The following is a 144179-nucleotide window of genomic DNA, read 5'->3' as shown; positions in this document are numbered from 1 at the left end:
GTGTAAGTAACTCTATGGTATTCACTCAATGATGAAATCACCTAATGATTCATTTCTCCGAATATATTCCCATTGTTTAGCAACATATTATTGGTTGGGTGTTTTGGTTTTTGGTACCAGGATTAAACCTAGGGGCATTTAACCATTGGGCCACATCCCCAGCCTGTTTTACTTTACATTTTGCAACAGGTCTCAGTAATTACTAAGGTGAGGCTGACTTTCAACTTGGGATCCTCCTGCCTTAGCCTTCTGAGCCACTGGGATTATAGGCATGTGCCACCACATTCAGCATATTACTGTATCTTAATTATAGTATTTCCTCCCTTTTACACCAAGGAGCACAGAACAACAGGGGAATCATCATATAATCTTAGGGTTCTAACAAGATGTTGCAATGGGGACTTTGTTACTATCAAATGACCACACAATATAGAGCTTGGGGAAATTCTGTCTCCTGGGTAAAGAGTCTCTGTGATCAAAGTATCTGGGTTTGCAGGTTATAGACCATAAGCCAGAAGAAAGTGAACCACTTTTTCCTCCACTGTCACTATACCCCTGGGGAGTCACCATCAATGTAGTGGTAGATCGAGAAAAGCTAATTGACTTTTTTTTATTTTGTAATCTATCATAATTTCTGTCCATTATGCCATAGCTAAAGGAGGTGTCTCTGTCCCCTATCACCTGACTCCACCAGAAACATGGGTAGCTACTCATCATTAGATTTACACCTTCACGTGGGGATCCACCTTCAGGTGGATGGTCTCCTCCTTATCATGACATTGTCATGGAATTAGGATCTTGGAACCCAGCAGAAGGATCTGCTCCTCCAGACACACTTACTGATCTTTTCCCAGGTTTGCAGCAAAATCTATTACTCACATCCCTCAGAATCAACATTTATCTTGGCAATTTTATATACAGTTGAAATATTATTGAGAAATGAAGGTGAAATAAAGATATTCTCGGTGAAAGAAGATGAAGAGGATTTATCACCAGCAGACCTACTCTAAGAGAAAAGTTAAAATTCTTAAGACAAAGAGGAATTGAAACCAGAGAGAAAGAAACTTTCAATATCACAAATAAAGGGAAAACACTTGAAATTAATAGTATTTGGGTAAATAAAGTAATTTACTAATCTTTTGGGGGGTTCTTTAAAATAAGCATCATTTTTAGAACCAAAAAGTACAAACCTGATGGGGTGTCAATGTAAATAGAGGTGATACATATGATAATTATGGAATAAAGTAATGATAATAAAGGTATCTATCTATTTGGTAATGAGACTTTCATACTCCACATGAAGTTTTGGACTATTAATTCTAAATAAACTATGAAAAATTAAGTATTTATATTGAAATTCCAACAGGATCTAATAAAATAAAAAATATACAGTGTCATCAGCAAAAATGACAGAAGACCTCCAAAAATTATCTCTTCCATAAAAGCAAAATGAACCCCCCAAAACTATAAGAATTAATATATTCCAGAACCCCCCAAAATTAACCAGACTTGCCAAAACCTGGGGAGATTTTAAGAATTATGGTTAATATCATTAACAACAGTGATGCCTTATCCCATTTCTCCCTTCCCAACTCCACAGTAAGTGAAAACCAACAGCCCACCACCATCTTAGCAAAAAGTAGCAAATGGGAAGTCCCTGGAGAAGGCACAAAAGAATTAGAGATCCTTCTCACCCTGTTTCTAGAAAACTCATTGTTTTAACTTGCCTGGTTGTTCCCTGGAACTCACAAAGCTGTTTTTACTTGACCTGACTCTGAGTTAGCCTGGAAAAAACAGCCTTTTTCCTGTAGATAATTACTGAAAAGAATCCTAGGCAATTGTTGACCATAATGGATGCCTGTGGTGGTAGATAAAAGTTGATGCAAACAGTATGCCAACCAAGAAGATTAAACCAAATGTCAGGGAATAAGATGTCCATAGGGAGCCTTGAAAAGCTCTAACATACCCCAGGAACTCCAAAAGGCCACATGTATGACAGGACTATGGAAATGGTAAGAGTGGTGTGCATGCTCTGATCAGACATGAAAGGGCCTTAAACTCTAAGTTTGAGGCACTGCTCAGACAGGAAGTGAAATCCAAGACAGATGTAAACTGCCTGAGTTTTGAGTACATGTCACAACATGTGCACAGAGCACTGAAAGACTAATTGCTTCCAGCAATCTAAGAAAATCTTTGTCTAAAGCTAACCAAACAGAGACTTCAATGACCTTCTAAAACAAGAATATAGACTTTACAGATAATTCTGAAAACTCACTAAACAAACAACATAAATAACAAAATTAGGGAACAGAAAAAATATGACTTTCAGAGTTTCCACATTATGTTATTAAATGTTGTTTTCAACAACAACAACAAAATGTCACACAGAGAAACAATTCAGTTGGATGTGATGGCACATGCCTATAATTCCAGTAACTCAGGAGTCTGAGGCAGGAGGATCAAAAGTTTGAGGTCAGAATGAGTAACTTAGTGAGATCCTGTCTCAAAAAATGTAAAGGGCTGGGGACATAGCTCAGTGGGAGAGCCCCCATGGGTTCAACCTCCAGTATCACTAAAAGGAGAAGAAGGAGGAAGAGGAGGAGGAGAAAGAGGAGAAATGATAATCAAGTAAAGCCCATATATAAAAAATGAGTAGAAACTATATCTAAGGAAGACTAGATATTGAAGATATTAAAGTAACTATTTTAAATATGTTCAAGGAACTAAAAGAAACTAAAGAATGTGAGAATGATAGCTCCCTAGAGAATATCAGTAAGATAAAGCTTTTTAAAACAAACCAAATAGAAATTAAATAATTATATATATGTATGTGTAAATGAATACTTAAATGGGCTCGACAGCAAGGAATAGAACAAATCAGTAAAATTGAAGATGAATCAAGTGACATGATTCAGAAACAGAAATTTTTTAAAAAAATGAAAAAATAAACAGCCTCAGAGATCTGAAGTAAACCAAAACACAGATAAGAAAATTTCCAGAAAAAGGTAAAAGGAAAAGGACAAAGAATATTTAAAGAAATTATGGCTGAAAACTTCCCAAATTTGACAAAAAACAATCTACACTTCCAAAAAGCTCAAAAAAGTTCTAGCCAGATAAATTCAAAGAAATCCTCATATAGAAACTTCATTAACTGTCAAAGACAAAGAATCTTGTAGACAAAAAAAGGAAAGTGACTCATCTTGCACTAGGGATTCTCACAATAACAACAACTAATTTCTCACAAAAATCAAGGAGACAGTAAGGAGTAAGTGACATATTTAAAGTACTAAAAGAGTCTCTGTCCTCACTTCCAAAATGAAAAATAAATGCTGGGAGCCATCAGCCAAGTAGGTATGACAAATTCCTTGCCAGCTTACTCCCATGCTGTCTAGTGGAAGGACTTCTGAAAGGTGACCTTGCTCAAGGACCAGGGCAGGATCCGTGTTTAGGGTGTTCCCCCTTTAGAATAGGGCGGTTTAGCATAATAGGAGATCAGGGTGTTCCCCCTTTAGAATAGGGCAGTTTAGCATAATAGGAGATTAGGGTGTTCCCCTTTAGAATAGGGCGTATCCTGCTGCTGAGTTCCTCTTGAGTTCTTAGGGTCAGACAGTATATTTTGGGAGACAGAAGCCCATGTGGAGTGGATTTGGGCAGAGAGTGATTTTGGGAGAAGTGGATTTGGGCAGAGAACGTGGATTCCCCCAGAGCGTGTTTGTAGACGGCCGGTGTGAGTTTGGGAATAAAGAATTGCTGTTTGAATCTACAAGCTGTGTGAAGACTCGTGATTTGTGCCCAGCCAGAGACTGCGGCAAATAAAAAACCACAATAGTGCCCAAAAGGGCTGATGCCACATGCAGCCTATTCACTCCTTAACCTGCACCTTATGGGTATCCAAGGCCAAAGCTATAAAAGTTTGTCATTGAAAACATAGTGGAAACCATAGCCATCGGGGACATTTCCAAAGAAAATGTCTTTGATGCCTGTGTCCTTCCCAAGCTATGTGACGTGACATTGCTGCATGAGTGGTGCCAGCAAAATGGTCAAGAGTCAATCTCTTAAATCAGGAAAGACCCAAGACCCCCACCTCAATTTAGATGAGCTGGTGCTGCTCCATGACTTCCACTAAAACCCACATGAGGAGCTGAATCCTTAACACCTGAAGAAAAGCTGTCCTCTGGGAAAAGAAAAATAAAATGGAAATTATATTTTTATTTTAAATACTAAAAGAAAGTTACTATCAATGAATGAGTATAAAGCCAGAAAAACTATTTTTCATAAATGAATTAAGAGCCAGGTGTGATGGCCCATGTCTACAATCCCAGTAGCTCAGGAGGCTGAAGCAAGAGGATCCCAAGTTCAAAGCTAGCTTCAGAGACTTAGCAAGGTCCTGAGCAATTCAATAAAACCCTATCTCAAAATAAAAAAATAAAAAGGGTTAGAGATGTCAATCAGTGATTAAGCACCGCTGGGTTCAATCCCTGGTACCAAAAAAAAAAAAAAAAAAAAAACTAGAGTCCGGCAGCGGTATACACTTATGATCCCAGCAACTCAGAAGCCTGAGGCAGGAAGTTTGCAAGTTCCCCAAGCCAACCTCAGCAATTTAGGGAGATCTTGTCTCAAAAAATAAAAGTGGGAGCTGGGGATGTGGCTCAAGCGGTAGCGCGCTCGCCTGGCATGCGTGCGGCCCGGTTTCAATCCTCAGCACCACATACAAACAAACAAAGATGTTGTGTCTGCCGAAAACTAAAAAATAAATGTTAAAAATTCTCTCTCTCTCTCTCTCTTTAAAAAATAAATAAATAGATAAATAAAATAAAAGCAGCTAAGATATAGCTCAGTGGTAGAGTACCCCTGGGTTCAGTCCCCAATACCACACACACACAAAAAAACTAAATACACACCTAAAAAGAATACTTATAAAACTGCATGCTTTCCCATTAAAATGAGGAAAAAACCAAAATGTCTGCACTCATCACATCTGTTCTAGGCAGAGCAAATAGCCAAGAAAATGGAGAAAACATCCAAATTAGAAAAGAAGCCAAGCCATCTCTATTTGCAGATGACATAAATTCATGATATAGAAAATGTTAAGCTATTACAACAACTGAGTTTAGCAGGTTGCAGGACACAACACCAACATACAATAATCAATTATATTTCTACACACTTTAAATGACCAATATGAAAGTAAAGAAAAAAAATCCATTCATAATAGCATCAAGTAGAATAAAATACTCAGGAACAAATTTAACAAAACTGCAAAAATTATATTCTGAAAACCAGCAAACATTGTCAAAAAAAAATTAAAGATCACCTAAATAGATAGTTCATGAATACAAAGACAATATTGTTAAAATGAAAGCATACCCCAAACTGATCTTCTGATTCAGCACAATCCTTATCAGGAAACTAGCTGACTTCTTTATACAATTTGACCTAATTGTAAACTTCATATGGAATTATAAGGGAACTACAATAATCAATCCTGAAATAAAAGAAAAATAGTGTAAGATAATTCACATTTTTCTCTTTTAAAACTTTACCATAAAGAAACACTAACCAAGACACTGGGATACTGAAACAGGGATAGACAGATATAAGTCAGCAGACTACAACTGAGAGTATAGAAATAAATCCATAAATCTGTGGCTAATTGACTTTCACCAAGGTGCCTGGACTATTCAGTGGGGAAGAAAAGTGTCTTCCACAAATGGTGCTGCCACAACTGGATACTCACATATAAAAGAATTAAGTTGTGCCCTTTTCTCACACAATCTTCTGAAATTTGCTCAAAATTGTTCAAAGATCTAAATATAAGAACAAAAACTATTAAATTCAGAAGAAAACATATGATCTTGGATTTGGCAAGTAAAAATCCCGACAAACCATGACACCAAAATATGAACAACAACAAAAACGTAAAAGAACTTAATCACAATTTTAAAAAATTTGAGCTTCAAGGCTACCATCAACAAATGGAAAGACAACCTACATAATAGAAGAAACTACCTACAAATCATGTACTTTATAGAACTTTTATCTAAAACATATCAAATGTTAAATGATTCCCAGCACCATTGACTTAGGAAAATGCAAATTAAAACTATGATGAGATACCATAACATATATCTGTTAGAATGGCTAAAACTTTTAAAATGCAAAAATGAATATTGCCAAGTGTTAGCAAGAATGTAGAGCTACCAGAATTCTCATCTACTGCTGGTGAGAATGCAAAATGGTGCAGTCATTCTGGAAAATAATGTGGCAGTATCTTATGAGTGTAATTACAAACCTAGCTGGTGACCTTTCAATCCCACACACCAGAGGAATAAACACCTAAGGTTAACACAAAAATCAGTACACAAATGTTTATAGTGGTTCTATTCATAATCACCGAAACCTAAAAAATCCAAATGTCCTTCAACAGGTGAATAGATAAAAAAATCCAAATGTCCTTCAACAGGTGAATAGATAAACAGTAGCTTATTCAATACAAGGAAACATTAATCAGCAATAAAGAAGAAAAAACTATTGATACATTCAGGAACCTAGATGGATTTCAAAGGCATTGTGGCAAGTGATAATAGCCAGGCTCAAAAAATTACATACTGTATGGTTCCATTTGTATAACAGCCTATAAAAGGCATAATTATAGACAACAGATTAGTGGTTGCCAGGAGTTAGTAGTGAGTTACCACAAAGAGAGTAAGTAGAATAGAACGGATGAATGAGGGATGGGAACCCAGCGCTAGAGACAAAGGGGCAGGACATTTCCCTGCATACCTAGTTTTGTGCAGCTCTGACTCTTCAAAGGAGTAGTTTCACATACCCCAAATCAAATTAAACAATTAATTAGTAAATTCATTAAATCAACCAAGCTGTGTAGAAAATCCAAAATAGAATACAAGAGACAAAAAATGAATTAACTGTATTATTAATGAATACCATAAACACAACTAACCTAAGTAACTTTGGAAAACAGTATTTTGACCAGATACTATAAAAATGTGAATAGCTGTTTATTACACTTGCACTCTGACAAAATGTTTTTAAAGAGGTATGGATTAGCAATTCTGAAATTACATTATGTACATCTGAGGCTTGATTGAATAATTAAATATATTGTGAACATTAAGAACAATAAGAACCAGAGTTACAGATGCAACGTGAATGAAATGAATGAAGCCTGTGGTATCAAATAGGGTTTGGAGGCACCAGCATACTGTCCTTGTGTCTGATACACAGAGGCTAAGTATGTGTGTATACACACACACACACACACACACTAACCAAGAGGTCCTTGAAACAATGATATTACAGTAGCAATGAGCACAGATCTCACTTTCTAAACACCATTCTTCGATAAAAAGAACGAGGAGTCCTTGAAGAGTAGTTGATCTCAGAGACAGGAAAGAGAAAATACAAGATAAACCTGGAATATTAAATGCTGCCAGAAAGTAAGGAAGCACTAAAAAGTGATGGAGTAAATGAAAAAATTCACAGGAACCAAGTTCAAGGAGTTCCCAATATCCAAATCTGGGACAATTTAAGCAATAAAATAAATAATGACAATAATGGAGAGATACTAAATAAATATCCAGGAGTCATTAATGATATGAATAAAAACAAACAATAAATCAATAATTAGAAGAAAACGAATAGCTCTACCTTTAAGAGCTCAAAATAATAAATATTGAAGAAATGATGAAAATTTTTATCACTAGGCAAACAGTCCAGCAAATAATTACAATCAAGAATAATTTGTAGAAGCTAAAATTAGTGGACAAATTATGAAGAGAAGCAAGATATTTGCAAACTCTTAAAGTATCTCCCAAATGATATGTATTTATTATATTTTTAGAAGTTATGACTACAACTTAGTTTGTGTGTGTGTGTGTGTGTGTGTGTGTGTGTGCAAGTGTGTTTGTGGTGCTGGGGATGAAACCCAGGACCTCATGCATGCTAGGCAGGCACTGTACCACTGAGTTACACCCCTCAGTTCAGGACTTCAACTTTTAATAAGACAAATAAGAGTTTAAAAAAAGGGGGGTGTGTGGGAAAGCTTGAATAAAAGACCAATAAGTACATGGTAAGATGCTAAACATCACTAATCATCACAGAACTCTACCAAAAACCCCCAAATAATCCAATTAATAACTGGGCAAAGGAACTGAACAGATGCTTCACAGAAGAAAAAATATGAATGGTCAACAAATATATGAAAAAATGTCCATCTTCTCTAGCAGTTAAAGAAATGCAAATTAAAACTACATTGAGATTTCATCTCACTCTAGTCAGAATGGCAATTATCAAAAATAAAAGTAACAATAAATGTTGGCGAGGATGTGGGGGAAAAGACACACTCATACATTGCTGGTGGGACTGCAAATTGGTGCAACCACTCTGGAAAGCAGTATATACATCCCTCAGCAAACTCTGAATGGAACCACAATTTGGCACTCCTCAGCATATACCCAAAGCACACTACAGTGATGCAGCATACCAATATTCATAGCGACTCAATGCACAATAGCTAAACTATGGAACCATCTAGGTATCTTTCAACAGAGGAATGGATAAAGAAAATGTGGCATATATCCACAATATAATATTATTCAACCATAAAGAGAAATTAAATTATGGCATTTGCCAGTAAATGAATGGAACTGGAAATCAGCATGATAAGCAAAATAAGCCAGTCTCCCAAAACCAAAGGCCAAATGTTCTCTCTGATATGCAGATGCTAACTCATAATAATGGGGGTAAGGAAGAGTAGAAGTACTGTGGATTAGACAAAGGGGGATGAAGGTAAGGGAGGGGGATAAGAATAGGAAAGATAGTAGAATGAACTGGACATTACTTGCCTTTATGCATATATGAATACACAACCAAAGTAATTCCACATTATGTACAACTAGATATATTCCATACATGTATAATTTATGTCAAAATACATTCTATTGTCATGTATAACTAACAAGAAGTTAAAAAAAAAAAAAAAAGAATTCAACCTGAAACTTTTCGCTAAAGTTGTTACTTCCTCTAGGAATTTTCTCCTCTTGCCTTGTAAAAATTACAACTTACACTTAAGTGGATTTCTGAGAGGAGAAAATGCTGCCCAGATGAGGGAGGGAGGGAAGGAAGGAAGAATCAGATAATTGGTTGCCTGGGTCAGGGCATGTGGGAACTTTCCAGGGTAATGGGAATGCTCTTTGTCTTAAATTGGTCAAAATTAGTCAAGTTTCTATCACTGTGACAAAATACCTGAGATAATCTCCTTAAAGGAGGAGAGGTTTATTTGGGTTCTCACAGTTTCAGAGATTTCAGTCCATGGTCACTTGGCTTTTTGGCTTTGGGCCTATAGTAATAGATTACAACATGATGGCAGCACATGGCAGAGGAGCTGAATTCTTCTCATGGAAGCTGGAAAGCAAAGAGAGAAACAAGAAGGGGTGGGGCACCAATATCCTCTTCAAGGGCACACCCCCAGTGACTTAATTACCTCCAACTTCTTCCAGGTTCCACCACCTCCAAATAGCCCTCCAAGCCTTTAACACACCTGCATACACCTCCAAAACAGCAACCGTTTTCTAGGTAGATCTACTTGTCAAAACTTACTGAACTTTATATTTAAAATGTGTGCAATTTCTTCCATGTAAATTGTACTCCAATTAAGTTGATTTTTAAAATAGAAATGAACTCCTGATATATGAAATGAAATGGGTAATTTGCACTGACTATGTAATAAACCTGAGCCAAAGGAGTACATATTGTATTACTAAATTATGATGACAGAAATCATAATAGTGGTTGGCCCTGGACAGGAGTAGCAGCGCTGCATCGTGAAGAAAGAGGCAAAAGCAAGGTTGTATGAGGTTGGCAGGAGCAGGAAATGAATTACAGATTTCTTTGAACTATTCTAAGACAGAGGTGATGCCCTTCTAAGAACACTTTCAGTGGGATGGCACTGATCAAGATTGTTCGTTGCTGGCAATGTCCTGTTCAAAGGGAAGATTACATGCCTCCACAGAATTTATTGGTTCAATAGCCTTGAGTTCCACCCTGGAGGTAGAAGAGATATGGGTGCAAGCTGATACATTTTTTTAAAAACTAACATTTTTTAAAATATTTATTTTTTAGTTATAGCTGGACACAATACAGTATTTATTTATTTTTATGTGGTGCTCAGGGTGGAACCCAGGGCCTTGTGAGTGCTAGATGAGTGCTCCACCACTATGCCACAACTCCAGCCCAAGCTGATACATTTTAATAGGGATGCTTTTGCTCACAACTTTGTTTTGTTTATCTTTAAATTTTGTGTCAATTGTAGATGGACACAATGCCTTTATTTTATTTACTTATTGTTATGTGGTGCTGAGGATCGAACCCAGTGCCTTGCATGTCCTAGGCGAGTGCTCTACCCCTGAGCCACAACTTCTGCTCTGTTTTGTTTATCTTGAAGAAGCTTTCTCACAGTAAATTCTTTTGATGTTTAAACCTACATAACAAACTTGCAGAGCCTGCTCAGTGTCAGTCTCTCCCCTATCAGGAGTTTGGTTGATCCACTCTGTCCCACTTTCTCTATATTTGTATTTGTCTTTTTTCAAATCCTCTCACCGCCCCATTCTCGAAACTGAGAAAACATCCCAAGGGCCGTGACAGAAGGTGGAAATTGAGGTCATTAAAATTTACCAAACTATCCACCTAAAATCTGCTTTTAAGCCAGGCATGGTAGTGGTTGCCTGTAATCCCAGCAGCTGGGGAATCTGAGACAGGAAGATTGTGAGTTCAAAGCCAGCCTTAGCAAAAGCCAGGTGCTAAGAATTCAGTGAGACCCTGTCTCTAAATAAAATACAAAATAGGGCTGGGGAGGTGGTTCAGTGGTCAAGTGCCCCTGAATTCAAATCCCACTACCAAAAAAAAAAAAAAAAAAAAAAAAAAAGTCTGTTTTTAGTTGGGCACAGTGGTGCACAGTGGTTCACACTTATAATCTCAGCAACTCAGGAGGCTGAGGCAGAAGGATTACAAGTTCAAGGCCAACCTCAGCATCTCATTGAGGCCTACGCAACTTAGTGAGATCCTGTCTCAAGATAAAAAATGAAAAGGGCTGGAGATGTGGTTCAGTGGTTAGTTGCCCCTAGGTTCAATCTCTGCTAAATAAATAAAATGGCAAATTTAAAAAAAAAAATAAATCTGGCCTTTTTTGTTGCATCAGAGGTTACTCTATCACTGAGCTACATCCCCAGACCTTTCTATTTTTTTTATTTTGAGACAGGCTTTTGCTAAGGTTGTCCTCAAACTTGCCATGCTTCTACCTCAGCCTCCAGATTATAAATGTGCACAAGCACACCCAGCTAAAATCTGTGCATTTTATTTTATACAAACTGTGTCTCAATTTTAACCATGAGATAAGAAATAAAAATAATACAGTTGAGAATGGTGGCACACACCTATAAACCCAGTGACTCAGGAGACAGAAGGATCCCAAGTTCAAGGCCAGCCTCTATAACTTAGTGATACTCTGTCTCAAAGAGTGAAAAACAAAGCTGGGGATGTAGCTCAGATGTAGAATGGTTCTGGTTTAAATTCCTAGTACCACAAAATAATAATAATAATAGAGTATTTAATAAGTTCAAATGAGGCTTGAAAGGAAATGATAGAATACCCAAGAAGGTGGCACTGAGAAAAAAAAAAAATTGTCTTTGTTCTCCCAAGTGACACAGAGGAACAGAGGGTGACTTTTTCATTTACCACTGGGAGCCCTGTTGCTGGCACATTTTCTCTGAATCTTCTTCTTCCTTCTTAACAATCATTAGTGCCAGGGACTAATTAGCTGTCTATAGCCTTTGAGGCCCAGGAGTTTTTGAAGAATTAATGAGCTGTTTCTCTCCATAAGATGGGAATCCTGGGTTCCCTCCCTCCACCACTGTACCATGCTTAAAAGAGAAGTCAATTTACTGGACTAAAATGAAGAAGCTGATGGCAAAGAGCAAACTATGGCCTCCTTATTTGTCCAACAGAATGATGGCAGTGGAATTTGATTAATGTATGACGCTAAGCTTGGGTTCAAGTCTCAGCTCTGGTTGTATGATCCTGAGCAAAGTATTTAATTTGTCTGTGCTTCTATTTCTTCGTCTGAAAATAAGGATTGAATATAGTAATAGTATTCAGGTAATATGTTTGCTATGATGTATTTTGAAAACTGTGGCAGTAACATTAGGATCAACTTGAAGAAAGAACATAAAGAATGGGAGAAAAATCTTTGCAAGCTACTCTTCTGACAGTTATTGATATCTAGAATATATAAAAACCTCAAAAAACTTAACACCAAGAAAGCCCACAAAAAAACCCAATTAATAAGTCAGCAAATGAATTAAACAAATACTTCTCAAATACAAAATACAAGCAGTCAATAAAAACATGGAAAAAATTTTCAATGACATTAGCAATTAGGAAAAATGCAAATCAAAACTACACTGAGATTTCATCTCACACCAGTCAGAACAGCATTTATCAAGAATGCCAACAATAATAAATTCTGGAGAGGATGTGGAAAAAAGGAACACTTTCAGACTATTGGTGAGACTGTAGCTTAGTGCAACTAATATGGAAATCAGTATGGATGTTCCTCAAAAGAACAGAAAAGGAACCACCATATGACCTAGCTATACTATCTCTCAGTATTTATCCTGAAGAACTAAAGTCATTTCACCATAGTGATACATGCATATCATATCTACATCAACATAATTCACAATAGCCTAACTGTGGAATCAGCTTAGGTGTCCATCAATGGATGAAAGGATAAAGAAAATGTGATACATATACATAGTGGAGTTTTATTTTGCCATAAAGAAAAATAAAATTATGTCATTTGCAGAAAAATGGCTAGAACTTGAGAACAATTATTTTAAGCAAAATAAGTCAAACTCAGAAGGTCAAGAGATGTGTTTTATATGTGGAAGGTAGAGAGGAAAAGGGAAAAGAGAGGTGTAGGGGTAGATCTCATGAAAATCAAAGGGAAATCACAGGACTAGAGGAAACAGACAGGGGGATGGAGAAGAGGAGGAAAAGGAGAAATACTGGGGAATAATATTGGTCAAATTATAGTGTTATATTGTGTGCATATATAAATATGTAATAATAAATCCCACCATTATGTACAACCTTAATGCACCAAAAAAGTGGGAAAAAATAAATGACTAAATATTCTGCATTTATCTGTTTCTTTGATTAAACATGTTTCGTGATCAGTTTAAAAATCTATTTTTTCTTCTTCTACAGCCTATCTGTTTCTGCATGTCTTCAATAGTGAAGCCACCAGGACCATCATATTTAAAATTAAACTGGCTTAGAATCCAGGTTCTGGCCTTTATTGGCTGAAAAAACTTAAACAAGTTATTTAACCTTTCTGAGATTATTTCTTCTTCTATAAAGAGAGGATAATACTAATTACTTTGCAGGTTGTTAGATAACCAGACATTCAAGAAAAGTTTAGTACAATGTTTACAGTGAGGCCTGGTGCGTAGAAAGCACTCAATACATTATAACTGATCAGATAATAATGTGGTTATCACTATTGGGTTGTAGCACAGAAAAGGAATCTCATTCCCTGTGGCACCTTTACATGGCTAAGTCTTCAATGAAGAAACAAATGCATCCATGAATACAGAACATATGGGAAGAAAGTAAAATAATACTCAATTTTTGCTGGTATCTCAGAAAAAACATCAGGAGAAAGAGGACAAGAGAAAAAGATGTGGTGAAGTGGCACATGCCTATAATTCCAGCAACTCATCTGTAATCCCATGGATTTGGAGGCCTAAGGCAGAAGGATTGCAGTTTAAGGCCAGCATCAGCAATTTAGCAAGACCTTTTCTAAATAAAAAATAAAAAGGACTGGGGATGTATCTCAGGTGTAAAGCACCCCTGGGTTCCATCCCTGTACAAAAAAAAACAGGAAAAAAAGAGATGTTCTGAAACACAGAATAAGACAAAAACAAAGGCAGGGTGCAGTGGCACACACCTGTGATCCCAGTGGCTCGGAAAACTGAGACAAGAGGATGGTGAGTTTAAAGCCAGCCTCAGCAACAGCAAGGCACTAAGCAACTCAGTGAAACCCTGTTTCTATGTAAAATACAAAATAGGGCTGGGGATGTGCCTCAGTGTTCGAGTGCCCCTAAATTCAATCCCTGGTACCCACACCACAAAAAAAAAAAAAAAAAAAAAAAGGCTGAGGATGTGGCTAGTGGTTGAGAACCCCTGAGTTCAATCCCCGGCACATCCTCCCACAATACCCCCCCCCCAAAAAAAGAGAAACACAAAGGAAGTCAAAGAATGATATAAGTGGAAAAGATTGAGAAATAACATATAGCATAGAGGGAGATCATAAGTTTCCAGGAGAATAAGTAAGGGATGCAGAAAGAGTATTGGCTTTAGGAACCTAATCCTCTCGTCTCATGGTTATCATTGTCTTCTATAGCTCAGTCATTGTTGTCTACCTCTAGTCCAAAAATCCCTATGCCTGAGAGAAGGGCAAATTCTTTGGCCTCTTTCTTGGGCACTGCTTCACTTTAACTTCTCACATATATCCTGAGGATGAGGAAGTAAAGAGAGCCCTCAGGAGGTTGCTGGGGAAAGAAGGGAATTTCAGGGAGAAATGAGGGGAAAGAAAAGTTTCTTCATAATTTATTTATTTTTTTAATGTTCAATTCCCTAGGCCACACACCTAGGCCCCTGCAGAGGGTCAGAGTGACTGTGTGGTATCTAAGAGAGAGATGGAGGCCCAGTTAAGATGTATATCTACACAAAACATCTTAAATTCAAACATGATCATTCCTGTTGGTGATAAGTATTTCCTTTCTTCTCCATCCTGTCTTTACTGCCCTCACTTCTACAGATTCCCTAACTCTGCCATGCCCATTTCTGTATCATCTCTCTCCATTTGTCATGTCCAGTGTAGAAGAACCAGTCCAGCATTCTGGAAACTTTGCACATTATCTTAGTTATTTCTGTCTAACTGCAGCCCAAATATCCTTATGCCCCAAATACTACTTAATCTACTTTCTGAATTAAGAAGCATTTTTCATGTTTTGTGAATTAAGAAACATTTTTCATGCTTTTGCAAACAAGTCTGAGCTCCAAGTTCACTTCTTTCCTTACACCCTTCCACACCATTACAGTGGATCATAGTGTACGTGTGTGTGTGAGTGTGTGTGTATGAGAGAGAGAGAGACACAGAGAGAGAGATTGAGAGACTGATGCAAAAAAAGAGAAAATGGGAAACTAAAGAGTCAGATAAGAAAAGATAAGTATCTTTAATTCATATCTGAAACTGAAAAACATGTTCATATCTACAATTCTTAATATCTAATCTCTATATGTTTGTTTCTTTTCCATTCCGTTTTTAATTGTTTTCATCTCCATTATAGATTTCTCCATTCTGTTCTAATTGTCTTGTCATCATCACTTCTAATTTCTACCATGTCTTCTCTCCTTCTCCATCAGGATGCTTTATTTTCCCTTACTTGAGGAAGATTGATGGGGAAGTTGAAGCTCTGAGAATTTCATGAGGGATTCCACCTCTTGGGTCCCCTTCTTCCTCTGGGAGAAGTCTTTTCTGCTGTCCTTTAATAAACATCTACTTTCCACTCTGAAAAAAAAAAAAAGAATTTCATGATTTCACCCAAGAATATACAGCAATGTTTTAAAACTTAACTGAGATATTTAATCCAATGACTTTCCAAGTATATGTTGTTGCTTTTACAACGTTATCAAATGTACCAGCAACTTAGAAATTACATCAAAATGGGTTATCAGGCAGAAAGTTCCACTACTTCAGCCCTAGCATTTTCCTGACCATCCAGCTTTCCAAGGATCACAACACTAATCCCATTTTTAGAGTTGATTTTCTTCTACTCTCAATCTCTTCGTAAGATAATGACCCTGGATCTGTCTTCAAATGTTACACAGTGGATAATAGCTGTTCTGAATTCATCTTCCAGTGGAATTCTGGGCTTCCAGACATAAACACAAATTCAGATTGTAGGTGATAAAATATTGTGATGGAGCATGGATGAAGAAAGAGCCTAGGAAGAAGGAAAAGAAACATCAGTATAAGCCCCATTTTCTATGAAATCCTATTTCCTTTTCAATGCCTGTCTACATTCATACTTATCAAAGCCTCACAAGAATGGAATGGAGAATAGAATAGAGAACCTGTCTAAAATAGAACCATTCTCACCTCTTTCCCCTTCTCATTTGCCTTTTTCCCTCAGTAGCTCACACCATCTTGATGTCAGTCCTGTTGGTCAGATAGTTCAGATGTATCTGTCTTGAGTTGAACCCCTGTAAGTCCAGCTGCCCACTTGACATCTCCACTTAGACTTCAAATCCAGGATGTTTCACATCAGGACTGTCATCTTTTTCCATCTGAGCCTGTTTCTTCTCCTGCATCCCAGTCATCACATCCAGTCAATTTCATCTCAACAGTTCTTACGTCCATCTACTTCTCTCCTTTCCCACTGTTTTACTTGAGGTCTGAGTGTTGCTCATTTTTACTGTAATAGCTTCATCACTAGCATATCAATGAGTAATGTTATGCAGATAGACTATGATGTGATAAACAAATCAAAATCTTAGTGATAAGAAACAGGTTTATCTCTTGCTGTTGGCACATGCCTATTACCATCTATCCAGAATTTTTGCCATGTCACTCTTTCTCAAGTATGTAAACTGACAGAATAACCTCCATTTTGCTTTTTCTTTGTTTGTTTTTCCAGGATTAGATGCAATTTAATAATAGTTCACTTCCAAAATAAAAGTTATCATAAGTGAAACCATAAAATTTCCTAACACTTGCTTTTAATATATTGCACTAATATTTTAAAACAACTCTTGAGAAATCAATATTTACAATAGATGGAAGATTTATGAAAAATCTGCCATCGGGTATATTTTTGTGTGTATATATTTGTATATGTAGAACCCAAGAGATTACATGAATGAGGAAATAAGAGTCTGTATATCATGTCTTAACAGCAGAACAAGAGTACAGGGTGTGAAAAATTTCAAAGCATGGGGTCTGGAACAGGAGCACACATCTTGTTTCAAAATTTAAAGTTTTCTCAGGACTGAAGTCAAAATCTTAACTGCCATAGAAAAAGAGAAGCTTTTCCAGCTTTAATTGTTCATCTGCGTCAGAAGTCCAGTATCCCTGAGATAGGAACCACTGCAATACGAAAGGAGTGATAGGTTCTCCCAAAGGAAGATTGTTGCTTAATCTGGACAACTTGCCCTGGTCATTGGATATAAACTTTTGTTTCCCAGCCTAATGTTTCACAGCACCAAGACATTTCAGTAATGGTTCATCATAAACCCAGCATTCATGGAATAATTTTGTCTCCCACTGAATTTCCTTCTCTTTCCTTTCTTGGGCTTCTGTTCTTTGTCTTTCTTCAAGTCAGTGCTTTGCTTCAGTTGCTGCATCAATGTCTCTGCTTTTTAAATTGAAAGTGACATCCTTCCAAAGGCAGTGGGACTCATATTCATTCTGATCTTCCAACTTCCTCACTTTCTTCTTGATTATAGGCAACTTCTTGGTAGCTACAAAGACTGTATTTTCCCCTGTAGCGTATTTTGCATACATTACACCATTCCATTCCCCTTCAATTGAGCAAAAAGACTTCTTGTCGTTTGGAGAAAAAAAAATCTAAGCAGTAATTCTGTGTTTCTTGCCTCCATAGAAAGGTTTAGTGTGGAAGATGATATTTGCACTATAACCAGTTTGGGAACAATTAATATTGTATTCTCCTCCTAGTTCCACCCAGGGCACTGTGAGGATAGACCTTCCATAACCATTGGGGAATATGAGAATGTAATGCTCATCATAGTCTAACCATGAGACACAGCCTTTCCCTATGTTGTGCACCCCAATCGACATCCCAAGGAATTCTGATTTAGTCCAGATATGAGCATTGAATTGGATTTTCTTGTTAAAACAGTCAGCATAAAAGGCTGAAATGGGTGGATGATGGGAAACCTGCTCAGCCACTTTTGTTACACTGTTTTTGGAAACCCAGGGAACTGGTCCTTCTGAAACTAGCTCTGTGTTGTCTTCAGTGTCATTTGGTAATGTCCAGTGACACTGAAAGATCTCACCCAAAATGGCTTTTTGGCAACCAATCCTTTCCTTCCTGCATGAAAGGCGGAGAGGTACCATTTCACAACCTGAACCATTAGATCTCTGGGATCTTTCTGGTCACTAATGCTCACAAACAGGTCCGTATGTGCAAAAAAAGACTGCATACATTTCTAAAAGAGATCTTCTTTCAAGAATAAATGTTGGGGCTCTCGGACCCAACATGGCAGCCGGCAAGGAGGTAACACTTTCAATGCCTCTGCAGTAACGGGAGCAGAGAGGCCCATTAATACACCTACATGCGACCTGATGAGGGACTTCTAGCAAAATTCCGCTGAAAGGAGACCTGCGGAAATTAGTAAGTCTATTGGAGGGGTCAGTTTGTCCCAGATGAGTGAATCTCGGCAACATGGATCCCGCCGGCCAACGCCGAACTCCTGCTGCCCACACATTGCAGCGAACTTACAAACGGCCACAGCCTGCTTGGGCCCCCACCGGCCTGGCGCAGAGGCGGTTCGGCACTGCAAAGGACCACCCCCTCCCCTCCGCCAGCTCGGCGCTGTGAACGTCGACCCCCACCCCCTACCCCCGCGCTCGTGTGAACAGCTCCCGCAGGGGCACAGTCCCGCCGGCCGCCACCGAACTCCTGCTGCTCACACATTGCAGCGAGCATATGAAAGGCCGCTGCCTGGCTAGGCCCTGCCTGCCCAGCTCTGTGAACTGCCTCTGGCAGTTCGGCGCTGCAAACGACCACCCCACCCCCCAACCCCGCGCTCATGTGGACAGCTCCCACCTGCTGGGTGCTGCAAAAGGCCCCGCCCGCCCGGCTCTTTGAACAGCCCTGCCCGCCCGGGGGAATCAGGAGTGGCGCCGGACCCGTGGCTCGGAAATCCTGGCTACCGCTACCACCAGTGCTGACAACTGAGGTCTCTTGCACCAGCTTCCAGGGGCGTGGCTACCAGAGGGCAAGCAAATTCACTGGGGGTTCTCAGCCCCAAGCTCTACAAACTTAGGGTCCAAGGGAATGGCAGACAGGGAGAACGTGCCCAGGCATTCATGAAAACAGGGCTCACAGGAGCAGCAGACTTGGCGTGTAGCCACTATTGTGGTGAGCGTCACCTGTGCACTCAGGATTGGAGACCCGCCCAGTCCAGGAGGAAGAGCTGCTGCACAGTGACTGGCTCCCGCCTACTGAGAGGAGAAGCTTGGCCTGGTGGGCACAGCTCCACCTACTGGAAAAATAGTGAATCGAACTCTAAGACTGCATTTATTAATTTTTTTTTTTTTGGTTTTGTTTTGTTTTTGTTGCTGTTGTTGTTTTCTTAAAAATTTTTTTAATTCATTTTATTTTATTTTATTTTTTAATACTAATTTTCATTTTTATTATTGCTATTATAATTTCTTTTTAATTTTCTGTTTCTTTTCTCTCTCTCTTCTTCTGTCTTTGCATTTCTTTTCAATTCTCATATTTCCCCTTCCTTGAATACTACCTGCCTACTCTCATTCTCTTTGGTGACTTCTTCCTTTCCCCTATAATACCTTTCCTCCCAAGCATCAAATAAATTTATAGGAGTAAACAGTAACTCAGCAGTCAAACAGAACAAGAAGCAATATGAGCAACATGAAAAAGCAAGGAAGAAAAGGAGTACAAATAATGCAGGAAAGCCTAAATATTCAGGAGGATATAGATTCATCAGAGAAATGGTCATATAAAGAACTCAAGGAATACCTTAGACAGATGGAATGGAACCTTAAAGAGGATACGAGACAGCAAATTCAAGCAGCGAAAGAACACATTGAGAATGAGTTACAAAAACAGATAAAAGAAGAAGTTAAGCATCTTTGTCAGGAGATAGAGATTATAAAAAAGAATCAAATAATAATCTTAGAAATGAAGGAAATTATAAACCAAATTAAAAACTCAAATGAGAGCATCACTAATAGAGTGGAGCAAGTAGAAGCCAGAACGTCAGATAATGAAGACAAAATATATCATCTTGAAAAGAGTCTAGCCAACTCTGATAGGCTGGTTAAAAATCACGAGAGAAACATCCAAGAGATAAGTGATAACATTAAAAAACCAAATTTAAGAGTCATCGGGATAGAGGAAGGTACAGAGATTCAAACCAAGGAAATGAGTAACCTGCTACATGAAATAATTACAGAAAACTTTCCAGAAATAAAAAAGGAAACAGATATACAAATTGTAGATGCATACAGGACACCGAGCATACAAAATCAAAGTAGACCAACGCCAAGACACTTTGTTATAAAGATATCCAATATACAGAACAAAGAGAAAATATTAAAAGCTACAAGAGAAAGGAGGCAGATTACATTCAGGGGTAAACCAATAAGGTTAACAATGGATTTTTCATTACAGACGCTGAAAGCGAGAAGATCCTGGAACAACGTATTTCAAACACTGAAAGACAATGGATGCCAACCAAGAATTCTGTATCCAGCAAAATTAAGCTTCAGGTACAACAACGAAATAAAAATCTTTCATATTAAACAAAAGCTAAAAGAATTTGCAGCCAGAAAACCAGCATTGCAAAGCATCTTGAGCAAAACACTACATGAGGAAGAAATGAAAAACAATAACCAAAGCCAACAGTGGGAAGTACCTCAGTAAAGACAGACGGAGGGTGGAAAGCTAATCATGGAGAAACAAACTAAATTTAAAAAAAAAAAAAAGAGAGAGAGACAAATAATCAAACATGGCTGGAAGTACAAACCATATAGCAATAGTAACTCTAAAGTTAATGGTTTAAATTCTCCAGTAAAGCGACATAGACTGGTAACATGGATTAAAAAAACAAATCCAACAATATGCTGCCTCCAGGAGACACATCTGACTGGAAAAGACATACACAGGCTGAAGGTGAAAGGTTGGGAAAAAATATACCACGCACACGGTCCTCGCAAGCAAGCAGGGGTGGCCATCCTCATATTGAATAAAATCGACTTCAAGACTAAGTTAATCCAAAGGGATAAGGAAGGACAATATATACTGTTAAAAGGAACCATTCACCAACAAGATATAACAATTATCAATATTTATGCACCAAATAATGGTGCTGCGACGTTCATAAAACAAATTCTCCTCAAGTACAAGAATCAAATAGACCACAACACAATAATTATGTGTTGTGGTCTATTTGACACACCTCTCTCACCATTGGACAGATCCTCCAAACAAAAGTTGAATAAAGAAACTATAGATCTCAATATCACAATCAATAACCTAGACTTAACTGACATATATAGAATATATCAACTATCATCAAGTGGATATACTTTTTTCTCAGCAGCACATGGATCCTTCTCAAAAATAGACCATATATTATGCCATAGGGCAACCCTCAGCAAATATAAAGGGGTGGAGATAATACCATGCATTTTATCTTATCATAATGGAATGAAACTGGAAATCAATGATAAAAGAAGGATGGGAAAATCCTATATCACATGGAAAATGAACAATATGTTACTGAATGATCAAGAGGTTACAGAAGACATAAAGAAGGAAATAAAAAAATTCTTAGAGATAAATGAAAATACAGACACAACTTATCGGAATCTATGGGACACAATGAAAGCAGTTTTAAGAGGGAAATTCATCGCCTGGAGGTCATTCCTCAAAAAAAAAAGAAAAACCAACAAATAAATGAGCTCACACTTCATCTCAAAGCCCTAGAAAAGGAACAACAAAACAACAGCAAATGCAGCAGAAGGCAAGAAATAATTAAAATCAGAGCGGAAATCAACGAAATTGAAACAAAAGAAACTATTGAAAAAATTAACAAAACTAAAAGTTGGTTCTTCGAAAAAATAAGTAAGATTGACAGACCCTTAGCCATGCTAACGAAGAGAAGAAGAGAGAGAACTCAAATTACTAACATACGGGATGAAAAAGGCAATATCACAACAGATGCTACAGAAATACAGAAGACAATTAGAAATTATTTTGAAACCTATATTCCAATAAAATAGAAGATAGTGAAGACATTGATAAATTTCTTTTTTTGTTGTTTTTTTTTGTTTGTTTGTTTGTTTGTTTTTTTGTTTTGTTTTAACCACAAGTATTTATTGATGGATCAAAGAATACAACCGAAATAGGACAATAAGGCACAACTGTGGATTAAAAGTTTGCTATACAGCCAAAGGAGTGGGGAAGCCATAATCTTAGGAACTTTAAAAATGCAAATCAAAGAGACTCTGAAGTACCTCTCTAGCGATCAGTAACAGACAATTTCTTCCTTTTATACAATTCCTATATTACATCACTTGATCACAAAACTGATACTTCTTAAAGAATTTCTCATTCATTTATACTTGAACCATCAAGCCTGGCCACTCCCCTGTTCCCCACCTTTATCCATCCCTTTGTAGTAATATTTGTTAGCAATTCCCTTCCTAAAGATTGGTTAACACATCTTGAATAGCCTTCTGAAGCAAGGAAACAAGCAAGCAAGCAATGAGTCAGGGGGATTATAAATTCAACATGAGGCAGGGGGAGATAAATGAATAGACTCACAGACATATATAGGATGGCAATGGCCAGATTCAATGAAGTCTAATTAAGCTGACTTTGGCAGAGAAGTTGCTCTGGCTCACTCAAAGTCCTGTAATGCCACCTCACATTGTCTTACCAGGGTCAGACCCCTTGTTTTTAAGGGATCAGTGGTGGCCTATACAAGGAGCTATGGACATAATGCAACCGGGCAGCTAATGACACAATACATTCAATGCTTTGGACCTGTATTGGGATTAAATATGGATTCCAGCATTAACATTTGCCAATTGTAAAGTTCATAAATAATTTTGTGCAAAACTTCAAAACACTGAGGACCATCTTTAACTATTTTGGACTTGGAAAAGTTAGGCACTTCCATAACAATAGTTTTTCCACTTGGAAATGTGAAGTGAAAAACATTCCAGTGCACTAACAAGGAGGCATAAACCATGCTGCAGAATGTAAATGTAGCAGGTTTTATAAGACGCCCAGCCATCATGTTCAAAAAGTCATGAAAAGGTCCCTAAGAATGCTGTCAGAACAGCTATTCTGGTAGCAACAGTGTCCCAAAGCTAAGCAGACCTGTAGGCATATGAATATTTTCTGAATAGTGAACACTGCGCTCATAGGAAAAGCCATGTAGGTACATAAGTCGAGAATCAGAGGGTAGAGGCAGAGCAATCCGAGTAAGACACACAAAACAGGTGGCTCTACACTTTTCAGTTATCAATTTCTTCTCTATATCTTCACAAACTATGAAATGTTTTCACCAAGGCCAGCTTCCAAGAAGGATATCTCCACCCTTTGATGACAGAGCAGTGCAGAGGATCAAGAAAGGGTCACATTCTTCCAAGAGAAGTGTTGATTACCAAAAAGCTCCTGGAAAGGTAACATCCTAGGTACTCATTTAAGAGTGAAGGTAGATAAAAACTGCCAGACCACTGAACTATCCTGCCAAGTCAGAAATACATTTAACAGGCATAGTTTGGGGTGCTAAGAGAAACACAGGGAATGTTGAGGCTCAATAAAAAGCAGGGAGGCTGAAAGACTAAGTGGAGGTAAGTTGTGTGACAGGGAAATAAGAAGCAAAGGACATATAAGAAGGAAGTAGGAGCAAGCTAAACCTCGCTGAAGGGAGTCTACATCCAGTTAGAGTTTTGCTGGCTGGTTCTTGGCATGATTCCATCTCTTTCTCAAACTGGATGGATGTGTGACATTGAGCAGCAGAACAGGGGAACATGGTATTTATAAATGGAGAACTGGTAGATGGATACTGAAGAGAAATAGACTGGATGTACCATTCTGAAATGCCCTGTTTATACACCAAAGGCAGTTTTGTGTACACAGAACATATTTGGGGTTGTCATGCAACAGCAGTAGTATTCTGGGAGAAGGAGAATGAAGGGGTGGAGGTGGGGTTGGTGGACAGGAGGACTCTTAAGTTCCAGTTCTTAAATACTAGAAAGCAAGGAACAGTTTGGTCTCTGTCCTTTAGTGAAGAAATCGGATGCTCATTTTCTGTTCTACATCCACCTTCTCCAAAACCTTAACAAATTCTGTGAAAGATATAGCACTGTCCCCATCCTGGTCAGCCTCCTGGATGGTCCTGTCTGCAATGCTGCCCAGCTGCTCATCTGAGATATTCACTCCAACCATCATGCGTAGCACCTGTAACAGCTCATCACGGGAGATCTTGTCATCTTTATCCAAATCATACAGTCGAAAAGCAAAGTGCAGTTTGTTGCTTCGGCTGTTGAGTGGTTCTGGTCCATTCACATCTTTGCTCTTTTCATTGTCCTCAATGGGTCGGAAATGAGCCAAAGTTCTCATGAATCCACGGAAGTTTACCTGGTCCTCTCCCTCTGGAAAGAAGGCATTAATGATCCGGTCCCCCAATGGGTTGATGGCAAGTTCTGGAATCCTCTGGAAATCTTCACGGCTGAGAGTCCCATTCTCTCCTTTGTCCAGGCTGGTGAATCGGCTGTAGAGACGAGTGATCTGACTGTGGGAAAAGCCAGTCTCCTTCTTGATCTCTCGAGCTCTTCGTCCCTCAGTAACGTGGAGGCCCGAGACCCCATCACTGTGCTGGGAGCTCCTCCAGGAGCGGCGGTGCCTGAAGCTAAGGCAGTGGAAGGGAGGGTGGGAGGGAAGAAAAGGCGATAAATTTCTTAAGACATATGATTTGCCCAGACTGAGTCAGGAGGATACATACAATTTGAACAGACCAATATCAATGGATGAAATTGAAGAAGCAATCAAAAGACTACCAACCAAGAAAAGCCCAGGACCGGAAGGGTATACAGTGGAGTTTTACAAAACCTTTAAAGAAGAATTAAAACCAATACTTTTCAAGTTATTTCAGGAAATAGAAAAAGAGGGAGCTCTTCCAAATTCATTCTATGAGGCCAACATCACGTTGATTCCGAAACCAAAGACACCTCAAAGAAAGAAAACTACAGACCAATATCCCTGATGAACCTAGATACAAAAATCCTCAATAAAATTCTGGCGAATCGGATACAAAGGCACATCAAAAAAATTGTGCACCATGAACAAGTAGGATTCATCCCTGGGATGCAAGGATGGTTCAATATACGGAAATCAATAAATATTATTCACCACATCAATAGACTTAAAGATAAGAACCATATAATCATCTCAATAGATGCAGAAAAAGCATTCAACAAAGTACAGCATCCCTTTATGTTCAAACCATTAGAAAAACTAGGGATAACAGGAAATTACCTTGACATTGTAAAAGCTATCTATGCTAAGCCTCAGGCTAGCATCATTCTGAATGGAGAAAAATTGAAGGCATTCCCTCTAAAATCTGGAACAAGACATGGATGCCCTCTATCACCACTTCTATTCAATATAGTTCTCAAAACACTGGCCAGAGCAATTAGACAGATGAAAGAAATTAAAGGCATAAAAATAGGAAAAGAAGAACTTAAATTATCACTATTTGCGGATGACATGATTCTATACCTCGAAGACCCAAAAGGGTCTACAAAAAAACTACTAGAACTAATAAATGAATTCAGCAAAGTGGCAGGATATAAAATCAACACGCATAAATCAAAGGCATTTCTGTACATCAGCGTCAAAACTTCTGAAACGGAAATGAGGAAAAACACTCCATTCACAATATCCTCAAAAAAAAATAATAATAAAATAAAATACTTGGGAATCAACCTAACAAAGAGGTGAAAGATTTATACAATGAAAACTACAGAACCCTAAAGAGAGAAGTAGAAGAAGATCTTAGAAGATGGAAAAATATTCCCTGTTCATGGATAGGCAGAACTAACATCATCAAAATGGCGATATTACCAAAAGTTCTCTATAGGTTTAATGCAATGCCAATCAAAATCCCAAAGGCATTTCTTGTAGAAATAGAGAAAGCAATCATGAAATTCATATGGAAAAATAAAAGACCCAGAATAGCAAAAGCAATTCTAAGCAGGAAGTGTGAATCAGGCGGTATAGCGATACCAGACTTCAAACTATATTACAGAGCAATAGTAACAAAACCAGCATGGTACTGGTACCAAAACAGGCGGGTGGACCAATGGTACAGAATAGAGGACACAAAGACCAATCCACAAAGTTACAACTATCTTATATTTGATAAAGGGGCTAAAAGCATGCAATGGAGGAAGGATAGCATCTTCAACAAATGGTGTTGGAAAAACTGGAAATCCATATGCAACAAAATAAAACTGAACCCCCTCCTCTCGCCATGCACAAAAGTTAACTCAAAATGGATCAAGGAGCTTGATATCAAATCAGAGACTCTGCGTCTGATAGAAGAAAAAGTTGGCTCCGATCTACATATAGTGGGGTCGGGCTCCAAATTCCTTAATAGGACACCCATAGCACAAGAGTTAATAGCAAGAATCAACAAATGGGACTTACTTAAACTAAAAAGTTTTTTCACAGCAAGAGAAACAATAAGAGAGGTAAATAGGGAGCCTACATCATGGGAACAAATATTTACTCCTCACACTTCAGATAGAGCCCTAATATCCAGAATATACAAAGAACTCAAAAAATTAGACAATAAGATAACAAATAACCCAATCAACAAATGGGCCAAGGACCTGAACAGAAACTTCTCAGAGGAGGACATACAATCAATCAACAAGTACATGAAAAAATGCTCACCATCTCTAGCAGTCAGAGAAATGCAAATCAAAACCACCCTAAGATACCATCTCACTCCAGTAAGATTGGCAGCCATTCTGAAGTCAAACAACAAGTGCTGGCGAGGATGTGGGGAAAAGGGTACTCTTGTACATTGCTGGTGGGACTGCAAATTGATGCGGCCAATTTGGAAAGCAGTATGGAGATTCCTGGGAAAGCTGGGAATGGAACCACCATTTGATCCAGCTATTGCCCTTCTCGGACTATTCCCTGAAGACCTTAAAAGAGCATACTACAGGGATACTGCCACATCGATGTTCATAGCAGCACAATTCACAATAGCTAGACTGTGGAACCAACCCAGATGCCCTTCAATGGATGAATGGATAAAAAAAATGTGGCATCTATACACCATGGAGTATTACGCAGCACTAAAAAATGACAAAATCATGGAATTTGCAGGGAAATGGATGGCACTAGAGCAGATTATGCTTAGTGAAGCTAGCCAATCCCTAAAAAACAAATACCAAATGTCTTCTTTGATATAATGAGAGCAACTAAGAACAGAGCAGGGAGGAAGAGCAGGAAGAAAAGATTAACATTAAACAGAGACATGAGGTGGGAGGGAAAGGGAGAGAAAAGAGAAATTGCATGGAAATGGAAGGAGACCCTCATTGTTATACAAAATTACATATAAGAGGTTGTGAGGGGAATGGGAAAATAAACAAGGAGAGAAATGAATTACAGTAGATGGGGTAGAGAGAGAAGATGGGAGGGGAGGGGAGGGGGGATAGTAGAGGATAGGAAAGGTAGCAGAATACAACAGTTACTAATAGGGCATTATGTAAAAATGTGGATGTGTAACTGATGTGATTCTGCAATCTGTATTTGGGGTAAAAATGGGAGTTCATAACCCACTTGAATCTAATGTATGAAATATGATATGTCAAGAGCTTTGTAAGGTTTTGAACAACCAATAAAAAAAAATATTAAATTATTAAAAAAAAGAAAAAAAAAGAAAAAATGTTGGAAGAACTACCTTAGTAAGATCCATTCCAAGCCTAACATGTGACAAGAAGTGCATGATAACACTCTTGTGCTCTTCCACTGACCCTGCCTCCCCGTCATCGTCTCTATCAGTCATGTGAATCAAAAAGGTCAGCATCACTTGTACCATTGGACATGGAAGAATTCAGTGATTCTGTGGTATCTGGGAGCTTTAGGCTATTTCACAAACTGCTATGTGTCAAGACTGAGGCAGAACCAGAAGAATCTATTAACCGTTTGGGGGATGAGCCACTCTGATAGAATTCATCAGCATCATAGAATTCATCCTCACTGGGCTGGGGATGTGGCTCAAGCGGTAGCACACTTGCCTGGCATGCGTGCGGCCTTGGTTCAGTCCTCAGCACCACATACAAAGATGTTGTGTCCCCTGAAAACTAAAAAAAATATTAAAAATTCTCTCTCTCTCTCTCTCTCTCTCTAAAAAAAAAGAATTCATCCTCACTGCTACAGTAAGAAAACTCTGGCACTGTATTTGGAGACAAGGTGACATGACATGGAGAAGTTAGACTGCTACTAGGTGGTGAATGCCAACTGCCTGTACTATTTGGTGTTGGAGTCTGATGAAGTCCCAAGGTAGCTAGTTCAGGTTCAACAGTTAAGGAAGACAGACGCTGCTCTGACTTACAAAACTGAGCTGGTCCTGGAGGTAAGACAGTCTGGGAAGGCATTGTGCTGATTTCAGGTTCCAAGGGACTGGGTTGATATATTGCATCTACAGGATTAACAGTACTTTTAGCAATCTGCAGCAACACGATGCAGTGTTTAATAGATTCTATCATGCTATTTGTTGTTTCTTTGAGAGTTTCAATTTTCTTTCTCTGTTCATCATCTTCACAGTTTGAAGCTTGTCATCAAAAAGCTTTAGTTGTTCTATCAAGATTTGTAAGGTAAGCATCTGCCTATGTTAGTTTCTTGTCAAAGTCTTGGACAATAGGAACAAATCCTGAATCCAAACCTCTGCAAGTGGCCAGCAAGAAAGCCATTCTCCGAATCCCCAGCCCTTGGTGCCTTCTGGGGTGGGAGCCGGGGCCTGCTTCAGCTCACCCCTCTTCTACTCCCTCAATCAGATTTCTGGCCCCGCAGCAGAGCAGGAGGCCTAGCCAGAGGTTCAGCACAGCATCTCTCCTCCCCTATTTTGAATATTGCTAGTTTTTAGGGTAGAAGGAAAGAATAAGTGTGACACATGGTAAACTGACGCTTAAACCTTCCATCCAGAAGTGGAAAACACTCCAACCACTTGTCATTTATCAAAGCAAATCTTGTAGCCACATCTAATTTCAAGGGCAAATAAGCCAACCATGTGCCAGGAAAAGGCCAGAAATATTTAATTGATATGAATGACTACTAACTACCTTCTTGCCTCCTGTTTTGCCCAATTCTTATTATCCATACTGCCACCAGAGAAATCACTCCAATATACAAATTTGACCATAGTACTCTCTTAGCCAAAAATAATAAATGGATTCCATATTATTAAACATAGAACCCAAACTCTTAGATCAGGCTCCTGCTTTCCTAATTTTACCATTCCAATCTCCCATGACTGAACCACCTAGAATCCTGCAATTTCGTGAAACTACCTGCAAGTCCTTGAACCACACCAAGCTCTCTGCCACCTCTAGCCTTTTCTGGGAAAAAAAAAAATTATCCCTTGCAATTCCCCTCTACCATCAAAAAATAAAAATTAAAAGATAAAATTAAAAAAATAAATCACCTTTTATTGTCTACCACCCCAGTCAATAGTAAGGAATTGAAGATCAGGACTTATGTCTCATACACTTTTATATTCTAGTGTCTGGCACAGTATCTAGCACAATAGGCACAGTCGAACCTCCACATCCTCAGGTTCTGGAGTTTTGTTTGGTTGGTTGTGTGTGTGTGTGTGTGTGTGTGTGTGAGAGAGAGAGAGAGAGAGAGAGAGAGAGAGAGAGAGAGAGAGAGACTGGGGATTGAACCCAGGGCTTTGCATATTCTAGGAAAGCAATTTACTACTGAGCCATACTCTCAGACTCTGGATGGTAACAAAAAAATCACATACACGATTTGGAGATTTCCATTGAGGAGTAATTGCACAAGGAAGCCTGGAATCTTCCATGGAAAAACTAATTCAGGAAATTCCCTACCTAGAGAGGATGTGGATTCAGAGAAATGATGCCCTTTCAAAGAACTTGAACAACAAATTTGGGCTATAGACTTCTTTCTCTTCCCTCCTTAACTGAAACTAAGGAAAGAACTATTCCAGACTCCCTGAGTGTCCGCATTCCCAAATATTGGAAGGATTTCTTCTTGGAGGCCTGACATTTTTGGTTCCTAATGTCCATGTTAGAGAGGATGCTCTTGTTCTTCTCATAACTTCTCTCAAAGCAGAATTTTTTTTTTTTTAATACCAGAGATTGAACCCAGGGGCGCTTAACCACTGAGTCACATCCCCAGCCTTTTTGTGTATTTTATTTAGAGACTGGGTCTTACTGAGTTCCTTGGGGCCTCACTAAATTGCTGAGGTTGGCTTTGAGCTTGTGATCTTCCTGCCTAAATCTCATGAGCTGCTAGGATTACAGGTGGGCACTACCACGCCCAGCAAAGACAAAATATTCTTACCTTAGTTACTTTTTAACAAAATCAGAAGCCAGACAAAAGTGCAGAATTAGTTGTTGTTGTTGTTGTTGTTGTTGTTGTTGTTTTTCCCCAGAACTAGGGATTTTGATAGGTTAAGAAGATGGAACAAATGGCACAGAAGTCCATGAAACTCACATGTTGCCCCAAGCTGATGGGTGGGTGGCTTCTTTGAGTAAAGCCCCACAAAACATTTCTTAAAGTGCTTTGAGAATGAATAATGCTTTAGAAATACAAATCAAACTCAATTCAAAACTACTTTGAATTCTTATTTACTGAGGGTTGGAGTTAAAATTCAGTGAAAACAGATTGGTTGAATGAAAAGCATGGCAAATTCTCTCCTTAAAAGTCACCAGTATATGTGGACAAAATAAAAACCACCATTTCAGGACTCTAATTTAACCAAAGGCATTTCACACACAGATTTATCAGCAAAGCCCATGGGGCTTTACTGGCTTAAAGCACACTTTCCAACCAATCATGACTGACCAAAAACTTTGCTTTCCCTAGGGGAATACCAGGAAACCAAACTAAAAATAAATAAATAAATAAGGTGGGGGTAGTTAAATGGTAGAACACATGCTTAGCATGCACAATGCTATAGATTCAGTCCAAGCACCAAAAATTAAAATGATGAGATTTCTTTTAAAAGATGACTAATCACTAAGTGATTATATAAATGGCTACACACAGCAAGGGAAACATATTTCATAGAACTTGTCCACAAAAGTAATTAAACAAACAAAAGTAGCAACAGTTGCTAACTCTTAGAAATAGGGTGATTATAATTTAGAGCTGATATAATAGTTTTATCTAAAGTGTCCAATTTTAATGTTGTAGGGACAGACAGGGCAAAGCATTCCAGCCAGATTCAGAAGGCAAAGCTTTTGCTGTAATCAAATAATCCCCTGAACCCCAAGTTAAGGTATTTTCAGAATTTTATACCCAATATGTAAGGGGAGGGGCTCAGAAGTTCGCAGTCTGCAGAAGTTCACATAAAAGCAAATTTTTCTTTCACTGTTTTGGGCAAGTTAACCCTTCAAGGATAACACCTGAGAAGGGGACAGCTTCTTCTCCCCTTTGTTTCCTCATCCTGCCAGCTATTATCATGGAGCCCAATTAGTAACTTCTCTTATCTTGGAGAGGTAGACATCTCTTTTATTGCTGAGTAATATTCCATTGTGTATATATGCCACATTTTTTAATCCATTCATCTAGGTTAGTTCCACAGTTTAGCTATTGTGAATTTGTGCTGCTATAAACATTGATGTGGCTGTGTCCCTGTAGTATGCTGTTTTTAAGTCCTTGGGTATAGAATGAGGAGAGGGGTAGCTGGGTCAAATGGTGGTTCCTTTTCCAGTTTTCCAAGGAATCTCCATATTGCTTTCCATATTGGCTGCAAAATTTGCAGTCCCACCAGCAGTGTATGAGTGTGCCTTTTCCCCCACATCCTTGCCAACACTTACTGTTGTTTGTCTTCATAATAGCTGCCATCTGGCTGGAGTGAGATGATATATTAGAGTAGTTTTAATGAATTTCTGTAATTGCTAGAGATTATAAACATTTTTTCATATATTTGTTGATTGATTGTATATCCTCTTCTGAGAAGTGTCTGTTCAGGTCCTTGGCCCATTTGTTGATTGGGTTATTATTATTATTATTATTATTTGCTTAGCTTTTTGAGTTATTTATATTCTCTGATATAAGGAGGCTGATTCATAGTGGGGTAGGGAGGGGGAGCATGGGAGGAATAGAGGAACTCTAGATAGGGCAGAGGGGTGGGAGGGGAAGGGAGGGGGCAGTGGGTTAGCCAGGATGGTGGAATGTGATGGACATCATTATCCAAAGTACATGTATGAAGACACAAATTGGTGTGAACATACTTTATATACAACCAGAGATATGAAAATATGTGCTGTATATGTGTAATAAGAATTGTAATGTATTCTGCTGTCATTTATTTTTTTAAAAATCAATTTAAAAATTTTTTTTTTAAAAAAGTAGACTTCTCTATGAAGCTCCAGCTCAAGGCTACAAACTACTATACTGGATACATTTTGTGAAAAACTAGTAAGGGGTGTTCAGCACCTGGAGTGCCAATTTCTTCCAGGCCAGTAGCCAAGTAAAATAGAGCAACACAAAAATAGGAAGTTTATCTACATTGAACACTTTTGTAGAGACTCTTTTGTTGGCAGTCCTAAAATCAGCCATGGTAAAGACTTCTGGAGGAATCCAGTTAAGATTTTCTGTGGAGAAAGGGGTGCCACTAACGTTAACAACAAAAAATATGAAACAAGCAAAGAAATATGAAAATATGACACATACATGGGAGGGAACAGTCAATAAAACCTGTTTCTGGAGATCCCAGATCCCAGATGTTGGACAAAAATACTTCAAAAGCACTTATTAAATATACTTGTAGTGAGAAACTAATGTGACTCCATTTTTAAAAATAAATAAATAACAGCGGCTTCTACCTCAAAGCCTGTCCTAAGGAAGGGGGCGTGACCCTTGTCCTTGGAAAAACCCACAGAGCACGCCTAAGCACATACCCACTCTGCTGAGTTGTTTGTCTGCAAATAACAGGAAAGATCTGAGGCTCCAGGTGTCCCTGACTCAGTTAGGCTGATGAGGACCCATAGCAACCCCCCTAGCAACCTCCAATCAGTATGAGACAGGGAGAATGCCTGGAATGCCAGATGACCCCCAAGTAGTTTATGGTGGTTGATAACAAGTTGGGAAACCATGTAGTTTATCACGTACACCCCTCGTGGCCTAAACCAATCAGTTCAAAAGAATCCCCTTCTTGTACTAACCAATCACCCCTACCCATCTTGTTCCCACCATTGAATGTGCTAATCAATGTTTGATTTTCCCATGGTATGGAATGATTTGCTGTGTGATGTAGTGAGGCATAGATTATTCCCGCAAAACCTATAAAATCTCACTGAACAAAGGACCAGGACTCATTCCCTGGGACCACTGCATTGGGAACAGTTGTGAGTCCAGGCTCGAGCTTGCAATAAAGACTCTTGTGTGCTTGCATTGGATTTGGCTCCTGGAGGTCTACTGGGGTCCCACAAATCTGGCATAACATCAGGGGCTGGGGTTGCGGCTCACCTAGCATGCATGAGGAACTGGGCTTGATCCTCAGCACCACATAAATGTAAAATACAGATATGGCGTCCACCTAAAACTAAATATATATATGCAAAGAAGTAAAGAGATAACATCAAAGACTCAGCAAATAAAAAATTTCATTATAAAGACTAAAACGGGGAGCCAGCCATTCTGGGAACCGCCCATTTTATCCCAGTTGAGACCAAGCACAGAGCAGCAAGCCTAGCCGGGAGAGCACACAAGCGCATGCACGCACCCAGGGCCCATCCTGCCCCGGCTCAGGCTGGCGAATCCCTTGGCAGCCAAGCGGTCCTCTAGGCTGGGAAGGTGAAGCCAGGAAGGTGAGGAACCAGAAGAGCCTGCCAAGGAGGTGGGTGCAGATTGTTCAACCCTGAAGAGTGTGACTGAAAGGAGCCGGAGGCCGAGGTCCGGATGAGGCCAGTAGCGCAGAGAAGATGGAGGCCGGGCAACCTCTACCGGTGCTGCGCTCCTTCAATTCGGGGGAGCTTTCCCGGGGCATCTTCCTCAACTGCAGCCCGCAGGCTGTGCTGCTGGTGTGGCTTAACTTCCGCGGTGAGCCGCAGCCCTATGGGACGCTGCAGCCGGGCAGCACCTCCGCATCCACACCTCCCGAGATCATATTGGCTCTTCAGAGGTGTAGGAACACACGGTGGGCTTCTGGTTAACTGAATTATTTGTGCCATCTGCCACCGTTGATGGACAGCCTACTTTTGCCAACATCACACTGCCAGCGTACACTCTGAAAGAGCGATGCCTCCAGGTGGTGCGAAGCCTAGTCAAGCCCGAGAACTACAGGAGACTGGACATCGTCAGATCACTCTGAAGATCTGCAAGACCACCCGAGTGTACAGAGAGACTTGGATCGGCTGACACAGGAGCACATTGCCAATCAGCAGTTGGAAGAGAAGACTGAAGATAGTTGAAATTAGCATTCTTATGACTCAGCTTTTCAGGGTACTGATGAGACTTGATCTGGATAATAGGACTGGTCGCTTAATCTCATTGCAAAGTGCCTTATTCTTGGAGTAAAATATGCGCCATTTCGTAATTTCACTAGGAATTGTGATGTTTAGGGGCAAACATCACAAAGTGTCCTTTAAATAACTGCCCTTTTTAGAAGTACTCATCAGGAGAAAGTAGTTGCATTTTTGCACTCTAGTAAGTCAGTAAAGTTTCAGTGTAAGAGTGTTTAAATAAATAATCAATGAGAATTGCAGTGTATTTTTAATAGTCAGCATGTGATGGTGTCTGCTCTTAATGGATTGTGGTTGATATCTATCTCCCATTTTAGGAAAATTGAAATGTCCTTAAGGCAGGGACAGATTTCTCATCTGTTTAAGGCTCCAGTGTCCAGCACATTATGAACAAATTTCTCCCTTTATTTTATTTTATTTTATTTATTTATTTATTTTTTATTTATTTATTTTTTTTTTTTTTTTGGTGCTTGGGTTGAATCTACGGCATTGTGCAGGCTAAGCATGTGTTCTACCATTGGGATTCCCCCAACCCTTATTTACTTATTTATTTATTTAGAGTTTGGTTTCCTAGTATTTCCCTAGGGAAAGCAAAGTTTTGGGTGAGCCATGATTGGTTGGAAGGTGTGCATTAAGCTAGTAAAGCCCCACCCTTTGTGATAAATCTGTGTGTGACTTGGAAAATGCCTTTAGTTAAATTAGAGTCCTGAAATGGTGGTTTTTATTTTGTTCATAAGTATTTGTTGGATGGACAAACCATTGGATGCTTTGGTAGAAAGTATTAGAGGATTGGCCTGTGTTGGGGAGAAGTGGGAGGCCTTAAGTTGTGAGTAAGCAAAAGTCTTAAAGGAAACCATTTTTACAGAAGCAGTTTTTCTCAGTTTCACACTTTTCTTGGTCTGCTCTTATTACAATGTTGTTTTGTTTAAGTTTCTAAACCAGGACTGGATTTTGTAACTTGATATATACACAATATAGCAAAAAAGAGTTGTCCTCGGGTTTAATTCTAATATTAAAGCACTCCTGTATTGTAAATAAATTGCTCGCAAGTCTGATATTTTCTGTTGCTTTCTATAAATTCATAGCATTACCATTTGGATTTGGTTCAGCATTTTTCTTCAACAGAACCTAGTCACACTTTTCACCCAGGTAGAGGAGAGGCTGAAGCCCTCCATCCTTGGGCCAGAGTGGGTAGATGGAGAAGCCTGAAATGTTTTATAGTTGAATAAATGTTCACACATCCTTTCTTATAAGCTGGACTTAGTCATTAACTCAGATTCAATACTTCTATCAGAATTTTTGTAACAGTTTAAAAAAAAATCTTCCTAATGGAGAAAATATTTAAAAAGAAAAGTAAAAGAGTTCTCTGTAGATACACTACTTAAATACAACCATGGTTAACTTTATGAACCATTTTATTTCAGCTTCTCATAGGGCATATTTTGGTTGGGTAGGTGTTTTGTTTGGTTTTGTTTAAGGTGTCGTGTCTAAGGATGAAATCCCTGGGCCTCCCACATGGTAGGCAAGTGCTCTACCACTGAGCTGTACCTTAGCCCAGGTTGGTTGGTTATCTTTTTTTTTTTTTTATTGGTTGTTCAAAACCTTACAAAGCTCTTGACATATCATATTTCATACATTAGATTCAAGAGGGTTATGAACTCCCATTTTTACCCCAAATACAGATTGCAGAATCACATCAGTTACACATCCACATTTTTACATAATGCCCTATTAGTAACTGTTGTATTCTGCTACCTTTCCTATCCTCTACTATCCTCCCTCTCCTCCCCTCCCATCTTCTCTCTCTACCCCATCTACTGTAATTCATTTCTCTCCTTGTTTATTTTCCCATTCCCCTCACAACCTCTTATATGTAATTTTGTATAACAATGAGGGTCTCCTTCCATTTCCATGCAATTTCTCTTTTCTCTCCCTTTCCCTCCCACCTCATGTCTCTGTTTAATGTTAATCTTTTCTTCCTGCTCTTCCTCCCTGCTCTGTTCTTAGTTGCTCTCATTATATCAAAGAAGACATTTGGTATTTGTTTTTTAGGGATTGGCTAGCTTCACTAAGCATAATCTGCTCTAGTGCCATCCATTTCCCTGCAAATTCCATGATTTTGTCATTTTTTAGTGCTGCGTAATACTCCATGGTGTATAGATGCCACATTTTTTTTATCCATTCATCCATTGAAGGGCATCTGGGTTGGTTCCACAGTCTAGCTATTGTGAATTGTGCTGCTATGAACATCGATGTGGCAGTATCCCTGTCATAAGCTCTTTTAAGGTCTTCAGGGAATAGTCCGAGAAGGGCAATAGCTGGGTCAAATGGTGGTTTCATTCCCAGCTTTCCCAGGAATCTCCATACTGCTTTCCAAATTGGCCGCATCAATTTGCAGTCCCACCAGCAATGTACAAGAGTACCCTTTTCCCCACATCCTCGCCAGCACTTGTTGTTGTTTGACTTCAGAATGGCTGCCAATCTTACTGGAGTGAGATGGTATCTTAGGGTGGTTTTGATTTGCATTTCTCTGACTGCTAGAGATGGTGAGCATTTTTTCATGTACTTGTTGATTGATTGTATGTCCTCCTCTGAGAAGTTTCTGTTCAGGTCCTTGGCCCATTTGTTGATTGAGTTATTTGTTTTCTTATTGTTTGATTTTTTGAGTTCTTTGTATACTCTGGATATTAGGGCTCTATCTGAAGTGTGGGGAGTAAAAATTTGTTCCCAGGATGAAGGCTCCCTATTTACCTCTCTTATTGTTTCTCTTGCTGTGAAAAAACTTTTCAGTTTAAGTAAGTCCCATTTGTTGATTCTTGTTATTAACTCTTGTGCTATGGGTGTCCTATTAAGGAATTTGGAGCCCGACCCCACAGTATGTAGATTGGAGCCAACTTTTTCTTCTATCAGACGCAGAGTCTCTGATTTGATATCTAGCTCCTTGATCCACTTTGAGTTAACTTTTGTGCATGGCGAGAGAAGGGGATGCAGTTTCATTTTGTTGCATATGGATTTCCAGTTTTCCCAACACCATTTGTTGAAGATGCTATCCTTTCTCCATTGCATGCTTTTAGCCCCTTTATCCAATATAAGATAGTTGTAACTTTGTGGATTAGTCTCTGTGTCCTCTATTCTGTACCATTGGTCCACCCGCCTGTTTTGGTACCAGTACCATGCTGTTTTTGTTACTATTGCTCTGTAATATAGTTTGAAATCTGGTATCGCTATACCGCCTGATTCACACTTCCTGCTTAGAATTGCTTTTGCTATTCTGGGTCTTTTATTTTTCCATATGAATTTCATGATTGCTTTATCTATTTCTACAAGAAATGCCGTTGGGATTTTTTTTTTCTTTCTTGTTTTTTTTTTTTTTTCCAAGTCAAATATAACAACCAATGTCCCAAACCTTGTTTTCTGCATTGAGAATAAAGAAGCTGTTGATACCAGCAGGACACCTGCAGCCAATCAAAGAAAAGACCATTTCCCACTGTCAGCCAATCATAATCCTTTTCCAGTTTAAGCAGCCAATTGGGCCTCTTCACATTCCTAAAATATGACCTAAATAAAGCACCAGAGCTCGGAGAGCTTCCTGGGAAGCCTGATACCGAGGCGCAAATTTTTTAAAAAATAAGAGTCAGAAATAAAAATAAAAGGTTTCCATTGGTCAAGGTTTAAAAATAAAAAGGTTTCTTCCTGAAGCCAATCACGAGTCCATCCCTTTAAGCCAATCGAAAACGCACCACTGGTGTCTCCCTTGATGCCAGCCCTGCTGAGCGGCTGTGGCAATAGCTGTTGGGGGGCTGAGGGGTAGGAGGAGGAGGAGGGAGGGATGGTGGTCTGCTGCCACTCAGCCAGCCCAGGAGCCACACAGATCTCTTGGCCCTTGACAGTTTCCAGGGTGTTCCAAGGAGTTTACAGCTATTGCCTCCGGTCCTCCGTCTCCGACCTGGAAAACGCCATCACCACATCCTGGGCACCTTCCTGGGGTTGTGTCCTTAGCCAGCACAACCTCTACTCCCTGGTCGATAGAGTGCTGTGGCAGCTGGCTGAGCTGGCTGCTGACCACTCCCGCATAGGTGCGCAGGAACTCCTCCTCGCTGGCTGTCAGGTTTGATCCCATCTTCCTCAGCATGAGCAGCACTCGGACCTTCTGCTGAATGTACATCTCCTCCGGACTCTTCCCGGTGCTCCTTCACGGTTCATCCCCCTGGCCCAGCTCTTGGGACTCCTGCTTCTGAAAATTCACTTCAGGCAAACAGGTGCTCAACTGTTAGGGAAGGCTGTGGCTGGGGAGAAATAAGAAGCTGCCGCCCTGGGCTGCCTGACCCGGCAGGCTGGCGGGGGCTGCGGGTCCGGGGCGCTGAGCGCAGCGGCCTGTTCGGGGCGCGCTCAGCCGGAGCAGCTGAGGCAGCGGCGGCGGAGGCAGCAGCAGCAGCGGGAGCTGCCGCCTCAGCCTCCGCCTTCCACTCCGTGAGTCACCGCTGCGGGGTGGGAGGGAGGCGCCAGGCCGCGGGGGAGGGACCAGCGGAGGGGGCGGCATCTGGCTCCGCGTGGGCGCGGAGGCACAGCAACGGCCCCGTTGGGATTTTGATTGGCATTGCATTAAACCTATAGAGAACTTTTGGTAATATCGCCATTTTGATGATGTTAGTTCTGCCTATCCATGAACAGGGAATATTTTTCCATCTTCTAAGATCTTCTTCTACTTCTCTCTTTAGGGTTCTGTAGTTTTCATTGTATAAATCTTTCACCTCTTTTGTTAGGTTGATTCCCAAGTATTTTATTTTATTTTATTTTTTTGAGGATATTGTGAATGGAGTGTTTTTCCTCATTTCCGTTTCAGAAGTTTTGACGCTGATGTACAGAAATGCCTTTGATTTATGCGTGTTGATTTTATATCCTGCCACTTTGCTGAATTCATTTATTAGTTCTAGTAGTTTTTTTGTAGACCCTTTTGGGTCTTCTAGGTATAGAATCATGTCATCCGCAAATAGTGATAATTTAAGTTCTTCTTTTCCTATTTTTATGCCTTTAATTTCTTTCTTCTGTCTAATTGCTCTGGCCAGTGTTTCGAGAACTATATTGATTTTAGAGGGAATGCCTTCAATTTTTCTCCATTCAGAATGATGCTAGCCTGAGGCTTAGCATAGATAGCTTTTACAATGTCGAGGTAAGTTCCTGTTATCCCTAGTTTTTCTAATGTTTTGAACATAAAGGGATGCTGTACTTTGTCGAATGCTTTTTCTGCGTCTATCGAGATGATCATATGGTTCTTATCTTTAAGTCTATTAATGTGGTGAATAACATTTATTGATTTCCGTATCTTGATAGAGTTACTATCATATAGTATACACAGTTTTTTGTATCCTATTTTTTCTTTAACTTTATAATTTAAATGTTTTCCAATACTATTTTAAGCTTTTCATAGACATTGGTATTGTCTTCCTTTTATAATGAATGGTTGGGATATTTCTTAGCATCATTAATTTCTTTGGACACAATCCCATGATCTAAAAATCAGAGTGAAGCAAATTAAACAAGCTCTGCCATTTCCCGACTACCCTTTCAGTGACACCCAATTTTAGTCCCTTCTTTCAACATTCAACAAATAAGCTGGCTTTTTTTTTAAGCATATTGTAGTTTTTATTCAATAACACCACTAATATTTAATTTTTTATTGAAATCTTGCGTAGAGAGACATGTGAAGGCAGAGGGTTGCATTTGCTGACATAGAACTTGGCTGAGTAAGATCAAGAGTGGGATGGGGAAAAAATGGGATAGGGCAGGGATTTAAAGAAGTTCAACATTGGTTTTATTTTTTAAAACTATCTTTGTGTGGAAATTAGATTTCATTTTCCTCTTATTAAAACACAGCTTGAATACTTTGTTTCTGTGTTGTCTAAGAAAGGTTGAAAACTTGTATCATGAGTCATTTATGTTTTTCATTTGGAATCTGTGATTGTATTAAATGTATTGTTGATGGCTAAACTATGGAACCAACCAACCTAGATGCCCATCAACAGATGAATGGACAAAGAAATTGTGCTATATATACACAATGGAAGATTACTCAGCCATAAAGAAGAATGACCTTATGACATTTGCCAATAAATAGGTAGATCTGGAGAATATGTTGCTAAGCGAAATAAGACAATCCCCAAAACCAAAAATCAAATGTTTTTGCTGATATGTGAAAGCTAAACCACAATAAAGCAGGGAAAAGGGGAAGAAGAAAAGTTCAATAGATTAGACAAATGGGAATGAAAGGAAGAGAAGGGAGATGAGGAAGGGAAAGACAGTAGAATAAATCTAGCATAATTTTCCTGTGAACACATATGAAAATACCTAAATGCATACCACCATCATGCCCACCTACAAATATGGAGTTGTAATTAAGATAAAATATATCCTATGCTTTTATAATTTATCAAAATGTATTCTACTGTCATGTATAACTAAGAAGAACCAATGAAATAAATTTTTTAAAAAATATTGTTGAGGGCTGTGGTTGTGGCTCAGTGGTAGCATGCATGAGGCTCTGGGTTCAATCCTCAGCACCACATAAAAATCAAATAAAGGTATTGTGTCCATCTACTAAAAAAAAAAAAAAAAAAAAAAGTATTGTTGAGACTGACATTTCCTATTTTGAATTTTTTTTAAAAGCTGTTTTTTAATACATTAAATGATACTAAGTAAAGGTGGGGAGGAAGGAAGAAACCAAAGGAGAGACTAAATAGAATATCTGAATTTAAAAGTGCAGTAACTGAGATTTTAAAAATTCACCAAGGTTAGGAACAATGGTACACACCTATAATCCAGTTACTCAGGAGACAGAGGCATGAAGATCACTAGTTCAAGGCCAGCCTCAGCAATTTAGCAAGACCCTATCTCAAAATTTAAAAAGGATGGGGGCTGTGGCGCAGTGCTAAAGCATCCCTTGGGTTCAATTCCCAGTACCACAAACAAACAGACAATAAATAAATAAATAAATAAATAGATGGTTGAAAGGATGTGGCTCAGAGGTAAAATACTCTTGAGTTCAATCCCCAGTAATGAAAAAGAAGAAGAAGAAGGAGAAGAATGATCTAGGAGCCAGCATCTGGCAAGGGCCTTCTTGCTGCATTATCCTATAGAGAAGGCAAAAACACAAGAGACAAAAGGGGGTCAAACTTGCCCTTTTATGAGGAAATGTTCCCACAATTAAGGCATTAATGCATGAGGTCAGAGTCCTCATAACTTAATTACCTCCCATTAGGATCCATCCCCTAACACTGTTGCACAGAAGTGTTAAGTTTCCAATACACACTTTTGGGAGGACACATTCAGAATTCAAAATATGATATTTTCTTACCAAACTTCCAGAATTTCAAGCCAATCCCAAAGAACCAAAAGTCAAATGTTTTCTCTGATATGCAGATGCTAATTCAAAATAGAGGGGAGTGAAGAGAGGGGATGGGGTAGGGGGTAGGAATGATAGTAGAATGAATAGGACATTACCCTTTGTCCACGTATGATTACATGACTATGTACATCATGTACAATCAGATGAATTAAAAGTTCTTCATTTATGTATGATGTGTCAAAATGCATTCTACTGTCAGGTATAACTAATTAGAACAAATTAAAAATTTAATATATTAAATTTTTTAAATTCTGGAATTTCATAGAGAAAAAAAGATAAGAGATTTTTAAATTCAAAGTTTTCTTTATAACATAGAAGAAGCCAATAATTCTGAAGTAAAGTCCAATCTAAATGCTGAGATATGAGAGTTTCTTTTCTTTGTGTGTGTGTGGAGTGGGGAGCAGTATTGGAGATTTAACCCAGGTCACTTTACCAATGAGCTACATCCCCACCCTATTTTTAAAATTTTATTTGAGACAGGGTCTCACTAAGTTTCTGAGACTGGCCTCACACTTGCAATCCTCCTGTCTTAGACTCCCAAATCACTAGGATTACAGGCACTCACCATTACATCTGGCTTAAAGATTTTTCAGTAGTAAATACAGATCCTCCTGATACTGTCTCATCAGATCATATTCAAAACCTAAAGTTCAACTGTAAGAGCCTAAATGTTTATATGAAACAACATATTGAATGAAACTGGTACCATTATTCAATACTTGGTTAACATAAATACTATTACTTCATTACCTAATAGTTATAAAATAAAGCATGCTGTTACTTTGCAGGAACAAAAAGATTATAAAGGATAGGGGAAATTTTATGTTCTTTTTAGATATCTATACAAATGTGATAAAACTGTTAAAATAAAAAACAAGAAAACTATACACTGCACAGAGTAGTGAATCCCTTCAAGGAAGAAGCAGTAAGGAGGGACAGAGAAGTGGACACAAGATGGAGTCAGTGGTTTGTTCTAGATCTTGGGATCCATAGTAGGTTAACGAGTATGTGATGGATCATTAGTGATATAATTTGTACTTGTATGATATTTATTCTTTTTGTGTATTAAGTTTTGTTAAAAATACAATTTACATTCCACTGTCATATATAAATAAAATTAATTTTAAGAAATTTTAAAAATACAATTTACAAATAATTATGTGCCTGCCTTTGACCCAGAAATTCTACTTATAGAATTGTATGTCGGTATACTTGTATGGTATAAAATAGCAGATGTATGAGGATATCTACTGCAGTATTATTTTTAATAGCAAATTATTAGAAATAAAATTAATAAGGGAGTAGTACAATAAGTAAAGGTACATACAGTGGAACATGTATGTAGCCTTTGAAAAGAGGTAACTTCAAACACATTCATATGGAACAATCTCTTAGCAAATGAACCAAATGAGGTAATATGCCTGTATTGTGTTCTAAAAGTAAGGACATTACATGTTTATAGTTATTTATATTTGTATATGTGCCAATTATCAACATATTGGCTCTCCACTCCAAATTCAACTTCTATAATTTCTCTGCATTAATGGACAGAAATCTTTCAAATATTTCTCCTTTGTAGTAAGTAAGAGAGCTCTGGGAAAACATCACAGGAGAAAGGGGCTTCTCTTCTGAATCCACTGTTGCCAGGTGCAGGTGTAAAGATAAGCTAGTTGTGTTCTGCCCCTTCCAGGTGTCTAGAATACATAGCAACCCCACAGCCCAACCCAGCTGTTGATCACCTTCCTACAGCCAATTCAACATAGACACCCCATGCTACAGATCTCTCACCCACAGTTCCCTCTGATCACCTGCAGCCCCAAAAGATTTTCCCCTACAGCTCTCCCAGCTCAAAGAGGACCACAAGTCCTCCCTCCTGTGGTGGCACTCGTACTCTTTGCATGCCAAGTATCCTCTTGCCAACTGTGGATTTCCTGCTTTATCAGCACCTGTGGACCAGCTCTGAACTAGAAAAACTATAAAACTTTTCTGCTATTCCAGTAAGCTGCAACTACCCCTTCTTTAGTGTAGTGTGAATTCTGCACTGGGAGAAGGAGCTAAACTCTCCCTCAGCCCAAGAGTATCCAATAGATTTCTCTTTATACCTTATAGTCTTTTTTAAAAATTTTTTGGTACCAGGGATTGAACCCAGGGGCACTTAACCACTGAGCCACATCCCCAGCCCTTTTTTGTATTTTATTTAAAAACAGTGTCATGCTGAATTGCTCTAGGGCCTGCCTCACTAAGTTGCTGAGGCTGGCTTTAAACTCACAATCCTCCTGCCTTGGGATTACAGGCATGTGCCATTGTGCCCAGAATTATAGTTACTCTTATAGCATAGCTTAACAATGCTTTATATTAAACTTCCTGTTTGAAACACTGTGATTTCTGTCTCCTGACTGGGCCTATACAGTATAATAAAAATAAAACATTGCAAGAATATACACCAGTATAATATAAATGAAATAAGAAACTGGTCACAACTGTTACACCTAAGAAAAGGGAATAGTTTGAAGAACAGACATGGGAGGGAAATATGCTTTTTCTTTGTGTGTGTGTGTGTGTGTGTGTGTGTGTGAGTAGCACTGGGGATTGAATTCAAGGCTCTTTCATCACTGAGTCCTTTTTATTTTATTTTTTTAAATATTGAGATAGGATTTTGCTAAGTTGCCCAGGCAGGCCTCAAATTTGTGATTCTTGGTCCTCAGTCTCCTGGATCACTGAGATTCTGTACAGATGTGCACTACCAAACACCCTAGCAGGAAATCTATTTTTTTAAGTATGTCCTTGACTGACTTTTGAATGTTCCAGCTGTGCATGCTTTACCTATTCTAGTGTGTGTGTGTGTGTGTGTGTGTGTGTGTGTGTATGTGTGTCTGTGTGTGTGTGTTTGCATGTGTAAAAGAGAAAATTTTAAGCTGCTATAGGCTCAGGACAGAAGTGGCTACAAATATATGCCCCAGTAGGAATCAGTTGCAGTGCTTATCACTAATGGTCAGGCAAAATGGCCACAACAAAGCAGTAACTAAAATAAAAACAAATTTAAATTTATAAACATCTTGCTCCTTATCCACTCCCAAAGTTGCTTTATCCATGAATATTGTATATGCCACAAAACTATCAGAGATTACTAATACATCCCATACTGTTGTGGTTTAGATATGAAGTGTCCCCCAAAAAAACTCATGTGTAAGATGATGCAAGAAAGTCTAAAAGTGAAATGATTGGGTTATGAGAGCCTTAACCTAATCAGTGTATTAATCCCTTGTTAGGAATCAACTGGGTGGCCACTGTAGGCAGGTAGGGTGTGACTAGAGGAGGTGGGTCATCAGAATGTGATTTTGTGGTATATATCTCTCTCTGCTTCTTGATGCCTGTGTTCTGGCCTGCTGTCCTTTGTAACATTCTTCTGCCATGATGCCCTGCCTCACCTTGGGCCCACAGCAATGAAGCAGGCTGTCTATGGACTGAGATATGAACTTTTCCTCCTCTGAAATTGTTCTTGTCAGGTCTTTCGGTCACAATGACAAAAAAGTTGACTAAAACACATCCTATAATATAAAGCCAAAAGAATTTCAAAAAGCTAAATTTGGGAGAGAATCAACAAAATGACACAAACCTGAGATCATCACTGAACTGGCTTTGTGCTTGTGCTTATAACCACATTTGAAAAGCATCTATGTAAAATCAGAAAAGATAATGCAGTCAAGGGCTGCAGAATAATGTGGTGGCCAAGGAACTGCGATATTGTGATGTAAGAAATACTTTATCTCTTCTCCCAGATCTGGCATGGAGCTCCTGAAAATTTGTAATTTTCCAAACAATAGGAATGCTAGGAGAATCTTTATTTCAAAACTAATATTTGATCTTTGACCTTGGTTTCTGACATAGAACTCCTTATCACTTGGAATTTCTTTGTTAAAAAGAACATCTTTTGGGGTTGAGGTTGTGGCTCAGTGGTAGAGCATTTGCCTAGCATGTGTGAGGTGCTGGGTTCAATCCTCAGCACTACATAAAAATAAATAAATAAAATAAAGGTATTGTGCCCAACTACAACTTATTGAGCTCCTGAATGGGTCCTAGTCACCAGAAAAACCAAACCATGATTAGAAGTTTAGAACTTTCAGCTCCACATCCCACATCCACATCCTGGAGAGGGGCTGGAGATGGAATTAATAATTATCCCTGCATGATGAAGCCTCCATGAAAGTTCCTGAACTATGGGGTCAGAAAGCTTCCAGGTTCCTGAACACATGTAGGTGCTATTCTCCACTAGGCATGTCCTGGATAGAGCATGGAAACTGTCCCTTCCCACATTCCTTACTCTAAGCATCTCTTCCATCTGGCTGTTCAGCTACATTTTGTATAATACCCTTTATAATAAACTGATAGACCTAAGAGCTTTCCTAAGTACCGTGGATCACTCTAGCAAATGATTGAATCTAAAGGGAGGATTGTGGGAACCCCTGATATGTATCCAGGAAGTCAGAATTTCCAGAGCCTGGACTTAAAATTAGTATTTGAAGTGCATGGCAGTCTTATGGGATACCTTAACCTATGGGATCTGACTCAACATCCAGGTATATAGTACAGACTTGAATTAAGTTACAGGATGTCCAGTAAGTGTCCATTGGAGAATTTCTTGGTCAGTGTGGGAGGAAAAACAACACATTTTAGTGAACAAAATTGTCAAGGGTTGGGGCTGGGATTGTACCTCAGTGGTAACGCACTTGCTTAGCATGTATGAGGCACTGGGTTTGATTCTTAGCACCACATAAAAATAAATAAAATAAAAGTATTGTGTCCATCTACAACTAAAAAAAATTAAGAAAAAAAGAAATGTCTAGGGTTGAGAGCATAGTGGAGAAAACAGCTAAGGTTTTTTTTGTTTTGTTTTGTTTTCCTGTTATACAGGATCATGACCAATTTTGCAGTAGACAGATTGTCTTGAATTTGACTCTTAGGCCTATAAATTCTTACTCAGAATATGGCACCAATATATAATGTTTGTATATTTCTTGCACATTGGGCATTCAGCAGCAGCAGCAGCAGAAGTTAAGTGGTGAGTGGAAACCCATGCTTTTGGGCCCATCTGTACCTCCCACCACCATAGCCACTGCTTTCATGAGCCCATTGTGCAGCATTGGGGTAACCTATGCAGAGGCTGGTTGAAGTGAAGTACTCATTCTCTTACTTGGTGGTTTAGTGCTTCTTCAATTATGGATGTGCCCCCATGGGCATTAGCATACAATACAAAAATACTCACACTTTTTTTGCATTTTCACAGAATCATTCATGTGTCTCTTCCCTGAATTTTATTCTTTGATCTTCCAAACCTTCTCCTTCCAAGCCTTTGGTCAACTAGCTAAGCCATTTGCCACTGACTATTTACATCTGTTCTTCCATTGAGCCACTTCTCCTTCCAAACAAAACGCATAGCCAGGTGCATCACCCAAAGCCCTGTCCTTTGGGAAGATTTCCCATTACTACTGTCTTCCACAGCTACTTTTGAGTGAGGGTATAGTGCAGCAGCAGTCTGTTTTTGTTTGATTCTTATTTATTTATTTTATGTTCTTCTTATTTTTTGTTATTTTATTTATAACTGTGAAGTTCATTGTGACATGTGATACCAGTTTGGTGGAGTTTGGGAACGGGTTCTTGTTCCCAGGGTTGAAGAATAAATACTGGAGAAACACTGAAGCAAGCGTAGCAAGCAAGTTGTATTTAGGAAAGTGATAGAGGACAGACTCCACAAAGAGAAGGAGGCCTTGGAACAAAAAGCCAAGGGGAGAGGGTACAACTAGCTTTCTTATAAATCCCAATACCCATGTCTTTAATCATTGTCTTCTCTTTCTTCCCTGTATACATGACTAGAAGCAGGAGCACAGGAGATTAATTGATCATAACCCAGAGTGTCCAGGAACACAATCCCAGTTGACCCAGCAAAACTATTGTTCTTTCTTTGATAACCAGTCATCACTCTCTTGCCCTCCATCCTTCATTACCTACACTGACTGCCTGACCTTTGCCCCTGCCTGAGTTTGCTGAGGAATGGGACATATCCTATCCACTTAGGCCAGGCAGGGCCGTAGCCAAATTGCTTTTTGGCAAAGAAAGCATGTGGGGGTCAGCACAGTGGGCCTATTTTATAGAATAATTCTCTCAACCTCATGTTCCCACCATCCTCATCTGTCTGTTTCCTAACATGTATAGAATATAATTTGCTCCATTTCAACTCTCAGTTTTCCCCTCTCCCTCCCCTTCTCCCTCTCCCTACCATCTTCCCCTACTTTCTTGGTCTTCCTTCTATTAATTTATTGTATTTTAATTGATATATTATGGATATACATAAAAGTTGAATTTATTGTGATATATTCATACATGCACACAGAATGATGCATAAAACCAGTTTCATTCTGTGGTTCCTCCCCCTTCCTGTACCTCTTCCTTCCCCCTTGATTCCCTTCCTCCACTCTTTAAGTCTTCCTTCTATTTTCATGGGATCCCATCTTTTTTAAAATTTCTTATTTCTCTCCAGCTTCTAGGTATGAGAGAAAACATTCGATCTTGTTTTTCAACATATTAATGCAGACACCAACTTCCTTAATGAGACTCCCAAAACTCAAGGAAATAAAACCAAGAATCAATAAATGAAATGACTTCAAATTAAAAAGCATCTTCACAGCAAAGAAAACAGTTTAGATATCCATGCAGTAACCCTATGAATATGGATTGTGCTTCCCCTAGAACCAAGAGACTATCAAGCATCAGTGGTGTTACCATTAGTGGTGCAAAGTGCAATAACTTGTCCTTATTTCAAAGGAATTTCCTTGCTAGGAGTGGTGTCACACACCTGTAATCCAAGCTACTTGGGAGGCTGAGGCAGGAGGATCCCAACTTCAAGGCCAGCCTGGGCAACTTAATGAGACCCTATCTCAAAAAATAAAAAGGAATACCTGGGAGAAGTGGTCCATACATGAAATCCCAGGAACTAGGAGGCTAAGGCAGAATCTGAGAAAATCTGCCAGTTATTCCTCTGACAGGTGATTAATATACAGAAAGTATAAAGAATTCAAAAAACTTAACACACATACAAAAAAAAACCCCACAAATAATGCAATCAATAAATGGACAAATGCCAAGTGCTGTGGTGCACATTGTAATCCCTGCAATTCAGGAGGCTGAGGCAAGAGGATCACAAGTTCAAAGCCAGCCTCAGCAACTTAGCGAGACCCTGTCTTTAAATAAAAAATAATATCAGGATCAGTTAAGCCAATCTATATAGAAATCTTCTAAATATTGTGCCCCTTACTTGAATGCTCACTTTTACTCATTTTATTAAATAGTCACATTGATTACCCAATATCTGTCATAAACTATAAAATGATAAGTTAATACAGATGGACAATACATGGCTCATAGTTTTGAAGTATGTGCTGTTCAAAAATGGAAACCAAGAAACAATTATAACAGCACTCCATGTGTTGCAGTAGAGTTAACAAAGGCATGATGGATATAGAAAGAAAGGTGTTATCAACATAGAATGTTTTAAGAGAGAGAGTTGGCACTGGGTCCTAAAGTATTTTCATGAAATCTATTCAGTACACAAGTGCATGTGGGTGTGGCACTGACAGCCTAGGGAAGATGCTGAGTATCTTGTATTATTTTGTTTGTATATACCTTTTAAATTTGAATTGTGTTGTAGATAGTAAGATACATGTCAAATGTGATTTTATTAAGAGACAAATACTCAATTTGCGATCAACAGTGTAAGAAACCCGGTATTCATTCGGTTAATGTGTGTTTTAATTATCTACCAGTACCAGCCATTCCAGGAACATTAAAAATGGTATCTTCAATGCAAATAAATAAATAATAGAGTTGGGAATATGGCTCACTGGTTAAGGGCCCCTGGTTCAATCCCTAATACCAACAAACAAATGATCTAAACAGGCATTTCTCATCCTCCTGATGTGAGGAATAGCTTACAAATGGCCAGGAAATATACAAAAAACGTTCAACATTCTTAGCAATCAGGGAAAGGCAAATCAAATCTATACTGAGACTTCATCTCACCCCAGTTAGAATAGCAATCATCAAGAGTACAAATAATATGGACTGGGGTTGTGGATCAGCACTAGAGTGCTTTTGCCTAGTATGTGTGCAGCACTGGGTTCAATTCACATATAAATAAATGAACAAAATAAAGGTCCATCAATAACTAAAAATTTTTTAAAAGAATACAAATAATAACCAGGCGCAGTGGCATAAGCCTGTAATCCCAGCAATGTGGGAGGATCTCAAGTTGGAGGCCAGCCTCAGCAATTTAGCAAGATCTTTTATCAAAATAGATAATAAAAAGGGCTGGGATGCAGCTCAGTGATAAAGCACTTCTGGGTTCAACCCCCAGTACCAAAAAGAAAGAAAGAGTACAAATAATAATAAATGCTGGTGAGAATGTGGGGGAAAAACATACACTCATACATTGTTGGTGGGACTGTAAATTAGTATGACCACTTTGGAAAGCAGTATTAAGATTCCTCAAAAGACTGGGAATGGAACCACCTACAACTCAGCTATTCCACTCCTTGGTATTTATCCAAAAGAACTAAAATCAGGGGCTGGGGATATGGCTCAAGCGGTAGCGCGCTCACTTGGCATGCATGCGGCCTGGGTTCGATCCTCAGCACCACATACAAACAAGGATGTTGTGTCCACCGAAAACTAAAAAATAAATATTAAAAAATTCTCTCTCTCTCTCTCCCCCCTCTCTCTTTCTCAAAAAAAAAAAAAAAAAAAAAAAGAACTAAAATCAGCATACTATAGAACATGCATACTAATGTTTGTTTATAGCAGCCCAATTCACAACAGCCAAGTTATGGTTGGAACCAGTCCTGGTACCCATCAACCATCAAATAGATAAAGAAAATGTCTTATATATATGCAATGGAATTCTACTCAGCCATAAAGAAGAATGAAATTAGGGCATTTACTGGTAAATGGATGGACTAGAAAAAAATGTGCTTTAAAAAAAAGCAGTCCATTTTAGCTCAAGACCAATGTCTTGAACTGAACTAAAATTAGCATTTTTTTCCCTCTGTAAACTTGTCATAAAGTACCTCTCCTTCCCACTAAGACAGATTATAAGCATCTGGGCCACATGCTTATGCACCTTACTTTTGCCTTCCAGTTCTGCTCATGCTGTATCTAGAATGTACTTCTTCTATATTTCAATGGATGATGTTATGGCCATGTGACTTTTTCATATTGATTAGTTTGACAGTACCCAGGTAATCATGGGCATTTCGAGCCTCATAGTCATTTGATGCCCCACAGTCAGGAATCCTGTCTCTTATAAGACCCAGTAGCAAGATGGGAGGATTTCCTAGTGGAGTACACTTTTCTAACAGCATAGACTTGAGGTTTATGTTGTGATTTTCCTTTGGAGCCTACCAGTAATGTCACACTGCATCTTTGACCATCACTGATACCTCTAGTATCTAGTACTCTAGAGTTTATTAGATCAGCTAAAACAAAGTAGCAAGGCTGTGTAGAACAGACTAGAATAGCCACAGAACCCTTCCTGCTCTGGGCTCCATTCAGTTACTAATGAACACTTCCATGCAGTAACCCTATGAATGTGGAATGTGCTTCCCCTAGAACCAAAAGACTATCAAGCATCAGTGGTGTTACCATCAGTGGTGCAAAGTGCAATAACTTGTCCTTATTTCAAATGAATGTTCTTGCTAGGAGTGGTGTCACATACTTATAATTCAAGCTACTCAGGAGGCTGAGGCAGGAGGATCCCAACTTCAAGTCCAGCCTGGGTAACTTAATGAGACCCTGTCTCAAAAAATAAAAAGGAATACCTGGGAGAAGTGGGACACACCTGTAATCCCAGCAACTAGGAGGCTAAGGCAGAAAGATTGCAAGTTTAAGGCCAGCCTTTGCAATTTAGCAAGATCTTTGTTCAAAAAAAAACTGCAGTTAGGGTCAGGGGCATGAGATGTAGCTCAGTGGTAAACACCCTTGGATTCAGTCCTCAATACTCAATTAAAAAGAAAATGTCCCGGGGCTGGCGCAGCAGCTCAGTGGTAAGGCACTTGCCTAGCATGTGTGAGGCCCTGGGTTCAATCCTGAGGATCACATAAAATGAAACAAATAAAAGCATGCTATCCATTTACAACTCCAAAATTAAAAAAAAAAAAAAAAAAAAAAAAAAAGAAGAAGAAGAAGAAAGAAAGAAAATGTCCCAACAGGCTCCAGACTACTAGATCTCTAAAAATTTTAGAGATGGCCTTGAATCTCTATAGGGTTTATCTTCCACCCATGGAGTGTTTTGTCTTACCAATGGCCCCAACATACTTACCTTTCTATCTCATTCTGTTTGATTAATGCAATATCATCTATATAGTGAAACTATGTGATGTTTTGAGGAATGTCCAGAAGGTCATGTCCAAGAGTATACTGGGGCTAGTTCACACTGCCTCATGAAGCTGATTTTTAAATTTTCAAGAACTTTTGAAACCAGTTGTTAAACAGCCAATACAAAAAATGGTTATTTAAACTTACATTAAAATAAATTATATTTTAAGACAAAAGTAAAAAGTACTTAAACTCATCATTTCCTAGTTATTTTACCATAGTTCACTGTTATCTATGCTCTCGTGGTTATTCACATCTGTAATGTCTGTATAATAAAACTACTATATAATATACTGCATAGTAGTATGTTACTATGTGTCTCTTTCCAACTTTTTTTTTTTTTTTTTTTGAAATGTCACATTGACAGCTTAAAATTGGCCATGGTGGGAATATTTTAGACTATGAAAATCGTAAAGTGCTACAAATCAAAGCTTTTTTTTTTTTTTCAACCTGGAGTAGCAACCATCAGTATCCTTGTCTCTTTGGACCACATAGTCCAAAAAATCACAAATATGAACTTATATCTACACTCTGTAAATGTAAATTATCTCTGGTCCTCTTTCCTGATAGTATTTTAACAGAGCATTCATCAGATTGATGGTTGTGTAACATGGACCTGGAACTATGTTAATAAGACACAATGACTGCAATTATTGCTCTCTCTTGGTTTAGTTTGTGGTAGCCCAGTCATCTTCCAAGATCTATCTGGTTTTTGTAGTGACTAGACTGGTGAATTAAATGGGGCATATGAAAGGGACAATTAGCCCTGAATCCTTTAAATGTGGCATCAGGCAATCATTTATTTTTATCATAACATTGTTCTTGATTTACTGCATTTGTGGAGAAGGGAATGCAGATTCAGGGCATCATTTGGCTTTCCCCACTTTTCTATTACTCCATACACCAAAGATCCAATGTGGAGATCCTGCCAACTCCCTAGTACATGCATCCCAATTATGTCTTAAGATAGGCCAACGGGTACATTCACTTGATCTGGACCTGGGCCAGCTGGGCCAGCTGAGCCCACAGGCCCCAGCTGTAATGGAAGAGAGGTATGGTAATGACTCAGCTGAACCATATTAGAGTGAGATTAAATATTCTAAGTATTCTTATAGCCCTAGGGTGTTATAATTCTGTTAGTATAGTGTGGTCCACCTCAGAAGTGTTAAATGGAAAAATAAGTAGGTCAGTGGATCATAGGCCAGGCATGGTACTACACACTTGTAATCACAGACATTCAGGAGACTAAGGCTGGAGAATTGCAAATTTGAGGCCTGCCTCAAGCAACTTAGTGAGACCTTTTCTCAAAATAAAATATGAAGGGCTGGGGATGTAGCGCAATGATAGAGCACTTGCCTAGCACACACAGGCCCTGGGTTCAATCCCTAGTACTGCAAACAAACAAACAAACAAAAATGTGGGGTCCTGAGTAGGTGAATCAGAGGCTTGAGGGGGAGAGTTGGATGCTGGGAGTCACTGGAAGTAGAAAGGAGGAGATGCATTGTCCTTATTCTTACTGTTGCCAGAGAGAAGCAGCGAGTGACCTTTGTACCTACCACTGTGGTGAGGACTCTCGCTGGCATATTTTCTATAGATATTCCCCTGCCCCCTTTACCATAATCAGTAGCTAATTAATTGTCTGTGGGCTGTGGAACCCTAGGGTCTTAACAGAATTAATGAGTTCTTTCTCTCCATGGGATGAGAGTCCTGGGATCTCTCCCTCTATGGCCACACAACATCAACCTACCTAACTTCAGTATCACTAAAGCAGAAGCCAACTTCTCCTTGACTGAGAGGGGTGGTTGGTAGACCTTCTTAGCAAAGAGGTATCTCTGACTTCTCTTGGCCTCATCTTTCCTGCAGAGATAGGGTGGGCTGTGGTTGGCGAACAGCCAACATACTTCGGTTCACACATCAGCTTGGGTGCTTATTAACTATATTGCCTAAATTTTCTTTGCCTCAATTTCTTCATATTAAAGGAAAGATAATACTAACACATAGAGTTGTGAAGGACAATCAGAGGTATGCTGGTAAATGCTGGTAACAACCAGTTGGGTTGGGGGAGGCAGAGCCAATTTGTAGTGATGTCCATTTCCATAGTGTAAATACTCCTCCTGTAGCTGATTCAAGCTACCAATGGCTTAATAAGTATCTCAAAAAATTTCTGAAATTTTTTTTATTTATTTATTCTTATCCAGGGTCTAATGCATGCTAGACAGGCACTTTACCACTGAGCTACATCACCAGCCCTTTAGTTATCTTCCTGATGTCCAAGTGGAGACTAAGTGCCAGCTGCGAGTTTTGTCATGGTTGTTTGCTGGCAGCAAAGAGATTTTTCTTTGATTAACGGTAAGTAAAATGTTTGTTGTTCTCCTGTGAGCTATCAGTTTCCACAACAGTGAAGCATTGTATTTGGAGTTAGAGGGATTTTTATAAGACACATTTAATCAACCTGACAGATTCATCCCTCCAGCTCTGGATGGGAACAGGTCATGGTCAACCACAGCTCCCTAGTGGGCTTCTTCCCTCTGGGCTTTTCTGAACGCCCAAGACTCGAAAAAAGTCTCTAGAATCTTATCCTGGCACTTATTGACTAGGTGACTTTAGAAAGTTGTTATCTTTTCTGAAACTGTTTACTCTGGTAAAACTGGAATAATATCTTCTTTGCAGATTGCTATGAGAACAGAGGTTCAGGGAGCTGCTTAGTACCACACTTGGCCCATAGGAAGCACTTAACATACAGTAGCCACCAATAGCAATGGCAGGTAATGACTATGGAACTATCGTAGACCCCCTTAGGGAGGATCCCTAACCCCGATCTTCTCACAATCCTAGTACTATGGTCTCAAGAAACAAATAAAAGCACAAACCAATAAATGAATGTATATAAAGAAGAATTATTATAAGAAAAGTAGTAAATGAAAAGAGTTCAAAAGAGAAAAAAGTACAGAGTTCCTAAAACAGATATAATCTAAACTGGGTGCATTGGCAGATGCCTGTAATCCCAACTACTCCAGAGACTGTGGCAGGAGCATCACAAGTTTGAGGCCAGCCTCAGCAACTAAGCAAGACCCTGTCTCAAGATTAAAAGAACTGAGAAGGTAGCTCAGTGGTAAAGCACTGCTGGGTTCAATCCCCAGTACTCCTTCCCACCCCCACCCCCCAAAAAACAAGATGTAACCTATGGATATCCAGAAATAAGGTAGAGAAAGAGAGTGAAGTAACAAGAGAATAACCAATTTAAAAATGTAGAAAACTGATTAGGATAATAGTTGACCAATGAATAAGAAATAGTTGGCTATTGTTTAAGTTGCATACAAAGAATTATATATTTCAAAGAAAACAAATGAGGGGTGGCTGCTGACAGGCATGGAGTTTCTTTTGGGGTGATGTGAAATGTTCTGGAGGTAGGTGGTATTTAATTACATAACTGGTGAATATACTTGAAAACTCTTAAGTTTGGTATGTGAACTCTATCTCAAATAAAAGAAAGAGAGGAAGAGAGAGAATTAAAAATTCAAAGCCAGGCACAGCGGTGCACACCTGGATTCCCAACACTTGGGAGGCTGAGGCAGGAGGATGACTTGAGCCCAGGATTTCAAGCCCAACCTGGGCAACGTAGCAAGACCCTGTCTCAGCAAACAAAGGAACAAATTCAAAAGGTAGTTCTGTGCTGGAAGTGGAAAATTAGGAAGTCAGGGAGGAGTACATAAGAGCTTCGAAGACTCTGAAATGTTTGTTCAGTTCCTTAACCTGGGTGGTGGACATCACACAGATTGACTTCATTATTTTTAAGACCAAGCACAGTACTGCATACCAGTCATCCCAGCAATTCAGGTGACTGATCGCAAATTCACCTAAGCAATTTAGCAAGAATCTGTCTCAAAATAAGAAATTTTAAAAGCCTGGAGATGTAGCTCAGTGGGTAAAGTATCCCTAGGTTCAATTTTCAGCACACACACAAAAAGTTATTCTTGTTCATAATGCTATGAACTCAGTATTTTTAACATGTATGGGGTCATTCTCACCTCCCGCTGGTAAACTTCCCTTGGAACTAAGCAATTTTCCTAATCAGTCAGCTGAGTGACTTAGGTTGCTCAAGAGGCCCGAGCAACTGAATTGATCTTGATATGAGTGTGGATCTCTTAAAATGAAAGAAAATCTCTCCCATAGATAATGCATTCTCTCTCAGATAAGCTCCCTTGCAAATGAAGTATAAAATAGAATATGAAGTTCTACAAAATTCATCCAACCAATAAAGAAATAATCAAGCTGACAGAAATAATATATATATATATATATATATATATATATATATATATATATATAAACATTCATTCAAAATATATTTACTTGCTATGTATTCCAACAAATAAATTAAGAACAACAGTTAGAAAAGCACTCAGAACATAGGCACCCAATAAACCTCTGCTGAAAGAATGAGTTAACGGATCCATATTTGACATCAGCCTCCTTTGCCCTCACTCAAGTCAGAAGCACCAGCATGAGGTCTCTGATCACTGTCCACCACATTCCATTCCCACTAGACGTTTGACCAGGACTGAGCATCCAGAGTGTTTTTACAAAACACGCTGGAACACACTAATCTGACACACTCATCCCTCTAGCTCTGAACAGGAACAGGCCATGCTCAACCAAAGCTCCCCAGTGGGATTCCTCCTTCTGGGCTTCTCTGAACACCCAGGGCTAGAAAAGATTCTCTTTGTGGTTGTCTTAACTTCCTACCTCCTCACCCTGGTGGGCAACACACTCATCATCCTGCTGTCGGTGCTGGACCCCAGGCTCCACTCTCCAATGTACTTCTTCCTCTCCAACCTCTCCTTCTTGGACCTCTGCTTCACCACAAGTTGTGTCCCCCAGATGCTGGTCAACCTCTGGGGCCCCAAGACCATCAGCTTCCTGGGCTGCTTCATCCAGCTGTTCACCTTCCTGTCCCTGGGGACCACTGAATGCATCCTCCTGACAGTGATGGCCTTTGATCGCTATGTGGCTGTCTGCCAGCCCCTCCACTATGCCACCATCATCCACCCCCGCCTGTGCCTGCAGCTGGCAGCTGTTGCCTGGATCATCGGATTGGTGGAGTCAGCAATCCAGACACCAGCCACCCTCCACCTACCCTTCTGTCCCCACCATCAGGTGGATGATTTTGTGTGTGAGGTCCCAGCTTTAATTCGGCTCTCCTGTGGGGACACCACCTACAATGAGATCCAGATGGCTGTAGCCAGTGTCTTCATTTTGGTTGTGCCACTCAGCCTCATCCTTATCTCTTATGGTGCCATTACCCGGGCAGTGTTGAGGATTAACTCTGCAAAGGGCAGGAGGAAAGCTTTTGGGACCTGCTCCTCCCACCTCATTGTGGTTACCCTCTTCTACAGCTCAGTCATTGCTGTCTACCTCCAGCCCAAAAATCCCTATGCCCAAAAGAGGGGCAAGTTCTTTGGCCTTTTCTATGCAGTGGGCACTCCTTCACTTAATCCACTCATATACACTCTGAGGAACAAGGAGGTAAAGAGGGCATTCAGGAGGTTGCTGGGGAAGGAAGTGGAGCCCAGACAAAACTGAGGGAGTGCTGATCAATCTGCTTTAAAATTGAAAGAAAAGGGGCTGGGGATGTGGCTCAAGTGGTAATGCGTAATGGGCTCGCCTGGCATGTGTGTGGCCCAGGTTCGATCCTCAGTACCACATACAAACAAAGATGTTGTGTCCGCTGAAAACAAAAATAAATAAGTATAAATATTTTTTTAAAAAATTGAAAGAAAAGGGGCTGGGGATGTAGCTCAGTTGGTAGAGTGCTTGCATGCATAAGGCCCTGGATTCAATCCCCAGCACCACAAAAAAGCTGGGGAGTTGTGGCTGTGGCTCAGCGGTAGAGCACTTGACTAGCATGTGTAAGGCATTGGGTTCTAGTCTCAGCACTGTATATAAATAAAAGAATAAAAGTCCATCAACATCTTTTAAAAATTAAAACTTGACCTGATTTCATCAGGAAGATTGAGTTTTGCAGCCCTGTCTTCTTCACACCCATCTTTTCACAGCAATAGATGATTTTGTGTGTGTGTGTGTGTATACGTGTGCATACACACTCATAAAAGAGAAAGAATAGAGATAGGGAGATAAGTATCTATATAAAGCATTTATCATGAATCAAATTTAATATTTTCTTTTTCTCTATTTTATTTTAAATGATTTGCCCTCACAATCATGTTCCTAATGTTATCATTTCCATTTCTAACTCCCCTCCCTTGTCATATTATCACTATTTTTCCATCTCTAGTTCCTACCCTATTTTCTTTGCTTCTCTTTTTTTCCACTTACTTATATATGTCTGGTTTATATTCTCATTCTGATTTGTCCTCCAAATACTAGTAAGAGAGATGAGCAGCTTGTAAGTTCAGAAACTCACCCAACAACACAGTATGAGAACTAAATAAATTCCAGGACCCCTGACATCCAGTCAGGCAATTCTCAAATACACACTGTTGTTTTCACACCCATAATCAGATACCGTAGTATCCTTAGGCTTGAAGCCAGCACAGAGCCTTGGGAAGAAACCTTAACTTCAGTCCTGGCATTTCTTCTTTACAATGCCAACAACAAGCTCAGGGAAAAGTCTTCATGTTTAGGCAGGCAAGATAATTTGTACATTGAGGATTCTGGTGCCATCTATTGGCCAAATGTGAAATTGCATGTGTCATCCCTGGCTCATGACCTGAAACTTCATGAACATCAGCACACACTGTGCTCTGCTCAGACAGGAACTGTTTATATACCGATTATGAACTGTTTATATACCGATTATGAGATTCCAGACACTATTTAATGTAATTTCCACACATTTATGCATTTAACCCATGTAATAACAATATGAAGCAAATAATACATCCTTTTTCAGAAGCAGAAACTAAGACACAGGATTTGGAACCAGGAGAACTGACCAGATTCCACGTTCTTAGCTCTGCCTGTGGGTACAATTATTGCCCTCCCAGCCCAGGTGAGACACCTCAATTCCTCAACAAACTTGAGAGCATCATCCCAATCTAGCAACACATGTACCATGGTCACTCCGTTTTGAATCTCAGAATACGTTGTAGCTTTTTGGGTTTTGTTTGTTTTTAGTACTAGCAATGGAACCCACTTTACCAGCCCTTGTTATATTTTGAGACGGGTTTCACAAAATTGCTCAGGCTGACCTTGAACTTTTGATCTTCTGCCTCAGTCTCCAAAGTTGCTGGGATTACATGTGTGTGCCACCATGATCAGTTGGAATAGTTTTTAAATGCTTCAAATCATCATCCCATGGCAACAAAAACCAAGAAAACCCTTGTAAGTATTTTTACAACTCTGTGCTCCTGCCTTCCTCTGTGTTCCTCTGTACTCCTGTTCTTCCACGAGATTTCAGGCTCCCATAAAGCAGAGAAAAATTTGCAGAAAATTGGCACCTGATTCTATGGATAAGTGAGTGAGCGAATGAATGAATTTTACCCTCCAGAGAATGTGTAAATAGTTGTGGAGTCCTAATTCTACAGATTCCTCTGCCTAGCTTTTCCATAGAACTGACAGCAATACCAAATTCTATTTCTAAGCTGGACATGGTGATGAACACCTGTAATTCCCAAAAATCAGGAGACTGAGGCAGAAGGATCGCCAGTTCAAGGCCAGCCTGGTCAACAGAGACCTTGTCTCAAAATAAAAAAGGGCTGAGGATGTAGATCCAAGGTAGAGTGTCCCTGGGTTCAACCCCAGTACCACACATACACATAAAATAAGTAAACATGTACACACACACACAAACACACACACTTCGGGTTTTTTTGGGGGGTGGGGGGAAGTGCTGGGGATCCAAGGGCCTCAGGCTTGCTAGGCAAGAACTCTACCATTGCACTATACTCCATCACCAGTTTTTTTAGTTTTATTTGTGTCAAGGTCTTCCTGTTGTCCGGGCTGGGCAAATTCTCCTTGAGTACATGCCAACAAAGAAAAATGAAAATTCTAGTTTCATTTCTAGTCCCTACATAAAATGGCCTTGATCCAACATTTACCCTGTTATCAGTCCAGAACAGCAGCATTAACTCTATTCTAATCCTAATCTTCATCCTAGCCATTCATGTGTTAATCTTATTTTCTCCTCAGCCTAATTATTAACCTTAAAGTAAGGTCCTCATTTTATGTTTAATAATTCTAATCTCAGCCCCATAAGCAACACTGTTAATTCTACTTTTCAAGGCTCTTATGTAATACTGTTTCTCAAGACCTGTTCCATCTTCTCTCACTGGCACCTAGAGACCTCTACTTTTTCCTTCTGTTTATCAGCTCCCTAAACCCAGAAGCTCAATTGTTTCTAGATGGACTCTAGGGGAAATACAACAGAGAATTAAGTGAAGCAGTTTATAGGAATCCGTTTTAATGAAACCTGCTTCATTAAATAAATGCTTTAACTCAGGCATTAGGACTAACAATTCTTATTCTAAATTCATCCAGTATTCATGTGAAAAGTTATGCGTTTGATACTCTAGAAGAAAAAACCCATTTAAATTTATTTAATCACAACCCTAAACAGTAGGGACAAAGACATATCTCCAGCACAGATAGCAGTAACACAACTGAGTTGGGAGCAGATAAAAGGTTAAAGGAATGTACAATAAAAGCATATGAAGGCTGGGGCTTTAACTGGGTTCGATCCTTAGCACCACATAAAAATTAATAAAGATACTGTGTGTTTAACCAAAAAAAAAAAAAAATGCATACGGTGTGAGTGCTTGGAAAGGAGGTGTGGTTGGTCAGAGAAGTCTTCATAGAAGTTTGAATCATGGTGGATAACTAAATTAATTTGAAATATTTGCTGCTTACTGTATAGAAAGGAATAAAGGCAGGGCTTATACATGTTACCCATTAAGATGGGGAGGTGTGGGCTGGGGATGGCTCAGTGGTAGAGTGCTTACCTAGCATGTCTGAGGCACTGGCCTTGATCCTCAGTACCGGAAAGAGATGGGGAAGTGTACAGGCCCTATACACTGGGCCCTCTGTGCTAACCCTTCCTCAAAGTTTTTTTAAATTATTTATTTACCTTAATTTGTTATATATGACAGCAGAATGCAGTTCAATTCATATTACACATGTAGAGCACAATTTTTCATGTCTCCGGTTGTACACAAAGTAGATTCAAACAATTCGTGTCTTTAAACATGTACTTAGGGTAAAAGATGACCATCTCATTCCATCAACTTTCCTACCCCGACTCCTCCTTTCCCCCACCCAATTTTTAACAAGCAATTTACATACAGCTCTGCCTGGCTTAAGTCAATAGGATATGTTACATTCCTCAGAAAACAACCAGTTATTTACAGGAGGAATGTAGGCCTGAAATTCCAATAACACAAGTTACCCTAAAGGGGGAGACTTTTGTGACCTTTATGCGGACCAGATTCCAGAATTCAGGGAGATGAGAATTCCCCCAAACCATAAAGTCTTTAAGAACAGGTTCCAATTAGAACCAGTTATCATGGGCCAAAGTGATCTAGAGTGGTCATGCATAGTGGAAACTTGAAAGTCTGAAGTCACCCCTGCCATCAGTCAAAAGTTAGGAAGTAGACCACAGCAGAACTCTCTGGAAACTTCCCTGAGACCCCAATAAAAATTGGAGGGCAGGAGAGGCACACCATCCCTGTCTTCTCTGTGACCCAGTCTCGCCTTTGAGAGTATCCCCGTTTCCCTTTCCCTATTCAGCAGTAAACTCATGTCTGCTACTCTGAGCGATGTCTGAAAGTTTTCTGGCATGATTGCAAGAACTGAGGTGAGAGAGGGCTGCCATGGCTGACTCAGCTTGGTGGCAAGGTATCCTATAACAGTTGGTAGCTACTCAGTCATTTAAATAGATAAGCAGGGAAAAGATAATGAAGGGTAACTGAAAGCCACAGGGAGGCACATCTGACAGATAAGTACCTGGAAAATGGAAGCTTGATATGTTAAAACCTCACCCAGTCTTAATAAAGAAAAAATTATCTCTTGTAACCAAGTATCCAGAAACTTTTTTATCACCAATACTAAGTCACAACCCCCAACCTCCCCTTAGCCAAAACATCAACCCTCACAAAGAAAGCCTGATGGGAGCTATTCAAAAGATAAAAAACTGATTAAGGATGCTGAGTCAAAAAGAGGGGAACTTGATAACAACCCCATTAAGAGGACAGGAAATTGAGACCAAAACAGGGAACTCAATTTCCTTAAAAATTCCAACTCTGAGCATAATACCTCTCTTAGAGGTAGTCCATGCAGTTCACATACTAATGTCAAAAAAAAAAAAAAAGTCTAAAAGTGGACTTGGGCAGGACTCTGTAAACTTCCCCAGCTCCCAATAAAATCAAAGGGCAGGATTCCTTTTAATACGGCTCATGCCTGTAACTCTGAGCAACGGGCCTGAAATCTTTCCAGCCTAATCACAAGAATCTGGGGTTGAGAAGCCTTTGCACTACTTGTTTCAAGAAGGCCCCAGTTATTTAGGAGGCTGAGGAAAGAGGATCCCAAGTTCAAAGCCAGCCTGGGCAACTTGGTGAAACCCTATTTCAATAAATTAAGAAGGACTGGGGATGAGGCTCAGTGATAGAAGGACCTGGACTCCATCCCAACACTGCAAACTAAGTGGGGGAGGGTAAGTATAAGGAGTTATGCCAGGGAGACAAAAGATTAAGTAGGAAAGTATTTTAGAAATGTACAGAAGTTACTGGATTGGATTCAACTAAAAAAGCGGGGGATGGATCCCCTCAAATGTTTCAAGCCTGCAGAATTTAGGATGCCAGAAAGCATGTACTTAACTATCCACCTAATATAATACTTGTGTTTAAAAAAGGAACTTTATTCCAGAACCTTGGGGTTTTAGCTGAGATTTAAGTCAGGTCACTAGCCCACTGACAGGGTCCAGCTCCTGTAGTATCCTGCAAGGACCCAGCATGAAAGCAGCCTTCCCAATTTCTTCAATGCAGAATATCACACCCCTCCCCACCTAAAAGAGTACCAGAATAGCTGCTTCAAAATATGCCTCTTTAGCATATGGATTGAGCTAAAGGTCATGAGAACCAAAGGGCCAGAGAGAATGCTCTCAAAACAGGGAAGAGATTTTTCCTTTGGTAAAGGAAATTTACATTTGTAAAGGTATAATTTTATCTATGGAGAAAGCACTAGCTCAAATCTGCATAACAAGCTTCACTAACAGAGCTTTCTACCCAGAAGCCCCAACCCCCTTCTGCTTTGCATAGCCTAAGACAGTATAAAGCCCAGATTGTTACCACCACTTTGGTACTAGTGGTAGTCCCATGTTACCCAGCTTGTACTGCCTAGGTGACCTGGCTGAATTTTACCCCACCCTAATATTTGAGGACAAGATGTCTGAAGGCCAGAAGTCCCTCTTCAGGTAGGCTATCAGACAACATGCTAGGGAGAGCATCAAATGATCTCTAACTTCATTATAACCTCATCTGCTTGCTAAATGACAACCCTCCCCCCAGCACCATGACAACTGATAATTGTGCTTGAATTCTCAGAAAACTCCACCCATCCCCAGAAGATATCACCTCCTTCTCCTTCATTTCTTTTGCCCTATATCTATAATCTCCCAACCCCCAACAGGTAAGAAGTTGCTTTGCAAGTTCATCTCCCACTTTTCCTATTCCTGGCCAATAATCAAGTCTCCTCCACTGCTCAATTGGAGCTTAGGCTTTATATTGGTTCAATAATTCTAAGAGGTAAAAAGGATCCAGCCTTTGGGGTCAAAAATTGGTAATATCACAGAGTGTAGTGGTACATGTCTATAATCCCAATGGAAGATCATAAGAACAGCATCAGCAATTAGTGAGCCCCTGAGCAACACAGGGAGACCCTATTTCAAAATTTAAAATTTTTTTAAAGAGCTGGTAACATAGCTCAGTGGTAAAGTGTCCTAGGAGTCAATCTTTAGTACCAAAAAAGAAAAAAAAATGGTAATGCCATTTGTACACATACAAAGCATGCTAGTAAACTTCTATTTTGGATTTTGGCACTAGGAATTGAACCCAGGTGTATTCTAGCACTGAGCCACATCCCCAGCCCTTTTTGAGACAGGGTCTTGCTAAGTTGCTTAGGGCCTCACTAAGTTGCTGAGGCTGTTTTCGAATTTGTGATACTCCTGCCTTAGCCTTCAGAGTTGCACCACCATGCCCAGCTTTCTCTTGTTAATGTCTTTTACCAATCTAATTTACAGGGTCTCAGCTGGGGACCTAAGATGGGTAGATAGGTATAGGTATAGGAAAAAGATTTTTTCCCTCTCCAATACCCTTTGACACACACACCTCAAGATGCACATGCATGATGCATAAATGTTCCTCACTTTGCTGTACCCAGTCCCTAGAAGTGTCCCCATATAGGCTTTCACCTGTGTTCCACCGCAGCTGCCAGGATGCTAGGTATCATCTGCCATGAATCATTATTGTGGTTCCATAATTCTAAGAGGTAGAAAGGATTCAGCCTTTGCGGTCAAAAATTGGTAATATCATAGAGTGTGGTGGTACATGTCTTGCTCCAAGGAGCATATAAGTGGATTCCATATTGTTTAAGTATTTTGAATATCACCTATTAGAAGTCCAGCTGTCATGTGATATGAAGCCCATGTTGATTGCCCTTAAGTTAATGGACCATGAAAAAGCAAAAAAAAAAAAAAAAAAAAAAAGAATTCTCTGCTCAAAAATCCCAAGAAGAAAAAACAGTTTGCCTGTCTAGGATGGCCTAAAACTAATAAGGACCATGGGAGGATCCATAGTTGACAGTGCCATCTTCAACACTGTAGACAGAAAGGCCAGGTATGTGACAACAGCTGGCCCTGAAATTTCCACAAGGAATAGGGGGCCTCATAAAAGACTGAATGCCAGCAAATAAACAGACCGGGTGGTCAACTTCGGAGGAGACAAGTAGTGGAAAGAGCCGTAAAGAACACTGGCTTTGGAGTAAGCAGGTTAGACCCATGGATTATTTTCTTAAAGGAGGCTGCAACAATATATTTATCCCACTCCATGTGTGGTGTTTATGGTGTGATAAATTCTGTATTTCCACCCGGTGAATCTGACACAGGCTTATAACTACGCAGACCAATAGGGCAGAAGCCCTGCTAGTCATTTCCAAAGCTTCAACAGGAAAAAAGATAATACATACTCTCATTCTCTTTTCTGTATCTCTCTCACTGACACTCACCTTTAGAATTCAGTCACCACATCATGAAGAATCCCCAGGCCACACAGAAAGCCATGTGTAAAGGTTCCAGCCCACAGCCCCAGTCCAATTCTCTGCTGAGCCAAAACCCACCTTTCCACACTGAAGGAACTTTCATATGACTCCAGTTCCCAGTCTTCAAACCTTCCAGCCACTGTAGAGTAAGTAGCCTGTGTCAATTTCTGACCCAGAAATTTTTTGTTGTTTAAGTGACTTTGGGTAATAAGTTACACAGCAATTGATAATAATGCACAGTTTAAACACTGATTTTTTTTTTCTTATTAACTGTATGACACTGCACAGGATTCTTTCTTTCCCAGGCCACAGTCTCCTTGCCATCTATTGAGCATACAAGCCCCTCCCTCCAGGGTTGTCCTGAGCACTAGAGCTAATGACAGAGATACCCAGTGTTCCTGGTTGGTCTCTTACACTATCTCAGTTTTTTATTTGTTCATCTTCACTGGTCATCATCCCATCTTGGGAACATATGTCCCATGCAAACCATCTTGTTCACTTCTCTGCTTCAGTGCCTAAAAATGCACCCACCACAGCATCTTGCCCAATCAACACCTGTTGATGGATGGAAAAGACAATGAAAATCACACAAGAGCAAAGTGTTCATGAAATGCTCCCTAGTGAGGCATAGTGATGCATGCCTACGGCCCCAGGGGCTCAGGAGGCAGAGGCAGGAGGATCTCAAGTTAAAGCCTGTCTCAATAACTTAGTGAGATCCTGTCTCAAAATAAAAATTTAAAAATAGGCTGGAGATATGGCTCAGTGGTTAAGTGCCCCTGGGTTCAATCCCCAATACAAAAAAGAAAGAAAGAAAAAATGTTCTCTATACACGACAGGAACTAGGGCAGGGTGGCAAGAGACCAACACAGAGGAGAGCAGAGAATACCAAGTCCTGGCATGCAATCAGGAGTCTGGGATGTTTTCAAGTCAGAAAGAGACCTGATGCCAAAGGGGGGGGAGTCCTACCCTGAAGCAGTGCAGGCGACACAGAGCCTGCCTCAAGACAAGAATGAGGGAAGCAACTAATGCCTGAACTACAAAGCAGTGGCCTCACTGCCCAGCAACTCATCCCCTCACACCTTTTGCATCAGGCACCTCTGCCAGTTCTACTGTTTGGCTTTGTTTCTGCCCTCCTGCTAGCAAAGAGTATCTGGTTCACCCTAAGCCACAGAAGAACAACTGACCCTTTATTTATAATTTACACCCCGTCTAAGTGCAATGCAAGTTTGAAGTGGTAATTTGGATCTTTTAGGTTCTACCTAGGCCTGATACATAGCTCCTGCTGCTGTTTCTAAAGCCAACTGTTCATTTTCACGCTGTAGGTTTCTCTACCCCATAGTCTTCTTCCCCTTTCCTCGAGAATATTCCACTGTGGGAAGAAAGGAAACTCAAATTAACTCCAACTGATCTGAGGTGGATAATCACAGTGAAAGGTTTTTCAAATACTGACCTAAGATTTAAACTACCCATAAACAGGACAACGAAATGACAGGGTCCAATCACCCTTACAGCTCTTGTGCAAAAAAGTGAGATGAAAATCAATGCCCAAGTGAAAAGGAAAAGTTATCTCCAAAAGGACACAAAGACTTATAAAGTTCCAAGCAATTTTTTTTTCTCCCTTGGCCATTTAAATTTTTTTTTTTTTCATTTTGATTGCAAATTCTTTCCAAGATGCTCAGACTTCCTAAAACAAAGATGTTTAAGGTTGGAAGCACTCAGGCCAAATCATCCAAAACCTTTGAGCAGTCATCATTCTTTTGTTCTAACTTCCTGGGAAGGAAGAGTGCTCACATCTGTTCAGCCACCTGCTCCAGGCTCCCAATACACACCCACACTGTCAGGGAATCCATGAAACAGTAGTGACAGAGGTTAGCATTTACCCAACATATAGCATGGGCCTGAATGCATAATTAACCTAGTCCTTGCATCCACCATATGAAAAAATATATGGCTGTAGTTACTATTCTATCTTCACAAATGAGGGCATGAAGAATAAAGATAAAGGATTTTTTTTTTTTTAACATATAGTGGGATCTGATACCCTAGCAGTCTGATTCCAGAGCCCACACTTTTAACCAATAATGTCATCTTTCATTAATCTCAGCCTTAATCATGTCCTACTTTGCCCTGCTAAGTCCTTAGTGGATCAATAAAACACCTCTTTCCACCCCTTTGCTTCAAAGCCTTTTCATTAACTTGGAGCTCTCTGAGCCTCCCTCCTTGGATGGGAGCCGGCTCTGTTCACAGTACAGAGGGTGAGGTGCTGAGTCACACTGTTCACTGGTTTATTGAGATTCAGGAAGATCCTTCCCGGAGAGACACCACAGTGTGAAAGGGGCGCCACCTCCCGCCCCATAGGTCCATCTGTCCATCCAACAGTCAGAGGTACCTTCCATAGTCGGAATTCTCTTCATCTATTCACTGAAAACAGTTCTCCAAACCTGCCCCCATTTTTTTTTTTTAGCTTCCACAAAAAAAGAATAAAAAATTAAAGGGAGCAAAAAATCATCCTTGAGAGGATGATTGTGTGTGCAGATTTGAGGGTGGTGCAGGAGTGAATACCAAGGAGGGAGGGGGAAGTATGAGTGGAAACTGAACATGACAAGCAGACAGTGAGGATGGCCCTAGCAAACAAGGATTGGGGGAAAGTGCATAATAATGTGCAGGGAGGTTACATATGGCTCTGCTGGAAGAATACTGTGGTCTTAAGGTGCAAAGGGAAGGTATAAGGGTACATTGAGGGTAGGTACACAGGGAAAATATAGATAAACATGAATGTGTGCAAGTAGAAAGACAAAGTTTAGCATGCCAGACAAATGGAACATCCTACCCAGACCCACTTGAGGCAAACCCATGACCACAAGAGGAGGACACATAGCTGTGACTGCAACATGACAAAGCACATAGGTCAAGCATACGTGCACAGGAGCACCAGTGGCACAAGCAAGAGAAGAGCAGATGCATAAGAATGAGCACACATAGAGTAGAGGCAAGTAGCATTCAAGCTCTGGGAGAAAAGAATGAATCCCCAAAAGAAGCAAAATTTAAAAGGAAAACATGGGAACATGTGGAAGGGTAAGTAGGATTGAGAGGAAGGGAATTATGATGGAGAAGCCCCTGCTGGGGTGGAAAGAGCACTAGTGGGGAGAGACCCCTGCTGACAGAAGCAGAGAGAGCATAGCACAAACAGGATAGGAGCTGCAGGGTTGCCGTGGTAACTGGACAGAGGGCTGTCATGGGAGACAAAGATGTAGTGAGACTGCTGAGGAGTCATGACTGAGTAGCTTCAAGTGAGGCACAAACTAAATTATAAAGTAGTGATATAAAATTATATCAATGAATAAGATAAAAAGATCTATTTCCCAGGGTATTTGGAGACTCAAATAACCCCAGGACTCACAGAGGGACATGAATTTACAAGAGATGGAACTGACAGCATGTTCTTTCCAACTGAGGATAGGGGTCCCCTGCTTCCAACCCCACCCTCTCCCCTCTTCCTTTCCCTCCCCTACTGGCCTGTCCTCCCTGATACCCCTTCACTTATAAAGCAAATGGACTCGACTCCCATCACAGCTAAGACGGTCAGGGGGCTCTGGGGGTCCCCTAGGTAGGCCCCCAGAGGGATCTGGGGGTGTTGGGGGATGGCGCCGGGAGCGGAGCTGCTGCCGAGACTGGAGCTGATGGCGCAGTTCAGAGACTCGCTCCTCTTTCTGGAGGAAGAAACACAATTGGGAGAGCAGGAAAAGGGGAGGTCGTGAGGCAGGGGAAGGGAAAGTGAAGAGTGGGTGGGGGATAGAATAAATTGAAAGAAAAAAATTAAAATGTGGAATCAAGAAAAGAACATAACAGGAGCACCAACAAAAGAGTTCAGGGAAATGAGATTAAAACAAAAGGAGAAAATGGAAAAGAGAAGAGTCAGTACACAAAGGCTCTAATAAATCACATGGATATTTATGTAAACCCAGTTGGAATATCTCCCTCTTTGGCACTGAACTAACCCCTAACTGCAGCTTGGGGCACAGTGGACACTGTGGGCACCTGCCCAGACCTCCTTTGCTGTGGGCACATTTAACACCCAGCTGTGAGTATTGGCTGCTAATGGTTCACAGCTGCTTCCTGCTGACAGCCACCCCTTGCCTCAGAAGTGTCCAGTCAACAATGCAGCTCCCACTCCACCTGATCAGATAAACACTAGATTTTAGCTAAGACAGACTCTTGCTCAGTCCTGTTCCCTTCCCTATCCTGCTCCACTAGCTCACTCCCTTGCAGGGTTTCTGAGACCCTCCCTCCATAAAGCATGAACACTTGAACCTACATATCAGGCTCTACTTCAGACAACCAGACCTAAGTTAAAGTCCTTCTGGACCCTGGCCATCATCCACATACCTCAGCAATGATCTTTTCCAGTTCACGGTTTTCCTTCTCCAATAAGCGGGACTTCTCCTCCTCATTGTTGTTGGTAGATGACCCTGTCTTCATGGTGTCCTGCGCCTCAGACTGCCATTCCCCTCTGGTGATAAGCCTGCGCATCTGAGGGCAAATGTTTGGGCATGGGATGGCGGAGCAGGGGCTGTGTCAGTGATCAGAGGGTGGTGGGTAGGAGTAGGAAGGAATGAACAAAAGAGGAACAAGCTAGACCCAATACAAGGGAAGGAGTGGGAGGAAGGTGCAGGGAAGGGCAGGGAACAGAGACCTAGGAAGAAAGGATATAAGGGGCATGGGACTAGAGAGGGCAGGAGAAGAGTCAGAAAATCACCTTGGGCACGAAGAGCACAACCAGAGTAATATAGGAAGAGAACACGATGGCAAGAGAAGCGAAGGCAAAGGCTGCATCCTGTTGGCTGGACAGAATCATGGTGACGGGGGCAGTGATGAGGCACAGGACCTGGGGGTCAGAACATATTTAAAGAGACTCAGATCTGCAGGCTCAGATGGGATCTACTAGAGTCTTCTTCCCTCAGGAAGGATCCTATGAGGATGAGATCCTGGTGAATTTTCCATAAATCCAGAATCATTCTCAACTCTAGATTAACAAAAATGGCAAAGCATAGTGGTGCATGCCTGTAATCCTAGCAACTCCAGAGGCTGAGGCAGGAGAATTACATGTTTAAGGCCAGTCTCAGCAACTCAGCAAGACACTGTCTCAAAATAAAAAAATAAAAAATAAAGAAAAGGGGTTGGGGATGTGGCTCCATGACAAAAAGCACCCCTGGGTTAAATCCCCAGTTCCAAAAAATAAAAAAAGAAAATTCCAGTTAAAATTTTAAAAACGCCAAATAAACTGCACCAAACAAGTCCTCAACTCTAGGTTAACCCCTCTCCCCAAGCAGAAACTCCCAGGATCTCTCTGCACCCATTCAGTCAGCCCCTGGGGACTCCTGGGAGGAATAGTGTACTCAGATTTCATCCCATGAAACACAGACAAGCAATTTAACATCTCTGCTTGTTTCCTCACCTATATATCTATTTCACTGGGTAGATGCAACAAAATTAATGATATAATATCTATCCTTAGCTTTGTAAATCAAACATAAGCAAACTTTTCAACACCTCCACACATTGATACCAGAAATGGTGCATGACTCTCCCTGGGCCACCACATCTCAGTTGCCATCCATGATCATCATACAGGATCAATGCCAGGTATCCAGGGAGCTTACCGCCACATTGTAGATGGCCATGCCAACAGCCCTGTGATCGTTGATCTTCTCAGTGGACACGCTCTTGGTTTCATAAGCCAAAAAGATTCCCAGCAGCAGCAGCAACCCCTTGTAACCATAGAAAATACCTAGGATAGCAGGAAAGGGTCACCTAGGCATCAAGGACCTTCATACTACTCACTCAATCTTTGTCCTCTCTCTTTGCCCATCACTCACTAATGCTCCTTCTGGGAGCCTCTCAATGGAAAGGGAGATGATCTCTCCAGTCTAGCTCCTCTGACCTAGCAAGCACTCCCTGTGATGAATGGACACATTTCACACCAGAAAATGGTGCTCATCAATATCTGTCAGTCAGGCAAAAGCCTGATTGGCCAGCAGGAAATGGGCCAGATTAGGCCATATATAACGTCTCACCCCTTTCTCTCCAGGGGGAAGATGGCTTTCCAGGCTAAGGGCATATTTACCAAGTGTGTTACAGATCAAAGAAATATTAATAAGGCCAAAAGGAGCCTAAATCCATGCATGACCTCACAATCCTAGTCTTACTTGAAGCAGGTGACCAAATACAGATGGGGGTCAAGCCAGGGGACGGGGTTATCTCCACTGATAAAGAACAGAAGTTCTTCTTCATCCCTGCTTTGTATCCTAAGCTCTTCATAGCAAAGACCAACTCTCCACTATTCTCAAAAAAGATAAGCACAATAACAAAGAGAAGAACAGTAAAATTGGTTGACAAGCTCTCTGTCTCTTCTCCCAAAGACACTTTTCCCTTCAAACCTAATGTCCTTGCCCATTCCTCCTGCTTCTGCTGCAATTTGCCCTCCTCTCCTCCACATTCACACACCAAGCCATGTATTCATCTTCTTGGAGCTGCAGTGCTCCAGCTGGGGCAGAATAGAGACGTCAATGTCTTCCTTCGGTTCCTCCTTGGCAAAAGTCTAGGGGAGAAAAGGGACCACAAGGAAGATGGATGGTTGCCCTCCTCCCCTACACTCTCCATGTGTAGCTTTGTCCCTCAAGAATACACACAACCTTGGGGACACTGACAGACAGGGGCTCAGCCTCCTGACCCCAATACCTCCTCTCAAGTGGTACCTCAATGGTCCGGTGCAAGGGGTCCACGATCTGCCAGATGGCAAGAGTAAGGATATCCATGCCCACCAGCAGGCCTACTGTGGCATACAGCTTCCAGGGCTCCAGAGTCTGAGCAAACATTCAGAGAAGGCAGGTCAGGAGAAATTCTCTAAGCCCCTGGAGCCAAGGAGCAAAGGCTGGAGACTGAGAAGCAGCTCACCTTCCTCCACTCCTTCTTTTCCTCCTTCTTTGTGAAGACTGTATGGACCCACCAGATCTTGGTGAACATGGAGCCATAGCCCAGACTAAAGCCCAGGCCTAGGAGCCAGAGGCGGGCCTAGTAAGGGAGAGAGGGCTCAGACAGAAGGGGGCAGGGTAGGAGGTAGGGCTTTGGTGAGGATGTTCAGAGCTGTAGGAGGGAGTGTGGGCAGTGAGCAGATGACAAAGCAGGCAGGACACAGTCACCAAGTAATGAGGTGTGTGGGGAAAAGAGCACAGGGCAGGTCTCCCTACTTCCTACCATCCCTCTCATCCATTTTATAACTTCTCCACAACCAGAGCAATTTTACTAAAATTACTTGATTATTCCCCAATGCCTACAGGTGACAGCCTAAACACCTTCAGATGTGACAAGAACCCTTTACAATATGATCCCATCCACCTGTCTGGACTCATCTCCCAGGCCCTCACCTACTGCATGCTCTAGCCACAATGACCTACTAGTGCTCTCCTATCTACTCTCTTTTAGATCTTTGCTGGTCACATGACATTCTCTGTTCCTGCAATAACCTTCCTTTATTTCTCCAGCAGGGAAATCTCATGCAGGCTTCAATACACAAAGGCCACCACCTTCATGAAGCCCACCCAGCCACTCTGACTGTAAGCTGCTTCCCTTCTTTGCTCCCACAGCACATTCTGCAGATCCCTATTCCTGTACCTCTCCTACTGCACTGCAGCTAGTTGTCTCCCTTTCTGGCTGCACTCTGATTCTACTGGGAACAGATAATTCCTGATGAACTGCATACATGTGAATGCAGATGCCATGTGCATAGTACGTGATCAGTTCAGGAAAGGGAGCAGAGGAAAGCAAGAGTACGGATAGGCAGAATCAGGGGGAAGCGTGGGTGTTTCCTGCAGCATAATAGAGAACCACTCAAATATCATTGTTGAAGCCAGCCTTTTCCCACAGCCTCAGAATCTTTCATATACTTTAAGTCCCAGAGGCCCTTCTCCCTGTGAGATAGCACCCCTTCCCCCAGCAGCTCTCTTAGCCAACAACTTAAACTCTGCCTTCATTTTTCTGAACCCCAACAAAGGCTCCCACAGGAAGCCCACAGTATGGTACTCAGCCCCCACACCACAGACGAGCCACAATTCTTCTTTGTGCAGACCCCCTTCGTTGGTCCTCAGTACCTCCCTCCTCCTGGTACCAGCAAGTGAACTGCAGAATGGAAAAGGTCTAGAGGCCCAGAGAGAAGGGACAGAGCCAGACAGAGACCAGAGGGGTGATGCTAGGAGGAAGCAAAAGGGGCAAGAGTCAGGGAAAGATAAGAAGAAGGAAAGGCAGGGAAGTATACATGGTGGAAGGTGCTCCTGAGAGGGGTAGGAAACCACATTCTGCAAGGTATGTGCCCTCCTCACCTGACAGACAAAAGGGAACTGGTTTCTCCCAATGTGGTAACCATCCAGACCAAGGGGAAAGACAGCAGCTAACGCCAGTGAGCAGCCCACGGCAGTCAGATTGTTCAGGTTGGGCTGGGAGTTCTGGATATAACTATGGCAGAGGCAGAGAGGGTGGGAGAGGAAGAGAGCAGAATTACCCCTCTTCTCCAAGGAATAAATAGCAATTACCCCTCTTCTCCAAGGAACCAAATGTCATGCAATACCATGACCTCAACTCCAGGGCCGTAGGACTACTAAAAGAAAGGTGGCAGTCTTGAGAGACAATGAGCTGGCTCATGGGGCTGAAGATGGAGCTGTAGAGGGCTCCCCTAGCACAGGCCCTCTCAGAAATACAATCTATTGCTCTAGAGCCCAACACTGTGTTACCTAGCCCCAGAGGGGTTTGTTTTGTTTCCTTTCTTCCAGTTGGCTGCTTTGGATCAAGGGTGGGGGTTACACCTGGATCCCCCTCTTGCAATCTCAGTAAGTCCAAATGGAACCTTCTATAACAGATGGTTTTAGGAATAATAAACTCAGGTTTTAGTGTCACTCCCTCTAAGGAGCATGATCGCTACCTTGGAGAGGCAGACAGGACAAGGATCATGGGAAAAGAGAAACTTACCGGACATGGGAGTTGTAGATGTTAAAGGACAGACAGACCACAGCAAGGACAATGCCCAGGCTGGAGAGAACGGAGACGGAGATAAAGAGTTTCTGTGACAGGAAGCGGAATGTCTTGATGACCAGGGTCTGGTCAGCTGGAGGGGACCCTCCTGCATGCACAGGGAGGAAAAGGGTAAAGAAGAGATAATGGAAAGGGGTGAAGGACAAGGATGCCGGCAGAGGACTTAAGGCCCTCATAATCTGCACAGGTGTGACTGGCAGAATGAATGCTCACAGACACTGGGGCCCTTGGGGAGCAACCGAAATAAATGAGAAAGATATAGAGAATGCTGGGGCATTTCACCAAAGTTGTAGAGTCTTGTTTTGTTATGATTTGTTCTTCCTGCTTCTCTGTTTTTCTTGCAACAAACAGCAAAGAAAAATGGGAGAGGAAAGAAGGGGCTAGCTAGCTGAGAAATAAACTTATGAGGTCTCTTATCACCAAATCAAAAGCTGCAAAAGACAATTACTCCGTGAGAAAGCTAAAAGGGCCTCAAATATCTAATGTGGCCTTCTAACCTTAAGCAAAACAAACAAAAAGAAACTAGTCTGAAATCTTAACCCTGGCAGAATGATATTCCCTAAAGTGTTTTTCAGTTATTATTAAGGGGAAGTTCAAATTTGTCAGAGTTCACCAAAAAACCTAATTGCAATTTGCTTAATTAAAAAAAAAAAAAAAACTAATTTAGGCCATGCAGCATTTATGGCAGTATAGAACACTGTCCTAAATTCAAATTTTATTAAAAGGAAAAAAAAAAAGAACTGAACTCTAGCAGTGCTGGGAACAAGTAGGTTTTGTTGGGCAGGGCCAGATAGCAGCTGCTACCTTCAACAGGTACTAACCCCCCTTCTTTTAGCAGTAGGTCCTTCCTTTTGCCCACCTCCAGGATCTTTCAATTTCTTATCATTTAGCCCACCAAGTACACTATTAATAATTGCTCACTTTCCCCTTTTTTTAAAAGTACATTGTAGCAGATGACAATGATCTGAGGTTTTGTGTCCTCTCCTATAGTGTAAGTAATGTTTTCCTGACAGAGACAATGAGACAGCTCGAGGCTTAAAGTAGCTGGTTCAGATATATCAAGGCACCAGGACATCTGGAAACCAAATGGAGTTTCCATTTCCCACCCCCTGCCTCTAATCCCCAGTTTCCCCAGCAGTGTGCTATTAAAAATAGTACTACCCACCTCCTAGTCCCTCTCCAAATACAATCTCCTCTCCCCTCTTGGAGGTTATATTTGCTCTCTCTTAATCCCTGCCTGTGGCCCCTCTCCCTGCCATATTTCAACCCTATGAAACCCAACACCCCACCCACATTCAAATGCATGACCATTCTCCTCAATTATTCAGAGGGATTAAAAGAAAATATATAGGAGAGCACTTACCAATCCACTTATCTGTTTTGGACCAGGAAAGATCATCCTTGGTGCTGTCATAGTAGCCAATCTTTTTGTAGCTCCCACCTGAGCAAATAACAAGAGGAGTGGCCATTGGTAGGTAAAAAGCCATGCTGAGTATTTCCAACTTCCCACACTCCTAACGCTGCTTTTCTTGACTGCATGTGACACTATCTTTATCTAAGTAACTAAAGGACACCTGGAAGGACACAGAAGTTGCTTGAAACAATCTCACTTACAAGCAATATAGGAGCTGGGGTTGTAGCTCAGCAGTAGAGCACTTGCCTCACACACATGAGGCCCTAGGTTCAATCCTCAGCACCATATAAAAATAAATAAATAAAAATAAAAACATTGTGTCCATCTACAACTAAAACTAAAAAAAAAAAAAAAAAAAAATCAATATAAGGTGGTAGCTGGGTGCAGTGGTGCATGCCTATAGTCCCCATAACTTAGGAGTTTGAGGCAGAAGGATGGATGGTTCAAGGTCAGCTGAGTAACTAAGCAAGGCTCTATATGAAAATATAAAATAAAATGGGTTGGGATGTAGCTCAATAGTGGAGTGCACCTGGGTATAAAACCCAGTACAGAAAAGGAAAAAAAAAAAAAAAGGTGATTCCTAAGGCACATGAATTAACATCTTATATGTTTAAAACTCTTCATTGAGGAAGGTGCCACAGTACGTCTGCCACCTATTCCACTGCCTCACAGCTCTCTCAGCAAGATGTCTCTCACTCTGATTCTGGCTTGGAAAGCTTTAAACATATTTCCGTTTATTCTCTCATGATGGACAGAATCACAGGATCTGTTTTCCCAGTGGCTTTCATTTTAATTTTAGAAATTTCTCTCCCGTTGGCTTGGGTTCTAATTCCTTGGATAAGTTACATCTGCCTCTTAAAGAGCCACTATGTGAAATTCGGTCACTCCTAAGATTTCTGTTCTAAAACTGTCCCAGTTAACATAACTTTTCTTTCGAAAGCCAATTCACACGGCTTTCACCAATGAATCCATTCCCTCTTGTCTTGGATACAAAGAAAAGCTGAGAGAATGTGGGAGTTCAGGAGGAAGGAAGAAAGAAACTTTTCACAGAAGGCCAAGAAATAGCTCTCTTGTCCATCCCATAAAAGGCTGCAAGTGAGAAGGAACTGAAAAATTAACTCACCAAAGTTCTCCAAATACTTAAGTATGCTAAGTTATAAGAAAATTCAATCCAGAAAGGTCAAACTACAGAAAATTAGGAATGATAGTTACATAGCAAGAAAATTCAATGCATTCCCTTTAAAAAACTAGCAGGTTTCCTAGATTCAGCTTTCCTTGCATCTTTGAGGAGGCACTGACAGCTCCTACAGGTCTCAGAAGGGAAATTTTGTTTTCTTTTTTTCTTCATGTACTGAGGATTAAACCCAGGGCCTCAAGCATGCTAGGCTCTACAACTGACTTATATTCCCAGCCTTGCAAAAAAATTTTACTTTGAAACAAAGAGTCTTGCTAAATTGCCCAGGCTGGCCTCAAACTTGCAATCCTCCTGCCTCAGCCTCCAGAATAGCTAGGATTACAGGGGTACACCACCACACCTATTTAGAAGGCAAACTTCTGAGACTGAAAGAATAGAGAAACGCTGCTTTTAATTTACATGCCCTTAAAGAACACAACTCAGCAAGAAATCCAACTCTATTTAAATCAGGGTGGGGAACCAAGAATTGAACTCAGGGGCACTTGGCCACTGAGCCACATTCCCAGATCTATTTTATATTTTATTTAGACATAGGGTCTCACTAAGTTGCTTAACGTCTTGCTTTGCTGAGGCTGGCTTTGAACTCGTGATTCTCCTGCCTCAGCCTCCTGAGCCGCTGGGATTACAGGCATGTACCACTGTGCCCAGCCCTCCCTAAGCTTTTTATTAATGTTATTTAAAAGCTTGATGAACACAGTTGAATGAAAAAGGCAAGAGAGGAGGCACCAGGCAACCTCATGATGTCTTGAGTGTTCTTCCAAGTAGGGACCTGGCCCAGTCCCAGCCTCCGCCACCACCACCCTGCACCTCCACCCCCATGCTCACCCTGTAGCTGCTCGATAAGTGTCCATGCCATTCGGGAGCCACTGGCATCAAACACCACATGGCCCTGAGGGGGAGAAACATGTGAAGGAAGCAAAGGGGATAAAAGCAGGAGTGAAAAGAGAACATCAGGGACTTTCTGACTCCTTCTGTTTTTGATGTAATTGAGCTTCTGAATGAATACTATTTATGGCATTTGCCTGCATATAGGACATACCCCAGATGCCCATACCCTAGATTTTAGAAATATTATTCTTTTGAGAAGAAGCTTCACCCGTGAGATTTGAATGGGAAAAATCCTCAGACAGAACACCAGGAGACCTGGCTTCCAGCTGTGTGGCCTGAGCAAGTCACCAAATCCCATTGGGCATTTATTTTCTCACTTTAAAAGGCATAAGGAGATAAACTTTTGGGTTGTTTCTTCTTTTAAAATCCTACAGTTCTCATCTGACTCATAAATACCTGGACTTGTCTGAAAGAAATGAGAGGAAGGGTGGAAAAATATACAGTTTTATTCTTTTGTAGTCTTTTGTGGGATTTTCTGGTTTGGGGATCCCCACTCCCCTCCTCTAAGACTTAACTTCTGCAGAGAAGTAACTGAGAAAGATGGGGAATGCATGCTTCTAAAGGAGCCTCTGAGGGGGTGTCTGTCGATGTGAGGACAGGGGAGCATGAAAGGGGCTGTAACTCACAGAGACACCCTCAAAGGACGAGGAGTTCATTGCCCGGTAAATTTGGTCGGTAATGGTTTGGTTGTTGTAGTTGAAGTCCTCCAGGCGCACACCCGAACGGCCACCTCCTCCGGATGTCTTGTTCAGGGCCAATGCCAAGGCCCAGATGGCATCATAGGCCAGCGGTGCTTCCTGGAAGCCACCTGTCTCTTCAGGGTGTCTTTTGAGTCGCTTGGTTAGTTTCTCCACAAACTCCTGGGATGTCTGGGGAGAGAAGAACAAGAGAAAAGGATTGGAATGTGTGTGGGTGCAGGGGGAGGGGACCATCCAATTTTGGCTCAAACACTTCGACTTGAGAGGATGGTTTGTGTTCATGTTGTCAGATGAAGCATATGTACATTCAAAATCTCTAACTATGCCCATGTGTCTGTCTTAGGTTTGAAGCAACTAGACTAGAGCAGAGATTAGCTGAGCCCAATGGTCTTAGTGTGTACAGCTGCTAGCTCAGAACTACAAACAGAGAAGTCTGATGAATAAACACTCTGGTAATGAGTGGCAAAGGAGAAAAAGTAGACATAGAGTAAAGGAAAAAACACAGATATTGCAATGAAGAGTTGTGACACTGATGTCCTCTCATCCTTCAGACTCTCAGTAGAGCTGACCCAGGATCTAACAGCTCCTCCAACACTGAAAGTTCCTAGAAAAGGCAACACCCACAGCCTTTGTCACTCTGCTTGTCAACCCGGAAGATTTTTCTTCAGTGTGTTAACTTCTTGCCATTCTAGTTGTCTTTTAGAGATTTTCCAAAAAACTGAGAACTGCAGAAATATCCTTCACACTGTGTGTATATGTGGTGCTGAAGATCGAACCAAGGACCTCATGCATGCTAGACACCCTCTGCCACGAAGCCACATCCCCAGTCCTGCCCTTTACACTTCTGAAGTCCATTATTCAATCCTACTCACAAAAGCTGAAAAGAATGATAGTTCCTTTAACTCTTACACAACAGGTCAAGAGACCTGACTTTGCATACTTGATTATAACCCCGTTTGGTTTAATAACCACAGATGGTTAACTTGAAACTACCTTCTGTGTAATGGAGAAAATCTTATCTTCCTTTCCTCACCTCCCAACAAGACACAAGCAAAGGCTCAGCAACGACTTGCTTGCAAGGCACAAATAATACACAGCAGCACTACACAAATGACTATTTGAATTTGGAATGTATTAACAGAAGGAAGGAAGGAATAGATGAATAAAGAATAAACAAATGTTCTCCATGACATGACCACATTTTTTTTTTCTATTCAACTTTCTTGAAACAGCCTGAGATTTGAAGACACACATGGGCTCAGGCTCTACTACTTCTGAGAACAGAACCAAGTTTTATTTCTTTTTCTTAGCACCATAATGTACAAACAATAAATGTACATTAAATTAGGATAGTGAAAATAACTGTGCATGATACTTTAAAGATAGAAGCATGCCATTATACATTTTTTCAAACCCACAGAATATACACCACCAAGAACGAACACTTCTGTAAACTATGGACTTTGGATGACTACAATGTGCCAGGTTAATCAACTGTAACAAATGTACCATTCTGGTGGGGTCTGCTGCTAATGTGGGAGGCTTTGCACATGTAGAGGTATACAGAAACTCTCTAAGCTCAATTTTTCCTCACACTTCAACACTGCCCACTATAGGAGATTGAAACCTTAGAATCACCTTTGACTCTTCCAAATCACCAAAATCTCTTTCTTCTTTTATTGAGGTGTTTCAATAGTATCATCCCTCTCTACATAGGATGATGATGATGATGATGATGATGATGATGCGGCCAGTGGCTAACATTATAGTGTCCTTACTGTATGCCAGGCACTTTTCTAAGGCACACATATCAATATATTTGATCCTCAAACCATTCAGTGAGGAAGATACTATTATCCCTATTTTGTGAAAAAGGAAAGTGAAACACAGAAGCTAGGTAACTTGCCTAAAGTTATACTGCCAGTAAGTGGCAGAGCTAGGACTCAAACCCAGGTAGTCTGGCACCAAAGTCTTATTTATCAATGCAATACTGGGGACTGAACCTTGGCATAAAGTGCTCTACCCATGAGCTTCACCTTCAGCTCTTTAAAATTTTTGTTTTGAGACAAAGTCTCACTAAATTGCCTTGTCTGGCCTTGAACTTGCAATCCTTCTGCCTCTGTCTTCTGAATAACAAAGTCTATACTTTAACCATCTACCCATACTCCTTCTATACACTGAAATGCCTCTCTCCAAGAGCACCTGCTCAAAGACAACAGCTAAACTGAGACTTTCTGAGTAGTCCTTCAGCTTCTAGGTCTATCTAATCCTCAGTTCAAAGCAAAGATTACATCAGAAAATCACCCAGATGGGAAGGGATTAACCTGCCCAGATCTTCAAACTCTCAGCTCACCCCAGGTCACTACCTCTAACACTCCTGGCCAAAGGGAGCACTGGTGTCCCTATTACTAAAACAATGAAAAAACAATCTTTCCCCTTTCAATCAGCAAAGATATGGTTATTAATTTCCAAAGAGAAATTTTACTGTGCTGCTGAGAAAAACTGAACAACAAAAGTTCCACAATTCACAGAAATTAGTGAATTAACCAAGTGCAAATTTATGATCCTCATTTTTTATAAACAGCTCTGTCTGGTTGGCTCCATGTGTGAAAATGGATGCTTGACAGTGATCTGTGTGTCCTGAGGTAGGTTTTTAGTTTGTTTTGTACCCAGATCTGATGAGATCTCCTTCCCAATCAGGATAAATTCACAATCTCATCTCCAGGTATGCCACCTCCCATCTTCCCCTCTATAACATAGCTACATTTCTCCAAAACCATTCTAATTCACTCTCCATTTATTTATACTGTACCTAAAGATTCTTTCTCTGTATCATGATTTCTCAAATCTCCACGCTGTTGGCAATTTAGACAGAACATCTTTGCTGTCAGTGGTAAGCTGTGCATTTTAGAATTTCTTTTTTCCAGTACTGAGGAATAAACCCAGGAACACTCTGCCACTGAGCTACATCCCACCCCTTTTTATTTTTTTGAGACAGGGTCCAAGTTGTGCAGGCTAACCTAAAACTTGCAATCCTCCTGCCTCAACGTCCCAAGTAGCTGGGATTACAGGTGTGTACCACCATGCACAGCTCACATTACAGAATGTTTAGAAGCATCCTTGGTCTATACCCATTAGACACTATGAGCAGCCATCCTTCAGCGAAGCCCTCACCCCTAGTTGTATCAATCAAAAGTATCCCCAGACATTTCCAACCTCTGGTTAAAAACTACTACCCTAATAGTGGTAAAAGTGTGATTTCCAAAAAGTAACATCAGAATTTCTGGGAACTTATTAAAAATATAAATTCTCAGGCCCTACTCCAAATCTTCTAGGGGAAACAGCTCAGAACTTCTAGGGAAACAGCTTAGTAGTCTGTGTACTAACTACCTTTGTAGGTAGTTCTTCGGAAACTAAAGTTTGGGAAATACTGATTTAAACAAATGTGAGGCCATTCTGTGGAGTGAAAGCAACTCAGCTTCTTTATAGCTCTGTACTGCTTATTTCAATCCTTGCTTCTGATTCACTTCTCTTAGTGCTATTTGATTCCCTAGTCAGTTTTTTAGGGCTGCTTCTATTCCTCTATTGAAAAATCTTGGCTTCTCTACTTGGTGCTTTAGCCCGGTGTCACTAGAAGCCCTATGGTCTAGAAGGCAGGCACCATCTTCCTCTAGAGTCCAGGAGCCAGAAAGAGACCTTCTAACATCCTACTCCAAAGCTCAAGGGTCCCTCTGTATCTGTGAACAATTCTTGGCTTTCTGTCTGCCTGCTCTAGCTTCCTGCTATGAGACAGCAGCCATTATTGGCAGGTCCTGGGCTCAGGATACCAAACAGTCTTCCCATCTTCAGCAACCAGCACCACTAATTCTTCAGTTCTGGAGGATGACTCACCTTTCCAGTACTCTATAGGGAGGTGAACCTCCAGAATTTTTTCACTCTATTTTTCAAATAAGATACATTAAACAAAGAGTTCCCTTTAGAAAGTCCCAGAATAGAGTCTATGATCAGAGTCCATGAGGCAGTTCACCATTCATCATAATTCACTGACACAGCCAACTTCCTAAATTATTATTTCTCCCGTGCTCAAAAACTGCCATCAACTGAACAGTGCTAGCACAAAAAAATACAAGATTTCAGTAAGGCTTCATGCTTACCCTAGAAGTGATGGAACAGAGCAGTTTGGAATTAGATTCAATTAGGAGGCAGTTCCAGCAGGACAACTCAGTAGCTGCATGGAACAAGTCACTAAATTTCTCTGAGCCTTAATTTTCTGGTATATAAGATGCAAATAATAAATACACATCAGAATATTATTTAAAATCTGATTTTAAGGGGCTGGCATCATGCTCAGCGGTAGAGCACTCACATAGCACGCGTAAGGCCCTGGGTTCTATCCTCAGCAGCACATAAAAATAAATAAATAAAATAAAGGTATTGTGTCCAACTACAACTAAAACATAAATATTAAAAAAAAAAATCTGATTTTAAATTCCTAGTTTACCAAATAAAATCAATTGCTAGTAAAACTCCTTTAAATAAACACTTTGAGGATTTTACCATCATTAGTGCACCCCTAGCCTTCTCTCCAAAACAGGCATTATATACATAAGGATGTACCTGATAAGTAGACATGCTGATTACCCCATTGAGCTCACTAAGATTTCTGTGCTCTAAGATGACGTGCTGAGCAGCAGTGAAGCTCTTCCCCCACACCCACACCCACATCCACACCCACTTGTGCTCCCACCTGCAAGGCTGCCCCAGCCCTCCCAAGTCAGGCAATGTGCTTCTAGTTCCAACTCTGTCACTAACCAGTTATCTGGGACTAAATGATTTAGTCATTTTTACATCAAAAATTCTAAAAAAAGAATCATTTAAAAAAAAAAAAAACACATTAGATTCCAAGCTAATTTCATCATGAGTGAATATTAAGTAACTCTAAGATACTAATGTAAGTCACCAAAAAAATAAAATGCATTTCTGCCCAGGAACAGTGCTTTGGTAAAGGTGTGCTTGCATATACAAGCGTCTATATTATCATTAACGCCTCTCCCTCATTTGACTTCACACCAACTGCTCCTTGTTTCCATGGTAACAGCCCTTCCACTCATCAGGGGCCTACTGAACATACCACTCTATCATTTCTCTCCCTCCCTTTCTCCCTCTCTCTCTCTCTGCTACCCAAGAAAAGTCACAACAGAGGTAGAATCCACAGGAGACATGATGCTAACAAGCTCAGAGTGGGCACAGACCCCTTTCTCTTCATAAGTTCAAACTCTACACCCTCCCCCTCCCCTCAGAAGCTCCCTCACCCACTCCTCCCAGGTGCCAGCCTCTATGCCCCACAGTCTCACCATGTTAGAAATGCTCCGGGTATTGGCAGGGTTCAGCATGACAATCTCAGTGGTGATGTGGCCCTCTACTGCCTCGGTCATCTCATCCACTGTGCAATTGATTGACGGATCATAGATTTTGAACCAATTGTCAGCATACCATCCAATGAGGAACCAGACATACTTCTTCCCAAAGAGACGTTCCTTGTACACCTGCACACAAAGAAGAAGGCTGGGGTACAGTTTAGGGCTTTTTTTGGGGGGAGGGGGGGGTGACTGTTGTTTTTTGTATTATTTCAATGGTAGCTATTCAGCCTCTTAGAAATTACAGAAGAGCAACAGAATAAGTAAAAGAAATGTACAAGTCTTAGGGCTGGGGCATGTCTCAGTGGTAGAGTGCTTGTCCAGAAATCCACAAGTCTAACAATGATAGGAAAGTCTCAATAACACCTCCTCCCAAGTTCCAAGTTCTTCCCCAGACCCTCTATTTCTGAGTAGCCTTTCCAGTCAGTCAGAAGAGATGGCATTCATGGACTACTCAGGAATTTAAAAAAAAAAAAAAAAAAAAAAGGGAGGAAAATTAAATATAACATGTGTGCAGGGAGTGGTGGTATGTGCAATTTGTGTGTATGTGGAGAAGGGATAAAGTCAGAGCCAACAGATAGAGACATCATATTAATCATCACCTCAGATCATTTGCTATTAATTTTAGCAACGATACAGTGAGGAGACTCTGGGAGAACACCAAGGCAAGAAGCCCACCCAATCTCCCTCCCTCTTCAGATTCCAACTCCACCTCACAAAAAACTTTCCGGGCTTCGGTCTCATAAAAAAGTCCCACGATGATTCGGGCATCTTGGCGCTATAAAATGGAGACAGAAACAGAGCTCCTGAGGGACACCTAGGAGCGCCTGAGGGGCTAAGCCAGGCGCTTTCACAGCTTTGATTTCCCATCCCAGAGTGCTTAGTGCAGAGTAATGTTCAATGGGCAGTGGATAAATGTCAGCTGGAAGATGGAGCTAAATCTCCCCAGGAGACACTGCTGCCTCACAGAATCAGTCAGTCCCCGCCTGACTCTCCTTTCCAGTAGACCTTGGTTCTCCAACCCAGCCCCTTCACAGGCCTAGCCCACCACTCCTGGCCAACCCACCTTCAGGTTTTTGACAGGCACAGCTGGATCTGAGAAGAAGCTCTGGCGGAAAGTTATCTCAATTCCAGCCTCCTTCACTCTTTCCTCTAGGTCATCCAGAGTCTTGGGTGGGAACGAGAAATGAATAAGAAAAACATGGGGCGTGTGATGGGGTAAAGCAGAGATGTTAACTGCCTTAACTGGGGACTGAAATCTCAAGAGTGACAGAGCAGTGTTCTGAACCTTCCTCCAACATCTCTGTCCCCAAAGCTAGAAGAGTTCAAAGGAAAGCATCTGCAGTCTTAGAAGGTGGCTTCCCAAGTGGAATGGCACATAATGAGCCCTTCCTCAGGTCTGTGTCTGAAGGAAGCCACTCCACTGACCTCACTCCTACCACTCACCCTACTTCTACCCCTAAGGGGAAAACAGAAGAACCCAAAAAAGACCAAGGGGCAGGTAAGCAGACAGACTAAAGGATCAGAGAACAGTCTGAGTCACTGAGAAAAAGTGAGGAAGAAGGATTAAAGGGCCACTGAACATTCGAGTGGGTTGAAGACCCATCGAATACAATAGAAGGGAGGGAGCAGACTGCTTTCTTTGGATGTAGAGCCTTGTATTTCTTCTCTATTTCCACAGATTTCCTGAGGCTCCTTCAACCTCTATGTCTATGGGCATTTCTCTCCCAGTGTTAACTACCAGACCTATGTCTCTTGTCTATCTGTATCTACCTCTCGCTCTGTGCCCCAACCCCCTCCCAACCAGTAGCTCCACCTCTCTGTCCCCATTCTCACACACACCCAGTGTCTTTAGAATCTACTACATTCCTGGGTTCCTATTTTATATTCCTTCTCTCCTTTTGACTCAATTTGGGATTGAACCTACTTTAACAGAACTGAATGTCATTTTGAGCCTATCTGTCTGGGGAATACAGCATCAAAAGGAAAAAGAATTATAATATCAAAAAGATGGAGAGGATCCCAAAAACACAACTCACTCATTCCCTTAGCTACAGAAAGTACATGCACTTAACCCACTTGGAATGGGTTCTCTTTCAATAAAGAACCAAGATCTTCCCCCACAACAAATGCTGTGACACATCTCCACAGGACTTTGAGTCGATGCCCCCTTTTACTTTCTCCCTCGTCCCTCCTCACCGAAGTGAAGACCTCCGTGGTCTGCTGAATGGTGGCAATCTTCTTCCAGCCCCACTTTTCAAAAAGTTTCACTCGGGTAGGATTGTGGAGAGTGGCTGATGGATGTGTTCGGAAGAATGTGGGGAAACGCTGCCGGTTTGACAGGGCTGGTGAACTGGAGCCATAGGAAAGCTAAGGGGACAAGGAGAATGGACTCCACTGAGGACTACTAAGAATTCCTTTGATCCCTTCCTTGCCTCTAGAGTTTTCTCCTCCACTCTCTCCAAACCTCCTCACTTTTGTCCTAGGAAAAGTGATTCTCAAAGACCCACACACTCCTCACAATTAGGATGCTCCTTCACTCATCTAACTACCCAGTTCCTTCTGATAAAGACTGAGATCAGCTTAAGTACGGTTAAGCACTGCTGCTGGGAGGCCAACCAGCTCAGGTCTGCAGAGGGTTCTGGATCCTGGAAGTAGGTCCCTCCCTCAATCCTCTTAAAACCCAAACCTACAATCCTCCCTTAGTACAGCCCAAAAGGAAACCACCCCCACACCCCTTCTGACCCCCATACCCTTGCTTACCACAATAAGGTTCCACATCCTGGCAGCCTCAGCCACAAGCGTGGAGACAGAGCTGCAGCCGGGCATGAGGATGATCTTGATGGGATCATTGTAGAGCAGTTCATACAAGTACTTGGTGGCTTGGCCTGGGTCACACTGAGTGAGGAAGGACGGGTTGGGGAGCCCCTCAGGGCTCTTAACCTTCTATTTCAACTGTTTTATCTTTCTTAGACAACCTAGTTCCTTCTTCAATTACCCACTTTCATCACTATTACCATATTCTTCTCCCTGACATCTCTTCTTGTCAAGTTTCTTGCTTCTCCTCTTTCAATTACTTCTATTCTCTGTCTTCCATCTGGCACTGAATCCCTTTCCTCTCCTGCAAACCCCTATATCAGTATGCATGGATATGTTTCTTTTCTCCTTTAGTTCATCCGCTGACATCCCCAAGTCCACCTCTCCTGTCACCCCTGCCCCTCACCCCATGTTTTTATGTTCCAAACATCTCTGAGAAGAAAAGTCTGCAGGAACACAAATTCTTTCCAGGTTCCCAGACAGCTTCCTCAAAAATCATATTATGAAATTTCTTCCTTCACCTCTAAGAACTCCCTCTTTTCTCCTTCATTTTTTTCCTCCCTCTTTTCAGGGCTAGTGATAAGTAAACAAGAGAGAACAGGAACAAGACCAGTAGGGGGTCTGCTCAGCTCATCCATCCCCTCCTGCTGGGCCCTGACAATTGACAGGTCCATTAGAAAAAAAAAAAAACAACAACACTCAAGGGTGGAAGTAGGAAAGAATCTAAGATGAGAAAAGAACAGGGAGAATAAACAGAATGGGGCTCTCAAGAATAAATGATTTCAGGGGTGTCTAAAAGAGAGGCATGGCACTGTGTAAAGTAAGTAATGCAGAAAGCTAGAGAGGAAAGGGAGGCTGGGAGGAGTGGCAATGGGGGGGGGGGAGGGAGAGACAGTCATGGGTCTCCCACTGCCTATTCCCCTCCTGCTGAAATGTGACATTTCAGAAGCTGCAGGAGACCCAAAGGAAGTGGAGAATAAATGGCAGCCAGTGGGGAGCTGGGGAAGAGGGGAAACAGACAGGAGACAGAGGCAACTGGGGAGGGTGAACTGGGGGGTACAAGTAGAAAGGAAATAAAGAAAGCTCCCTAGAGCCTGCTCACTCCCCACTGAGGCCTGACATTTGGAACACAGTGGGAAGTTAGAGTCCAGAGAGCCAGGGGAGCCAGGGGAAGCTGGTGGAAGCTAGAGAACACTGAGCCCTGATGCCCACCCCACCTTCACCCCCTGCTCAGGGTATTGCGCAACTGCTTTGAAGACTTTCTCTTCATGTCTCCCATTTGGGCATCTCAGTATATCTTTACTATTCTGGGGTCCAAATATCCTGAATTTTCTCAGCATCTATTATTCCAGATCTCGCCCCCCGCTTCTCCAAAGCCTCCTCAGTGCCCCTCTACTTCCTGTCTAAAGAAATGGTTAATAAGAACATGTGGACATCATGGCAGATCCCCTTTCCATGAAGTTCTCCCTCTTCCTATTGCTCTTGCAAGGATCTGGACTTGCAGGCAGAAAAGAGGCACATTCTAGTGGATACATTCCAGTTTCTGCCTTCTCATCCCCTCCTTTTATGCCTCTGCTAACTTCTCTAGTTGCCTTCTCCTGGGTCCCCCAGCTGCTCCCCAACACTTCAGGGAATCGCCTATCATGGTGGGTAAATTCAAGCTCACAGACAGGCCTCCCCTACTTCCTTGTGATGCCCCCATATAAAGCCTGCCCCCATCTCTCCCAATCTTTTTCCCCCACACTCATACCCCTGCCCCTGACCAATAACTCTCAAAGTCTCCCAAGTCTGACCCCTGCGATAGATGTGACCCTCTATTTCTCTTCATGCCTTCCCTACCCTAATACCTAATTCTTTTCCTGAACCCTGCTGCTCTTTCCATAGGCATCCTAGTGTTAGCTACAACTCAAGCAAAATTTCTGTTAGTAAAAATGTAGATAATTCTTGGGATTCCTCCCTGACCCAGGAGTTAGCATCTGTATTTTTAACAACCCCTCTGGTGATTCTTATGTACACTGACATTTGAGAAATACAGAGAAGGTAACAGTCCAAAAGGATTTTAAGCTGTCTCCAAATGCCTACCAATCCTTATGCTCTTCTCTCCCCAAGCACCCTGCCTGCAGCCCCACTTCTATCCCCTTTCCTTTTCCCCCACTTACTTTAGATATATATTGATGTTCTAGAGAATGGGTATAAATCCTCAGCACACTCCAAGTGTAAAATCCCCAAATCTTCACCCACTGTACCCTACCTCCCTAACCTAGTCCCTTAAATCTCTGGAGCCACATGTCAGAGAAATTTAGGGGGATCCCAAATTTCCTTCCTTCTCTGTGTCATACCTTCTCCATTACCCAATTGTTCATGTAGGGGAGAGGGAAGGTAAAGAAATCTTATCAGAGATCATCCCTAACACCCCTGGACCCAAATTTCCTTCCTTCCCCCTCTTCCTTCTCTCTCCTCTCTAACCCTACATCTCACATCTAAAGACCATAATGCTAAAAGAGAAGATAAAATCAGGATCCCCAAGCTCCACAAGATGCACCAGGATTCCTCACTATCCCCATCCTGCCTCTTTGCCCCCCTCCCCCACTCCTTTCTTGTTCTTTCCTCTCCCTGTTTTAGGGATTCCTCTCCATCACCATGTTATAGTGGGGGCTCTTCATGTGGACCCCTAATCCAATTTATCCTCCAGTGTCTCTGTTCACCTCTAAACCATTATCCTTCCCCAACAGCTATAAGCCATACATTCTCACAGTCCAGGAATCTTCAACAGGACTGGGGATGGAGGGATAAGGAGTCAGGTAGGGCTAGAAGCTACCTTCCTGTTTGTTTTGATAAATAAACTAGAGCTCTCAAGTCCCTCAAAATTTTCTCATTCTCTCCCTATTCCTTCCATCCTTAACATACGCCACACTTACCTTGTTACCATGGTAAATCTAAACCCCTGATACAGCTCCCCACCTCTGACATTCCCTCCTGCCCCCAACCCAGTCCAGGGTTAGTTTACTCCCTCAGAAGGCCAGTATTAGCTAGGACCCTAAACCCATCATCAGTTTTCTCAACACCCCTGCACTTCCATGAGTCTCCCACTGCAGGGCAAAGGGTTTGCCTTACAGCGTGATTAACCATGATTAACCATCTTGAACCCCCAGACCCTCATCTTGAACCTCCAGCCCCTGCTATTCTCCCCAAGCTCCTGCACTTCCAGTCTCTTGCTAGTCACACAAGGGAGGGGTTTGCCTCGCAATCTCAAAGCGACTCAGACTCAGGCGCTAACACAGCTGGCCCCCTGCCCCCCTAAGCCCCCACCTCTCACCCACTCCCTTGCCGGGTGCTACCTTGCTGTCGTGGTGGATGAGCTTGAGCTCATAGTCCGGCAGGATGTCCCTGCGGCTATTCACGTCCTCCAGCGCCATCTCCACCGCGGGCTGGCAGGCCTGGCCCCCTGGCCAGCCCCCGCTCATGGGAAACAGCGCCCCGATGTACACTGCGCGCCGTTCTGAGGAGGGGTGCGGGGGGACCCTCGGGTGAGGCCGTGGGAGATGAGGGGAGTGAGAGGCCCACACTGGAGCCACCCCAGCTGCCATCACCACCAGGAGAGGCAGTGGCCACCCCACTCGGGAAGAGGGGGCCCCGGGACCCATGGCAGGGAGGGGGCGGGGGTGGCAGCTTGGGGAGCTGGGAGGAGCTCAGGGGGGACACTTTTTCTGCGGAGGGCTGCTGAGGGGGTGTCGGGCAGGCACCTCCATCCCCGGTTTTGTGGGGAGGAGGGGGCTAGGGCCCCCCGGGAAGCAGGGAAGGTGGGCTTCCTACTCCCGCCACCGCTACCGCCACCGCGGACTCTCCTCGCGGACTGACTGACCGAGGGAAGGGAGGAGGAGGGAGATGTGGGGCTGGGAGGGGGCTCTGACGTCACGAGCGAGCGGCACGGCAGTGGTGGGGGGGGGCAGGAGATGGGGCGGGAGGAAGGGGGCGGGGATGAAAGCAAGCTCGAGGTGGGAATCACAGCCAGAAAGGAGGGGAGGGTTAGGGAAAGAGGGTGCAACCTCTCGAGGTATAGGGATGGATGGACGAAAGGAAGAGGTCCACCTACCCAAGGGGATATTAGTGGGAGGAGAAAAGAGGAGATGGAGCGTGCCAGGAGGGCAGGGTGGGCGGAGGGAGCAACGCGAGAGGCTGAAGCAGCAAGAGAGGGATGGGGAAGGGAAGGAGAATGGGACAGGACAGAAAAGGGGCAGGCGTCGGAGATCTGAAAGGATATGAACTGAGGGCGCTAAGAGAGGGGTAGAGGTGGGAAGAGTTTTGGAAGAGAGAAATGGGTTAGGAAGGGAAGACTGGTATAGGGGGCAGTGTTGGGGATAGAGGAAGGGAACATGGGGCAGGTAGATGAGAAAGGGTGATGGGAGACAGAACTGAGAATAAAGAGGAGTACAGGAAGGAAAGAATTGGGGGAAGCGTGAGAGGCCCTGGCCAGGGTTGGAGGTGGGTGAAATGGGCTGATGGAGTCCATCAGGTGAAATCCTAAAAAGGGGGCAAGCAGGAAAAGGTTCCAGAGAAGGTCGGAAGGAACCCCGTGGGGAAGACGAGGTGGAAACTCAGGTTCGCAGCACGCTGCCGCCCCCTGCCGGGACTCTGCCATTTGGCCAAGAAGCAGAATCTGGGAGGAGGTGGAGCCCAGGGAAGTGCAGCCAAGCAAGGAGATGGGAGGGACCGTGGAAAACCGGGACTGGAGGCAGGAAACAGGTAGGGAAAGAAGGGAACGGTCGCAAACGGGTGGGTGGGGGGAGGTGGGTGAAGGAGGACATCTATAGCCTAGGGGCATAACTCCTAGGGGAGGAAGGTGAAGGGATTGCGGTGCACGCGATTAGGGTTTCTGATCTCACCTGAGTGTGGCGTTCGATTCACTGGCAGCAGGAAAGACCGGGATCAGAGAAGAGTTACCACTGGCGCCCAGCTTCCCAGGCCTGATCCCCAGCCCCCTCCCACACCTCTCCATGCCGAAGACGGGGGGAGGGCAGAAGCCTGCGATTCTGAGGGGAGGGAGCCTGGGGATAAGAGCAAGGTGGGGCTGGGGGTCAGGACTTGTTGGTTTTCTTCCTTTATTTTTCATAGGACATAGAAATTGAGACAGGAGGAGCAACAGTTAAGGCAGGGACAGATTCTGGTTTTGTAGAGCCTGAATATTACAAATTATAAGGGTCTCTGAGAAAAAAATTACAATAGATTTTAAGCAATTACTGTTAAAATACCTAGTTTTTGCAATTTTGACAAAAATGAAGTAGCATGTGAACACATTCTTAAAGCCCACTACATTATTAGAGCACAGGAAAAGGGCCTGGTAAGTGAGGAACCCTGAAGCTTAAGCTTTGTTAGCTTAATAGTAAATCCACCCCTGGATAGGACACCCATTTCCGGGATGGAATGGTAAACTAGAAGAGAAATAACTTGAGTTAATTGAAGAAAGACAAGGCCAAGGATCTTGAAATAATCTACAGAGTAGCAGAAGCATGAGGCATAGGAATAGATGCCTACATTCTAGAAGAGAAGACTGCAGAAGGAGAGTTTGAGTGCCCAGAAAAAGGAGAAGTTTGCAGAACTAGATGGCAAAAAAGGTGGTAAACACAAAAATTATTCCCTCAGGGAATGCTGGAAATTGTCTAGGAGGGACAGAAAAGGACTATAGTCTTCCCATTCCATCTCTGAGTTATCAATGTTCTGATAATTCTGCCCCCAATTTTAAATCATTTTACCCTGATATATTTCCACTCTTGGATCTCCTCTTGCCAATTTTTCTACATTGTGCATGACTTTATATTTACAAAAATTCAATTAAAGAATGAATGGTGACGAGTCAATTCTAGAAGAGGGTGATGCATACAAAGTTCTAAATTTAGAGAAAGCGAATGGATCTAGGGAAACTTGGAATATTTAAACCTTGTGAAGGTAAGGGAAGGTTCAATTCATAAAGGAAAAAAGAAAATGTAAGTCCCAAGAACTGGAAGCAGGGACTTTACAGAAGGAGGAAAGCAAAGAAAGGACATCCCCCAACATAGGGAAATTGAATACTGGGGATAGCAGAAGTTTGAGGCAAGTGGATGGTGGAAAAAATTGGACTTTCATTTCTGCCTTCCCAAGGCCGTCCTCCATGTTCTTCATAGGACCCCATCCTTTCCCACCATCTATTCCCACTCCACCCCGCTCCCTTTCTTGCACAAGCATCCTCATCAGCTGCATGCAGGCAGCTATTCCCCTCACCCTGGCAGTGGGGCTTGGGGGTGCTCCACTGGCCCTGACTACAGATGCTCCGGGAGCTGCCCACCAGATGGAAGTCGGGGTCACACCGGAAATCCACCCGGGCTCCGTCCAGAGCTGGGAGGTCCCCACCCGTCAGGAAAACTTTCCCATTTTCCAGGGTCAAATAAGACTTGGAGCAGATTCGGACTGTGGAGAGATAGGAAAATGAGAAGAGATGCAAGTTGGAGAAGGCTTTTTTCCCTTAACAGAGAGCAGGGGGCTTGGGTTCGATCCCACAGTATCTTACTCTACAGAAAATAAGCTGTGAAAAGGATTAGCATCCCTACCTTCTACTCCCCCTTAACCCTGAAAGCATCCACACATTCTCAAAAGAAAACAAGAAAAAGTATTTCCATTGTAGGAACCCAAGATGGAGCTATAAGCACACAAAATGGGATCTCTCCACAATCCACTATAGTGGGCGGTTCTCTATCTTTGAAATGTGTGGATAACTTTGAATGCACAATCAGATTTGCTTTTCTTAATATGGTTGGTTAATATTAAATTGTCTTTTGTTCCCTGGGCATATAATCATTGGAATGGATAGGTGTTGGGCAATGTATTGAAATCATTTTAGCATTTTTTTGGCATAATCTGCTACTAAAAATCCTTAAAGAGAAATAGCATTAGATTTAAAAAATCAAAGTTATTTCATCCAATGATCACTGGCCTAAGGAAAGGATGAAATGAAATGTGCAAGCTGCGTGCTTTGCCACCTCTAACTACCCAGCAGCATCTTACATAGTAGTTGTTCATTAAATGTATTTGTAAATTTGGTTACGCTGACTTGGAAACAGTAATGCTAAGCCAAAGGCAGGAAAAGTAATTAATGGTCTTGAGAAGGGGTGGGGCTTCCCAAGGCTACTCACCACAGCGGCTGGGTGTGTCCATATCTGTCCAGGAGCCGTTGGCAAGGCACTTGCGCACCTTGGGCCCCACCACCTCGCGCTCCCCCCGGCACACATACTCAATCTCATAGTCCACCGGCAGGAAGTTGATAGCCTTCACCTGGTCCCGAGTCAGGCCCCGGTACCTGATGCCCCCTTCCCAGGGAGGGTGTATGATCTGGCAACCTGAAGGGTGAGTTGGGGAGGCAATACTTAGAGGAATGGTGGAAAAGAGGGAAAGCCTCCCCCTTCTGCTGGGGAGGCAGGGGAAAGCAGGGTGTGGTCAGTGGACTGGCTGGGAACTAGGGGGAGGTTAGGGACCAGACGGCAGAGAGTGCAGATACAGAACCCTGAGCTAAAGGACAGTGAGTAAAGGGCTAAGTTAAAGCTGAGGACAGAGCCCACCAGTTGGGAGGGAATAGTGCTGGTTGGGGGTAATGGAGAAAAGCAATTAAGAAATCGTGAAGGATATGAAATATGGCCGGAGCTTGGTTTAAAAAAAACGGGGGCTAAACGAGGATATTTGATTTAAATTAGAAAAAGAGAGGGACCTTACAAGACCATCTAAGTAACAAAGTGGGGCCAATGTGGGAAAGGGCAGTGGGTCTGAGAAAATGATTCGGGGTCACAGAAAGGTGGTATAGCCTAGTAATGTGGGGCAGAGAAAAGGGGTGCTAAGTAGTAATGTGGGGTGATAGAAAGGAGGTCAGGAGTAGTATAGTGGCGCGGAGTAAGGGTTGGCTATCAGGATGCTCTACAGGGCTGAGGGAATAGTGATGAGGAGCAGAAAGGAGGAGGTGAAGGGAAAGGGGAAGTAGGGTCGGATGAGGGCCCGAATCACCGAAGGGTGCACCTTCTGAGGTGGCGTTGGGGGTCTGCGCCCCGCCAGCGCCCAGGGGGCGGAGGAAGAGAGGCGCCAACAGCAGCAGCAGCAGCATCTAAGTGAGAGGCGACCGTGAGGACCGGACCGAGCCTCGCCGGAGCGGCCCTGCCCGACCCGACCCGGCCCGGCCCGGGGAGGCGACCTGGCCTCCCTCCGGAAGCCTTACGAGCTCCGACCCCGCTCAGTTTAAGGACGCGGAGAGCGCCCCGCGGAGGAGGCGGGGGCGGAGCCCCGCACGGGGTGGGGGGAGAGGAGGAGAGAAAGCCTGTCCCCACCCTCCTCCTGCCTCCCTCGGCCCCCCACCCTCCCGGGACTCCACCTCTCACCACCTCCTCTCCCCCGGCCCCCGCGGCTCGCTGGAGCCCGGTTTACCCACGCTCCCGGGTTCGGCCGCCTTATCACTCCCCGTCTCCATCCCCGCAGTTCCTCTCCCCCAGCCCCGATCCCCAGCTCGGCCCTGCGCCCGCCGGCCCTCCCCCGCGCGCCCCTCTCCAAGCCCTGCTTCCCCGGGGCCCTGGCTCTTACCTCGGCGCGCCGGCCCAGCTCCCCGGCTCTCCCCGGGCCTCAAGGCCCCAGGCCCGGCCGCTCCTCCCCGCTCCCCCCTCCTTTCTCCTCCACCTTTCTCCTCCTCCTGTCCCTCCTCCCCTCGAATCCGGGCTTCAGCCCAGCCAGGGTCTCTCCCCTCCTCTCTCGCTTCCCCCAAACCCCACCCCCGTCTCTCCTTCCCTGGGGCGGCGGCGGCCGCGGGAGCGCGAAGCCGGGAGGGAAGGAGGCGGCGCCGGGGACCGGGAAAGCTCTCGGGCGGAGGGAAGAAGGAGGGTGCAGGGGAAGACAGGGCGGGGGGAAGAGAGGGGGAGACCAGGGAGAGGGCGCCTCCCACAACCCGAGCCCCGGGAGCCGCCCCGGATCCCGGCCCCGCCCTGGACCGCCCACAGCGCGGGGGGAGGGAGCGGTGGCTAGGCGCGGGGCTGAGAGGTAGAAGGGGGAAACTGGTGCTCACGCGCACGGGTGGGGACAGAGCACCGCCGAGCGACCTAGGGGCGAGACTGCTGGAAACCGGGGTGGAGGTGAAACGCCCCCAATCAAAGACCAGGGGAGCTGGCGCTGAGACGGAGCTTAGGATGAAGGTGGAGAAAGACGGTTGCACCAAGAGAAGGCAACACAGGATCCTGGCGAGAGGAAAGAGGGAAGAAAAAGGCCAAGGGCCAGGACGAGAAGTGAGACCAAGGGAGAGTAAGGAGAAGCCAGGGTCAGAAAGATACCGGGGACGAAGGGGGCCGCCGGGAGCTAACTAAGCGCAAAAAGAGTTGGGTGGGGGAGAGAGCTGGAAACCAGAGCGACTCCATGGTACAACAGCTCTGCTGCCACTCGCCTGCCTGCTCCGTGGAGTGAAGGGCTGGGGCTGATTGAAGGAGGACATCAAGGAGAGAAATTGAAATACAGAAAAGCGCGGGGTAAGGAGATCATAGGAATAGAAACCTCCAGATGGGCGGAAGCCAATATTCTTGACTCCAACAGAGCCTGGCAATCAATAATTCTTGTCTAAGGTCCAACTGGAAGCTCTAAAGATGGTAGGGAAGTGCAGGCCTTTTGACAGCTCCTGAAGGCGTGTGCAGTGCTGTTATGGTCGTGGTTGTTGATGATTATGGACCTGAATTTGGGCAGGGAGAGGAGAAGAACAAAAAAAGAAGAAAGAAAGCTTCCTGGCCAAATGCTGAGAGACTGACTAGAACCTAGAACCCAGGCTCTCAACCTTCAACCCTTTTTATAAGCATTTTGTAATGACCCTCTTCCCATCATGAATTGAAATTCATAGATGGTATAACTTCCCTACACACATGATTTAAAAAAAAAAAAAAAAAAACACAATGCTTCCCTAGCTGTAATATAAAGGGGGGATGGAAGAACAGTTACTTGTAATAAAATAACATAAATATTATTTTAATGTGTGAGTGCAGGGCCCAGCTTCACTACATGCAGGGGGATGCTTGCACCCATCCATAGACTCACAGAGATGTAACTGCTACCAACACAAGCTAATACAGGTGCAGAGACGGTGACTCAACTACCTCCAGCATGTTGCCATCAATGAAAAGATTTAATGAAATGTTGAGCAACTCCTGGTAGCGAAGTCAATCTTCTCTACATTCACACAGAACAGTAATTGCATTCCTAGAAAGTTCACTTATATTTAGACCAATTTTTTTTAAATTGTATTAAGTTCTAGACTCAGATAATTAAACATGAGTTTTTACGTACATGAATGTCCTAGGAGACTTCTGAGACTCTGGATGAAGGACAACTCTTCATTGTGTAAACTGTGCTTTGAAGAATAGCTTATGCCCATGCCCTGCCAATAAATGACAATAGTGCCCCCGTCCACCACTGTAATTAGAGAAAGGAAACCTCTGAAGTTTCAGAATGTTCTCTAGGGAGAGGTTGAGAGCCATTGAACTAGAAAAGAGCAGAAGAGAGTGGGAAGGATTTCTAACTACTCAAAATGATAGTCACCCTCCTCTGAGTGGTCTGTCCTTTCAGCAGGACAGAACCAAATAAATATAATTATCAACTAAGTTAAAATTATTAACACCAGGGAAAATGTCATGATGATGAGAAGTTTCCCATATTGCTTGGGGAAGTTTCCTGACTGCCCACTCTGCAGACTGGTCTGTCTGTCTGGCAGTACACTATCCCTCAGTGCTCCTGTTTGCTCAGAGTACTTACTTCCTAGACTCAGCAGGCCATTCTACAGGGGAGTACCTGAGCATGTGAACTCTCCGGAGCCACAAACCAGCTTTCAAGAGCCTTATCTAGCCAGGCATAGTGTTACACACCTATAATCCCACACTTCAGCGGTTGAAGCAGGAGGATCACAAGTTCAAGACCAGCCTGGGCAACTTAGACCTTGTCTTAAAAATAAAGGGCTGAGGATATAGCTCAGATGGTAGAGTGCTTGCCTCACATGCAAAAAGCCCTGGGTTCAATCCCTAGCACCAAAAAAAGAAAAATTAAAAATTAAATAAAAGGGGCTGGGGCTCAGGCTCAGTGGTAGCACACTGCCTTGCATGTGTGAGGCAATGGGTTCGAATCTCACTACCGCATATAAAAATAAAATAAAGGTCTATAAACAACTAAAAAAATTAATAATAAAATAAAATAAAGAGCCAGGAATCTAGCCAGTAGAGCGTCCCTGGGTTCAAACCCCAATACCCCCCACACACACACACACACACACACCTTATCTGGTCATTCATTCTTGCAACTTGTTTCTGGCTTCCCTGAAGTCTTTCCTGGAATGAGGGTTATAAAAGAAAAGACTCCTCCTTGAAAAGATAGTCCATGAAATTGAAAGTTCAGTGATATTCATTGCCATACTGCTGGTGCTAAATCAGAAAAGGAAACAATATTAATGTCCAAATCACAAACACTGACTCCATAAATTAGAATGTGCCCATTCAAATGAACAGTTTTGAAAACATGTCTGAAAGAGTATCAAATGATATTGATATGGGAAAGTATGAGAATTTGGGGGAGGGGAGATAAGATATGGGATGTGTACAACTGTGGTAAATACAGATGTTAAAAAGCTAGAAGAAATGCAGAATGTCTTCTTTGATATAAGGGGGGCGACTCAAAACAGAGCAGGGAGGAAGAGCATGAGAAGAAGATTACCATTAAATAGGGATGAGAGGTGCGTGGGAATGGGAGAGAGAAGGGGAATTGCACGGAAGATGGTAGGAGACCCTCATTGTTATGCAAAATTACATATAAGATGGTGTGAGGGGGAAGAAAAAAGAGAGAGAAACGTGTCACAGTAGATTGGGTAGAAAGAATTGGGGGATAGAAAGGCAGCACAATACAATAGACACTAGTATGGCCCTATGTATAAACGTGGCTGTATAACCAATGTGATCCTGCAATCTGTTCATGCGGAAAAATAAGATTAAGATTACGTACCCCATTTGAATCAAATGTATGATATGTCAAGATCATTGTAATGTTTTGAGCAACTAATAAAAAAATTTTTAAAAAAAGCTAGAAGAAAATAGATCATTGCTCCTGGGTTATGAATTATTGTATAATTTTTTTGTTCAACATTTGTTCAAAATTTTCACAAGTGTGAAAATTATAAATCATTTTTAGAATTTATTTTTAAAAACCTTCCCATGCAAGTTGAATCAATGTAACCAAAATCTATTATTCACTGGGACAGAGGCATCTGAGAGTGCAGACAGGAGCTCCAATTATGCTCACGGTACAAACTGCTCACCCTTTAAATCCACCAGTAGCTTTAATTTTCTCCTTTCACACTTCTTCATTTTCCAATGTCACTTTCAGGATTCCTGGTCCTATTTCTTAGGACATTTATTGAGGTCCTCCTTACCATCACCAACACCACCCTACTTCAGTATCCTGACTCTACCCTCCCCAGAGCCAATTTGTTTTTGTTGGGGGAGGGGATGATATGGTGCTAGAGATGGAACCCAGGACCTCTCACAGCTAGGCAAGTGCTCTTCCACTGAGCTATATCTCCAGCCCTCCACTTCCTTCTTTTCCTTCACATCAAACAAAACTTTTCTCCTCTAGAAAGTTCCCTGGGCTTGATCCTATCCTCCTCTCAAAACTTTGTGCATTTGGCAATGCCATCTGCTTTTAGAGTTTTACTGTGGTGTATGGAAATGGTGGAGCTCCTATTCAGATTGCTTGAGAATGGCTAATCTTGTTCATTTTATTTCCCATACTTTCCTTCTTCCTCTTTTCTGCCTAATCTTCTGCCCACCCCTGAGAGCCTATAGCCCAGAAATTAATATTGCAGAGCCCTGAAAATATATTAATCAAAGTAGTTCAACTTATTGATGATCAGCTAGATGCTAGGTACTCTTCAGGGAACATCTAATTTAATTCTCACACAAAGTAGATATTCATGTACTTAATTTGGAGCTGAGTAAACTATGATTTAGAGAAAAAAAGCAAGTCAGAAGTCACACAACTATAAAGTTAACAGAGTCAATACCTGATCTCAAGTCTGTTAGTCTATTTCTAAATTCTTTGCACTGAATTCCGAGTTTTAATTTTAAGACTCTCACCAATACCCACCACAAGGCATTCTCTATCAAAAGTCATACTGTTCTTCTGTCTATACTTCCCTGCTGCTTTCTCACTTGAAGTAACAGTGGCCAGTTTATGAACAGAAGATATATGTGTCCTGTCCTATTGAGGTTCCTGTCTTCAGGAACAGTTATCTAACCTACTCAGCACCCACCACATATACACTGTGGTGGAGATCAAACCCACAGTGTTGTGCATGTTAGGCAAGTGTTCTACCACTGGATAACATCCCCAGTTCCTCTGCACAGCTCTTGCTATTTAGAAAAATGTATGAGGCAAAGGTGTTATAAATATCAAACATTGAGCCAATATCAGAGACTCACAAGGCTGAGGCAGGAGAATCTCAATTCAAGGATAACTTCAGCAAATTATCAAGGCCCTACCTCAAAATAAAAAACAGAAAAGGCTGAAGATGTAGCTCAGTGGTAGAGTGCCCTGGGTTCTAGCCCTAGTATGGGGGGCGGGGGGGCAGGGAATGAACATTGAAGTTATTTAGACTCTAGGGTCACTCTGGCTTTATAATAAGGGCTTAAACTCTTTCCATCATGTTTTACTATCACTAACACTTTCCTATTTAACCCTTCCCCTCATTTTTCATTTGTGTGTTTTCTTTCTTCCTTTCTCCATAGAAGTAGGCACTCAGAATGACTGAGCCAGGGATTGGGATATAGCTGAGTTGATAGAGTGCTTGACTTAAAAGCACTAGCCCTGCCCTAGCTCAAAAAGAAAGAAAGGAAGGAAGGAAGGAAGGGAGGGAAGGAGGGAGGGAAGAATGACCAATGACTGGGCCAGAAGAACAAAAGGGATTGAGGAAAATCTCTACCAAATCCCCTCAATTGTTCTTCATGCACAATTCTAGTTTGGTTTTTGTCTTAGTCTGTTGGGCCACTATAACAAAATGTCTTAGATTGGGTAACTTAAAAAAATAGAAATTTATTAATGACATTTCTAGAAGCTGGAACTCATCCTCAAGGCACCAGCAGATTCTGTCCGGTGAGGGTCCATTGCCTCAGATGGTACCTTCTAGCTCTGTCCTCACAGGTGGAAGGGGCATACAAGCTCCCAAGGGCCTCTTTATAAGGACACTGATCACCTCCCAAAATGTCCCACCTTTTAATACCATCTCATTGGGAATTGGGTTTCAACAAACTAATTCAGGGGACAGACACAAACATTCAAAGAATAGCAGGTGTACAATTCTTGACACTTTTGGTCTTGGTTCTTTGTCCTAGTACAGGGACAGGAAGTTACAAAGTTATTGCTATTATATCTGTACAGGCATGTAAAGGAGACCCTTGTCTGAAATTCACAAAGTTCGGTAAAATAAAAAAGCCACATTGTGAAAATACCTGTTCTAACAGTGACCTTCCCCACTGACAAGATGCCCAGTATCTCTGCCACCATCTTAAGAGTACTCAGAGTCAATAAACAGATTGCAAACTTGACACTGTGAATTGTCTCTATAAATAATTTCTCCATAAGTAAACTATTATTTATTTATTTAATACTGAGGATGGCTGTGAACTTGTAATCCTCTCATCTCAGTGCTCCAAGTCCTGGGATTATAGGTGTATGCCACTGAGCTCAGCCATAAGTAAACCCTTATATAAGTGAATGAACACAATGTAATTAACCTAAGCAATAAAAAGGAAAGTAGTAAGCTTATTTGTCTCTTCTTCTACAATTTGAGGTACATGAGGTCAAGTTAACAGAAACGATTCAATTCACATAAACACAAGTTATATGAAATCGCTACTATAGTAACTGTAAAAAAAATTAGATTATTTTAAGAATTCAAAATTTAAAAGTATTGTGTTTAATTAAATAAATAATTAATTGTATATTGATATAAATTACATAATTATTCACACCAATCTAAAAAGCATATGTATCATAGACTGTGCAATTGGTTGGTAGAGTTTTCATTTGTTTATTTTACTGTAACAGATTTCTCTCTTTCATTGTGTTCAACAGAGGTACCTATAATGATTGTTCATTTGTTCAAAGCACACTAGGCAAATAATACTCAGAGTAAAAAGATGTACCGCCCAGATTTTTCTATGAGAAGTTTACAGGATGCTGAAAAATTCATCACTTAATATAGGTATGCAGATCTGAAGCCCACAATAAGCACAATTATATTTCTGAATTAAAGGTAAGACTTTTGGTGTACACAAAGACTACGATAGCTTCACATTTGGTTTTTCCACAAAATGAATGTATGTCAGGCCAGATTTTGCCACCAAATGTGTTAGAAACAAAACTTTAACGTTTTCAGCATATTGAGAATTGCAGAATTGCAGAAAAAGGATGTGTGGGCTGGGCGTGGTGGCCTATGCCTGCAATCCCAGTTACTCTGAAGGCTAAGGCAAGAAGATCTAAACTTTCATGCCAGCCTGGGCAATTTGAGAGATGCTGTCTCAAAATAAAATCAAAAGGACTGAGGAGGTAGCTCAGAAGTAGAACACTTGCTTAGCATGTGTTCTGGGTTCAATCCCCAGTACTGAAAGAAAGAAAAAAAAAATGTGTGGAACTAAGTTTACAAACATGAGAAGATATTTACAAATCAATGTTTTGGAGTAAAATGAACAAATTTGAGGCAAAAGACTGGAAATTCTATCCATAAAAATACCATCAAACTGCCAGCAAGGATTCCATCAGGCCTTAAATGCAAATCTAATTGCATCCATACCCATGACCCTATTATACCAGGGCAGATGGGTCCTGCACTATCCCAGAGAATACCATACGCCATTTGGATCCTAGCAGAGGAGAAAGCCAGGAACAGATGTGAAGCAAGAGCTTCTTTTAGCAATTGAGAGTAAACAAACACCTGCTGAATTTACTCTTCCTTCCCTATCTTTCCAAACCATCACTCTGAAATTCTAAAAAGCCCGCATGACTCATACACACCTTCAGATGCTTTCAGTATTTGTTACACTTAGATCTGCACAGAAACAGAATACCTTAATGGTGCATAATTTACAAAGAACTCTCACATTCTCCTAATTGTTTCAGCTGTTTCTGTACGGCAATATCTCCACTTCTCAGACAGGAAGACTAAAGCTCAGATAAAGGACCTGCCCAAAGTCCCACGGCCAATAAATAGCAGAGCTGGATCTCAAAGCCAGGTCTCCCTTGCTGGCTATGCTCTAGCCATTCTGGCCTGATTGCAGATTGTTTTGTGTGTTTATTTTCCTGGTATTGGAGTTTGAACCCAGAGGCACTCTGCCACTGAGCTACATCCTCATTCCTTTCATTTTATATTTTGAGACAGGGTGTCACTAAATTGCCCAGGATGGCCTGGAACTTGTGAACCTCCCCTTAATTGCTGGGATTATAGGCCTGTGCTACCAGGCCTGGCCCAATTGCAGTTCGTTAGACTTGCTCTTTCAACTCAGCAACCAAGCACACTAGTTCTCTCTTTCTGGATATGCCCTCCTCAGCCTCTTCCTCAGGCCATCTTCATGTGAACCCAGAACACATGCTAAGCAAGTGTTCTACTTCTGAGCTACCTCCTCAGTTCTTTTGATTTTGACACAGCATCTCTCTAATGGCTTAAATGTCACCTCAATGAAACTTTTCCTGAATTCTCCAGGGAATTAGACCCCTGATACCCCACATCCTACTAGCCACCCTCATAGTACACATCATTCAAAACCTTTATCTCAGCCTGCACATGCCTGTATTCCCAGTGGCTCAAGAGGCTGAGACAGGAGGATTGTGAGTTCAAAGCCAGCCTCAGCAAAAGCGAGGTGCTAAGCAACTCAGTGAGACTCTGTCTGTAAATAAAATACAAAATAGATCTAGGGATGTGGCTAAGTGCGCCTGAGTTCAATCCCTGCTACTCATAAAGAAAAAAACCTTTATCTCAGTAACCAAGGATGTAGTTCCGTAAAATAGAGCATTTGCCCAGTATGCACAAGGCCCTGGGTTTGATCCCCAGTATTACAAAAAACAAACAAACCAAAAAACTTATCTTAGTGGTAGTTAAAATAATTACAGAATAATTTATTTAATATCTTCCCTTCTGACTGGTACTAACTTCCACGAGGGCAAGAATCTTGGATGTGTTGCCCACTACAAGAGCTGTGAGGTACCTGTCACCTGGTTAGAAGCTTAATAAAAAAGCAACCAACCAGGGCTGGGGATATAGCTCAGTTGATAGTGCTTGCCTTGCATGCATAAGACAATAGATTCAATCCCCAGCACCCCCCCCCCCCCCCACACACACACACACACACACACACACACAGATCAACCAACCAAAATGCTTTTCAGACTCAAAGATTAGTTTTCACACCACTTTCCAAAACTATTAGCCTCCTATAAATGTTCTGAGCTTTTGTCTTCTTGTCTGACAAGTGGAGAAAGAGTTGAAAGAATTACAAGAGAGAAAGAGAGAGTTCTTTGTAAATTATTCACCATTGAAGTATTCTGTTTCTGTGTAGATCTAAATGTAACAAATAGTGCAACTAGGTAGTTCTTTGTCAAAGGTATTATTTGTCAAAATCCTGCTAGGTGTTGGTGAAATGGAAAGCTTTTTTCTATGGTTCTTAATAGTGGCACATTCTGCACACAAGATACTGTATAAAAATAATAGCATTTATTTTGCTATAACCTGTTTGGGGTTGTGTAGATTGTTTGGCTCCTTCTGACATTCTCTGACATCGATATTATTACCTCCATTTCATAAGTGGGTAGAATGGAACTCAACACATGTTTAATAATCTGTCCTATGTCTTACTTATAATAAGCAAAGATGAAAGACACTGGTTCCAGAGATCCTGCTCAGCTCAATGGGCAGCTTTGGAAAGCATCTCCAAGTCATCTAGGGGTCTGTCTTCTCAAGAGTCCTCTGTGCATATTTGATGCTGCTGTGGATGAATACACTGGGTAATCATTACCTGATAAGAGTTTTTTTTGGGGAATAGATTCACCCTGCCATAGAGCAGGGCTTTGGCTGGGTTGCAGACAGAGTCCTCTTCAGATACTTATCTAGCATTTATCTGCATTTTCTTTTCATCTTTGTTTATTCACCCTATTTGTAGGTGTTGTCACTTTGCTGTCAATGATGTTTGTGTGCCCCATATCCTTATCTTACTACTCAGCCAGCGGAAGCTTCCTCACCAGCATTAGGCCCAGCAGGAATTCTGTGCATCCCCCTCCACTGCCCATGAGTCCTCCAGTGGCTATGCAGTTAAGATTTCTAGTGCTTGCATAAGTTCTACTCCATATGGCAGCAGTAATGGTAACACAAGTTGGACTACTAGCACAGCCAGCTGTTACTAGGAAGAGGGTCTTATCACTCTTCTTGCACTCTCTTTATTTTTTTAAATATTTTTTTTAGTTGTAGATGGACACAATATCTTTATTTTGTTTATTTATTTATTTATGCATGCATGCATACTGGGGCTTTGTGCATGCAAGGCAAGCACTCTACCAACTGAGCTATATCCCCAGCCTTATTTATTTATTTTTATGCAGTGCTAAGAATTAAACCCAGTTCCTCAACACATGCTAGGCAAGCGCTCTACCACTGAGCTCTACCCCATCCCTCTGCTTGCTCTCTTATAGCGTCCATCCAAGGATCATTCTCCTTGATCTTTATCCTAAGATTTTGCTATGAAATTAGGGATGCAGGTGGAGAATTTCCATCTGTGCCTGGAGCCAACTTTTATTCCGTCCAGATAACTACAAGTAGGATGATAGAGTATAAAAAAGAAAAAGAAAAAAAAAAAAAAGGATACCATAATCTGATGGACCATAAAAGGAAACTTTACTTTCTTGTCTCTGGTTGCTGTCAAGTCACCAACAAGGCAGACTGGCCAAGGAGTCTTCTTTCATCCTCCTCCTGTGCTTCTTCCCTAAATCCTAGAACTGAAGACTTGCCATGCCCAACCCAAGTGAAGCCACCAGGGGGAAAACATAAAACAGCAGGAGGAATGTACCAAGCAAGTGTCCCTGAATCTGTTAGCTTCTTACCAACATTTTTCTAATGAGTTTGGGGGTAATGTTGCCCCTAATTCTTGAGGCCTATGACCCAAGAGTACAAAGTGAGCTGGGGTTAGTGTGTGGGAGAGAGGATGAATGAACTCATGAGGGAGGACAATGAAAATGTTTCAAACTGCAATAAGCCGGCCTTCTGAAACTGTTCTTGAATTTAACTCCTGAGTGATTTTCTCCTCTGGGCACTAATGGGTCTCACATTATCTCCAAGTTATTTTTTATATATTTATATTTTTAGTTTTAGATGGACACAATACCTTTATTTTGTTTATTTAGGTTTTTTATGTGATGCTGGGAATCGAACCCAGTGCCTCATGCATGCTAGGCAGGCACTCTACCACTGAGCCACAATCCTAGCCCCAAATTCTATCTTGAAGTTATTTCAGTCTTAGAGAAGAAAAAGTTTGGAACTTTTTTCAGAGAATTAGTTTGCTTTTAATTCAAGGGCAGGGTGGATGTGTCTTTGAGTGAGTCCAATAAATATAAATTAGAAATAAAATTACTTTGTTTCAAAGAGATTTATAATAGAATAAATTTCTATTTATCAAACTTCAGGTTTATCAGATGAGGTGTAGATTATTCAATTTATAAAAACATAGTTATAAGAACATTTTTATACCATATTGTAAAGTACACCTATAGTATATCCTGTTTATTTATATGTAGTCTTTTTCACATGTATTTTCAGTGGAGAAGTAAAGAGAATGCTGAGGGTTGTGTTTCCTTACTTGTGGGGAGGGGAATGAACAATAGGTTACTGTCATGCCCACTTTCTCAGTTATGTAATTGTTTCATAGACAATGCAATTTAGGTAATTCTTCCAGAAGAATAAAAAACAAAACAAAACAAAAAAAAAAAACTAGAGGGCTGGGGGAATAGCTCAGTAGTAGAGCACTTTCCTAGCATGATTGATGTTCTGGGTTTGATCCCCAACACCACAAAACAAGCAAGCAAGCAAACAAACAAACAAACAAATCTAAAATCAGCTAGACAGAGTGGTGCAGGCCTGTAATCCCAGCAACTCAGGAGGCAGAGGTAGGAGGATCACAAGATTGAGGAACTTAGTGAGACCTTGTCTCAAAAAGGTGTGTGTGGGAGGGTATTGGAGATATAGTTCAGTGGTAAAGCACCCCTAGGTTTAATCCCCAGTACAAAACAAACAAAAAACACTAGAATCAAATCTGCTGCAGCATCCTAGAAGCAGCAGCCATTATAGTGAGCAACTTACCCTCTCTGATTTTCAGTTTCCTTACCTATTAAAAAATAAAAAAGATCAGGCCAAATGGCATCTGCCTATAATCCCAACTACTTGGAAGCCTGAGGGAAGGCTGAGGCTGATGTGGCAGGATTGCAAACTCAAAGCCAGTCTGGGCAATTTAGAAAGACCCTATCTCAAAATAAAAAGGCCTGAGGATGTCATGCAGTAGCAGAGAGAGCATTGCCTAGCGCGTACAAGGCCCTGGGTTCCATCCCCAGTGCAAAAAAAAAAAAAAAAAAAAAATCCAATATCATGAGCCTTAACCAAGATAAAGTGCTCTATACACTGAAAAAAAAAAAAAATAGTAATTTTTTATGAGAGAGAAATTCACAGATATGATCCAGGCCTCTAAGACACAGGGAAATCAAGGGAAAAAAATGAAAAATGTTTGTGTATAGTGTTACAAGTGTAGGAGGCATTTATTGAATTTTTGTGGTTGATTTAGAAACAGAAATATGGAGTCTTTTGAATTTCCCAGCCCAGAATATGTACTTTCTCACTTCCCTCCACCAATAACCAAGATGTCAGAAGCAGCAAGCTAAAAGATGCTCCCCTTTTTCTTTCAGGAACCTCCTTTCCAAATCCTATACTCAGACTCTTGGGTCTTTACCATCTCTGAATGCTGCTCCAGACTGTAGTCCTGTAATCGTCAATATGTACCCCATTACAAGCACTCTAAGATCTACCAAGCATTGCTTTAGCCTCTTAGTACCTCACTTTCCCCATTCTTAAATAGGAATAATAATATATACCTCCTGGTGTTGCTATGGGGATTATAGGAGATACTCATGTATGTAAAAGTGCCTAGCCCACAGAGGCTCTCAAAAATTGTTAGCTCTGACAAACAAAATAAATGAAATACTATTTTACACTAAGGGTTTGTTAAATACAAAAAAGTAAAAAAAAAAAAAAATCTGATAAAATCAAGTGTTGACAATGAAGTCTGATATATATGCTATTAGCATGAATATATATTAGTGCAACCACTCTGGGAAAGAAATTTATATTATAGAGCAGAATTCAAATAAGAGAAAAATAATTAATTCCCCTTCCCCTTGGATTACTCTCTGGCACCTCACAATAGATATAGGAGAGATATCCTATAGCATAAACACCTGGAAAATCCGCCAGTTGGGTAACCTTGGGTCCTGGATCTTGCTATGACAGTAATCACCTGGCTGACTCATTACATCTCCTCTGGCCTTGGTTTCTTAAAGTGAGAATAAAATTAGTTTATCTGATTATCTAACATACTGCTGTGAGAAACAGATACAATGGTAGAAACATGCTTTAAGAATGTAAAAATTTCAAATGAACACAAATTAGTACTCCTTCAATTGGCATTCAAATGGTATGTTTTACCACCAAGTCCTTGGATGTCCTTAGAGGTAAGTGAATTGGAGTGTTACTATTTCAGCAAATAAAAGCTGTGTACAACTTTTTAAAATTTTTTTTAAATCTTATCACTTCCTTTTTCTTTTTCTTTTTTTTAGAGAGAGAGAATTTTTTAACATTTTTAATATTTATTTTTTAGTTTGTGGCTGCATCTTTGTTTGTATGTGGTGCTGAGGATCGAACCTGGGCTGCACACATGCCAGGCGAGCGCCCTACTGCTTGAGCCACATCCCCAGCCCTTTTTTTTTTTTTTTTTTTTAGTTATAGATGGACACAATATCTTTTTTTTATTTATTTTTATGTGGTACTGGGGATCAAACCCAGTGCCTCATGCATGCTAGGCAAGCGCTCTACCACTGATCCACAACCCCGGCTCCCTAAACTGAGTACAATTTTACGGAGTGATTTTTGTATGCTGTGTCTCCCCCTCCCCTTTGACATTTCAATATTGAATTTTCCAGCATCCTTCCCTGTGCCTGTGACCAAATTCAGAGCAATAACTTACCTTAACCATTAGATGGCACTAGTTACAAAGGAAGCTTAGATCTCTTCAGAAATTGACCATTTCTAAGAAACAAATGCTTTTTCAAGTTTGTTTGTTTTTAAAAAAATCATTATTATAAAGGCCATATGCTCACTGTGAAAATATATCAAGCAGTGAGCGCAATAAAAAGTAAATACTCTATTTCTGGTGAGCCTCAAGGCAGTCTCTTGGCCTTGATTTAAATATAATAGTATACAGCCCTGAGGAACCCCAATTAAGCAGAAAGCTGCGCTGGGCTAGTTGAAATGCCTGTAAATGTCTCAAGATCATCCCAGAAGGATAACCAGAACAAATCCTAAATCACTGTGCCCACCCCTAATCACCCACATATCCACATTCAACTCCACCCACAAATTTTAAGGGTTTGAGTTCCTTTGCAGTTTACCAGGCTCCTTACAAAGTTCTCCTGCTTCTCTGAGTGATAGTAGTAACATATTAAACCAGTTCAAGCCTTATGATATTACTAAACCAGTAACTGAATCAACAGTGTCAAGAAGCATATTAAAAATATTACAGGCAAATATACATATAACTTAACATAATAGAGGTTTTTTGCCTTCCACAAGAACTTTTATGGGATAAACCTGTAACTATGTGTGAGTTTTTTTTGTTTTTGTTCTTGTTTTTAAGAGGTACTAGGGATTGAACCCAGGGCTTCATGCATGCTAGGCAGTGCTCTACCACAGGGATACATCCCAGCCCTTTGTAAATTTTATTTTGATATAGGGTCTCACACAGTTGCCCAAGCTGGTCTGGAACTTGCCATTTTTCTGTTTCAGCCTCTGGAATGGCTGGGATTACAAGTGTACCCCACAATGACCAGCTACACTCACATGCCTTCTTTATCCATTGACTTGCCAATACCAACCATTCAGAAGGCTGCAGAGAATCAAGGGCAAATGGAAACCAAATTACTCTGATTAATCAAAAGGGCTGTTGTGAAAAATGACTAAGTGTGATTTAACTTGGTTGTGTTCAATATTTTTAAATCTGGACCTCAGTTTTCATGTCTGACACTGGGAAGATTATTGAGTAACTCCCAGAGGTGAGTGCTGCAAGTCCAGAAGCATCTAACAGATATAAAGAGATGATGGATTGCTACTGGTGAGAAAAATCAATGTGTCCTCTTTCTGGAGCAGAAAGGAAAGCGACACAGGAAGGATTCAGGTCCTGGCTTTTTAGAATCTTGGAAGCTGTGGAAGTGGACATGAGTAAAACCACTAAGCGAAAGTAAGGAAAGATGGAGGAAAGGCACTAACTCAGCCAGTCACGGTAGCACACACCTGTAATCCCAGCAACTCAGAAGGTTAAGGCAGGAGGATTGCAAGTTTGAGGTCAGCCCTAAGGAACTCAGTATCTGACTCTTAAAAAGCAACCAAAACCAAGAGTGGTTCCCCAGTTGGGAGGGGAGAGGAGGAGAGTGGGGAGGAGAGACCAGCAGGACCCAGGGCTGCCCTAGGTTGGCTGCACACCCTCCCACATCTGCCTATCAGAAGTGGCCCAAATTTACAGGAGGTCCCCAGTGCTAGCAGCATGGGCCTAGGGTGTCAGTCCTGTCCCACGCTCTGCGCAGGCCTCCCAGGCGCAGGTCTCCTGGCTGCCCTGGCCAAGCAGACAGAGACCCAGCTATTCCTGCTGAGCTGAGGAAGGACCCTGTGGGGGGAGGCACTGTCCTCTCTTCAGTGATTTCCATCCCGTCAACAGGCGCCAGTGTGGAGCATGTCTTCTGCGGGCTCTGAGGACACACAGATGGCGCCACAGGCCTGCTCTCGGCCTTACTCATGCTCTGTTGGGGTCAGGGCGGCAGCAAAGGCCGGTCAACAGCAAGCTCTGTCAGATCTTAAAATGAGCACGGAAGCCAAGTGCACTGGTGCTTACCCATAATCTGTGATCCCAGTGAGGCAGGAGACTGAGGCAGGAGGCTCACAGTTTTGAGGGCAGCCTGGGCAACTTGGTGAAACCCTGTCTCAAAAAATATGTAAATAAATAAAAAGGGCTGGAGTGCAGCTCAGTGGTGGAGCCTTTGCCTGGAGTGTGGGCCCTGGGTCCCATCCCAGCACACAGAACCCCAAACCACGCATGAACTTGGAACAATACGAGGCAGATGACCAGGAGGGCCATGATGGGAGGCTGGCTTAGGAGTCCAGTCATGGCTGAGGGTCAGGAAAGCTAAAAGGCAGGGCCGAGTGGACTGGAGCCCAGGGGCTTCCTTCCTTCCCGTGGCTCAGACAAGGCTCAGGCCAGGCCCGGCCAGTGCTTCCTGCACACCCACAGAGAGTGGCCCAGGCCCAGGCCGAGGGGCAGGCTTGGGTCACGCTGGCTCTGGGGCCTCCTGAGGAATGCTGGGGGAGCATGTGGGGTCTTGAGTGGGCTGCAGGGGTTGGTGTGTGTGGTTAGGTTTGAGTATCATTCTTGCTGTGAGCCATTGGGGTGGTCAGTGATCAGTACCTTTGGGTCAACTGGCACTGTCTGGCCTCCCTGAGGCTGCAGTGGGTGGGTGGTGTGATTCTGAGGGAGAGGTGGCAAGATGTACTTATGGGTGGCTGTGGATGGAGGGCAGTGCTGCCCACAGGTGACCCAAAGGGAGCAGAGGTCGGGGTCGGGGGACTCTGGGGTGCTGGATGGGGTGCCCCTCCTGTCCTGCTCAGACAGCTCAGCCATGAGCACTCCAAGCCACACACCTGTAGGGAGCCCACAGAGGGAGCTGGCCCAGTCCCTTCCAGTCTCACCCGACTTCTGCCACAGCCTCCAGATCCTCTGCACCTGGTGCAGATGCCACCCTCTGTAGCATGTGTGTGCCACACTTGTCCTCGTCCTCCCCTTTCTCTTCACACGCTCGGGCAGGTCCATGTCCATGACAGTGTCCAGACCCCATCCCGAAGCCCCTCTCCCTTTCACAGAGGCAGTAAATACAGTGTGTGCTGTCTGGCTCCAGGGCCTTTGCATGTGATGTTCTCCCTGCCTGAAATGCCTCAGCTCCTCAGGATTGACACCTTTCTCAGGTCCCCTCTGGAGCCCATCTCAGACGGCCTTCCATGGAGCCATCCCTTGAGGTTTGAGTTCTGGTCACTCTCATGGACATCTGCTGCCTTCTCCTCTCACTATGCAGTCCGCCCTGGGGGAGAAGATAGTGGTCTTCCTCTTCCTTCTTTCCAGCATCTGTCCTGCCCATATGTCCAGATGGTGGCTCCCCGACTGCCCTGTGTTAAGCCCCTCTTTAAGCAGAGTCCCTGTAGCTATGTGAAAAGAGGAGAGGAGGAACGACCCTGGCAGGGACTGTGCATCGTGAGCCTTGAGGAGCAGGTGGAGGTTCAGACCTGGGACCTGGTGGGTGCAGAGGGCTGGACTTCTGCCTAGTGCTCACTGTCTGCTGGACCCGGGCTCAGATGGCACCACCCCTTCCAGGTCTTCCACCACGGATGCTGTCCTTTCCCTGGAGTTTGGTGGCTGCAGGTTCCATCCTGCTTCAGGCCTTGTGATCTGGCAGTGCAGAGGTCAGAAGGCAGGAGGTGGGGGCCAGCAGGTGACTGGCTGTGGCCCAGGGGACTGAGATCACTCAGGCAAGCCTTGGGTTGTGTCTGAGCTGTTTCCTGTCCCGCCAAATGGGTGATGGCTCTCAGGGACACCTGGAGAGGCTCTGCGGACAGGTGTGCTGGCCTCGCAGCCCCCCAGGGCACGTCCTCAGATGGCTGCCTTAGGAGTCCGTGGGAGCTGCTCACAAGCCAGGAGAACAGACAGGAGCTGCTTTGTGCCTCTGCTGCAGGGCTGGGGCAGTGGTGTGGATTCATCATCAAGTGTCCAGGAGGCAGGGTCCCTTTAAACAGGGCTGTAGGAAGAGAGAACCCCACTGTGCAAGGTCAGTGTGGTGCAGGGTCAGTGTGATGCAGTGATCCCAGCTGCTGTGCAGGAGTCACAGCTCCCACAGGAGGACGCTGGCTCTCTGGGGTTGGGGCTCCTGAACCAGGCCCTCCGTGCCCTGGCTGCCTCCCCTTGTCATGTGGTGCTGAGGCACTGGGCCTGCGGCTGCCTGTCTAAGCTGTGGTGGGTGGAATCAGCGAGGTGGCCACGTGGCTCTGCGGGCATCTGCTCCTCTGTAGGCAAGGACAGTTGGAGTCTGCCTAGGACAGCGCTGCCCTGGCCATCAGTGGGCTTCTGCGGTGCCATCGCAGAGTCCAGAGTCACCCACCTGAAAAAAAAAAAAAAAAAAGCAACCAAAGCTGTTTTGTGTGGTTCTCTCCTGACTCTCCAATACCTCTCCAGAGGACTGGGGATATAGTTCAGTGGTAGAGCCCTTGCCATACATGAGAACCTGAGTTTGAATCCCAAAACTGGGGAAAAAGAAGACTTCCACACATACCTGAAGTTGCTCATCAGGACTCAGAGTTCTTAATCAAGAATCAAATGAAAAGTACAAACCTGATAGTTTGTACTGATAGTTAACAAATTGGTGTCATCAGATCAAGTAAAAGTATAAATATTGACCTAGGAGCTGGGTGGTAGAGTGTTTGCCTAGCATGTGTGAGGCCCCGGGTTCCATCCCTCAAGACAAACAAACAAATAATATAAATATTGACCTAGAGGTGTTAGAATACAAGAAGGTACCTGCTTGCAAAACCACAACCTAGAGATTTAAAGGTGTATGTTTTAATTTATCATTCGTTCTTTCAACAGACTATGCTATGTCAGTCCTCATTATTTTCATTACTCTATTCCTAACAAGACATATGTATGACTTATGGGCGGACATTCTATGTACAACATTGACATTCTCTACAACAGTTGTTTTTTTTTTTTTTGTTTTGTTTTTTGCTTTTTTGTTTTGGAGAATCAGACATAGGCCTACCTATGCACTTTATGTACCTCCTCTCATTGAAACATTGAAATCTGTCACATGAAGTGAGCAGTATAATCCCCATTTGTAGATAAAGAACCTGAGTTTTCTTTAAACTATCTGCAAGAGTTCACCAGTCTTTTTACAGGACAGCTAATTAGTGTTCCTTCATCATCTAGGAAAGTGGGGAGCTGGTATTTGCATCTGAGCATTACAGGCTTATGCTGATGCCAGGTCCTCTATATTCTGAAATAAGGATATTATGAGTCTAGATTACATAATCAATCCTTTCATATAGTTTTCTCTGCTAGAGGAACAAATAAAACAAAAAAATCAACTGTGACTGCTAGGCTTCAAGATGATAAAGAAAACTACTACGGTTGCGCAGCTTCAAAATAGCGATAAATGCACATCCCTCGTTTTCCAGGAGCTTCTAGTGAAAGAAGGGCCATCACTAGGTGGGTCCTCCTCCCAGGGACTGGACTAGGGTGCTAAAATGGCCACTGGGTCTTCCTGTTCCAGTACTACAGGATGCAGGCTTCTGGGCCGGATTAAAAGAGAGAAAGCAGCGGCGGAAAAGCAGGTAACCAAGGGCAGAGGGTGTAAAGTAAAAGGACAAAGGCTTTGCCAGTAGGGACTGAGGGTCCATGGGCCGCGCACAGACACCTCCAGCACAGACACCTCACTCAGAGGGTTTGTGATCTCTGCTTCTTCTCCTGCCCCAAGGCTCCTGGCAACCTATTACTGGTGGTGAAGCGGTTGACGTCTGCTGTTGCTGGGCAGATTTGGGAGCACCTCCTTCCTTACCTGCAAGATCCAGCAATCAAAGTGGTGAAAAGTGAAGATGACAGGGAAATGGAAAGGAGGCATGGAAGAGCAGGAAAAGAAGAGGAATTTTTTTAAAAAAGAAAAACTCAGTGTCTTCTAGAGAAACTTCTGTTCTATGCTGGCGGGAACATCCAGGAATGGGAAGTTCACTCCTGCAGTCCATTCCCACTTTGGACAGCTTCGGAGGAGAAAGTCATCTTTGGATTCGGCTGAAATTTGACTTTGATAGGCCTACAGAACTATCTAACTCCTCTTCCACATGACATCCCATAACACTTGGTTAAAATCCACAAAACTCCATTCCTATTTAGGGAGTGGGGTGGGAAGAGAAGCAAACTGATTTCATCAGACTCATAACAAGCTGAATTCTTTCCCTTGAAAAATATGAAAATATTGGTGAATTTCAGAATAATAACAGGGAACACACAAAAAATGAAAAAACTGCCAGACACAGTGATGCACACACCTGTAATCCCAACAACTCAGGAGGCTGAAGCAGGAAGATCAAAGTTCAAGGAGCTTCAACTGAGACTCTACCTGAAAATAAAAATAAAAGGGGTTGGGGAGGGGCTGTGGCTGTGGTTCAGTGGTAGCACACTTGCCTGGCATGTGTGAGGCATTGGGTTCAATTCTCAGCACCGCATATAAGTAAATAAAATAAAAGTCTATCAACAGCTTAAAAAAAAAGGTCGGAGAGGTAGCTCAGCTCCAAGATGATAAGCAAAGTGACAGTTGCCCAGTTTCAAAATGGCCAGTTCAATCCTCAGTAGAATTTATTTATTTACAAAAATAAATAAATTTTAAAAATTAAATAGTGCTGGGATGTAGTTCAGTGGTACAGTATCCTGGGTTAAATGCCCAAGATCACCCCCAGCCTGAAAACAAACAAACAAAAAAATTATGTTTTTATTTCTCTAGGACTCCTACAGCATCTGGCTAAGTGGAAACATTTTGTAGTTTGTTATTCTCAGTGGACCCACCAGAATAACTTAAGAACACAACTATTATGTGACCAGGACATAATAGTTGCAAAAGGTCCCTGCCTACAAGGGGACACTAAGTTAAAATGCTCTGTAGTCACAGTCACATCTTGGAATTCTTTTTTTTCCCTGGCACTGGAGATTGAACCCAAGGGCACTCTATCAATCACTGAGCTACAGTCATAGGCCTTTTTTATTTTTTTAGAAATTTATTTTCTCACAGTTCTGAGACTATAAGTCCAAGATCAATGTGTCAGCAGGGATAGTGTCTGGTGAGGGGGGCTCCCTCCTTGAATTGCAGACTTCTTGGTAGATTCTCAAATGTTCTTTCCTCTGAATGCAAGATAGTGCATTCTAGTGTGTATTCTCTCTTATTTTTTTTTTAACATTTATTTTTTAGCTGTAGTTGAACAAAATACCTTTATTTTATTTATTTTTTATGTGATGCTGAGGATCGAACCCAGGTCTTCACACTGTTAGGCTAGCACTCTACCGCTGAGCCACAAGCCCAGCCCTATTTTTTATTTTTTGAGATAGGGTCTCCCTAAATTGCTCAGGCTGGCCTGGAACTTGCCATTCTCCTGCCTCAATCTCCCAAGTTGCTGGGATTCTAGGAATGTGCTTCCATGCCCAGTTACACCCCAGATTTCTGTATGTGGCAACCCTGTTAGCTTCATTTTGCTGGTGGCTTCTCTCCCTTCTCTTATGTACATCAGCTTTGCTCAATAACCATGTCATCCAATGGACTTCTCATCATAGCTCCAGGACTCCATTCTCTTTCAGGAGATATGAGGTATCTGAAAGCACAGACAGAAGTAAGGTGACTCATCAGGTGCCTTGTAGTGTAATGGCCACAAATGCCAATGCTGAGGCTAGAAAGCCTGCCTTGAAATCCCTGTTCTGTTGCTGCCTAGATGAGCAAGTTACTTTACCTCTTTTGTTCCTCAATTTTTTGAGGAATAAAATACTTTAATGTTTGTTTTATTGTTATGAAGATTAAATGAGTTAATCTATATAAATTGATTGGAAGAGTGACACATGGAAGCATTCAATAAGGTGGTAGGATTTTTGGTTTTGATTTTTTTTTTTTTCCAGAGATGTTGTGATTTCCCCAAAAGGGTTTTGATTGGCTGACTAGTTCCTGATCCACTCTGACCATCCCAACACTCCCATTCTTCCACCCTCATCCTGATCTCTCATCTAGCTTTTGACAGCTGGCCTGGTGCTGAACCATTACAAACACCCTACCATCCCTGCCTAGAAAAGCATCTTCTGCATGACTCACCTACTGAATATGCATCATGGAGGCAGAGCATCCCAGGCCACTTGGGTTCTGGAAAGAGAATTTCCACTTGAAAGGAAGTCAGCAGATACATGGTGCCTCCTTTTCACATGAGATTCACTCCCCTGACCTCGACTTTCAAGCTTAGGACTCCAAATTAGCCAAACCCTAGTTATGCCCACTCATCTATCTTGCAGGGAGAAAGAATAAGCAAGTCTCACATTCAGCTAACTATAATCTGTCCTTCTAGCCTGTTATGCCTGTGTCAGACAAAAGCAAAAATGTATGCCCCACACATGCTTCTACCCATTACTTCCCAATGTTACCTTCTGTGTGCCTGACTAACTTTTTGTGATGATAGAAATGCTCTGCATTTGTGTTGTCCAATGTGGTAACCAGTAGCTGGGGTGCTATGAGCTTTTGAAACAGCTTATGCAATCAGGAACTGAATTTTTTATCTTATCTTGTTTTAATTAATTCTAACTTTAATGGCTCTTTATAGCTAGTGATTACCATGTTGGACAGCTTGGCTTTAAATTGTCTATTCTCCTTTTTCTTATTTGATGAGGCATTCTTGCTTTAAGATTGGGAAATAGGGCTGGGGATGTAACTCAATGCTAAAGTACTTGCCTAGCATACTTGCAGCCCTAGATTTTATCCCCATATTAATAATAATAAGATAGAAACTTTGTGTCAATGCTGGTCTCACCTGTGCAGTTCTCAGCTGAGCCTGAGGTAAAAAAAAAAAAAGTTCATATTCATTTCACACTCTCTTTCCCTGTGACACCAAGGAAAACAGAGAACAATACAAGGCTGAGGGATGTGTCCTGCATGCTGGCTCTGTCCCTGATGCCTGTGTTGATCATCAGTTGCTGATTCTCTTCCTCCATGCTTGCCTCTCTGGGCAGAGATGATCATCAGTTCCTGATATCCACCTTATAACTTTGCCAAGCACATTCTTTGGGGGTAAAAGACTAACTAAGCTCAAGAAATCTGTCCCATATCTGAAGCATAAGAAAGGGAGCTGGATTTGTAGTAGAACACAGGGAATTTGACATCAAGAAAAATGACCTGGTAATGACAGTTGTGAGACAATAGAAATAGGAAGCCAAGGCTAAATAGTCTTTCCTTGTCCTTGTCCTCTTTCTCCTCCTCCTGCTGCTGATCCTCTTCCTTTAAAGAGTCAACAATAATCGTGCTCCCTTCACTAATTCCAGGAGGTAAGAGAGATCCAAAAAAACTTACAGGCTCCATGAACAAGCCTCTTCTGAGGTCCAGTGATGATCGGTCCCACTGGCCCCTAGATACCCTCTCTAAGGCTGGGTCACTGGGAGGTGGTAAGAGAGGAAGGTTCAGTACCAGGCAGACACTGCTCCATTGCTCTGAGGGGGGTGGGGAAGGCAAATCCTGGTCATCCCCTTAGTCTGTAGCCCTTTTGTCTGTATAAGTGTCTGGCAAGGGTGACGTGGAGCTGTTCCTAAGGGCACAGCTGCAGCAGTGGCCCCAGTGGAGGCAGGGCCCTGGGCAGTACTGCCTCCCAGACCCTCCCTTCAAGCTTCCCAGGGGTAAGGGACATGCAGCCCAAGGGTCTTTGCTTGGCCTGACCCCATCAAGGGGACTCTCTGTCCCCAGTAACAGCAGAGATGGCAGGTTTATCAAGTTTCTCTCTACCCAGCTGTGTCCTCACCCTTCTCTTCCTTCAGCTGTCTTCCAGTTATGCAGGTAAGATTTGTTTATCCCTGCTGTGTGGAGACCCAAGAATAGAAAGGGTAGTTTCCCAGGGCTCACCTCCAATCATCCTCAAACAGCTATATGAGTTATCTTTCTAAAAACTTAGATCTACTAACACAACTCTCCTCTAAAACCTCTGTGGCTCCTTTCAGAATAGAATCCAAACTTTGTGAGTGTGTGTGTGTGTGTGTGTGTGTGTGTATGTGTGTGTGTGTGTGTGTGTGTGTGAGAGAGAGAGAGAGAGAGAGAGAGAGAGAAAATTCATATATGGCATGTTCACATGCACATGTGTGGTGCTGGAGATCGAACCTGGACCTCAAACATGCTAGGCAAGTGCTCTACTACTGAGTTATACCCCTAGCCCAGGCTTTGATTTTTCACCTCTCAAATGGGGATAAAATTAGAACTTCTTGCAGTTGCTGTTAATGTTGAATAAGATGAGATTTGTAACATGCTTAGCAATGCCTGTAGTAAATTCCAATAAATGTTGAGTTATAACATATTGTTATGTTTGAGAACTTGCCCTGCAGAATTGGGCACCAATAAGTTTTCATGGGGGAACTTTTTTATCCCATGTAGAGGAGAAATAAAAGAAACAGAAGTGGTGCTTGCTTCAGCAGCACAGCACAGCAGCATGTATACTAAAATTGGAACAATTGAGATTAGCATGGCTCCTGAGCAAGGTTAACACACAAGTTCGTGAAGTGTTTCATGTTTAAAACAAAAAGAAAAAAAGAAACAGAAAGACTAGGGGTGTAGTTCAGTGGTAGTATAGCTATATAGCATGCATGAGGTCCTGGGTTCAATTCCAAGCACCACAAAGAAAAAAAAAAATGCTGATTTCTTTTTTTTTTTTTTTTTTTTGGTACTGGGGATTGAACTCAGGGGAACTCAACCACAGAGTCACATCCCCAGCACTATTTTGTATTTTATTTGGAGACAAGGTCTCACTGAGTTGCTTAGTGCCTCATCATTGCTGAGGCTGACTTTGAACTCGCGATCCTCCTGCCTCAGCCTCCCAAGCAGCTGGGATTATAGGCATGCGCCACCACATCTAACTAAAATGCTGATTTCTTGAAGTGAGGATATAGCTCCATGGCAAAGCACTTGCCTAGCATTCTTGAGGCCCAGGGTTTAATTTCCAGTACCATAAAGAAAAGAAGACAGGGTTCCAACCTCAGGGAGACCCCTGACTCACAGATAGGTCCAGTCTAGATATTCGCAGGAGAAATATTTTCAGATCTCTGAAACCAGAGCCCATCGCCAGGATCTAAGGAAGAAACCAGCCTTATCTGGTAGCTCAGAGTCTAGCTTGGAACACCTGTCTTCATAGGAAAAAGACTTGGTAGATATTAAGTCAGGGACAAGATCTGGAGTGTGGTTGAAGGTACATTGAGTAAAGAAGAGAGAAGTAGAGCCACCCCTAGAAGATCTTAGAGCAGAATTTGGGGAACAGGGTGTGAACAAGGACAGAGTGCTAAGAAGTCACAGAGAGTGAGGAAAGCAAATCCTCTAGGGGAAAGGGGACCAGTATAGCTAGGACAAAACGGGGAGGTGCGTGGGAGAACTAAACTTCAAGCTACTGGACCACATTCCAAGGTAGAACCCAAAGGATTGGTGGGAATCAGAGATGGATGCTGCTGGCAAAAATGTGGGCAGCAGCTGTCAAGATGATCACATACTCAGATATTCTGTACAAGACCATCAGGACATCTCTATGACTAGAGACTGTTTTGGTATATGCTCAAAAGGAAAAAATGAGCTCCTCACTGACTTTTGAATTCCACTTAACAGTTGAGTATTTTCCTCCCTTTCTTGTTCGAAACAGCTCTTCCAATGTCAAGGGCCCCTCTGACCCTCAGTTTCTTCTCTTTGGTGTCTTGGACAGGACAGTTCAGAGTGATAGGCCCAGGGCACCCCATCCGGGCTCTGGTCGGGGATGAAGTGGAGCTGCCATGTCGCATATCTCCTGGGAAGAATGCTACAGGCATGGAAGTGGGGTGGTACCGCCCCCCCTTCTCTAGGGTGGTCCATCTCTACAGAAATGGCAAGGACCAAGATGCTGAGCAGGCACCTGAATATCGGGGCCGGACAGAGCTGCTGAAAGAGACTATTGGTGAAGGAAAGGTGACTCTCAGGATCCGGAATGTAAGGTTCTCAGATGAAGGAGGTTTCACCTGTTTCTTCCGAGATCACTCTTACCAAGAAGAGGCAGCAATGGAATTGAAAGTGGAAGGTGAGTCATCCAATGAAATACCACATTCATACCCACCAAGGAATTCACTGTAATAGGATTTGATCAATTGTGACTCTCTAGGAATGACGTTTTTCTTTAGGACAAATAAAAGAACATCCCAAAGCAAAACAGAAAAGTTCCCCTAGGATACTTAGATACATTCATTTCATCTTAGGAAGGTTGACTTAAAGATTATTCATATTTCCCTCTAGTGATACAAAATCATCATAGATGGATTATTCTGGATTTTTGCTGCCTCCATTTCTCATCTTTTCTATTTTCCTTTTTTCTTTAATTTTTTTCTCAAATTGTATCCACAAATGTGCACATTATATAGACTTTTATATCAATGAATAAGAACAATCATATGGATAATTATGGGCTTTTCTTTTTTATTCTTTGGTTGGGTCACACTTCTATTCTCCCTCCTGGAGAGAAAGCTCTTCTACCATAGTAATTCATATTAACTTTCTTGTTGATATTCTTTCATGTATATGAAAAAAATATATATTTAATATAATATGTAATATTATATAATGTGTATATATGTGTGTGTGTATAATGTATATATTCACAAACCCAAGGTCACAAGGTTTTTGTTCCCTATACTCTTTAACTTGCTTTTATCATGAAATGCCTCCAAGCCATATATTATAGTCCTTAAAAAATCTTTGTGTGTGTACGTGTTTGTGTGTGTATGTGTGTGTTTCATTGGGTGAGAAACATTATTGAAAGCCATATTCCTAGTAAAACATAGTACAACTAAATGAACAAGCAAAGCAGATATCTGAATATAATTACAGAAAGAGATACACCTGTAGGTTTTACCTTATTTGCTTCAATTCTGCAGAAATCCATTTTCAGTATGTTTTCTGTGATGGATGATTTTGGAGTTAGTTCATTCATTCATTCCATCTTAGGAAGGTTAAAATGTGGCAAGGTGAAGTGGACAAAGGGGAAGCTTTAAAGATTAATGGCCATTTAATTGAAGAACAAAAATGTTCTGAGTTCCTGAGCCTCCAGTCCTTTCCCCTCCTCACCCTCCCTCTTCCCCCACCTGCAGTGCAAACATCAGACAATCCTTCACTTTTGTGTCTGGGCTGGGGGTGACTGTTGCAGTGTAGGAACCAGAAGATGGCATTGTGTGCTGAATAACAATGCACTATTTCTAGAAACGAACTGCAGGGACATGAAAATAGCTCTGTGTGTCACAGAATGTTCTTCCGACAGCTGTTTTTACTGGGGAATTTTTACCCACAAAGATGTCAAATAGGAAGGATTTCTGTGGTTATAGATTTTCATCCTTCCTGTTCAACAGCTTACTACTTCTGCCTAGGAACTGCCTCCCCAACTCACTCCCTGAGGCCCACCTCACCAGAAGAGAAAGGGGAAAAACAAACGAATTAAGAGAAAAATACCCTAAAGCTTTGCCTCAGGGGAGAAAGTTTTCCTTTGAGCTGGTTTCCGCATTCCAACCCCCTCCTCCTTCTCTTGGTCTGCATACCTAAGAATCTGAAAACAGGATTGTTTTACAACTAAGTCCACTTGACTACTCTGAGGAGCCCGGAAGTGAAACAAATATAGGAATGACTGCAGTAACCATGTTTTTTAAATATAGAAAACTCCTTCTCCAAAAAGTTTCCCATCTCTCTTTTTGACTTTTTTGATGTCATCTTACAGTCTCTAATCATTTCTTTAAACTCAATATGAAAACTTAAAAACACTTACAAAAGTATAGGGAATATCATAATGGACCTCCAAGTACTCTGCTCAGCAGTTATCAAACCAACTACAACCAGATTTACCTGATTCCTGTTCATTGCCACTCCCTAGCAACTTACTGAAGCAAATCCCAAGCAGCATTATCATTTCATTGCTAAGTGCTTGAGAATGTATCACTCAAATATAAGAGCACTTTTTAAAAAAAGAAAACAACCACAATTCTATGATGATGTCTTTAAAAATCAACAAAATTTTCTTAGTATCATCAAATAGTGTTCTATTGTTCAAGGTGTTCAACGTTTCCTTTCATAAATGTATTTTTACAGTTGGTTTGTTTGAGTAAGATCCAAACAGACTTTCTACATTTGTATTTGCCTATAGGGTTTCCCATAGTCTGAATTTTGCTGACTACATTCCCACATTTCTGATTAACATGCCCTTTATTTCAGGTGAACTGAGAAATCTATGCAAGATCAGACTCAGGTTTGATTTATTTTGGCATATTTCATAGAGGCTGATAATGTCTGCTTTTATCTCTTTCTATGATTCTAATCTTTTGTGAAAGTATAAGTATGCAAAAAAGAAAGAAAGAAAAGTGTGCACAGTTAGCCTTCCATACCCATGAATTTCACTTCAGTGGATTGAGTTACCTAGAATCAAAAATATTCAGAAAAAAAGCCAGACATAGTGGCACACACTTGTGTGTGCAACTCAGAAGGCTGAGGAAGGAGAATTGTAAGTTCAAAGCCAGCCTTGGCAACTTGGTGAAACCCTGTCTAAAATACAAATAGAAAGGGCTAGACCCTGAGTTTGAGCACACAAAAAAAAAAAAAAGAAAGAAAAAAATGTTGAGGATGTAGCTCATTAGTGGATCTCCCCTGGGTTCAATCCACATACCATCATCATCATCATCATAATGGTGATGATGTCTGTATTGAGCATGTAGAATTCTTCTTGTCATTATTCCCTAAACAATACAGTAGAACTATTTACATAGTATTTACATTGCATTAAATATTATAAATAATCTAGAGATGACTTAAAGTATATGGTAATGCACAAATACAAAATAAATAAAGTATATGGGAAGGGGCTAGGGGTGTATCTTAGTAGTACAACACTTAACTAGCATACATAAGGCCCTAGGTTTAACTCCCAGCATGGCCAAATAAATAAAATATTTGGGAAAATGTACATAGGTTAGTTATATGCAAATACCATGCCATGTTTTATAAGGGGTTTGAACATATGTAGACTTTGACCTCCAAGGGGCTTCTGGAACAATTCCCCTGTGAATTCCAAGGGATGGTTGAACCTGCTTAATTATATAGCTACAGGTTACTTTCAATAAGAACTTAAAAGTAGCTGGATGCGATGGCACACATCTGTTATCCTAGCAGCTCAGGAGGCTGAGAAAGGAGAATTGGGAGTTCAAAGACAGCCTCAGCAAAGGCGGGTGGCGGGTGGACGAGGTGCTGAGCAACTCAGTGAGACCCTGCCTCTAAAGAAAATACAAAATACGGCTGGAGATGTGGCTTAGTGGCTGAGTGCCCCTGAGTTCTATCCCCATTACCAAAAAAAAAAAAGAAAAAAAAAGAAAAAGAAAAAGAAAGAAAGAAAGAAAAAAAAACCTTAAAAGTAAAGTATGTGCTGCATTTTTTTAAATGGAGAATACAATAATAGACAAAAGTCTTGTTCTACATTTCTTATTCCATTTCTTTTTCAAAGCTAAGCTCAAGTGTCAATTCTGTGTCACCTTCTTTGAATCTTGGTGATATTCGTTCCTTTATTCAAAACAGCTATGGATGCTGTGCTGGGAATTGAGGATACAGCCTGGGTGGTATCAATTGTTCCTTTCAGATCCCTTCTACTGGATCAACCCTGGAGTGCTGGTCCTCATTGCTGTGCTGCCTGTGCTCCTTCTGCAGATCACCGTGGGCCTCGTCTTCCTCTGCCTGCAACACAGATTAAGAGGTACAGGATAGAGGTTGGGCCCATCAATATCCTTCCCTGTCAGTAGCTAACCTCTTAGAGTTGGGTCAGTTAACATTTCCTTTTGAGAGACTTTCAAGATCAGAATTACACAATGATAAATTTTACATCTAACTGAATGCTTTCACATGGTATATTAGGAGCTTGCATTTCCCTAGGAGGTGAATCTGACTTGTAATGGCCTCATATACAAAGGAGGCAACTGAGGCCAAGAGAAGTTCAGTGACTTGCTCAAATTGACACAAGTTGTAAGTGGCAGAGCTCAAAGTTCTGTACCATATCCAGTAGCTTCATGCATCCGGGAGAGTGAGCTTCAAAGTCAGGCAAGTCTAAGCTATTAGGAGTTTTAATGAAAATGAAAGTCCCTACCACAATAGTATGTGTTCAAAACCAGTTTTCCTCCATCTTTTCCATTCAACCCCAAGGCCTTGGGTTCAGCTGTCAATGAGGCTCTTTTTTTTTGGCGGGGGGTGGTGGTGGGGGTGGAGGGGCGTACCAGGGTTTGAACTCAGGGGCACTCAACCAGCTGTATTTTGTATTTTCTTTAAGAGAAAGGGTCTCATTGAGTTGCTTAGCGCCTCGCTGTTGTCGCTGTTGCCGAGGCTGGCTTTGAACTCGCTATTCTCCTGTCTCAGCCACCCAAGCCACTGGGATTATAGGCGTGTGCCACCACGCCCCGCTCAATGAGGTTCTTCTTTTGTGCCACCACTTCCATTCTGAGCCTTCTCCCCACTGCCAAAGTACAAGGACTTTGACCTATCACTCTCTCCTGCTACTAAGAGGATAAAGTAACAAGGAGGGTTTGGGTATACAAGGGAGAACAGGTATTAGTGGGATCTTGTGGGGTCTTTTCTGTCATCTTGAATTTATCTCAGATGCTCACTTCTCCCACCTGAAAACAAAACAAACAAACAAAAAAACAAAAAAACGCCTTAGTGGATCTTAGCTGAATTGGAAGAATGAGAATGATGAAGTTGGGCAACTTGGGACTGAATTCCATCTTAGGCACTGAACTATGACCAAAATTCTTCAGTTCTCCAAGCCCATTTCCTCATTTGTCAAGTAAACTTTCTCCCTCCTAAATTGTAGGGAGGATTAAAGGAGATACTGTTATGGAAAGTGCCCAATAAAAAAAACCAGTCACAAAATAGCTGCTCACTAAAGATCTAGCCCCTCCCTTCTTCATTCAGATGGAAAGTGGGTTTAGATTTACAAAGTGACAAACCTGTGGGATAGAGTGACAAGGTGAACTAAGAACTACCAGAAAAGGAACAAAGAGCAGTGGGAGAGGTAATAAAGTCCTAGGATGATTTGGAGCATTGCTGTTTACTGAGGTTCTTTTTTTTTTTTTTTTTTTTAGAGAGAGAGTGAGAGAATTTTAATATTTATTTTTTAGTTATCGGCGGACACAACATCTTTGTTTGTATGTGGTGCTGAGAATCGAACCGGGCCACACGCATGCCAGGCGAGTGCACTACCGCTTGAGTCACATCCCCAGCCCCCGAAGTTCTTTTTTTGCCTGGCGGTGGGGAGTATTGAACCCAGGAGCACTTTACCACAGAGCTTACACTCCCAGGCTCCCATTTTTTTGAGATGGAGTCTAGCTAAGGCTGGCCTCAAACTTGTAATTCTCCTGCCTCAGCCTTCTGAGTCATTGGTATTAAAGGAATACACCAGGGCTGGGGCCATGGTGCAGTGGTAGAGCGCTCGCCTAGCATGCGTGAGGCACTGGGTTCGATCCTCAGCACCACATAATAAAATAAGGATATTGTGCCCACCTATAACTAAAAATAAATATTTTTTAAAAAGGCATACACCACTGTGCCTGGCTTTACTGAGGTTTTTGAGAGCTTCTTTGGAAGTTCTAGTGGGGAAAATAGATACTCATGTACCCTTGACCGAAGAACATCAGGGTGCTCCTCTTCGACTGAGGGTACAGCTTCTGGAGAAAAGGGACACCTGCCTAGCCAGCTAGATCAGCTGAATCAACATTGGCAATCAATGGGGTGACAGATGTTTGCCCCTCACATCCTATTTACTGAAGTTCTGGACTAGAGAAGTCTTTTGCATTGTTTCACTATTCAATCCAGACAATAGCCAGGGACAGAGCCAAACCCTTGGTTTCAAATCTAGACCTTTTCCTGCTCTCCTGAAGACACTCCTAGGCTGTAGAGAAATAGCCTGCGCAAAGGGCTATAGCACTGGGTATGGACAGACTCCTATCTAGTGCCAGAGCAGGAACTAAAAATGTTCCATTTTTCTGTTTTAGGAAAACTTCGAGCAGAAATAGGTAAGTCCCAGCTACCCTCCCTCCTCAATTCCTCTTCAATTGGGAAATTCACTATTTATAAAACAATAACCAGCCAGGAATTATAGAGGGTCTTCCTCTCCGTGCCTTTAGCCAGAGCAGAAGTAAAATCCTATAGCTTCCCTTCCTCTCCTGGGTCAGGACTAGAACAAATTTTAAGTGATTAAATAACAAAGACTCAAGAGAAGAAAACAAAGACTCAGAGAGAAGAAAGGATCCTCTTAGATTGCCCTATTAAATCCATTGTTATTTGTTCTTCTTTCAGAGAATCTTCACCGGACCTTCGGTAAGTACAGGTATATCACAGTAAGTACAGGCGTATCACGGCCCTCCCGGGTCAACTTGGTTTTTCAACCAGGTTCCAGTCACCTAGAGGAAAAAGAACCTTTGGTTTCTGATGGGTATTCTCCCTCTTTTTTTCTATCTTTAAATATGTCATCATTTGTATCTAGGACTGGTTAAAATAGCAAATACTATTATACCACGTGCCAGGTACTATACCAACAGCTTTACAAAATTTAAAAAATATATTTTTTTAATATTTAGTTATACATGACAGTAGAATGTATTTTGGCAGAATATACATACATAAAATATAACGTATTCTGTTTATATTCCCACTCTTGTACTCATACATGATGTGTCGTGTATACAAATACAGGGCTAGGAAAGTTATGTCCAATTAATTCTACTGTCTTTTCTATTCCTTTACAAATGTAAAGTGTTAAATCCTTACACATTTTTCTTTTAGGAATTACAAAAGGAAGGTAAACACATAAACTTTGTGTATAGTTGGAGAGGTGAAACATACTTGAAATAACAGAACAAAACAAAACACACACACATCTACTGTACTTACATGGCAGAGTGAATTTTCATAAGTGTAGACCAAGTAATCATACTCAACTAATCAGGGAAAGTTTTTTGGAGCAGTAATGCCACAAGCCCCAAGAGAAAGTTGATCCCTTGAGGATATGGTCTCTGTCTTTTTCATTTACTACAGATTGCTCTGTGCCTAAGGACAATGCCAACAGAAGAGCATCCAAATATTTGTGCTGAAATGAATGAATTTCAGAGAAATTAGACAATGGCATTAGGCAGAGCACAGGCATTCCCTATGCTGAGTAGCCTTTCCTGCTGCCTCATACACATGTAAGAGCAAGAGGATCTTTATTTTGTAGGATTTTAATATCAAAGGTCTGAACTCTTTTTGTACCATGAAAGGATCCCTTCTTCTTTTTTTTTTTTTTTTTTTTGGTTGGGAATTAAACCCAGGACCTTGCACTTGCTAAAACAAATGCTCAACCACCAAGTCACATTCCCACCCCCAGAAAGTTTTTAAATGTACACATAACACATAGGATTACAAAGAAAATCTGTGTTGGAATACAGCTACCAACACATATACAGTAGCAGCAACTCTCAACATAAACAGCACCTGGAGATTTTTGTAACAACTCCAATGGGATGGAAAACATCTGTGATTTCCGTTGGTAATGAAAGTACAGGTACTGCTGATACTGTGATGTGAATAAAGAAGTGGTGCTTCTCATCCAAGTTCATGGACTCCCTGGACTCTGTCCTGAGTCCTTTGGTGTTCTTGGACCAGAAGCCTCAAAAGAAGAGTAGGTGAGTATGAGCGGAAATACATATTAACCCTGTTTGTTTGATGAACAATTCAGATCCCCACTTTCTGAGGGTGCCCTGCTGGAAAATAACCCTGTTTGTAATCGTACCAGTTCTTGGACCCCTGGTTGCCTTGATCATCTGCTACAACTGGTTGCATCGAAGACTGGCAGGTGAGGCAGCGGGGAGGAGACAGTAAATAGAACCACTAAGCAGTGGGGGACCCAGGCAGCCCTGACTGGGAAACAGTGCAACCAGAACCCTGGAATTCCTCTTCTGTCCTCATGCCCATCGGCAGGCTTCTCAGAGGAGTTGCTAGGAGATTTGCTTACGAAATCTGTGGGGCCCCTCAATGGAAAGAGAAGGGTCATTTTGAGTGTCCACAGGGAGGATGTGAGAGGGGGTAGCCATCTTCCATTGATCATCTATTTATTTCTCTTGTTTGCAGGGCAATTTCTTGAGGAACTAAGTAAGTTCTCTTCTCTTTCTTATAAACTGAGGACAAAAAGCCAGGAAAGGGAAACTGAAGCTACAAAGAAGGGGTTACTGAAGACGCCCAATCCCAGGACAGGAGGGGCTGGAAAGCATGGTGGAGGAGGACTCACCCTGTGAGGGAGAGGGAAGAAGGCAGTTGTCAGAGAGGGAAGCTGGGCTGCTCCCATCTACTGTCTCATCTGCTCTACCCGCAGTGCCCTCCAGTAGGAATCTCCCTTCCCATTCTCAACAGCAGCTGCCCAGTGCTTCACCTCCAAGACCAACTACCAAGGCAGCCACAGAAATAAATAAGATGACCTCAGGGGTCTTTTCATTTCCCAGATTCAGGGGTTTCATGATAGAAACTTCTGACATTGATTTTTCAAGTTATTTTCTCCTTCTTCTAGGAAATCCCTTCTGAGTGCTGTGGCATTTTGACGAGGTTGGAGGCGAGCCTGGTGGGTCCAGAGACTGGTCCTTGGGGATGTCTCATCCATCAAGTTGCACACTCACTGGCCACTTCTAGGAACATTCTGAATTCAAAATAGAACTGATTTCCCTCTGTCATCTACCTTTTTTCTTCCTTTCCTCAGCTCCTTCCTTCCTTTGCCATTTTTTTGCTTCCCATGTTTCTCCTCCTCTCCATCTTTCACTAGGAAGCCCTCTCTGGCTAAAGCCAGGTGGGTCTCTTTTCTTCATCAGAGGACACCTGTGCTGGAGAGTAACACAGACAGGAGGAGTTCTCCCACAAACAAGACCAAGATCCTCCTCACTGCCAATTACAGAACATCTAATTTGCAAATGGTGGTTGTTTCTTCCAAGACTGAGCCCTTATTGAGCAGAGCTGAGAGGGTAGAAGGGAAGGAATAGGAAGAGTTCAAAATATCAAAGAGGGAGCTGAATTAGCTGCAGAGTGAGGATGTAGGGAGCCCTAACCAAAACCTGGAAGTGGGGAGAGAACATAGAATACCGGCCAGAGCTCCATCTCGTCTATGCAGCCTATGGAGGGCCACAGGAAGCAATGCATGGGAACTGAGCAGCACATCCACTTTAGAATGGTTTCCCTTCTACTTCCACAACTTCTCTGCATCCCTCACACTTTCTCTCCTCTAATCCCTTTCTCCCATCTTCATACCTATCACAGTAGACATTGTTTTATTCAACAAATACTACTTGATGATCTATCAGATACAAAGAAACAAGTTAGGTGCTAATTAATAATAATGAGTTTCTATATGCACACATCCTTTCCCTTTTCTTTGTTTATCTTATTCATCATCCATTCACCTCTCTCCCTCTACTCAAGCCTCCTGACCCTGGAGGTCAGTCCTCAGGAAAACCAAACACAAAGACCTCTGTTGCAAAGGTCATTTATTTATGTTTTGAGATCCTCACTGCCTCCTTCGCCTTGTCTCCTTTGCATGCCTTCTCCCATATTGCATCTCTCCTGGGGATATGGATTCCTGAAGATCTATTTCCTCCATGTCTCTAATCCTTCCCAGTCGAGGGGAATCATGAAAGCAGCCAAGGTTCTGGCCCAGGATTACCCAGCATATATGGGGACTGCCTAGGTACTGTTCCTTGCCTTTATAGCTCCTCCAGTGATTCAGAAGGTCCTCTTTCTCCCCAAAGCAGAGGTCACAGATGGGGCATCGGTAGATCTTTTGTTTCCAGTGAGTCTGCTGGTGCTTGGAGAGCCAGAAGGATGAGCTGAAGGACTTGCCACAATAGAAGCAGCAGGTAGGCTGCTCTGTGAGGTGAACCTTCTGGTGACTGGAGAGAGAGGCTTTATTGGTAAAAGTCAAGGGACAATGTGGGCAAGAGAAGACCTTGAATCTTGAGGGTTGCACTGTAATAGAGTTGGATCTGGTATTCCGGTAGGAGGATCTACTGTCTGGTGCTTGTGTCCTGGTCACAGATTTCTTAGTTTTAAATCTGGGTTCCTGGATCCTAGCCACTGGTGCCTGGTTCACAAGTCCCTGGATGGACTTCTGTCTCGTGACAATGGGCTCCCGCAATCCAGCTGTGGTGCCTGGAATCCTCATAACATGCTTCTGGTTTCCAGCCACTGGCTCCTGGTTTTTGTGTATCTTCTGATGGCGTTTGAGCTCAGATCTGTCCCGGAAGCACTTCCCACACACGGGGCACGAATGAGGCCGGTAATTCAAATGAACACGGCGGTGCCGACTCAGTCCAGAAGCGTCACAGTAGGTCTTATCACAGAGTAAGCAACGGAAGGGCCTCTCTCCATGATGTCTGCGCCTGTGGTAGCTGAGGGCCTTGCGGCTCCAGAACAACTTTCCACACCGGTTACAGACGTTAGTCTGCTTAGGGTGGTGAACAAACTGATGACTGGAGAGATGGCTGTGGAGGTAGGAGCTCTTTCTGAAACACCTGCCACAGGTGTTGCAGAGAAAGGGTGGCCCAGGTTGGGATGTTCGGAACACTGAGATCCTGCCAGAAGGTGGTCTCTGGCTTGTCCCTCTGTGAAGAAGGGAGACTTTCTTGTCATCACTAGCCCCCTCATTTCTCAGATTCTGACCTGGCTCTTGAAGTTCTTCTTTCTTGTCTCCTGTAGCAAATGAGGAAGTATCAATGACACAAGATTCACAAGGCGAAGGCCAGTACAACCTCTCCCTCCAGAGTGAGACACTTCCCCTTCTGCCATCACTTTCCCACCTGCACATTTACCCCCACCCTTAAACTTCATAGGATGGAGACAAGAATAACTTTAGGCTTTTCAAATTATAAGCAAATAGGGCTGGGGCTGGGGCTCAGTGGCAGAGCGCTTGCCTAGCATGTGTGAGGCACTGAGTTCAATCCTTAGTACCGCATAAAAAACTAAACAAATAAAGGCATGCTGTCCATCCACAACTATAAAAAAAATTATAAGCAAATAAAAATTTAACTGGAATCTTCCAACAATGTCAGAGATCTATATTTTAACTTATGGCCACATTTCTTGAAATTTATTTTCTCATTCCAATATTGTCCACACTCCCACAGACACTCACTCCACAGATATCCACAAATGACCACACAATGTATAGTAATCTACCATATTTGTGACTTCAAATTTCATGGTTTCAGTTATCCACAATCAACCATAGTCCAATAATATTACATGGAAAATTCCAGAATTTGAGAGAGAAAAAAGACCATATTCACAGAACTTGTTTTATAAGTGTTCTATTTTACTATTATTGTTTAATGCCTTACTGTTCCTAATTTATAAATTAAATTTAGCTGGGCAAGGACTGGGAATGTAGCTCAGCAGTAAAGTGTCCCTGGTATCATTACTGAAAATTGAACCCAGAGATGGTCTGTCTCTGAGCCACATCTCCAGCCCCTTTTATTTTTTTATCTGGAGACAGGGTCTTGCTAAATTGTCCAGGCTGGGCTCAAACTTGCAATCCTTCTGTCTTAACCTCCTAAATTGGTGGGATTACAAGCTAATTCCACTGTGCCTGGTATCCACAGGGGGTTTTGGAAGACTTTCCTGTGGATAAGGGAGCACTCTATCCCCAGCCCAAGGAAGACTACTATATCATGCAAATTGGAACATTTGAGAATAAAGATACGTTATTACTAATTAAACTGGAAAACAGGCATGGTTGCTTAGGCCTATAATCTCAGTTACTTTGGAAGCTGAGGCAGAAGAATGGCAAGTTAGAGGCTAATTTCAGCAACTTAGGGAAACCCAAATAAAAAACAAAAAGGACTGGAGTTGTAGTTCAGTGGTAGAGAGCCCCCTGGGTTCAGTCCCTAGTGCTGCTTAATTAATCAATCAATTAATTAATTAATTAAGTGTAATAGGAATAAAAAGGGATAGGGATATAGCTCAGTGGTGGAGGTTTGCCTAGCATGCAAGGAGCCCAGAGTTCAATCCCAATACCTCCAAAAGAAAAAGAAAAAAAAAAAAAAAAAAAAATCTATCAAGTTGGCATGAGAAGGACAGTTCTAGCAAATTGGGAGATATAATCAGTCTGGCTTGCTATCTTCTTAACTCCTTATTCTACTCCCAGGAATAAGTCTTCCCTTCTCCAATACACCCTCAACTTTTCTCTCCTGCTTCTCTTTTCTTTTGGAAACAAATTTTCATCATAGGGGTATTAGCTGACAAAGCTACTCAGATAAGACATTATTTGTCCTGAAAGGCTTAGACATTCATCACCAAGTCAAGGATTCAGCCTTTCATCTCCAGGTCTCTTTTAGCTCCAAGTCTAACCAGGCTGGAAAAATGGATGATGGGAGAGAATACAGAGAACCTTGATTCTCTCAGTGAGCTCTCCACCCTTCCAGGGATTGCCCTGGGCCCTTTTGATTTTGTCTCCTTTGCAACTCTTACCTGAAGGGAGGCCTTCTCTGTTTGGCTGATGGAGATCTGCCCTCTTCTGTCTCTCTTCTTGTTCAAGCTTGGTGACCACATCTGATTTCGGCAGAAATATTCCTCCTGGTAAGTGGGAATGAAAGAAAGAGTAAAGCTGGGCCCAGGCTTGGACCCTTCATATCTGGTCAACAGGTTACTTTTTGTATGCTTGTTTTAAGAACCTTAATCTGGAGGGCTCTGCACTTGATGAACAGAATGTGACAGAATTTATGATGTGCCAACTTGCAAGCTCAGGCCTTAGTAAATCGGTAGCTACCATATCCTGTCCTTTGAAACATCCTCTCAGCCAGGCACCATGGCTCACACCTGTGATTCCAGAGACTCAGCAGTCTGAGGCAGGAAGATTGCAAGTTCAAAGCTAGCCTTAGCAATTTAGTGAGGCCGTCAGCAACTTTGCAAGACCCTGTCTCAAAATAAAAAAATAAAAAGGGCTGAAGGTGTGTGACTCAGTGGTAAAGGACCCATGGATTAAATCCCCAGAACAACAACAACCAAAAAAAAAAAAAAAAAAAACCCTCTTGCAACCCATCTTCCATGCTAGAAGGGAGCTCAAGCAGCCCTATGGAAAATTCTACAGGAAGAAGAACTCAGGTTCCTGTCCAAGCTTCCAGTCAAAAGCTACTGTGAATTTATCAGCCACATGAATGAGTCATCATCAAAATGGATCCTCTAGCCCCAATAGCCACTCCAGCCATCACCATATTAAACCCAAACAAGATTTCCTTGTTGAGCCCTACCCAGACTATAGATCTGTGAGTCAAATAAACAATTACTGATTTAAGTCCTTAAAAAACAAAACAAAACAGAATTTAATCTGTACACTTAGATGCAGAAACACATTGCAAAAGGCCAGATTCTAAGTGCCTGGCACATGAGTGACATAATAAATATAGGTTGGACGAATAGACAAATTTGCATATTTTGAAAACTCTGTCATCATGTTACAAGTGTTATGTCTGCCTTTATGCAGATTTTCATTTCTTCTCCTTTTACCCCCGAGCTTAGTGATCCAGATTTTCCACATCTGGAAGGCACAGAACTAGTTCAGTGAAGCTAACTGTGCCCAGGTAATGACTCAGGACCCCACCTCTTACCCACAGACTCCAGGTTTTTGAAGGTTTCTGACATAACAACCTGGTAAAGAGCTCTCTGACTGGCATCTAGACATTCCCACTCTTCCCAGGTGAAATTCACTGCCACATCCTCAAAGGTGACAGGCATCTGGAAGAGTAGAACAGATTCAGAGTGTGTATATACATGACACTCAAGATTCAGAGAACTGAGCCAGGCACAGTGGTGCACGCCTATAATCCCAGTGGCTCAGGAGGCCAAGACAGGAGAATCACAAGTTCAAAGCCAGCATCAGCAATGGTGAGGCACTAAGCAACTCAGTGAGACCCTGTCTCTAAATAAAATACAAAATAGGGCTGGGGATGGGCTCAGTGGTTGAATGCCCCTGAGTTCAATCCCTGATACCCCCTCCCCTACCCCCCAAAAGATTCAGAGAACTAAAACCTAAGAGAAAAATAAAACCATGGAAGGAAGAGAGAAATTTTAAAAAGATAGGTACTAAGCCAGCAACTGTGACCTACAGAAAGGAAAGATGCAGAAAAATGAAAAGAAGATGTGGTGGGAAAGGGAGTGGGATATGCAGAATATGAATAGGAAAGAAAAGCAAAGACCCACAGGCAGGAGAATAGATGAAAGAGCTCCTGAAGACTAGGACCTGGTCCCTCCCTCTTTCTAGCTAGTTCTCCTTACTTTCAACCACAATCTCTCTTCTTGGCTTCCTGAAGGGATGTTGCCACCCCACCCATCTAAGGGTGCTGTACCTTCTCTTCTGTGGTGTCTCTTTCTTGCTTTCTCCACTCCTGGCCTAGCCCCCAAGGAAGACTGTACTCCTTCTTGGAGCTCTCTACCTCCCCAAAACTGGGCAGATGGAGAGGCCCTGCAAAGTCTGGAGGGTTTGATATGGCTTCCCGTGACAAGCACTTCTGCTTCAAGGGACTGTCTTCTTTCTTTGTTGTGCTGTCCAAAGTCTCCTCTTTTACCATTGAGAACACCTTTGGTTCCCTCAAAGTCTGGGCTGCAGAATTCAGGGACCTGGTCAAGCTTCGCTCAGCTGCCATTGTCCAGTAATGCCAGGTTGAAGGCACGTGTCTACCTTCTGTTTCAGCCTGCTTTATGGAATTGGCTGGTGCCTACCTCTAGGAACCTGAGGTCAGAGAGAAACAAAACATATGAGGAAGAAGGAGAGTAAGAAACAACTCCTTATTTGGTCAGTGAACACCAAGAGTTATTAACCCTCTACTCTGTATCATTGAAACCTCTTAGCAACGCCCATTGAGGTAACAATTATTGGCACCATCTTAAAGTATGCAAATATAGAGATGCTGAGTAACTTGGAGAAGACACTCTTGATCCATGGGAAAGTTAAGTGTTGAAACCCTACTCAGTACCACTGAAAAGCATATATCTAGGGCATCCAGATCTGAATCTTCTGAATCTGTCACAAACCACCTCGAAGGAGTCTCTTCATTTTCTCTGACTTGATTTCATTGGAAATGTGAAAATAAAGAAGACATTCTCTAAGAACACTTCCAGAGATAAACACACACACACACACACACACACATATATATATATATATTAAATGATTCTGTGACCAAGATTTTCTTCTTCTCCTTCTCCTGGTGCTGGGTCTCAGACCCAGGTTTTTTGCGTATGTTACGCAAACACTAAGCTACATCCGCAGCCTGTGATAAGTTGAAAGTCTTAAATCAGAAATGCATTTAATGCACCTAACCTACAGAACATCTTGGCTTAGCAACAAAGCACACTGCAGAGTATCAGTTGTTTCCTCTCCTTATCATGTGCCTGACAAGAAGCTGAAGCTCACTGGCACTACACAGCTTCAGGACAATATCAGAGGCAGGGCACAGTGGTGCATGCCTGTAATCCCATGGCTCTGGAGGCTAAAGCAGGAGGATCAAAAGTTTAAAGTCAGCCTTAACAGCTTAGTGAGTCCCTAAGTAACTTAGCAAGCAAGATCCTATCTCTAAATAAAATATAAAAAAAAGGTTCAGGCATGTGGCTCAGTAGTTGAGTCCCCCCTGGGTTCAATCCCTGGTACCAAAAAAAAAAAAAAAAAAAAAAGAGAGAGAGAGAGAGATATGAGAATATCAGAGTATTATATGTATATCACTAGCCTGGGAAAAAGATCCAAATTCAAAATCCAAAGTACAATCTCAACTGAATGGGTAAGGCTTTCCTAACACTGCAAAGTCAAAATATATTAAACAATCATGTCATTGTGAGCCAGAGAGCATCTAAACAGCACGATGCTTGTAAAGAATAATACCGACAACAACACAACAGCTCTCACGTATTCAGGGGTCACAATGTGCCAAGCACTGTAGCTCCCTGCTCACTTTGAAGAGTTCTTGCTCTAATGCAAACATGCTAGAACACCAGTTCCTGCTAACAACCACTCACCCACATCTTCCCTCCCTTCAGATGCTAAGAAAAGTATATTAGACTGTTGACTTTTTTTTTCCTTTCATTTTTTTGGAAAGGTAATGAAAGTAATAAATGCCAGCAAGGAAAATGACATTTGAGTAAAAGTGAATTGGGTACCGCCAAAGATGTGATGATAACTGCAGTCTTAGGATCTGAAGTTGATTTTCTTCTTCTTTCCTCTCTCCTCTCTCCCTTTTCCTTTCAAGGCTATTCATGAGAAAGAAAAAAAAAAAATAGGAATGTTAAGTGTTATGCCATGGTCCTTCAGGACCATCATGGATCCTCACTATCCCCCGCCAGGCCTGGACCTGGACCTCAGCAATTTATGATCAGCTGGGTGTGGTAGTGCAGGCCAGAAATCCCAGCGATTTAGAAAGCTGAGGCAGGAGGATTCCAAGTTCAAGGCCAGACTAGCAAGACCTTGTCTCAAAAAACAAAAAGCGCTGGGAGGTAGCTCAGTGGTAGAGTGTCCCTGGGTTCAAGTCCCAGTATCAGGGGAGATAACAAGACTATTCATGGCCATTTTTATGAAGTAAAGAGATCTATTTTCCAGCCAATTGCACTTTAAACGTCCTCAATGATAATGTCCTTAAAGACTTGCCTTTCCACTCGCCAGCATGGAAGAACTCTGCTGTCATCAGTACTTAAGATGGCTTTTGCTGAGAGTGGCAGGAAGAGGTCCTTGATCAGGATTCTATCTTCTGTTAGGGTAGTCTCTCTGGCGGCCTACAAGAGTACTTTCTTTGTCCACAGGACCCCGGAACTCAACAGGGGTCTGGAGTGGAAGGAAGCTAGATATGACTCACCAGACTTTTGGCTATTAAGGGGCCGGAAGTCACAGCAGGCTTACACGTACCGGCCAGTCCCCACCCTTCCAGAAAGCAATTCCTGTTGGAATGTGTCGCCATTTTCCAGTCCTGACCAAATCAGTCTCTCTCCAAACCAAAACCCTATCATAATTTCCCACAGGAAATTCTCAAAATGCCCCTTAAATCCCCAACACACCCTCAAGGCTTTGTGGGATGTGCCCTCGAGGTCCCAAACCCGGGTATTCAGCCACGTGAATATTCTGCCCTTCAGCGAACCGCTCAACACTCGTCCCTCTAATATGGCCTTTGGGTCGCTGCTCAGGCCTTCCAAGGATACTGTTCAGTCACTGTGCCTCCCAGGCCGGTCAGATCACGGCTCCTGGTGGCTGCTTGGGGCCCCGACTATTCAGTCACAGCGTTTCATAGCGCTCTGGAGGGAGCCGGGCTGTTCTGCTCACCACTGCGGCGCACAGCAGGGGCTAACACTCACGGAACCAGCTTCGGTGCTCTCACTGACTTGGACGGCACTGCCCGATGCCCGTCTGTCCGGAAACCCTCTTTTCTGGGATCACAACTCAACACGTGCCAGGACCCTTTCCTTGGCGCAAGCCCCCAAGGTGGCGGGAGTGGACACTGCACCAAGCCACACACACCTGGCTAAGTCTGGGATCCCACAAGTTGGAAGTTCCCTCAAGATTAGGGCCTCACCCTGCCGAGGTGAAGGATGGCGGAATACCGGACAAATACCCTCCATCAGACTCCACCGCAAGGAGCGCCACTCTTCGCTGCCTTACTCACCAGTCCAGCCCCGATCTGATTTCCGCGCTTAGCGTCTTTGTAGCTGGTAGCTGGAGCACTCCGCCCGGGCACAAAGTCCAGAGCGCTCGCAACCCCGCCCAAATCCCGCCTGCTTCCGCTGGTTAGCAGTGCGCAAGCCACCTCTTACGTAGCCAAGTGACCTAGCACAGTCGGTGGTCTAGCCAAGGTCAGGAGTTTGCATCCCAATTCTAATGCACTGAGAGCACCGCCTTGCCCTGCCAACTCGCTCCACCTACCAATTGATAGCCACTGGTCCCACTTCAGGCTAGGATTTCCCCTTTACTCTTGGAAAAAATATGGACCAAATTACCTCGATTAAAATCACAAAGCCACTAAAAATTTGGGGGGGGGGTTGACTTGATGAGGGAAAATGAAAATTTTACAGCCCCTCAAACACACAGCATCTTAGAAAAGTAAAAGTTAAAGAGTGAATACAATGAGACTTGATTGATGCCCAGTCACTAGATAAAGGCGGGGAGAACCATGGACCGCGTCAAGATCAAGTCCTAGAGCCAGCGCATGCCTGTAATCCCGGGGGCTCAGGAGACCGAGACTAGAAGATCCGGAGTTCAAAGTCAGCCTCAGCAACAGCAACGCGCTAAGCAACTCAGCGAGACCATCTCTAAATAAAATGCAAAATAGGGCTAGCGATGTGTCCCAGTGGTTGAGTGTCCCCGAGTTCAATTTCCAATACCCCTCCCCCCAAAAAAATAATCAGGTCCTAGTAGTTACTACTCCTCATTTACAGGAACCCAGTCCTCTGTGATCTTTTATTTTATTTTAAAAAATCTCTTTGGGGCTGGGGATGTAACTCAGGAGGTAGCATGCTCTCCTGGCATGCGCAGGGCGCTGGGTTCCATCCTCAGCACCACATAATAATAAAATTAAAAGATATTGTGTCCACCGAAAAACTAAAAAAAAAAAAAAAAAAAAAAAAATTAAAAATTCTCTCTCTCTCTCTCTTTTTAAAAAAATCTCTTAATCAGCTCAATTGAAACCACAATTTCCTTTCATTAGCATTTTAATTATAATCTCATGTCGCTTTGTATTAATGATTGTTATATTTTACATTAATATGAAGTTTTACAATTTACACAACCAACATTTTTGTAAACAAATACTCCTTGAATTCTCACAACTTCTGGGAAGTAGGCATTACTATTATTATGCTTTTTATTTTGTTTTGTTTTGTTTTTTTTTGCAAGTGAGAAAACAGATCCAGAAATGTTGAGCCTAGTGAAAGACCATGACCCACACTGCACCAGGACTTGAAACCAGACTCTGCTTTCAAACCTCCAGTCTGATGTCTTGGCTCCATGGGAAAGCACTGGGTGGCTGGCAAGTGCAGGTTTTGAACCTTGATGTTATCAGGTTATGTGACACAGTGTTCTGTCCACAGTGTTTCAGGCAGACAGTGGATATCTGTGATCTCAGGCAGCATCAGAGCAAAATAGTTGGCTGGGAGGGAAGGTTGTGGAAAGCACAATGAAGCATGTAGATTACCATTATCTTTAGACCCACAAGAAAACAGGGTGGTAGTGGAAGCAGAAAAAAATGCTTTCCATTAAAAATAAATGCTTTCCATTATTGGAGAACTAGACCAGCCTTTCAGTAAGGACAGAATCCGGCACACATGTATGCCCTTGCATCACCCTAATCCCATCCTGATTCCAAAGCACTGTATTTACAAACCTGAGCTGCCAGCCCCTGATTCAATTTAATCCATAATTCTTGAGAATCAGCAAGGAAGTAAGCAATGAGGGGATCCAGCTTGTCGTGATGAAAGCTATCATGGTTGTAATCACTATTTTGCCCACTAGGTGGCTATGGCACATGTTCCAAACCCTATAGGATAGTCAAATCCTATAAGATAGCCAAGAATTTCTTGGTGGTTACTGGCACCTGGACAGTTTTCTAACTGACATTGAACATGTGAATATCTGTCTGTCTGTCTGTATGTATGTCTGTCTCTCTATCTATCTATCTATGGTATGGAAAATTGAACCCAGTGGCCCTCTACTATTGAGCTATGTCCCAAGCCCTTTATTTTTTGAGACATGGTCTCCATAAACCGCCCAGGCTTACCTAAAATTTGTAATCCTCCTGCATCAGCCTTGCAAGTTGCAGGATTATAGGCATACATCACCACACTCCTGACATCCTTTTACTACAGGATTTTTTGGGGGTGGGATTTTGTTGTTGTTATTTTGGTACTGGGGATTCAACCCAGGGGCACTTAATCACTGAGTCACATCCCCAGCCCTTTTGATCTTTTATTCTGAGACAGGGTCTCACTAAATTGCTTATGGCCTTGATAAATTGCTGAGACTCGCTTTGAACTTGTGATCCTCTGCCTTGGCTACCCAAGTACTAGAGGTACTTTACTACTGAGCTACATCCTTAGATCTTTTTATTTTTCTTTCTTTCTTTTTTTTTTTTAAAGAGAGAGAGAGAGAGAGAGAGAGAGAGAGAGAATACTTATTTATTTATTTTTAGTTTTTCGGCGGACACAACATCTTTGTTTGTATGTGGTGCTGAGGATAGAACCCAGGCCGCATGCATGCCAGGTGAGCGGGCTAACACTTGAGCCACATCCCCAATCCTTTATTTTTCATTTTGAGACAGGTGGACATACATACATATAAAATATGTAAATATATAAAATATATAAATATATTACAGGCACATTCCTGTAATCCCAGCAATTTGGGAGGCTGAGGCAGGAAGATTGCAAGTTCAAAGCCAGCCTCAGCAAAAGCAAGGTGCTAAGCAATTCAGTGAGACCCTGTCTCTAAATAGAATACAAAAAAAATAGGGTGTGGCTCAGTGGTTGGGTGACCCTGAGTTCAGTCCCCAGTACCTTAAAAAAAAAAAGAAAGAAAGAAAGAAAGAATGTTGGTAACTTGACCAAAGAGATGAACTATCAGGACAGAAAGATCTCTCTAGATCTCTACTCCTATCAAATGATGCATAGTAGATTGTGACTGACCTCAGTGGCTAAAACCAGGATGACATACTTGTCCACCAACATGTGTTGATTCTAATCACAACTTCCTTTTGCCTTAATTTCTTAAAAATTTACCATAATCATCTCCACCTAACTCTAAAGAAAGTACAGTAGAGTTAAGATGGCATTGTAGATGTGGAAGGCTGTTATGGTTTGGATGTGAGGTATTCCCCAAAAACTCATGTGTGAAACAATATAAGAAGGTTCAGAGGAGAAATGATTGGGTTGTGAAAGTCTTAACCTCTTCAGTGAATTAATCCCTGATGGTAATAACTGAGTGGTAACTATAGGCAGGTGGAGTGTGGTTGGAGGAAGTGCTGAATTGGGGGCATGGCTATGGGGTATATAATTTGTATATGGACGGTGGAGTCTCTCTCTCTGCTTTCTCACCACCACTTGAGCCCCCTCCCTCTGCCACACTTTTCTGCCATGTTGTTCCTGTCTCACCTTGAGCCCTGAGGAATAGAGCTGGCTGTTTTATGGCTTGAGACTTCTGAAACTATGAACCCTCAAATAAACTCTTCTTCTTCTACAGTTGTGCTGGTTGGATCATTTTGTCATAGTAGCAAAAAAGTTGACTAAAACAAAGGTGCTTTGAAAAAAGCTCCATGTGGCCCTCAGAGCACAATGTGGCATAATTATTAGAATCTCTAGCTAAGATGATAGCATAGCCCTCATCATGGAAAGTTTATCCTGAGACCTATCAATTTACCATAGTCTTATTTGGAGGATTGAGTCTTAAAGCTCCTTAGTGCCCATACCTCTTTTTTTTTAAAAAAGAAAATATTTTTTTAGTTATACATGGGGGCACAATATCTTTATTTTGTTTATTTATTTTTTTGCGGTGCTGAGGATAGAACCCAGGGTCTCACACATGTGAGGCAGGAGCTCTACCACTGAGCCACAACCCCAGCCTCCTATTCCTCTTAAGTACATCAATAATCTTTCCGGAAACCAGCTCTGTGAACCCCTCCCTAACCATGCCCATCTTTCTCTTGCTTACAGACTCAGATTGAAAACAAGAAACAACAAGTAGAAACAACTTTTGAGAGGCTGCAGCAGGAGCTGGAGGACCAGCGGCATCTCCTGCTGGCCAGGCTGAGGGAGCTAGAGCAGGATCTGAAAGGAGAGGGATGAGTACATCACTAAGGTCTCTGAGGAGGTCACCCAGCTTGGAGTCCAAGTCAAAGCTGGAGAAAAAGTGTTAGCAGCCAGCAAGTGAGCTTCTAAAAGTGAGAGACGCCCCACCCCCTCTTGGGAGAGCAGAGGGATTCCACAGGAAGGAGCACCATGTTGTGAGCTGGAATGTGCTGGAGAGAAGCAGAAAGGGAAGTGAAGATTATCTCTAATGGGAGGGACCAATGCTTGTCTAGTTCCTCCAGCCCAGAGAGTCTGCAATCTTGTTAAGAACTATGGATAGATTCAGACAGCCCTGGGTTTAAATGTTGGCTCTTCTAGTTGTATCACTAGAGAAGTCTCTTAACCTCTTTTATGCACAGGAATAATAATAGCACCTCCTTTGTAGGGTTGTTGCAAACATTATAAGAAAGAATTCACGTAAAACATTTCCACGTGGGCTGTGACACTCAGGGAGAATTCCATAAATGGGGCCTATCATGGTCTCCTGACAGGTCCAGCTAAGAACTCAAGGCTGGTCCCGGCTCTCCACCAGCTCTTAATCTTTGGAGGCAGAACTTACCCTTTAAGACTGAAACAGAGAAATTATCACAAAAGAACTGGCTGCAGAGTCCACATTAGCAAGGACATATCAGGTAACAGGACAGTTTAATGAGTAAGTAATGAGTATACAACTTACTGGGGGAAAAGAGTTTTCAGCTGACATTTGAAGGAAGAAAGGAGGTACAGAATTCCTGATAGGAAGGATATGTGGAAACTAAGTGCATGTTTTGGTCTTTATTTTATAGGATGTCATAGTCAACCAGAACAGGTAGGTCACACTCCCCAGCCCCTTCTTAAGCATTCCTGAGACACAGCTACCCACCTCCTCCCTCTGGATAGCCACCCAGAAAGGCAAAAACACTGACA

The 144179-nt window shown here is 42.1% G+C and overlaps 4 protein-coding genes, 2 non-coding genes and 3 pseudogenes across 11 annotated transcripts; 4 read left to right on the top strand and 5 right to left on the bottom strand.

Moving 5' to 3' along the window:
• Positions 1-17329: 17329 nt before the first annotated feature.
• On the bottom strand, positions 17330-28855 carry LOC143400810 (oxysterol-binding protein-related protein 9-like; annotated as a pseudogene).
• LOC143400808 (calcineurin B homologous protein 1 pseudogene) lies at positions 24062-24795 on the bottom strand (annotated as a pseudogene).
• Positions 28856-34060: 5205 nt separating the features above from the next.
• LOC143402072 (von Hippel-Lindau disease tumor suppressor pseudogene) lies at positions 34061-34549 on the top strand (annotated as a pseudogene).
• A 22522-nt stretch (positions 34550-57071) lies between these two features.
• LOC143400807 (olfactory receptor 2H2) lies at positions 57072-58007 on the top strand. The gene has a single exon (XM_076857808.1). The coding sequence runs from the start codon at positions 57072-57074 to the stop codon at positions 58005-58007; it is 936 nt and encodes a 311-aa protein (XP_076713923.1).
• Positions 58008-64415: 6408 nt separating this feature from the next.
• Gabbr1 (gamma-aminobutyric acid type B receptor subunit 1) lies at positions 64416-95986 on the bottom strand. Of its 4 annotated transcripts, none has more exons than XM_076859084.2 (23): positions 95790-95981; positions 95235-95319; positions 94364-94567; positions 93456-93641; positions 92084-92104; positions 90539-90699; positions 87147-87281; positions 86583-86753; positions 85450-85551; positions 85096-85161; positions 84321-84512; positions 78895-79137; positions 78206-78269; positions 76135-76212; positions 74709-74859; positions 74066-74198; positions 72645-72761; positions 72446-72553; positions 72195-72288; positions 71351-71478; positions 70447-70575; positions 70077-70220; positions 64416-66245 (listed from the first exon to the last, which is right to left on the bottom strand). In XM_076859084.2, exons 2-23 carry the CDS (start codon positions 95317-95319, stop codon positions 66186-66188), a joined length of 2772 nt encoding a protein of 923 aa, XP_076715199.1. In that variant the 5' UTR covers positions 95790-95981; the 3' UTR covers positions 64416-66185. The 4 variants fall into 4 exon arrangements, with proteins under 4 accessions (XP_076715199.1, XP_076715197.1, XP_076715200.1 ...); XM_076859082.2 differs by lacking the exon at positions 64416-66245 and adding an exon at positions 66257-69400 and having other exon boundaries at positions 95790-95986; XM_076859085.2 differs by lacking the exons at positions 64416-66245; positions 93456-93641 and adding an exon at positions 66257-69400 and having other exon boundaries at positions 95790-95984.
• A 10679-nt stretch (positions 95987-106665) lies between these two features.
• Trnaa-agc (transfer RNA alanine (anticodon AGC)) lies at positions 106666-106733 on the bottom strand. The gene has a single exon. It is a non-coding gene; the product is annotated as a tRNA-Ala (tRNA).
• Positions 106734-119143: 12410 nt separating this feature from the next.
• On the top strand, positions 119144-130245 carry Mog (myelin oligodendrocyte glycoprotein). Of its 3 annotated transcripts, XM_076859078.1 has the most exons (8): positions 119144-119222; positions 121120-121467; positions 125050-125163; positions 127451-127471; positions 127755-127775; positions 129172-129288; positions 129564-129582; positions 130233-130245. In XM_076859078.1, exons 1-8 carry the CDS (start codon positions 119144-119146, stop codon positions 130243-130245), a joined length of 732 nt encoding a protein of 243 aa, XP_076715193.1. The 3 variants fall into 3 exon arrangements, with proteins under 3 accessions (XP_076715193.1, XP_076715194.1, XP_076715196.1); XM_076859079.1 differs by lacking the exon at positions 129172-129288; XM_076859081.1 differs by lacking the exons at positions 129172-129288; positions 129564-129582 and having other exon boundaries at positions 130235-130245.
• LOC143402651 (U6 spliceosomal RNA) lies at positions 119840-119950 on the top strand. The gene has a single exon (XR_013091730.1). It is a non-coding gene; the product is annotated as a U6 spliceosomal RNA (small nuclear RNA).
• Positions 128297-139173, bottom strand: Zfp57 (ZFP57 zinc finger protein). The gene is made up of 7 exons (XM_076859065.1): positions 139106-139173; positions 138100-138224; positions 137616-137705; positions 135812-136194; positions 135074-135200; positions 133938-134042; positions 128297-132161 (listed from the first exon to the last, which is right to left on the bottom strand). Exons 4-7 carry the CDS (start codon positions 136106-136108, stop codon positions 130981-130983), a joined length of 1710 nt encoding a protein of 569 aa, XP_076715180.1. The 5' UTR covers positions 136109-136194; positions 137616-137705; positions 138100-138224; positions 139106-139173; the 3' UTR covers positions 128297-130980.
• Between the last annotated feature and the right edge of the window lie 5006 nt (positions 139174-144179).

Source organism: Callospermophilus lateralis, chromosome 6 (assembly GCF_048772815.1).
Source record: "Callospermophilus lateralis isolate mCalLat2 chromosome 6, mCalLat2.hap1, whole genome shotgun sequence".
Lineage (NCBI taxonomy): Eukaryota > Metazoa > Chordata > Mammalia > Rodentia > Sciuridae > Callospermophilus > Callospermophilus lateralis.
The sequence above is the reverse complement of the archived record's forward strand: the minus strand, read 5'-3'. Positions and strand labels throughout refer to the sequence as shown.

Coding starts and splice junctions, on each gene's coding strand:
- LOC143400807 (XM_076857808.1), top strand. CDS start 57,072: ATGCTCAACCAAAGCTCCCCAGTGGGATTCCTCCTTCTGGGCTTCTCT.
- Gabbr1 (XM_076859082.2), bottom strand. CDS start 95,319: ATGCTGCTGCTGCTGCTGTTGGCGCCTCTCTTCCTCCGCCCCCTGGGC. Junction 79,138..84,320: donor CCCGGAGCATTTCTAACATG/GTGAGACTGTGG, acceptor TTCTCTCCCCAG/ACATCCCAGGAGTTTGTGGA. Junction 71,479..72,194: donor GAAGATGAATACATGGCTTG/GTGTGTGAATGT, acceptor CTGCTATCCTAG/GTATTTTCTATGGTTACAAG.
- Zfp57 (XM_076859065.1), bottom strand. CDS start 136,108: ATGGCAGCTGAGCGAAGCTTGACCAGGTCCCTGAATTCTGCAGCCCAG. Junction 135,201..135,811: donor GAGACACCACAGAAGAGAAG/GTACAGCACCCT, acceptor CTACTCTTCCAG/ATGCCTGTCACCTTTGAGGA. Junction 132,162..133,937: donor CAGAGAAGGCCTCCCTTCAG/GTAAGAGTTGCA, acceptor CATTTGCTACAG/GAGACAAGAAAGAAGAACTT.
- Mog (XM_076859078.1), top strand. CDS start 119,144: ATGGCAGGTTTATCAAGTTTCTCTCTACCCAGCTGTGTCCTCACCCTT. Junction 119,223..121,119: donor GCTGTCTTCCAGTTATGCAG/GTAAGATTTGTT, acceptor TGTCTTGGACAG/GACAGTTCAGAGTGATAGGC. Junction 127,776..129,171: donor GAATCTTCACCGGACCTTCG/GTAAGTACAGGT, acceptor TGAACAATTCAG/ATCCCCACTTTCTGAGGGTG.